The sequence below is a fragment of the Sorex fumeus genome, unplaced genomic scaffold (genome assembly GCF_029834395.1).
Source record: "Sorex fumeus unplaced genomic scaffold, SorFum_2.1 ptg000265l, whole genome shotgun sequence".
In the NCBI taxonomy this organism is placed as follows: Eukaryota; Metazoa; Chordata; class Mammalia; order Eulipotyphla; family Soricidae; genus Sorex; species Sorex fumeus.
The window spans coordinates 35680844-35825022 of NW_026606322.1; the positions used below are offsets into that span (position 1 = coordinate 35680844).

The following is a 144179-nucleotide window of genomic DNA, read 5'->3' on the forward strand; positions in this document are numbered from 1 at the left end:
AGTGGCAAATTGAACATGCATAGGAGCATTTGTCTCCCTGGATGTTCAGGCTTCATCCCAGTAGCCCAGGGCCCTCCTCCTCCCTTGCTAATCAGTCTGTCACAGAGAAGCGCAGGTGGGGTCTGGAGGAGGAGGGCTCTGTGATGGAAGCTCCTTTTAGTTATTTTTGCTTTTTGGGTCACACCCGGCGGTGCTCGGGTTACTCCTGGCTCTGCAGTGAGGAATGATTCCTGGGATCCTGGGGTTGAACAAACACCCTTTCTGCTGTGTTAGTGTTCGGTCCCCAGGAAACCCCTTTTAAGGAGTTAACTCTATGGTGGTCTTTTGGCCAAACAATGGAAGATCCAGTGGTTTTATGCAACTTATGTTCTACCCATATCTCAGTAACAATGGTTGATTCAGAAATTACTCGAAGAGGACAAGAAAACCGCTTCTTAAATCTGCTGTCTCTGGTGTGTCAGTATATACTCCCTGTACACAGATAAAGCCCAAACCAGCCTGCCTTAGAGCTTTTCAGCAGAGGAATAGATGGTGTGGCATACTATACTAGCTACAAGCCACCTGCTGAAGAATGCCATTTCAAGAGATACATAAATGTTATCTAATGCTATAAAATCAGATTACGCGAGATAAGTAGGGGACGGGGGGGGGGGGGGGAATGTTGAAAGAATGCAGTTTTCTTGAGTTAAACAGGGACAGGATCCCAGGGGACCCTGAACCCCACGGGACAGTGATTCAGATACTCAGGGATCTTTCCTAGTGGGCACAGCGGACCACAGAAGGTGCGGGAATTGAACCCAGGTCAGCTGTGTGCAAGGCAAGTGCCTTACTCACTGTACTTTCTGGCCCTTAAAGTTGATTTGTTATAATATTGATGAGAAAATAAAATGTTCCCAGACCTTTTATTTTCACAAATAAAACCTGTGGAATGCATGGTTTTTCTCTGGGTACCTCAAGTTTCCTTCAGAGATGTGCATGGGAGACTTATTGGCATGTCTTCTCATGCCAATCTTCTTATCACCTTTGATAGTTTTTTAAAGAAATTTTATTTGAGGTTTGAGTGTTGGCAGGGATCCAGACAGAAATGATGAGATGATAATCTTGGTTTGTTTTGGGGCGGGGTGAGGGCCATAACTTGATAGTGCTCATGGCTTACTCTTGGCTATGTGCTCAGGTCTCACTCCTGACAGGCTTGGGGGACTGTATCAGGTGACAGGGATTGAACCTGGGCCAAGAGTGTGCAAGGCAAACACCCTATCACTCTGGCCCCAAGATGCTAATGTTGACTAGGCAAAGAGCTAGCTGTGTGGCTGCAGATGGTGAGAGGCTGCAGCTTTGTGGGTTTTCTCAGCAATAGACTTCCATGGAGCTGAAATAGTTGAAGAGATTTGGCTACTTTTACTAATGCAGACTCCCATTAATCAAACAGAACCACCTGTGAAACAAAGCAAGTTATTTGCAAAGTCCTACTGGAAAATAATTGTCTCAGATTTCATTAGGCCAGTCCCCCAAATAGAAATAAACTTAAGTTACATGACCCATAGAGATGGCTCAAACGGAGAGACTGCTTTGCACTGGGGAGCTCTAGGTTCAGTCCTCAGCACCACGTTGTCCTTGGAGCACAGAGCTGGGAGCCCCAAAACTTGGAAGTTGGATGTACCCCTCCCTCCCCAGAAGAATAGTTAGCCATCAAATCACCTTTTTTGGGTTGTGTTTAGTTTTGAGGGCCACACCTGGTGGTGCCCAGGATCTACTTCTGGCTCTGTGCTCAGGGATCAATCTCAGTGTCATTGAAGGACCATATGGGACAGTGGGGATTGAACCCGGGTTGTCCTCATGTAAGGCAAATGCCCACCTGTTGAAGTATCACTCTGGCCCCTGCTGTCAAGTTATCTTAATATTAAGTCCTAGGTCTGGTGATGTGGCTCAGTGGGAGAGTACATCTGGTTGTGGCCCCCAAACTGAAAGATAAATCTAGTTAGAACAGCAACAATAATACAACAAAACTTGCCGTTAAAGATCTATTCTAGAGCCCCATTTTTTTATGCAACACAATTTCACTGCAGGGAAACAAGAATGCTCTAAGAACTGTAATTGCGTTACCAATTTTCAGTGCTTAATTCCTTCAAATAAAAGCAAATGGAGATATAATTCTAGACAGATAGATATTTAAATAAGTAAAAAAAAAGCTCAATTCTAGATCTTTCTGTGGAAGACAGGATTCTTCACGTGATGATTTTCATTTTGCTGTGTACAATACTTTAAGGTAATACCTATTTGACATAAAGAGGTATTCACACATAAATGAATCCTACTCTTAGGATTTTTTTCTTTTTTTGTCTATTGGTAATGATAAGGCACTGTGTATTTCCCCCCTGTATTGGGTCACTTAAACGGAGGAAGTAATTCTGTATGATTGATGATGGGTATGTTTCAACATGGATCTCCAAGATTCACAAATCCCCTTGGCACTTGGATATAGCATTCCACAAATCATCCGAAGATTGAACATCATTGAGCGTGACTTTTTACAAAAGCTTTGGGAATACGCATCTTTTTCATGCTCCACCATGCAAAGTTGGGAAACCTTTGCCTGTGGGTAAAATTCTGCGTGCACCATTTTTGCAAATATAATTTTACTTGAACTCAAAGATACCAATTTATTTGTTACTGCCTATGGCTGTTTTTGTGCTACAATGGCAGAGTTAAGTGGTCACATGAGATACCACAAACTTGCATGGCATAACTTATTCATCTGTCCCTTTACAGCGATTGTTTAAAAGGATGTGATTAGAAAAGGCTTTTGTAACTTAGGGGTGGTGGCAGACTCCACAGGCATATTCCCAGTGACTTGATTCTAGATGCAAGCTGGGCACTGGACAAGTGTTTAGATCTTGTTTTCAGTGACTCCTGAGGATTTGTTTTGCATATTGGACATTCAGAATGAACTCCCTTAAAACAGCTCCATCATGTTCAGAATTGACAAGAGTGAGTGATCTTTTTATCCCAAATTGCCCAGAATTGGAATGACCCTGCCATATTTTGTTTTTAATATATGGTTGAATATCAGCGTCTGTCCTAAATGGCTCAAGACTCAACATGGCTTATTTGCTCCTTTTTAATGGGTTAAGATCATTGTCACTCAGTAGCACAGGCAGGAGGCCCTGGAGGTCATGGAGAAACCAGATGATTACACCCATATTTCATTTCTGTCATGATTTCTCCTGTGTCCTCTATAAGTCAACAGCATGTTGGTGCAGGTTGTTGTAGTGAATTCTTTCCTCTCACGTCACTCAGCAGACAACCACTCCCTCCCTCAGCATCCGCAAACTCTACAAGATGCAAGATTGGTATAACACTCACGATAACATAGGGGACTCAGCACAGCCCAGAATTTCCCAGCCCCATTTTTATTTATTTATTTATTGCTTTTTGGGTCACACCCAGCCATGCACGGGGTCACTCCTGGCTCATGCACTCAGGAATCACTCCTGGCAGTCCTCAGGGGACCAAATGGTATGCTGGGAATTGAACCCGGGTTTGCCACGTGCAAGGCAAATGCCCTATCCACTGTACTATCGCTCCAGCCCCACAGCCCCATTTTTAGAGACGTGAAATCCCCACTGCAAAGGGAAAGGGATCTGCAGTGTTCAGACAGAGGCGTTTGTGGCAAGTTTTGATGTCACATCTTCAAGGATGGTATAAAGCAACGAGCAGTTTGAGGTGAAATGAGACACCTGGCTTTGTGTTTGACTCTCAGAGTTACATTTAATGAAACCATCAACACGTCGGACAAGAGCGCTCTGGTTGGGTAATTTTCTTTATCTTGCTTTGGGTTGGCAGGAATGAAAGTAAACTCAAAGTACAAATTCTTGATAAAAGGCTCACTCCTATTATTTCCTTCAGTGTTAAATGAGCAGCAAAAATAACGATTATCTGCCAGGTGAAGGAGAGAAGAGGAATCTGGTAGAAATGAGATCAGGGGTTTCTTTTGCGTCTGCCAGTTTTTCCTGAACCTTCTAAATCTCTGGCATAGAAGGTACATGCAGTTGATACTTTCAAGTCCTGTGAATTACTTTTACCTTCAGCATAATATGTTTTAGTAACTTTCTCTAGAAGTTAGAACATCTAATATTTTACTATTCTAGAATATTATGAAGTATCTCCATTTTTTTAATACTCAGTCCAAACACAGAAGCCAGACTATTTTAGATGGTGACAGATTTGCTTAAAATAATTTCAAGTGACGGAACCATCATTAAAATGATAATGAAACACCAATCTCTCTTCCTTGTATATCTCTTTGCAAATGTAAGACAAAACAGAGTTTTATATATTTTTTAATAACTTGTGTAACAACTGTGGTTTTGGTATATTTCAAAAGTAGAATTCTTTTAAATTATAAAGGATTTTGTGTGCTTGAAATCCTAGAAAAAAGAAAGAAAAACAAAGTTGAAATGTAGTGCATTATTCATATTTAGTATGTTGTTACTGACGTGTATTGCCAGTGATTCACAATTGAATCACAGTGAGATACACAGTTATAAGGTTGTTCATGATTGAGTTTCAGTTATACAATGTCCCACCACCCATCCCTTCACTAGTGTGCATTTCCCACCACCGATGTCCCCAGTTAGTTTCTCTCCCACCCTCCTACCCCTTGGATGTGGTTTAAATGACACAATTTGCAGCACCGGTGTCAATATGTTAAAGAAATATAGATACATTGTGGGTATAGAACTATATCCACTATTAGAATAAAATAGCACAAATTTAGTTTTGTTTTGGGGGTAGAGAACTAAATAATTAAATATTAGGAGGTAAAGTCTAAAACTTTGATTTGAAAAAAGGAAAACACACTCATACACACACACACACACACACACAAGACCCAGTAGCTTTAAGGGCAGACTTATCTCTCTCCTTAATTACCTTAAAGAATTTAGATAGGGAACATAAATCTGATAGTTTTTTTTGGTTGTTGCTGTTCTCAATGAACAGCAATGCCCATCTGTATAGCAGGGCAAACATCTAACCATCAAATATATACTTCATTTGTCTGTTCTGTGAATTACTTTTGCTTTTATTGTTTGTTCTGAGCCACACCCAGTAACATTCAGGGCTTACTTCAGGTTCTTTTCTCAGTGATCATTCCTGGTGGGCCTGTGGGACCAGAAGTGGTGCCCAGGATGGAATCTGTCCATGTGCAAGGCAAATACTCTACCCATTATACTATCACTCTGGCCCTTGAAATTAATTCCTTTTGGATATCCAGACCTCTTCCATTTCTTAGCTCAGGAGGGCTTGTGAACCTTATTTGGTAGATCTGTGCTTTGGATTTCTATCTTTTTGTTTCCCCAAACATCCACAATTAAACCAAAAAACTCAAATAGTATAATAAGCTGTCACACACACACACACACACACACACACACATGAAACAGTACACAGCCAAAAAAAAAAAAAGATGAAATCATAGAGTTTGCTGCAGCATGGATGGAACTGGAGGTATCAGGTTGAGCAGCAGAAGTCCAAAGGAGTAGAATAAGGAAGACAAATACCCAATGATCTAACTCATTTGTGGAATACAGAGAAAGAAAACAAGGAAATAGACAGTATCAAATGATAACAAATCCTTGCACCAGGATTATAAAACTGAGAATACCAGGTCAGGGGTGGAATAAATAGGGGAATGATGAGGTGGACTGGAAGTAGCATAGGGTGTTACTAGGGGAGGACACTTTGCTGGAGGTGAATTGTGGTTTGGTAGCTGTACATAAAAACCATAAATGTTAACACTTGTAAACATGTTATCTCAACTCTTAACAATATTAATAAATCAAGTAGTGTTTCCCATTGGGCTGGAGCTATAGCACAGCGGGTAGGGCATTTGCCTTGCAAGTGGCCAACATGGCCGACCCAAGTTCAATTCCTCCACCCCTCTTGGAGAGCCCTGCAAGCTACTGAGAGCATCTCGCCCACATGGCAAAACCTGGCAAGCTACCCGTGACGTATTCAATATGCCAAACACAGCAACAATTGTCACAATGGAGACATTACTGGGCACACTCGAGCAAATTGATGAACAACAGGAGGACAGTGACAGTGACAGTGTTTCCCATTAAAAATGGGTGCTACCACCCCCTGGTGGTACTAGAAGTATTCCACGGCCAGTAGTGGCTTCAGGGATTACTTTCTTCCTTTGTTTTGGTTTGGGAGCCTCACTCTGTGGAGTTCAGGGCTTACTCCTGGCTCTGTGCTCAGGGATCACTCCTGGTGGGGCTTGGGGGACTATATGTGGTACCAGGGATAGAACCTGGGTTAGATGTATGCAAGGCAAGTGCCTTACTGATTGTGCTGTTTTTTCCCCCAGCTCCATGGGGAATGTTTTTTGCTTGTTTGATTAAAGAAGTTAGATTTTCAGGGGGTGTGGAGTATTTTTATTTATTTCTGAAAAGGAGGTATTAGGGGAAATGAGTTGGGAGCCTCTGTTTGTGGGTTTCGAAAGTGAGTGTAAGTTACAATCACATTTATTTATTTATTTATTTATTTATTCTTTTTGGGTCACACCTGGCGATGCACAGGGTTTACTCCTGGTTCTGCACTCAGGAATCACCCCTGGCGGTACTCAGGGGACTATACGGGATGTTGGGAATCAAACCCGGGCCGGCTGCATGCAAGGCAAACGTCCTACCTGCTGTGCTATTGCTCCAGTCCCATAATCACTTGTATTTAAAATACCGATGTTTGCCCCTACCTCTAGCTCCAGTGAAAGGAGATCTAAGAGGATCTATGGAGTACTAAGGAATTCAGGGAACCACCGCTCCCATTTCTTCAGGTTTTAGGTCATGAGCCTCAAAATACATTAGAAGTACCACATATAGTCCTCCAAGCTTCCACCCCATTACCCCATATATTCATTTTTTTAAAAATGCAAAAAATTGAATATCCATCTGAAGAGCTACAAACCCTGTAAAGGCTTGAAAATGCAAAAGAACACAAAGTTCCAGATGTCTAAATTATGTTTTCTAAACCATGTGATCTAGATAATTTTTTTTACATGTTGCCAAAGATTTCTGGAATGCCACCTTTAAGAATAAAAGGGTATGTCACTTCCTTGAATTTAGGAGAGAGCCCGGCAAGCTACCAAGAGCATCTCACCCGCACGGCAAAGCCTGGCAAGCTACCCATGACATATTCGATATGCCAAACACAGTAACAACAAGTCTCACAATGTTACTGGGTCCGCTCAAGGAAATCAATGAACAACGGGAGGACAGTGACAGTGACAGTGATCCAGGAAACCTAAGTGGAAGGGATCTGTTTGGTTTGCAACCAAGAACCAGGATACATGGGTCTCAGTTCACTAGCTGGAATTCTGTGAAATACTGCTGTCTTTTCCTGATCAATAAAGTGGAGCTGATAAGACAGGTTCAAGGAGATTGACTAATGAGAATATAAGGGCATGATGATGACCCATGGTCTGCAAATGCCGGTTATTCCCCATGCCATCCTTAGACACAGCACTGAAACTAAACAATCGTACAAAGTATACTAACAGCAAAAATCCATCCCATCCATGTTATTATTTCATCCCCTCCCCTATTTCCTAAACACATCCATTCTACAAATAAGTCTTCAAATACTCACATTTTCATTCACTGTCGTAGCCTTTGAATGTGAATGACTCTTCCTGTTTGTGGAATATAAAAGACAATATTTACTACATTTTCACTTCTCATTCTGAAACACATACCCTTTTCATTAATATGCTATCCATGCATTTTTTTTTCTCAGTAGGAAGCTGAACAGCTATTCAGCAAGGGGGAAAAAAAAGTCAGAAATCCTAGTGGAATTTCTTATATTCATAAACAGCATGTAGAGAGAAAGCCATGCAAAACAAGATGGTGGTATGAGTGAAACCCTGTAAATCTAATATCTACCTTAGAGAACATACTAGAAGTTTGCCACAAAATCATTTTTACAGACATCTTAGTTTTTTTAATTTATCAATGAACAGCTTTTAACTTCTTAAAAATGAACATTTTGAAAGCTTGATCATTATCTTTTATTTTTATATTTTCCTTAGAAAGGAAATTTTACCAGGTGACTATAGTTCTGCTTATCTGTTGTGTTCTGGGCTCTGTCATTCGTAACATTATCCCCAAATCAGTATGTTCAAGACTCAACCACCTGGTTCCTCAGAATGTGACTGGATTTGGAGAGAGGGTATTCAAGGTCACTTAAAGGAAATGAGGTCGTTGGAATATGTCCTGATTCAACATGGCCTTTACAAACAGGAAAAATATAGACACACGTTCATAGAGGAAAGAAGACAGGAGACACACAGCACAGGATAGTCATCAACTGTCAGAGAGACCTGGAACATTCTCCCTCACAGCCCTCGGAAGGAAGCAGAACTCCCCTCATCTTGTCTGAGACGTGGGGCATTTGGAACTGTGAGAAAATTAATTTCTAGCATCTTTTTTCATTCTTGTTTGTGTGTTCTTGTTTTGGAACGAACCCCACAGTAGGGAATTATTAGGGAATTATAAGAATTATAATTATAAGAATTATAAGGTGTCAGAATTCGAGTCTGGCGTTCAGCATGCAAAGCATTTGCTCCAGCCCTTTCTCCAGTGCAGTAGATTTATGTTTATGTCACCCCACCCCTGGCACTTTGTTACAGCAACCGTGGATAACTACAACAACATCCAGTTTATCATTCAACAAATTTTGATGGCTGTCGATTGAGCAAAGGGCAGAGATTTCAAGGGAAAAAAGACATTGCCTCCTACTGGTTAACGGTTGACAATTCCCACAAGGGTGTGGGGGTGGAGGTTAGTTAAGATAGAGGAGGGTCCATTATGACAATACTAGCTGGAAACTATCACTCTCGACAAGAACTGAGTGTTGAAAGTAGGTAAAGGGATATACATGATAACCTTTCAGCATCTGTATCGCAAACCATAATGCCTAAAATAGAGAGAGAGAGTTAATTTACAGCAGTGTCCCCCACTCACTCCAGCAAATCAATGAAGGGAAGGACAGTGCTACTGCAGTGCTACAGTCCTTTTTTTTTTTTGGTATAGACACAGGAAGACATTAATGCTATGATTTTGTAACTTGAGAGTTAACTGACTCCAAATGATATTCACTCCTGGGCATCTGTTCTCTCCATTTAAGCCTCAGTTGCCCTTACTTACTAGCACCCCAAAAGCTGGGTCCTGATGAGGAACCGGATGGACCCAGGACAAGCTGTGAGCTACCCTGGCATCGATATGGGCCAGGTCAAAGCACCATAATACTTAACATTAAGTTAAGAGTGTGGTCATGGACAAATTCTGTCATGATCCAAAAAAGTAACATCTAGATTTGGACCCTGCTAGGGTTAGGAAAGATTAATCTGGCCTGACCACTGTAGTCTGAGATCTATAGAGAGATGTCCCCAGGAGAGCCACCCTAGAAGGTTAACATATCTCTTACAGTGTCCATACAAAATAACTAGTATCAAGAAGTAGAATTAAGATGTTAATTAAGCTGTTGGACTAAGGAGAGAAAAACATCCCTAAGTGGTATTTTTGCCCTTGAGCTGAAGAAGGGCTTTCATATGTTAACTGTACTACGGGTTGGGTGCGTTGGCTACCCCCAATGTGGGGAGATGGGGGAGGCTAGAGAGAGAGTGGTTGTGAGAAGGAGCGCAAGAGACTAATGAGGGGGACAGGGGGAGACTGGAATGGGGAGCTTAGTGAGTCTAGAACAGGCATGTGGGGAAAATGGAATAAATGGCAACTGATCACCAACCAACCTGGCCCTCATTTCCTCCCTATCTGTCCATGGCATTGGCCATCCTGGGTGGGGGAGTGGCCTGAGGCCACTGAACCCAGGTGTTGAGAGAGAGCCTCGAGATTTCCTAGCAGCCTGGTGATTACACACCTTGTCATTAAGGCTCTTCAGCCACCCTATTTAAAAGGGTCTTTCTGGTGTATTCATCATTCTCCTACATGCTTTACTGCTTCCCCCCAGCCCCCTTTTTGGGTCACAGGCGATGCTTATGGGTTGCTGCTGGCTCTACATGCAAGAATTAATTCTGACAGTGCTGGTGTGTGTGTGTGTGTGGGGACCATATGTGATGCTGGGGATCGAACCCTGGTCAACCACATGCAAGGCAAATGCCCTCCCCACTGTACTATCGCTCTAGCCCCCACCTGCTTTACTTTTCTCCATCAATCTTTATCACAAGTGACATATTACTAGTTTCTTCTCTGCCTTTCTTTACTAGTGTAAGCTTCATTAGATTGAGGGTTAGGGGGTCTTTTTTGGTTCACTGCTGTATCACTAGTCTCTAGGGTCTTGTTGAGAACAGAACTGACATTAAAAGTGATGACCAAGTAGAATTTTATTTGAAAATTTCCAATGTAACAAAATACAACACATGTCTTTGAAAAGTAGTCCTATGGAACTTCCTAGAAAACTGATCTAGTGGCTCTTTCTTCTCTAGGTAATTAAACATCAGTAATTAAACATCACTGACAAGAAGATGCAGGACAGGAGGTGACATGCATTTTTAATGAGCTTGCATCACTTCCCACTTCCCAAGATGAAATCTACACAAATGGCCCAACTTTTCACCATTGACTTTTCAGAGGATGCTAAACAGAAAGGTGGTTGATATGGGGGAAAGCATGCATTTGAAGAAAGTATACTTACTGGAAGGAAGGTTCTTCTACAAAAGAATAAGTATACATGATTAATGCAAGAGTAAATACGGTATAATACAGATTCATATAAAGTGATTTTTAAGCTTATTTTCCTTCAATTTTGATTCTTACTCTCTGACATTTATAACCTCCAAATCAAGGGTTGGCAAACTTTCTGTAACAGGTGACAAATATTTTGAGCTTTGTGGGTAAACATGAAGTAAACATCAAGGCTATAAGTGTACTTGTAAAAAAGAAAATACTTTCTGAAATTTTATCAATAGAATGAAACAACAATAAGTAAGTAAGTAAAGTAAAGGCCCTCCCATTGATCATCGATTTGCTTGAGCGGGCCCAGTAACGTCTCCATTGGAGACTTTGTTGTTACTGTGTTTGGCATACCGAATACGTCACGGGGAGCTTGCCAGGCTCTGTCGTGCGGGCGAGATACTCTCGGAAACAACAATAATCAATAAAAATTATAATTGTGATAATCAAAGTCTTGTGATGAAAGTACAACTCAAATGATGGTCTGTCTTTTAGATGGAGAGCAATTCCTTTAATTGGGATTCCGATTTCTTTTTTTTTTTTTTTTTTGCTTTTTGGGTCACACCCGGCGATGCTCAGAGGTTACTCCTGGCTTTGCACTCAGGAATCACTCCTAGAGGTGCTCGGGGGACCATATGGGATGCTGGGAATCTTACCCGGATGAGCCGCGTGCAAGACAAACGCTCTACCCGCTGTGCTATTTCTCCAATCCCGAGATTCAGATTTCTTATCAACTAGATTGCAGATGGCTGTAGAGTCATTCTGATCTTATAGCTCACAGAAAAACATGTGGTAGGATGAACAGTTCACATGTTCTAGTTTGCCAACTCTTGTACAAAATATAAGTTCAAAAACAATTCTCTTGAATCAATCTTCTGCTAGGCGAAAATAGAAGTAAACGTTCCTAGCTAATTAACTACCACTATACAATTCAAATTTTAATTCAGTTATCATTATAAATGAGATCTATCAAGTCTTCAATTAAACACTCAAAATGTGTTTGGGGAGTACACCGATCAAAGCATTTTGAGTGAGTAATCTTATCTGTTTGTACTTTCACTGGTGACCAGCAGAGGGCCTCAGTAAGATTCTATTCACAAAATTACACTCTACTGGACTCGATTGAAGCAACATAAGAAAAACTGGCATTCTTAATTCACAAAGCAGCTATTTTCAGTTACTGAGGATCCCTTTGAAAGTACAATAATGGAAACATTTTATGAGAGAAATCCTATAAAAGCAATAAATAACCCCCTTTATATTTTATTTTAGTATAAAGTATAAATTATTTTAAAACCTAAATTCCAAAATTAAAGTAAAACAGCATCTTTAAAGTTTATTCATTTTTAAAATGAATTTATTATTTATTGTATTAAAACTCTTTTTTAAATGAATTTATTATTTATTGTATTAAAAACTCTATAAATTACATTCTCACTGGACTTGATGGAGATCTGCAGTTTTGAGAGTCTACAAAACAAAGATAAAAAACATGTCTCACCCATTCACATGAAACCTAGTTATCGCAAAATGGGGATTTGTAATAATAAAAGATCTGAATTTGAGAAATTAAAAACCTTGTTCAGAAACAACTCTGGTAAAGAGTTTTATTAAACAAGTCTTGCTCAGACACAATTAATTTGTATTTGAAGTGTAATAAACTATTATGAAACTTAACATTCAATATTTGACTGCCAGCAAAACATAGTGCAGATTTTTTTCAATGAGAAATTACTATGAAAGTAGAAACCATTTTACATCTGGAAATAAACAATTCCTAAGTTAAAGGACGTTAAAGACATGCAAATACACTCTAAATATCTGTCCTCATTGATAGCTCTCAAGAAGGCAGTGCTAGGCCACTCCTGGACTCTTCTCAGATCCAGTGATGTTTCCGGGAAGGTTGTGAAGAGGCAGGTGTTGCCTTTCCTCCCTAAAGGTGCCAAGGTCCTTCCAGACTCACCTGTATGTCATCTTCGTCACTTTCTACTGCAGAAAAAGCAATGAGAGAGATTCTCCAGAGCTTGTTAGATGTTCTTCAAGAGCAAACTCTATCACCACAGAAAGTCTAGCAAACACTATCACCACAGGAAGTTGTCTAGCAAACTCTTACCACAGGAAGATGTCTAGAAAGGTGAGGTTCACTTACTTGAGAAGTAACCTTTCCTCTGAGCGTAGCACACACCCAGGCCACACACAGAAATCACCAGAACCACGACGACCACTGCTGCTATGATGCCACTAATGTTGAGGTCATCTGGAATGAGAAATTAAACCTTGCATGAGCTCATGTCAAGTGGATGGCCAGCGTAGTCAGTATTTTGAAGGAAGTATGAAAGCTCCCCTTTGTTGTATCATGAACAAGGGTGATGATATGTGCTTTTGATTTTTTTTTTTTTTTTGCTTTTTGGGTCACACCGGCGATGCTCAGGGGTTACTCCTGGTTCTGCACTCAGGAATCACTCCTGGTGGTGCTTGGGGGAACCATATGGAATGCTGGGAATCGAACCTGGGTTGGCAACTTGCAAGGCAAACGCCCTACCTGCTGTGCTACTACTCCAGACCCTGATTTGTGCTTTTGAAATTTGTCCTGACTCACAGGAATTGGTTTAAAACTGACTGAAACAGAGTTGAAAACTTATTGATGTAAATGAGAACAGGCATCTTATTATATTGTATTAAATGGTTTTAATTTTATTTAATTTCATACAGTAATCACAACTTAGCTCTGACTGATTTATTTTCTGAGCATTCTCTTTGCCATTTCTTTAAGTTTTGTTAGAGCAAGAAATATGAAGTAAATTTGTTCTGTGCCTCATGGGGGAGGTTGGGGTTGGGAGGGAAACTGAGGACATTGGTGGGGGGAAGGCCACACAAGTGGTGTTAGAACACTTAATATGCCTCAAACTGCATTATGAACAACTTTGTAAATGATGATGTTTTAATAAAAATCAAATTAAAAAATTGAAAATAGTGACAGAATTACGTGTTGTAAGAATCTTACAGTCATGGTCACAGTCCTCCCGTTGTTCATCGATTTGCTCGAGCGGGGCCAGTAATGTCTCCATTGGAAACTTTGTTGTTACTATGTTTGGCATATCGAATACGTCACGGGGAGCTTGCCAGGCTCTGCTGTGCGGGCAAGATACTCTCGGTAGCTTGCTGGGATCTCCGAGAGGGGCAGAGGAATCGAACTCAGGTCGGCCATGTTGGCTGCGTGCAAGGCAAACGCCCTACTGCTGTGCTATCGCTCTAGCCCAGGTAAAAATCTTAAATTTTAGAAATGTTCTATTATTCAGAAATAAAATATATGAAATTTTGGGTCCTGAAGCGTGCTTGCTTTACTTAGTCATGGGGGTTTATTGTCCATACAAATTCAGGAGTGTTTCATCTGTTTCTTTGAAAAATGTAATGGGTATTCTTATAGGCACTGCATTAAATCTGGATAATGTTTTAGGGAAAACTGCCATTTTTTTATGTTAATCCTCCCACTCCATGAGCAGCAGATGTGTCTCAATTTCCTCATGTCCTTCGTTATTTACTGAAGTAGGATTCTATAATCTTCTTTGTATAAAGGTTCTTCAACCTCTTTGGTTAAGCTGATTTCAAGGTACCTGATTTTCTGTGGCACAACTTGTGAATGGGATTAAAAAAATATATCTTCCCTTACCTCCCCACCTCAATGAGACCCCGAGTTGCCGCCCACGAACGGCGTCTCTGGCTCCTGATCAAGCTGCTTAATGGCCATGATCCCAGAGACTCAGAAACAAATCTAGGAACCCAGTGGCTTTTGGCAGAAATGTATCTGGTCCCTGCAGTAGGTTACTGGTGTTGGGCCACCCCAGGTGGGAATACGTTTTGTGCCTTGGCCTGTTCCCCCAGCGGCTCGGTGGCCGCCATCCTCCAGAGGCCACTGGACAGTTAGGTTTGGGCCCACAGTAATGAGACATGTGGGGTCTCACGGGATGGGGGTGGAGCTGGCCCTTTCCTCCCCGCCCCAACGAGACCCCAAGTCATCACCCACAAATGGCCTCTCTGGCTCCTGATCAAGCTGCTTAACGGCCATGATCCCAGAGACTCAGGAACAAATCTCGAAGCCCAGCAGGTTCTGGAAGAAATTCCTCCAGATTTAATTGTTAAAACTTTGGAATTCCAAAATAGCATTGCCACTATTGCAGCCACGTGACACCATATGTTATTCATAACTAGCAATAGAAAACAAATTGTCTAGTGTTGCCTTTTCAGCAGATCTGAGTGTTGGGGTAAAATCCCAAATAATAATGGTAGGTCTAGTGTCAAAATATTGCATGTAATCAAAGTAGATAGAGAGTAATGTGGAAATCATCTGCCCTACAGGTAGGGAGAGGGTTTGGGATGGGGATATACTGGGGTTTTTGGTGGTAGAGAATGGGCACTGGTGAAGATACGGGTGTTTCATCATATGACTGAGACTTAAACCCGAAAGCTTTGTAATTGCTCACACGGTGATTCAATAAATAAAATTATAAAAAATGAAAAATAATTAAGGTGGAGTTCATGCCCAATTCAATCAGCTGAATAGTGGCTGAATAAATAGCTATACTCCTACATTAAAAAAAATAAACAAACAAACAAAAGTATATCTTCCTTCTCTTTCGTTATTTGTATAAAGGGTTAATAACAAAGATATAAATGGCACTGGTATAACTTTACAAGAAAAAAATCCAAGCCCATCAAAAAATAGGGACAAGAAATAAAGAGAAACTTCCCCAAAGAAGAAATACAAATGGCCAAAAGGCACGTGACAAAATGCACTACATCAGGAAGATGCAAATCAAAACAACAATGAGATATCATCTCACATCACAGAGACTGGCACACATCAAAAACAACAAAACTGTTTGAAAAACAATTTGGACATTCCTAAAAATACTAGAAACTGAGCTTCATGTAACCCAGAAATACTTCTAGGAATATAGCTAGAAGGGCTCAAAAACACAGATGGCCCAAAAGCCATCTGCACTTCTATGTTCATTGTAGCACTATTCACAATATCCAGAATTTGGAAACAACCTGAGTGTCTAAGAACAGATGCTAGATAAAGATACTTTGGTACACGTATACAATGGAATACTATAAAGCCACCAGGAAAAATAATTGTGAAATTTTCTTATAAATGGATGACATGGAGAATATCATGCTGAGTGAAACGAATAAGAAGGAGAGGGACAGATATAGAATGACTGCACTCATTTGTGGGACATTAAAAAAAAAAAGAGCAGAAATATGGGTATAGTGGGTCTGTTGTTTGCTCTTTTCAGTCTCTGCAAATCCATTTTGAGTCCAGGCATTTATTCCTCTGTCTGCAATCAGATGTAGATTGGGCGGGGGCTGGTTTCATTGAGCACATGCTTAGGCTCCACCCTGGCCTTAGGATGGTGGAATTTGCCCTTGGTCTCCTTCTTGTTCTGAAACTGTGGTTTCCTGCTGGCTGTCAGGAGGTCTCTGATGAGCCAGACCTGAATATCTTGCAGGGTTTGATTCTGTGTCTAGCTCAGGCATTGTAAGAGTAGAGGTTTTTTTTTTTTCTTTTTGGGGGGTCACACCCGGTGATGCACAACGGTTACTCCCGGCTCTGCACTCAGGAATTACTCCTGGCAGTGCTCAGGGGACCATATGGGATGCTGGGAATTGAACTCAGGTTGGCCGCTTACAAGGCTAACGCTCTACTCGCCGTGCTATTGCTCCAGCCCCAAGAGTAGAGTTTTTAAGCTAGTGTGCCAGTTTGCAGTTCATTCCTTTTTCCCTAGACTAATTTCCTCCCCTTGCCAGTTCTGTTTTGGTACCTCCCTGGCAGAGTCTCATTCTTTAGCTCCCAATTCCGCTGCTAATTCTCATTCGTTGGCACAGTTCTCCCAGTCTGGTGTCTGAGTTTTCCAGTGAGCTTCTTCAGCAGGGCCCCAGGCAGGATTCTGTATTTCATTCCATTTTTGGCTCCGTTTTTGGGTCACACCCAGTGGTGCTCAGGAATCATTTCTGGCAGTCTCTGAGAACCTTTGGGATGCCAGAGATCAAACCTAGGTTTGCTGCTTTCAAGGCAAGTGCTCTACCCACTGTACCATTGCTCTGGCCCCTTTAATTCAGTTTTTTTTTAAAAATTTTTTTTATGTAGGAGTACTGCTATTTATTCAGCCACTGATTAGCTGATTGAATTGGGCATGAGCTCCACTTAATTCAGTTTTTGATGTGGTTTTTGTCATAGCGTCCTGGGATTGTGTTTAGATTTCTCCCTTTCTTGCCATCTAGGTCCTGCATTACCAAATTCGTTGTTTATTTTATTTATTTATTTATTTATTTTATTTTGCTTTTTGGGTCACACCTGGCAGTGTACAGAGGTTACTCCTGACTCTGCACTCAGAAATCACCCCGGCAGTACTTGGGGGAACCATACGAAATGCTGGGAATTGAGCCCGGTCCACCGTATGCAAGGTAAATGCCCTCCCTGCTGTGCTATCATTCCAGCCCCGAAATGCTTTGATTTTTAAACAGATTTGGATGAGTTCTTCCGATGAATGCTTCAAAGTAATACTGATACATACTTTCACAATATTTAAGTGTTTGTATTTGACGATAAATATCAATGTTTGAATGAATTTGGTACTTAATATCTATCCCTAAATTTTAATTATTTTTTGGGGGTGGAGGGGGTGTCTCCCAAATGGTGCTCAAGAGGTCTGGTGGTCAGGCCTGGTGATTTGCAGCCAACGAGGCCAATGGGTCAGTCTTCAGTCCAAGGATGTGGTGCTGCTTGGGCCTTGTGATACAAGTGATGTGTACCTGAGCTACCCCAGTGGCACATGGGAACATCCAAGACTACACTCAGCAATGCCTGCGGGACAATGTGGTGCTGGGGATTGAACCAGGGTTGGCCATTTGTAAGGCATGTACTTAAACCTCTCTCTAGTCCCTTTTATGTATTAATTTTTTATTATTATTGTTGGGCTGGAGCGATAGCACAGCGGGTAGGGCGTTCGCCTTACAAGCGGCCAACATGGCCGACCCGAGTTCGATTCCTCCGCCCCTCTCGGAGAGCCTGGCAAGCTACCGAGAGTATTCGATATGCCAGACACAGTAACAACAAAGTCTCCAATGGAGACGTTACTGGGCCCGCTCGAGCAAATCGACGATCAACGGGAGGGCCTTTACCTTTACCTTTATTGTTGTTGTTACAAACTGATGAGAACATACCCAAAGTACTCACAGTGTACCGGTAATATTCTAATACTTTTAAACACTGATTATCTGCATCTTCATAAAAAGTTTATGAAAAGGGCATATTATTTCAGTTGGGGAAACTGAAGCCAGTGATACAATAACTTGCGTAAAAGTGTGTAGCTAATAAGTGGCAGAGCATGTATTTCTCTCATTTTTTCCCCTTTGCTGTTGTGGAAACCAGGGGTTGTGCACACTTGGTTATAGTGCTCAAGCAGTTGCGGTGTGGTAGAGATCACACACTTGATCGTGGGACTGGGCGTCACAAGCAGCAGTGTCACGGGCTGGGGCAGTGCTGCTTCTAACTCTCAGCCTCAGGCCTGCAAGGAAGGCGCTCTCCCATTCAATCACACCCCAGTTTCCAGGGTAAGGATGTGAGCCTGGATATGTATTCTTGACCCTGAGCAATTTATAAGACCATTTTAAAAAAGGGGTTGCTTTTTGGGTCACACCCGGTGATGCTCAGGGGTTACTCCTGGCTTCGCACTCAGGAATCACTCCTGGCAGTGCTCAGGGGACCATATGGGATGCCGGGAATTGAACCCGGGTCAGCCGCGTGCAAGGCAAACGCCCTACCCGCTGTGCTATTGCTCCAGCCCCTAAAAAAAGGGGTTTGGGGTGGGGTGGTGAGATAGTACAGCAGGTAGGGCATTAGCTTTGTACGAAGCAGTTCTGGGTTTGATTCCTGGAATTCCATACGGTCCTCCCGAGCCCACCAGGAATAATTCCTGAGCACAGAGCAAGGGAGTAACCCCTGAGCATCAGCGTGTGTGACCCCAAAGCAAACAAAAATCCATAAAAAAATAGAAATCATATGAATTTGTTTTAAAAACAATTATTTGAGAGTTGTGGCTCAGTGGCTGAGCATGTGTCTGGCATGTGTGAGGTCTTGCTGCCTGCCCACTCCCCTTCACTGCCCCCGGCATCAGAACAATACGCTTCTAAAACGCATCAGAACAATACACTTCTAAAACCATGATTTGAAAGATCCAAATGTTTGTGAAATAGAATGCTAAGTTCTGGCTTATTTGAGAGACAGAGCAACAACATGTTTGCTTTTTGTGAAATATAACAGCAAACTAATTGCAAACATTCCCTCCTTTTTTAAAACCACTCGGCCATGGGTTACTCCTTATTTCTCTCCACTCCTCACCCCTGCAACCCCCAATGCTTGCATACTCTAAATGCACATCGTTTTCTCCTCCATGTTATTGCACACTTACCTATTCGCATTCGTTTCCCAGGACACCTGCGATGTCCAACAGAATTACGAGCTTCGCAGTAATATTCGCCGCTATCCAGTTTTGAAACAGTGTTGAATTGCTGTGTATTGAAGGAGAAATACATACCCTTCTTAAGCAATCAATGATAAGTAGGCTCCTAAAATAACCTTGGCACGGATTTAGTTTTTTGGTTTTTGGATCACACCTGGTGATGTTCAGAGGTTACTCCTGGTTCTGCATTCGGGAATTACTCCTGACAGTGCTCAAAAGACCATATGGGATACTGGGAATTGAACCCAGGTTGACTGCATTCAAGGAAAATGCCCCATCTGCTATACTATTGCTCTGGCTCCCTGGCACTTGGAATTTAGCATGAAGTTGTTCTCTCCTTTCCTATGACACAGGCATTTATAGCTGTACTATGAAGTTTCAAATCTGCAACAGCTTTGAGCAATAAACAGCTAAACCTTCTACTTAATTAGACAACCCAAGAACTGTTTGAAGAAGTTCCCTTTTGTGTACACAGTGTAAGAATACTGTCTGGTTAGGTGACTGAACTTTTAAAAAGATAATAGCACACTATAACATTAAGGATGCTAGTTCTTTCTAATTCCTAGGGACTCTAGTTATAAATGAATTCCTCCACGGCCTAAAAAGACTAACGCACTTTTTTTCCAAGTCACAAAATGTGTTTATTGCAGTAGCAAACAATTAACACTTTTTCCTAGGAGCTCAGTTACCACAGGGGAGGTGAAGGAACTCAGGGCCTAGGAAAATCCTCATCAATGTAGTTTAGGGGATTGCAGAATCCATCCATTGTAGATATTCTGAAAAATCTCTGGGAGTGGGGTGACCGAGAAAGGGCACCCTTCATTGGGCTGGAGAGCTAATACAGGAAACTGAGTACTTCCATTTCACCCTAGTGTACTCAGTTCCTGGCACTGTGTGGTACACCAAGCACATCTGGGAAATGATTCCTGAGCACAGCTTGGGGGTCTCCCTCACAAAATAGCTCCCCAAATAAAAACCTGCCCAAACAAATATTTCTTTAAAAAAAAAAACAGAGTACCCCTTCAATGCCTAGAGTGCTTTTGTAAAATTTGTTCTTAAAAACAGGCAAGACTTTATATGGCTTTTTTTTTTTTTTTGGTTTTGCTTTTTTTGTCACACCAGTGATGCACAGGCGTTACTCCTGGCTCTGCACACAGGAATTATCCTGGTGATGCTTGGGAAGCCATATGGGATGCTTGGGATTGAACCTAGGTCGGCTGTGTACAAGGCAAACAGCCTCCCCTCTGTATGGAGCAAATGGCTCCAGCCCTGACTTTGGATCTATTTATTCCTTTTTTGTCCCCATTGTTTTTTTGTTTTGGTTTGGGACCACAGCTGGTGGTGCCCAGGGCTTCCTAAAGACTCTGCACTCAGGGATCACTTCTGCTGGAGCTTGGAGGACCATATTGGGTGCCGGGGATCAAACCTGGTTTTCTTCAAGCAAGGCAAGTGCCACCCATAGTATCATCTTTCCAGCCCCCGCCCCTCACTGTTTTCCCCTGGGACCTCCATACCTCTCCTTTCTTTGTACATTAACACGGGGTTGATGCTTTTTCCTCCTTTAAGTTTTGTTATTGGTTTTGATTTTTGGATCACTTCTGGCAAGGCTCAGGAGTTACTCCTGGCTCTACGCTCAGGAATTACTCTTGGAAGTGCTCAGGGGATCAAATGGGATGCTGGAGATTGAACCTGGGCTGGTCCTGTGCAAGGCAAACACCCTACCCACTGTCCCTTTGCTCCAGCTCCCCTTCCTTAATTTTCCTAGAGTCATCTCTCACTCTTCCAAAGAGCCAGAATACTTTGAAACATTCACCCAGGAACTCAAGGATAAGATTATATATGGGAATTAAGAATAAAACCAAAACTCAAAAGGTTCATCCAGTATATTGGCTTTTTGCTTGATATTTTTTGTTTGGTTTTGGTTTGGGGTGACATCCAGAGGTGCTCAGGGGTTACTCCAGACTCTGTCAGCAGGAATCACTCCTGGTGGTGCTCAGGGACCCATATGGGATGCTGGGTATCGAACCCTGGTCAATCGCATGCAAGGGAAGTGTCCTCCCTACTGTTCTATCTCTACAGCAACCTTTTGCTGTACATTGCAACTGTACAAGGGAGCTTGTTCAGCCTCCCGGAATCTATGTCACCCCTTTCTCAGTAAATAACCAATCCGAGGTCCAGCCTGGGACTTTCTTTTGCCATCACCAGATATTTCAAGGGTTGGGGTTAACTGAGGAAAGAGAACCTATATCATTGCAGACTGGCCTTGGGGCTTTAATCACCTGCTCTGGGAAAGAAATACATTTGAAAAGTAAATATAGCAAAGTGTGACGGCAGGTTTTCTGCCCAGTTTCTTGGTGTCAAATTACTCGGACCTGCTGACTCTCGATGGTGACACTGCCAAGGCCAGAGGCTGGCCTTCTCCCAGGGAGGGGCGTGTTCTCTCCCGAACAGTATTTCTGTCTTTCTCTCCTGCCACACTTCTGTAAGGGCATTTCGATATAAACTATTTTGCTTTATTAGGAAAAAAAAAAGAAATAGCCACTTCCTACAATTTGCTTTATTATTTAACCACTCCATCCATACACTTTATTATTAATCAGAGTGTTTCTGGCGCTTAGATGTTACTGTGTGCTTGCAGATTGAAAAAATGAATGGGGACATTGTATCCTTGGATCCTCCTTTTAAAATTCATTACAATGATGATTGTTGCCCTGACATTAATATTTCTGAATAACAGGATAGCAATTCTGTACTTGGGGGAATCAGATATTTTTCAACTTTGATTCAAATTTATATAATCTTGAAGAAAAAAATGCTTTTTTAGGTTTGATTTTGGGCCACAGCCGGCGGTGCTTAGGGGTTACTCCTGACTCTGTATCCAAATTCTTGCAGTGCTCAGGCGACCACATGGGATGCCAGGGATCAAACCCAGGTTAGTGGCATAGAATACAAACGTCCAATCTGCAGTACTATTCTTTCTGACCCTGAAAAACAGCTTTAAGATTAAATACTACATATATTATGTACATGTAATACTTTCTATTCCTGTGTCTACTCTGAAAAAAATCACAGGTCAAAAGTCACAATGTTTTACATTTTTTTTGCTTTTTTGGGGTCACACCCGGCAATGCACAGGGGTTACTCCTGGCTCTGCACTCAGGAGTTACTCCTGGGGGTGCTCAGGGGACCATATGGGATGCTGGGAATCGAACCCGGGTTGACCGCATGCAAGGCAAATGCCCTACCTGCTGTGCTATAGCTCCAGCCCCCTGTTTTACATTTTTAATGTTTATTTATTAGGTTTTTGTTGGGGGGGGCATACCTGGCACTGCTCGGGGGTTACTTGTGGCTTTGCACTCAGGAACCATCCCTGGCAGGCTCAGGGATGCCAGGATTCACTGGAACCCAGGTCAGTCCTGTGCAAAGCAAATACTCTACCCACTGTACTATCTTTCCAGCCCGTGCTTTACATTTTTAAATGCCTTTAAGAGCTATTTAAATGTCTAAAGAGCTATTTCACAGGTTTCTATCAATATTCCTAAAAGGAATATTTTCTTATCCAAGATATTTTGTTTGTTTGGTTTTGGAACCAAACTGGCATTGCTCAGGGGCTCCACCTGGCTCTGAGCTAGGCCATTGCTCTTGGCTGTGCTGGGGGGGCATGCAGTGCTAGGGATTCAACCAAAGGCAAAGTATGCTCTTCATGCATGCATGTATCTCTCTAGCTCAAATCAAGGTGTCTTAGGGGAGGTTGGGGTGGGGTGGAGGCAATCATAAAATCAGCACTAAATCTAAAGATAGTCAAGTCACAGGGCAAACTGTGGGTAACCTGACCACGACAGAGCTGAAAGCACACAGCGATCCCATCAAAGGTTGATGATGATCATTACAACCGAGTTTGGGCATCCCCAAACCAGTTACCATGTTTCTGAGATCATGTGACTATACCTAGCACCTTTCCAGGCCAGGAAAACAGTCCGATTAATCATCAAAAATTCCACTCACATTTTCATTTTTTTATTTTTTGCTTTTTGGGTCACACCTGGCATTGCACATGGGTTACTCCTGGCTCATGCTCTAAGGAATTACTCCTGGCAGTGTTCAGGGGACCATATGGGATGCCGGAAATTGAACCTGGGTCAGCGGCATGCAAGGCAAACGCCCTACCCACTGTGCTACTGCTCCAGCCCCACCCCTGACATTTCTTTAGTCCATTGATGGAGACCCATGTAGGCTTAGTGACCTGGCTCTCTCTATGGTCTTTCCACTCCTGTCTCAGCCCTTCTATTACATCTCTATGTGTATCACCATCTGTCCAACTGTCCTCTCTTTTTCTCTACACAGCAAGCAAGGGGATTAGTCTTCCTTTCTCTACTGAATTACGTCTCATCATAATCATCATTTTTTAAAACTTAAGCGGAAAAAAAAAAAGATCAGGCTGATGCTTTAAACCAGCTTACCAGAGTTCCAGATTTTGTATTCACTGAGTATGAGCTATTGGTGCCGTGTGAGCCACGCTTTAGGTTTCCCAGCAAACGGATGCCGTCCTTAAACCAGGTGTATTCAGGAGCCGGATTCCCTTCTCTTTCATGACATCGCAGCTCTACCACAGTCCCGCTCAGAGCAGAATTAGGGATTTGACAGAATGGAACCGCTGGTGCCACTAGTGGATGAACGTCAGAGAATACTGGTTAGTTAGAAGCTTTACAAGGACTTTACTATAGCCCCAAAAGGTGGACTTACTGAGCACCTGTCATAAGAGACTGATGAGTGGTTCAAGATATCTGTTCTTTTTCCTTTTTTTCTTTTTCTTTTTTGGTCACACCCGGCAATGCACAGAGGTTACTCCTGGCTCATGCACTCAGGAACTACTTCTGGCGGTGCTCAGGGGACCATATGGGATGCTGGGAATTGAACCTGGGTCAGCTGCATGCAAGGAAAACAACCTACCCATTGTGCTATCACTCCAGCCCTCATTCCTTTTCTTTATGGGCACACAGCTCAATCATACTTGCCAGCCTCCTAACAGTTCAATAGGTTGTTTGCCGTGAATTCTGGCCAATGGCATGCAGGGAAAAGTGATATATACAATTTCCTGACTTTATACATATAAAAGCTTCCTACATGCACCTTCATTCACTCACTCTTCCCTCACCCCCCTTCCCACAACCAAGGTCTCAATGTCAATCATGATATTCACATCTTCGAAAGTCAAGTATTGATGACATGAACTGATGTTCTACATTAGGTTGGGTTTCTCATGACTTGATGAAGTGGAGTAATAAAGCTCTGTTATACCAACAGAGCACCCTATTCTCCAAGGGAGCTCTGATTAAACTCTTAAGCCTTTTTATTTGCACAGAAAGAAGTGTCTATTATGTTGAATAATTCACTGAAAGTTCAAGAATCCTTTTTACTACAAGCATTACATTAGCTAATAACACAGCTGTTCTTTCTTGAATATACTATTTCTACTGTTTCCTTATCAATGTTTTAGTGTTGTATTGCCAACTATGTTCATAAGAAGTCAACTTGAGATTTTCCAGGACTGGTCTGAAAAATTCAGATTTTTTCCTATTCTGCCTAGGACTGGCCACTTTAGAGAAAACCTGAGATAGGGTTCATCTGCTCCCAGAGGTCTATACAATAAATCATACCATTACCCGATGACTTAAACTCAGAATGTCAGGATGATCGAGATGTCAGGATGACTTCAAGTTCTCCAGTCTGGTGTACCTGTGTGTGTGTGTGTGTGTGTGTTGTGTATGTGTGTGTGTGTGTGTGTGTATGTATTTTCAGTTATTCAAATTAAATTCATTCAAACACAATCTAGGTACTGCTTTAAAGATTGAAGGGAAGTTATAGTTGAAGTTGCAGATGCATTCTCTTTAAAATATGGAGATTACATAGGTGGTCCGACATAACTCCTTTCAAAGTAGTCTTTTGAGTAGTCAGAGGAAAGGCAGAGAACTGAACTGCGAGAGGACTGAACAGTCTTTGGCTAGACCAAAGATGGAGAAGTCGAGTGGAAAGGAAGTAGGTGGTTCTAGAAGTTGAATATCACTCTCAGTTCATATAAAGACTGCAATTCCACAAATCAAAGAAATGAAATCTTCCAATGCCAAGAATAATATGGAAAGAGAATATCCCATCAGAGCCAGACAAAAGAAATCATTTGAGATGACCCCTTGATTGCGGCTTGGTCATTCCTTGGGCAGAGAACCCAACCATGAACTGAACAACTATCCTGGAAAACTATGAGCTAGGACACTGGAATTGTTTTAAGATGCTAAATTTGAGATCATTTTTTATGAAGCAACAAAAGATTAGCATACCAACTGAGTCTCTTATAATATTTTTGTTATTATACTTGGTCTGTACTCATATCACTAGCAGAGAGACCTGGTACTATATCAAAAGAGGAAGATGAGCTATTTTATTCTCTTTGCTTTTTAGTTTTTATGTACATCCACGAAGTACAAAATATCATGCTCTTTTATAAGTTGTCATCATAAATTTTATACACAAGTGATTCTTAGAGCAACTATAAAACTACACATTGGAATTGGAGTTAACTCCATCAGGATCCACATCCAGATTCTGGCCCAAATCCTGTTATTCCTTTTTTCTTTTCTTTTTCTCAGAAGTGCCAAGGATCAAACATTGGGCCTTAAACTTTCTAGGCAAATGCTCTATCACTTATCCACATCCCTGGCTTGTTTTATTACTTTTCACCCACTAATGTGATGCTTCCAAGTTGTTCTGGCTTCTACCATGGGAGACATTCCTGGCCGACCTCGGGGAGTCACAGCTAATGTAGGGAATACACACACACAGGGATGTGCTTTACTACTTGAGCTGCACTCCAGGTCTGATACTTTTTGTTGTTATTTTGGGGCCACATCTGGTGGTGCTCAAGGATTACTCCTGGTGACGCTCAAGTGACTATATGCAGTGCTGGGGTCTGAATTGCAGATGCTGTGTACAGAGCAAGTGCCTTAGTCCCTGCACTAGCTCTTGGGTTCCTAATACCATTTCTTTTTTATGGTAGGAGAAAGACTACTGAGGTTGGAAGCTATTCAAAAATAAACTGTTGGTAGACATGCTTCTGTGTGTATTAGAGGATGATTAAGCTTTACTTTCATTTCCAATGAATTTCTGATCATGAATTGTGATGGTTATTTCTGTCACTTTGCTGACTGGGGCATTCAATTTGCTTCATTGCCTTGAGTGCTGGGCGACTGAGGCGGAAGTGGCAAGAGCACAGGTACAAGTACCTCACCTAGGACTTCCAGAGTGACCGTGTCCTCCTCCAGATTCTGGCCTTGCTCCGATGGGGCACTCACTTCACAACGGTATTTCCCAGCGTCTCTTCTGGTAACATTTTTGATCCGTATACTGAAATCTATCATCTCAGCTCGTTTTTTAAAATCACCTTTTAGGAAAAGATGAAAGTGAGGTTCATAATAACATAAAAAAAAACTTTCTAAACTACTATTTCAAAGTATGATAACCCATTTAAGAAATTAATCAACACCCCCAGGATTTTGACTTTCTTTATGCAAACAGAAAGCACCCCCCACAATTGTATGCAAGTCTACTGGCTCCATCTGGATGAGTCCAACACCTCCCAGGGGTCAGGCCCTGAGCAAAGTAACTGTTTCTTATGTTTCTCTAGTCATTTCCTGCAGTAACCAAAGCATCTGGTATTTATAAATGTAATTTCAAAAACAACAACAACAAAGCGTGTGGGTGCCACTATTTAAAACACATGCTTTAGAATGAGAAACAATTCACAAAGAATATCTAGTTCCATGTTTCTATATTTCACTTGAGAGAATTCAACTTGTTTTCCTGCTTCATCTTGTTTCAGGGACCCTTGTAAGAATATTCCCATTTTCAAAAGATATGGAAGAACTGAAGTTAAATTAGCCACAGCAGGAATTTTATGTGTGGTAGCCAGATGATACTGCTACACACACACACACACACACACAGCTGAGGAAGTTTTTCCTTTTCTTCTCTGGTTTGGGCCATACCTCGCTGTACATAGGACTTACTCCTGGCACTGCACTCAGTGATCACTCCTGGTAGGCTTGGGGGTTCCTTTGGGATACAGGTGACAAAACCCAGTTTTGTCATGTGCAAAACAAACACCCTATCCACTGTACTATTACTCTGGCCCCTAATTGAAGGAGTCTTTAAAATATTCTTTTGGCCAGTTTTTGATGGCAATGGGCATGGAATTAAAGTAGTGCTTTCTATAAGGTACAATTGTAAGAATTTGCAACTGTTGAAAATTCAAGTAAAGACAATTTTGCTACTGACATTCTGCTGTCTGCATCTAATTTTGACAGAGGGGTATTTTAATTTTCCTCGGAACCTAAAACATCTGTTTACTCATTTAATTCTTTAAAAATTAAAACAATATAATGAATTTTAACATAATAAAGTTATTGTACTTATTAGACTTATAACTTTCAAAATATTCATAATGGAAAATTTCACAAATACATAAATTATTGAGACACATTCAAATGAGCCTCAACAACATCCGTTACTCAGTAATCAATTCACGGCATACTTTATTGCAGCTCTACAGATTGTTTGGAAGCAAATCCTAGAAATCATGGTATTTTGTCAATCATTATAAACACTTTAAATCAAAACTGATCATATATTCAGTCCAAAGAGTAGGATTAGAAAGAAATGTTTAACAACAATAACAAATTTTTAATTTAATTTTTATTTCATTCATCGATTTGCTCGAGCGGGCCCAGTAACGTCTCCATTGGAGATTTTGTTGTTACTGTGTTTGGCATATCGAATACATCACGGGTGGCTTGCCAGGCTCTGCCGTGTGGGCGAGATACTCTCGGTAGCTTGCCAGGCTCTCCGAGAGGGGCGGAGGAATCGAACTCGGGTTGGCCATGTTGGCATTTTTTGCTTTTTTTGGGTCACACCCATTAATGCTCAGGGGTTACTCCTGGCTCATGCACTTAAGACATTACTCCTAGCTGTGCTCGGGGGACCATATGGGATGCTGAAGGCAAACCCCTACCCACTGTGCTATTGTTCCAGCCCCAACAAATTTTTTAAAAGAAAATCCTGAATCAAGGTAAGAATATTTCCTTCCCCATGAGCCATAAAATTCCCTAAACATTTCAGTGATGGCCAGTTTCCAGATGGAGATATGGAAATGGAGTACAGTGAGTATAAATGAGTGTAACCCTACGTCCAACACTACATCATCTTTTCTTCCTTTCTCTCTAAAAGTAACTCTACTGGACCAGCAAGAACAACTATATTTGGCATCCTGCAGGAGTAAGCTGAGAAATGAAGGACCTTGGGACACGATGAGTTCAACTGCTTCTATTCTCTGTCCTTTCCTTGGAACTGTCTTGTTCCAAATCTAAGTCATTATAGGTTTCATCTCACACTTTCAAAAACACATTTTCAGTAATCAGTCAGGCGCTGTTCTCATTTGCCAATGAGAGGAGTGGGTGGTACTTGATGTTCTCATGTGCTCACCTCATCCGGTCTAGAGCTTCTTACCTTGAAGAGACTGTTGATAGTAGACGAAGGAGACACTCCGCCCCAGCTTCTTCCACTCTAATCTGGAGGAAGTGGTCTTCTTTGGATATTTGCAGGCTAAAATAACCTCTGGGATAACAAAAAAGAAATCTTAGTTTTGAATGGTTCCTATGATATTTTATTTTACTAGTCTATGTTTTAGGTATCCTTAGAAGTTATCCCTTGAAGTTTCCATTCATTCATTCATTCATTCATTCATTCGTTCATTCATTCATTTGTCTGGGCACTCATCAATTACTATAACATGCACCAGGTTGGTTTAACTCAAAGACTGACTGATGGCTTATAGTTTCCATGTGCGACACTGATGCTTTTATGACTTCATGATCCTCAGTTACTACATATAATATAAGAGAGTATCTCACAGGGTTTGCTTATGCATTCAAATCCAATCATGGGCAAAGCATGCATGCCTAGACTTAGTAAGTACTTTATTTTTCTTATTTGCTTGATTGGGGGGTTTATCTGGCAGTGCTCAGGCCTTACTCCTGTATTTGTGCTCAAAGATTAGTCCTGGGGAGTACTTGGAGAACCATATGTAGCTTTGGGAATTGACTGGGGACAGCTGCATACAAGGCAAGTGCCTTAACTTCTGTACCATCTCTCTGGTCTAGCAGGTACTTTAAAAATAGCAGCTATGATTATTTATCTTATTCTTCAGCCACCACCTTCAAGGAGATTAGAGGTATTAGTTTAGTGTGATAGAATAATCGAAACTCGGGGCTGGAGCAACAGCACAGCTGGTAGGGCGCTTGCCTTCCATGTGGCCGACCTGGGTTCCATTCCTTAGATCCCTTCTTTCATTACCCTCTCTTTGAATACATTCTTACTAATCTGATATGGTTGTCCGATAAATTGCTGATTCATATATCTTACCTTAATCCCCAAACTATAAAAATATTTAATCTTGGCATCATGTTTAACTGCCTCAGAGCAGTTTACAAAGGTCTCGTTATACAGGAAATTTACTGCAGATAAGTCATTCAAGAATTTCTAGGACTTGAAAGCAATCCTTAGACTCCTAAACAAGGTGACTGAGAGGGAAATCCAGCCACTGCCTGCCAACTGCTAAGTTGCCAAATGGAAACCTCCAAGTAAAAATATATTAAAAATACATTTCACTTGGGCTCTTCACAGGGTCAGTTTCATACTTCCAAGAACTGTTTTTTGATCCATAATGCATTTTACCTAAAAAGTATAGTGACTTTGATGAGAAGATTAACTAAACTCCTTGTCATATCTTTGATTTTGATGTGAAGCAGATTTAATAATATTTTTAAAAAGGGCTGGAGCGATAGCACAGCGGTAGGGCGTTCGCCTTACAAGCGGCCAACATGTCCGTCCCGAGTTCGATTCCTCCGCCCCTCTCGGAGAGCCTGGCAAGCTACCGAGAGTATCTCGATATGCCAGACACAGTAACAACAAAGTCTCCAATGGAGACGTTACTGGGCCCGCTCGAGCAAATCGACGATCAACGGGGGGGCCTTTACCTTTTACCTTTACCTTAAAAAAAGGACATTATGTATGATATAATGAACTAGCCATATAATATTATAATCAATGTATCACTGTCATCCTGTTGTTCATCAATTTACTCAAGTGGGTGCCAGTAAGTTCACAATAACAATAACATTAATGGGTCTCATAATATTATATTATAATATTATCTAAGATTTTATTAAAATATACACATAGTTATGGCAAAAATCTTGGATGAGTATGCATGAACATAATCACTCAGCCACAATTCCTCTGTGATAGAATTATGGTTTTTCCTTTTTAGCAAATGTATATTGTTTAAAAAAAATTTTTTTAGTTGCACACAAGTTACTATAAATAACAAAAAAAGGTAATGGAAAAGAGAAAGTAAGGCAGAGAAAAGAATGGCAAATTTAAAAAATTCTAAAACTGTTTCTTAGGATGACAATAAATTTTAAAGGACGGTTAGCATTACAAAGACTATCATTTTCCAGATGCGTTTATAATTATGCTACAAAGACTAATGTGTGCTGAGGGACTTGTCTGAGGAAACTTGGTTCTGTTCTGTTGATTAAGGAGAATGGGCGGTGACCTTCCGGAGTCTTAAGTTTTAGATAGGTTTCCTTCCCGTATTTTGTTGAGTTTCCAACAGATACACACCCACACTCATTTTCAGCTCATACTCCTCAGTGCTAGAAATAATCTTTGTCAAAAATCACATTGTTTTATATATTTAACTAGAGAGAACACACACACATATTCTTTCGGTGATTTCTCCCTAATTTCTCACCCTATGACTCTATGGAAAACTTTTGTAGAAATTGTATTTGAAAATGCAGTGATGGTGGAAAATGGGCACTGGTGGAGGAATGGGTACTCGAACATTGTATAATTGAAACCCAAGCACAAAAATTTGTAAGTCTACAACTGTACCTCATGGTGTTTCACTAATAAAATTTTTTTAAAAAAATGCAAGCAACACACTTTTCCTAAGCATGGTAACTTTCCAGGCTCACTAATATTGATCATATAAAGTGTACAGAAATGCTTTATTCCACCCATTCTCAATGAAAACCATAAGGCTCAGTTTTCATTTTCACTGTGACCCCCTAAATGGGGGTCACAGTGAAAATCATATCAATGAGGGGGGAGCACGCACAAGAGTCGGAGGCAAACTGAAGGAGGAGGGGGCCAGCACAGAAAGGAAATAAGGATAGAAAGTGGCCACAGCTTAAAAAAAAAAACAGTTAAAAAAAGGTTGCAAAATACTGGACAACGCAATACATCCAGACGTGAGTGTTACTCAGAGATGAGCCCATGTCTGTTCTTGAGGTGGATCGCCGAGTCATAAAAAGATCATTGCTCTTTGCCCTTTGATTTTTGGTTCTGATTTTTAGGATCTGGAAGACGAAGTGAGTGCTCATTTAATAAAAAGAGAAAGTAGCAAAGACATAATCATAGGCAGAGGGGACCCAGAGATGGGACAGTCTCTCTTTTGGATCTTATGATTGAGTGGAGACAGATACGCAAACAGAAATACCATAAAGAGTGAATTCTAGGGCTGGAGCAATAGTACAGTGAGGAGGGCATTCGCCTTGCATGCAATTGACCCGAGTTCAATTCTTGGCATCTCATATGGTTCCCTGAGCACTGCCAGGGGTAATTCCTGAGTGCAGAGCCAGGAGTAACCCCTGTGCATCACCAGATGTGACACAAAAAGAAAACAAACAAACAAAAAAGAGTGAATTCTAGGGCGGGAGTGATATTACAGTGGGGAGAGTGTTTGCCTTGTATGTGGCTGACCCGGGTTCTATATTCCCGCATACTATATGGTCTCCTGAGCACCGCAAGGAATAACTCCTGAGTGCAGAGCCAGGAGAAACCCCTGAGTATCACTGGTGTGACCCCAAAAAGAAAAAAAAGTGAATTCTATAGTGCATCAGGGAGTTTGGAGAGATGTGAGAATAGACAGCAGTATATAGGTGGCTTGGGAATGCTGGGGGTGGAGGGGCAAGGGGGGCTCCCAAGGTTGCTGGAAGAAGAGGCAACTTTTAAAAGAGGGGAGTTTGAGTCACATCTTTACACCAAAGGTCTCAAAGCCAGAATTCCAATTTTCAGGACTCTGAATGTCCTCAAATTTGAATTGAAAATTCACCACGTAGAACTTCGGGACAGTTAGTTCACATACAGGAACAGTGAGTCCCTAATTGCTAGGTGCTGATACCACCTCTGGGAACTGTGAAAAACACGAAAAATATCATCAGAATCACGGGGTGACCATTTGTGGCAAAAGGATCCAAAGAAAACAGAAGTGGACCACCAAGTGGCTCAGCCCTCTTTGGGGACAAAATTCAGCACCTGTGATGGCAGCTGTTCTCTGTATTAGTCTGCAAGTGGAGTTGATCACAATCTAGTAGTTTAAAGCCCAAGTTTTGGGGACTGACTCTGTAAAATACTTATGTGTGACATTAAGCAAGTTACTGGAGATTTGGCGGGGGGCTGGGATGGGGGGCTCCAAGGTGCTTCAGGAGGCTAATTGTCAACATAAGGGACCAAGGACGTGGGGTCCTGTCATGCGAGGGATTGAGCTGGGGTCAGCTCCATACAAGGTCTGAACCTCTATACTATCTTTTCATGCCACAAATTACTGTTTTTGGACATCATATCTATAACAGTGGTAGTTGTGAAGAAAAATATTCATCTCACAGGGGCTGGAGTAATAGTACAGCAGGTAGGGCATTTGCATGCGGCTGACCAGGGTTCGATTCCCAGCATCCCATATGGTCCCCTGAGCACCACCAGGAGTAATTCCTGAGTGCAGAGCCAGGAGTAACCCCTGCACATCACCAGGTGTGACCCAAAAGGAAAAAAAATATTTGTCTCAAAAAGTGGGACGTCTCACAATGTGGATTTCCATATAGGGGTTCATATGGTCTTTTCCTAAACTCAGTGCTCGATAGAGGTCACTATTCCAATCACATGTGAGAAACCTCTCCCAGTGGCAGTTGTAAACTTACTGGGAATGATTGAAACCCATATAGTACATCGCGACTTATTTTGTTTGTGTGTGGCGGGGGGGGGGGCGGGGGGAAGGGGGGTGTTGGCTGTGTCAGGGATCATTCCTGGCTCTGCATTCAGGATTGTTCTTGCCGGGCTCAGGATACCACATGAGTTGTTGGGGATCAAACCCAGAGCAGCTGTGTGTAAGGCAAGTGCCCTTCCCGCTGTAATGTCTTTCCAGTTCCCAAGTTAAACCCAGAGTTTTACTTCCTAAACTCTAGGTTACAACGCCTTATGGGCTCATGTAACTTAAAAATTGCTTTGAAGTAAGTTTCTTCATTGTTTATGATCAGTAAATGATTTCTCACCTATTTTACATACCCAAATATGTGTATATAACTAGAGCGGGGTGCAGATTTCTCAGTTGAACAGGGGTCATTAGGAGAAAAGATTTAAAATTTAGCTAAACAATTTTCAAACTTGAACTAAAATGTTATTTTTCTTTGAGGCAGCAAAGAAAGAAAAGATGTGAATCTTATTTTCTCAAGCCATGATATATTAAAACAGAAAAATGTCCAATTTCTGTAAGATTATGACATTTCTGAAAATAGCTATTTTGTTTTAATTGAAAGGGTAACTTTTCTTTTTTCAGAGAAAGCATTAGCAAGGACACTAGCAAATAGTTACTTTTAGGATTCACATAGAACTATTGTGAATTTAAATTTTTCTAGGGATTGGTATTATAATCAGGATTTTTTCTCATAGCATTCAAGTTTAAAACTTCAAAATCTTACGTGACAGAAGAAGACAATAGTATTACCAAGTACTAGAGAATTACCAGCAATTACTTCTTCAGGGAAAAGCAGCTATTAAGCTCTGATTTATAAGTTTCAGGGCTGACCCCTCTGCAGAAGGCTGATCATTTTATTTACAGGCCCGTTAAAGCTACTGTCACTTACTATGATTCTGCTTTTAGGCCACTATGAGAAGTGATAGAGAACAACAATACTGAAAAGAAAAAGTTCAAGACCTCTTTTTTTTGAGGGGGGAGGGATCACAGCTGGTAATGCACAGAGGTTATGAACTCAGGAATTACTTCCGGTGGTGCTCAGGGGACTATATGGGATGCCAGGGTTCAAACCCAGGTCGACCACGTGTAAAGCAAATACTACTACTCCAGCCCTAATCCAAGATCTTTTGACATCAAAAGAACTGTCACTGTCACTGTCCTCCCATTGTTCATCGATTTGCTCGAGCGGGCCCAGTAACGCCTCCATTGTGAGACTTGTTGTTACTGTTTTTGGCATATCGAATATGTCATGGGTAGTTTGCCAGGCTTTGCCGTGAGGGCGAGTTACTCTTGATAGCTTGCTGAGCTCTCCGAGAATTGAACCCGGATTGGTTGGATTGGTCTCGTGCAAGGCAAACATCCTACCTCTGTGCTATTGCTCTAGCTTGAAAGAACAAGAGGAAAAAAACAAAGTGGTGGAACATAACCTAGCTATCTACACATCATAAGATATTTAAACTTTTAATCAAATTAAGTAGCTGCATAAATGTCCTAAGACTAAAGTGAGGAAAATGAAATTAAATTTGCCTTATAGAGAGCTACGATGAAATAAATGGACCACATATAGAACACAGTTAAAATTAAAAAAAAATTTTGTGTGTTTTTGAGCTACACCCAGTGGTGGTCAGGGTTTACTCCTGGCATCTGTGCTCACTTCTGGAAGTTCTAGGGAACTATATGGGTTACCTGGGATTAAACCTAGGCCAGGTGCATGCAAGGCAACTGCCCTGCTCTCTAAAATTTGATTTTTAATTGAAAAGAGCAGAGGTTAAAAAAAGCGAATATTTATTTGTGAGGGAGGATTGTATTTAATTGCAATAAATTATAAAAGAATTTTTCTACATTAAAAATAATACTAGTTAAAGTGTTATGTGGGCCAGAGAGATATCTCAGGGTGTAGTGCAGGTCTCACATGCACTAGGCCTTGGGTTCTGTCCCAACCACCACACTATCAATCACTCAACCAGGAGTCTAGATGGTACAGGATTTTTAGAGGGTTTTATTCTGTAATGATTAAAATCTTTTGGAACTGAACAGAGGTATGTTTTGGAAGCTACAGTTAATGTACTAAATGTCACTAAACTGTTCATTTTAACAAAAAGAAAATAAACTGTTCATTTTAAAAATCATGAATGATACATTAATGTGAATTCAATCTTAATAAAAATTTAAAAAGTAATGTAAACATATTATTTTGATGTCCTAAATTCCTACTTTGGACAAATTGGCAGGCTACCGAATGTAGCCTGCCCACACGGCAGAATCTGGCAAACTCCCCGTGGCGTACCAAATATGCCAAATACCAGTAACAATGATGGGTCTCATTCTCCTAAAGAGCCTTGAATATAATCCCAGGGCTAGAATGAAGGAGACATGACTGGGGCCTGCTCGAGGCAATCAACAATTAACAGGATGATTTGTCATTTGTGTCCTAAATCAGAAATGACCAAGGGATGGGTGGCTGGGAGTATACTCAGATTTAATTGGACACAACAGAAAGTAAGAGTTAAAGGAAACTGACTTCCCTTCCTTTGTCCTGTGGATAACCTGGCTGACCTATCTTTTCCTCTGTGGCCTCTCTTTTGTTTTTGCATATTCTCCTTTTCTGGCATTTAACCAGTTCTATTACTCCTCCCTCTAAATTCTCCATAGTCCCACATTACTCCCAATTCAATCAATTCTTTTTCCTACCTCTCTCCATTTTCTTTTCTTTTCTTTTGGTTTTGGGAATACACCCAGTGGAGCTCAGGGATTACTCCTGGCCCTGCCACTCAGGCATTACTCCTGGCGATGCTCAGGGACCATATGAGATACTGGGCATTGAACCTGGTCAGCTGCGAGCAAGGCAAACAACTTACCTTCTGTACTATCGCCTCACCCTCTCCTCCCCATTTTAAACTAACGCTCAACAATGAAGTTCTAATTAGTTTAATCATATTAAAACACTAGGGTTTAAAATAAACAAACCTAAATAATTATTTTAACAGTTTGTTAGTACATGATTTGTCATCTTTGAATGATCATTTGTCATTTTGGAGCTGATTCTTTTTATTAGCCAAGCACTGACAACACTTGCTATATGCCAAGTACTATTGTGAGATCTGATCAAATACTTATTCATTTAATTTGCCACTCCTCCCCCAAACTCATGAATCTGCATTTCTTTTATTTAATTCTCCCCCTTCCCCCTGGCCCCCATGCCAGAAAGCGAACTAACTAGGAACTTTACAAGAGTTCCATGTCACCGTTTCACAAGTTAGCTTTCCTTTGTTGCAGAGAATTGATGTAAAAGAAACACTTTTGCATAGTAATCTTTCATCAAATGTCCACAGTTTCTGCTGAGGTATGGAGAAGATCTCAAGACAGAACAAGAAGCAACACTTCCGGTAGAGGGTTAATACAAGGTGAGACAGAGATTCTCAACAGCATCCAAAACACCACGTGTCAACAGTCATTCAAGCAACACAGTCCATGAGAATCAGAGAGATACTCCTACCTTGATATTCTATTGCTGTAACTACTTGGTCTTTCAGGGCGGAGAATCCATAGACCTTATGACCTGCAAGATGAAACACATGGGGACACTAAGATAAGTACAAAAGGCCATTTTTGAATGCTTGCAATGGAAAGCAGTGTCAAAGGAAATGGGCCTGAACTTAGTGGATACTTTCACATGATTCATAATACATCAAAGGTAAATTATCAAAGTAGGAAAAGCCAAGGCAAAACATATGTTTTTCTTCCAACTTCTGTATTGTGGTTTGACTTTTAAACATTTTCTGAAAACTGCAGAGACCCACCACAGACAACCCAGCTGCAAAAGTCCAATGGTTACAACATGTTGAGCTGATGTCCATGATTCATATTAATATGCAATCTTCTCTCACAGGATAGCTCTCCTCTCACCCAAATAAGCATTGTTTTTAGAGCTTCATTCAAGTGTAAAAATTGTTGCACAAATATCTCTGACTATATCAGTATCACATGTAGAAATGTGTGATTTTATATACTTTCGACAGTGAAACACATGAATAATTCTGATGTATATAAATTTTGTGTATAAATTATGGAAATATAAGTATCTTTAGTTTTTCCCAGAAAATATTTTAAGATATTTTATGGACCTGACTTACAGGATTAAAATGACTGATTGTCGAGGTAAATATGACCTAATAATTGTATGATGATGATATCTTCATCACTGCCATAAACTTATATAGAAATTTCCACTTAATAGTGCTTTAAGAGCTGCAGAAATAACTCATGGGCTTCATGCAAGAGGCCCTGTTTGGTTGTATGCTTGCTACCATATGGTCCCCTAACCCTGCTGGAAGTGACCCCCAAATATTAAGCTGGGAACAGTCCTCAAGCACTACCAGGTATAGCTCCAACCTCCTCTCTCCCACCAAAAAAAGAGATGATTTTATAGGGTCCAGGTATATCTCAGCAGTAAAGCACCTGCTTCACCCTCCTAGGACCATGCATTTCCCCAATTCCCCAACACTGCCAACACGGTAAGAGAGATCCCAGCATCACTGCAGTTTGTGAGCCCCTAATGTAACAAATGTGAAATTTCCAGCTCACCACAATCAAGTGTGTGTGAGCACTGCTTCCAAGATGTGTGACCTCCGGCAAACACTGGGACCAAAGTGTGCATTAGCATAACAGTTAAATTGTGTAAGCACAGCTGAAGAAAGAAGAAAATCCTGCAGTTTGTAGTAACATGAATGGAACTAGAGGATGTCATGCTGAGTGAAGTCAGCCAGCAGGAGAGGGACAGATGCAGAATGATCTCTCATTGTGGGGCTTAAGATACACAGCAAGGTAGTGACAAAAAGTCAAAGGCAGCATGATGGGAAAACTGATCCGCAATTGAGTTGGGGGCTTAGGAGGGAGGGGTGTTGGGGTCCTTGGGAAAAGGAGTTGGTACACTGGTGATGTGTGTGATGTCGGATTTACAGGTATGAGAATTCATCGTTATTATTATTAGCATTGTAAGCCATTTGTTGTGATACATTGTGCCTTTCGGTCTGCTAATGACAAGAGACTTGCAACTGGGATGGATCAAAATGACACCCAGGAAGGAATAGTTCTAGAAGGCAAGTAGCTCTTTGGGGAAAATAGACAGCATTAGGTCTGTGTTCATTATTTTCATGCAAACCTGGATGTTGTAAAACACAGGAGAACTTTCCAAATGTCATCCTTATTCAATGGCTCCCACAACAAAACAAAAACTTGCATTAAAATAATCTAAGACTACCATTCCTAATTTGGTAGTATCTGTAGTATCTATCAAAATTTACAGCCAAAAGCAAAGAGTGAGCTTTTGTGAGGTGAACCATCATTGTTTTCTTTCTACAGTTTTCATCAGAGTGAAATCACAATTCACTCACACCAGAAAACTGAATTTTGCCTGGGATGAATCCACGCTCTCACTACTTACTAATGAGTTTCCATCTACAGACCGAAACGAGTGTGTCACTCAGAACAATGTTTTCATCCTTTTCTCCTCCCCTTTCTGCTGTAGCCAGGTGCCTTTTGTCTTAGGGAAGGGATGAAGGCAGCTGATAACTATGCGAGGAACATCGGATTGAACAGTTTCGCTTCTATTGGCCAACAGTCCGGTTATCTGTATAAAGTAGCAACACCTGTGGCTCAGTCTCAGGGATCAAGGCCTTCAAAGACCAACTTCAAAAACTGTGGGATCCTCAAACTACATTGGTCATAGATCTTATACAATGTGAAGGTCTGTGACAATTGGGGAAAACTCACAAACTATGGAGTTTAGGAATTTTTTTTTAAATGAGGCCCGAGAAATAGTACAGCAGTTAAGGTGTGTGCCTTGCATGTGGTCAACCCCAGTTTGACACCCAGCACATCATATGGTCTCCTGAGCATAGTCAAAAGTGATCCCTGAGCACAGGAGTAAGCCTGGAGCACAGTGGGTGTGATCTCAAAATAATAAGACTTTATATATATATATAATATATATATGCACATACATAGTTATATATATGTGTGTGTGTGTGTAAATTAAGAAAGTATGAGGGATTTCACAGATACATAAACTACACTATAAATATATACAAATTATAAAGCTTCAGGTAGTAGCACTGTAGCACTGTTATCCCATTGTTCATCGATATGTTTGAGCTGGCCCAGTAACATCTCCATTGTGAGACTTGTTACTGTGTTTGGCATATTGAATATGTCACGGGAAGCTTGCCAGGCTTTGCCATGCGGGCGAGATACTCTTAGTAGCTTGCTAGGCTCTCTGAGAGAGGCGAATGAATCGAACTCAGGTCGGCTGTGTCGGCTGCCTGCAAGGCAAACACCCTACCACTATGCTATCGCTCCAGCCTGATTATAAACGTTATAATTTATTAAATCTTACAGAAGCAATTTGAGTCCCTAATAGACACAGCATCTTGCCACATACAGTTGAAAGAAATGTAAACAAACTTTACTGGTAAGGTTTCTGGGCAACAGTAGGCTATTAGCAGTTAAATTTGGGGGAAGTCAATATTACGTTTGGAACTTTCACTGCACAGAGGATCTATACCCCTAACCTCTGTGTTGTTCAAGAATCAACTGCACTGTTTTCACTTGCATATTTTCAAAATGCATGGAGGGGCTCAAGAAATTTTTTAAAATATCAATTTCTCCTTTTTCATACACTTGGTCACTATATGCCCAATATTCCTTAAATCCATCCAGACACTCTCATGTCTTTGTTCTTCATATTCTTTTTTCTCCCCCACCACACCCTGGATTTTATTTCAGAGATTCCAAAGGGGTGGTCCAGATCCTCATAGAACAGCAGAAGGAAAGAGACTGAGACAAACCAGAATCTATAGGGAACTGAGAGAAGAACAGATGTTTATTCTTGCTGAATTACACCTATGCTTACTTATTTATTAACTCTGTTAAGTCAGAAGTCTTAGTATTTATCCATAAAATACTGACATAACATTTTATGTGTGTAACAGTAGGAATTCCATTGTGTAACAGTAGCACTGTAGCACTGTCCTACCATTGTTAATGGATTTTCTCGAGCGGGCACCAGTAAAGTCTTCATTGTGAGCCTTTTTGTTACTGTTTTTGGTATATCGAATATGTCACGGGCAGCTTGTCAGGCTCTGCTGGGTGGGTGCGATACTCTCAGTAGCTTGCCGGGCTCTCTGAGAGGGGTGGAGGAATTGAACCTAGGCTGGTTGCATGCAAGGCAAATGCCCTACACACTATGCTATCACTCCGGCCCATGTAACAGTAGAAATTCCATTTATTATTTTTAATTTTTTAAAGAGACACTATTGAGAATGCATAGCTGATAATATTAATATTTAGGCAGTAGGAATTCAAAGTTATGATACTACACTCATCACCAAAATGCCAATATCTTTCTACGACTCTCTCTAGGTATTTTAAAAAAATAATATGCAAAATAAATGATTTTGCCAATGATTCTGATTCTAAACCATTAGTTCCTAATACTTCAAACCCCAATTTGAAAAAGTTTTCTTTAGCAATATGCAAAAAATCAGTGTCTCTGAAAAGTTCCCAACATCACTGAAATTTCTCAGAATTTTTAAATTATTTTAATACACTTTTCTTCTTTGGTTTTTTTTTTTCCACAACCAGCAATGCTCAGGGGTTACTCCTGACTTCTGACTCTGCACTCAGGAATTACTCCTGGCAGTACTCTGGGGACAATATGGGAGGCCTAGGATTGAACCCAGGTCAGCTGTTTGCGAGGCAAACACCCTACCTGATGTATAATCACTCCAGCCCCTAATATACTTTGTAGATAAAACAACGAAGACTCATACTCCCTAGAAGCCAGTGACGGGGAGAAATCTTGGCAAGGCAGGACCAAATCATCTTTGTTTCCAACATGTCATCATTTCTTTGAACCTCTCCAACAGCCCACTGCCTGCGGGGAATGTCTATTTTCTTCAGTAGACTTGTCTTCTTTCACTGGAAACAAACCTTTGTTGATTCTGAGATGGCAAGATTTAGAACTGAGATTAATCACTTCCCCCTTTTCTCAATTCTGGTTTTCTACTTTCTAAAACTGCCTTTGGAAGAGATTACTTAAATCTTACAAAATCACTTTAAAAATTCTTTGAAAAAAAGTTTTCAACTTCAGAAACTTTATTTCCTTATAATATATATGTATATATTTCACTTGTATGTATTTAGATAAGAACATGTGTTTCAGACACTAAAAAAGAAGGAAATATTTAAATCAGAAAACCAGGAAGGTCAAAAAATGAGAATGATTCATTTTTTTTAAAAAAAATTAATAATTAATGCACCTCAGTTTCTTTATCCATTCATCTGTTCTTGGTGACTCAGGTTGTTTCCAGATGTTGCAGTGAAGTTGGTCAGAAGGAGAGGGACAGGCACAGAATGTTCTCTCTCATACCAGGAAAAAAAAAAGAAGCATAGAAAGGGAATAACAGCTGGTCCAAGACAGCAGAACCTGGGAGGTGGTCTACAGAACTGAGCTTTCCAAAGGGGGTGGGGTGGGGATGTGACATAAGCCACTTAAACAACGCTGGAAGGAAAGGGCCACATTGGTGAAGGGTTAGAATCCTGGTGCCTCAAATCAAATAAAACAAAACAGATTAAAACATTTCTTGATGGTCGAGAATTAATTTTGTCATTTTAATTGCCTTTTACTAGCTACCATGCTTCCTCTAATTCTTTTTACTTCAAATTTTGCTTTCAGTAAGATTAAAACATTTACCCAACATTATAAAATGTGTCCCCTGATGTTGAACTCTTTTTAAAACTCTTAAACCAATTTAAATTAGGGACGCTGTCTCATTTGCCAAGGCGTCGAAAATCAGATGGGTTGGACACGTAATGAGATTTGGAGACAACTGCTGGACTAGAGCCGTTACCGACTGGATTCCAAGGGACGTCAAAAGACTGCATTGCCACCCACCTATAAAATAGTCAGACTTCTTTGTCAAGACCCTGAATGATCAGTTTGAGGCTCTTTGTATTTCTAGAACGAACAGACGCCATTGGGCTATGCTAGCATGCGACAGGGACGAATGGAGATGTTACTGGCGCCCACTTGAGCAAATCGATGATTAACGGGAAGTCAAGTGATCAAACCAATTTAAACTTTTACTAAATTAAAAAATATATATTATTATAAAACTACATTGATAAGACTAAGTTGATAAAATTATCAACTTCAGTTGATCTGGACTTGGAATTCAGTTTTTATTTTTCAACTGTCCGCAATCACTCTTTTTAATGAAAACAACATGTTGGATTTTGCATCAACATTTCACTAACAGATGTTAGGAATCGGCTGCTTTCTTGAGCTGATTATATTGTTCCTTCACTTTTCCAGCATCAGTTATATAGCAAAATAAACAAAAATCTGTCAAATAGGTTTCCAGCTGAGGTCAACACTTGTTTTTAGAGTTTGCTACAAAACACTTTTAATAGTTATGGATGTGTTCCAAGGTCTCTGGCAGAAGTTATAAAATAAATTTAAGAGATGATGATTTCCATAACTGCCAAAACTTGAAGTCAAGTAATTCCCAGTAAAATTTAAAAAAACTCATAAGTATTTCCTCCCATTACAGGAATAAGAATTCTTCCTTATTCTTTTTTTAGGAATAAAAATTCTTTTTTTTTTTTTTTGCTTTTTGGGTCACACCCAGCGTTGCTCAGGGGTTACTCCTTCGCTCATGCACTCAGGAATCACTCCTGGCGGTGCTCGGGGGACCATATGGGATGCTGGGAATCGAACCTGCATTGGCCATGTTGGCTATGTGCAAGGCAAACGCCCTACCCACTGTGCTATTGCTCCAGCCCCAGGAATAAAAATTCTTGTATTTTCTATCATTGATCTAAAATAATCAGGTTTGACTAAAAATATTTATTCTACCACAACTTTTTTTTTTATTTTTTATTTATTTATTTATTTTTTTTGCTTTTTGGGTCACACCTGGAGATGCACAGGAGTTACTCCTGGTTCATGCACTCAGGAATCACTCCTGGCAGTGCTTGGGGGACCATATATGGGATGCTGGGAATCGAACCTGGGTCGGCCACATGCAAGGCAAGCACCCTACCCGCTGTGCTATTGCTCCAGCCCCAATTCTACCACAACTTTTAAAGTTTACTATTGTAGTATTGTTTAAATGAACACTTTTCATTGAAAACATGAGTAGGAAAAGCAGAAAGAGTTCATTTAGAGTGGCATGAAATAGAAAGGCAAATTATTTTAAAATGTTAATATAAATTATTTCATATATTAAAAAATAATAAACACATGGTTTTAATAATCACTGGTATGTGATTGTACTAAAAATATTTTTAAAATGCACAGGATTTATAACAAAAAATAATACCATCCAGTATTTACTGCGAATACATGTTTATGTGGATAGAAAGTAACTCACAAGGAAAAAAAATTAGGAGCTAGATAATATGCTTATTTGTCTTGGTATTGTTCAATTAGAGTAGTTCTAGAAAGCATCATGCGAAGCTAAAGGAGTTAAAGACAAGAAAAGGGTAGGAGGAGAGGGATGAGGAACAGAAAGAGAAAGGCAGAGAGAGAGAAAGAGAGGCGCCTTCTGGTATCTCAAACTAGACATTCTGACCTTTCCTCTTAGTTTGATTTTCAGAGAAAAGAAAGCCATGCCAAAAATCAGGGGAAAAAAATTAATGACAAGCTTGATTTTGAGAGCTACTCATGGCTGATGTCTGCGGAGTTAAGCAAGACCTAGGAATTTCAGAATTGTAAACACAAACTTTCCTTCCATTTCGTCTAATTAAGATGTAACTCTACTGTGTTAATACCTGTCTTAGACACATGTGAGAGTCAAGGTTACAACTCTAGTAAGTAGTTAGGGAAGTCAAGATGGGCATGTGGGTATTTCCATCTGTCAGTCTAACTCCATAAACCTGCTGCCTCCCAACTCCCTCTCTCACCACCTCATCCTTAAACCAGTGCAAAGCATTAGAGTCATGCTAAACACGAGGCTACCTGACACTCAGCAGATGGTTTTGTAAACATTTTCAATCTTTAGAGTTATAAAGACCATATTCAGAGAGTAAATAACAGATTTATTTATATTTTAAAAATGTAAAAATTTTAATGGAAGTGACCCCCCAAAACAAAAACAAAACAAAAAAGAACAACAACAACAAAAAAAGAAGAAAACTCAGGCTAAAATAAAAGGACACCTGATGGATGGGAGAATAGATTTGAATACATCAAATAAAGGACTAATATTCAAAATATGCAAAGCACTAAGTGTGGCAACAAAGAAACCAATAACCCTACCAAAAATGTAGAAAGGAGATTGAAGAGGACAGAGGAATGGTCAATAAGCATAGAAAAAAGTGAACATCCCCACTGTATAAAGGGAATGCAAATCAATATGACAATAAGGTATCATCTGACTGCAATGATAATGTAATCTATCCGAAAGACTGCAGACAACCAGTACTGATAGGGAAATGGTAAAAAAGGAACCCTCATTCACTGTTGGTGGGAATGCCATCTGGATCAGCCTCTAAGGAAAATAGTACAGAGATTTCTTTACGAACTTAGAGCTCCCATATGACCCAGCAATCCCACTCTTCACTCATCTACTCCCAAAACAATTATATATATATATATATATACCCATCTTCATTGCAGCACCAGTTAGTATCTTGGGAGCAATACAAGTGTTCAATGACAAACGAATGGATAAAGCAGCTCTGGTATATATACACAATGGAATACTCTGGAACTGTAAGGAGAAAAACTGAAATAATGCCTTTGGCTGCAACTTGAATGGAACTGTAAGGAACTTGGCTGAGTGAAATAAGTCATAGGGAAAAGGCCTAATACTGATGATCTCATTGATTTGGAGTCTTTAGAGAAACAAAGGAATAGACTATGTCAAGTGATAACAGATTCTTGGCCCTGGATTATGTAACTGAAATACCAGGTGTGGGGAGGAGTGAGTGGGAGCAATGATGAGCCAGACCGGAAGTGACAGGAGCGCATTGATGGAGAATCTTTGGCACTCTGGTGGTGGTGAGACAAGATAACTGTATCCACCAGAATCGTTAACGCTAACACTACTGAAAACACATGACCTAAAACATTACATTATAAAATAAACAAGACTGGTAGAGAATAGCAGTTATTTGGTGGTGAGGCAGTAAGTTTGTCCATCACAACTAAACACATTAACAGTATTGCAATCATGTTATCTAAACTATAAGTTCAAAAAAATGTGAGGGAAACTCTCCCAGCTTATTGTTCCTTCATGTTTCCGTTGATTAGCCTTCAGGAAGTCTGAGGAACAAGAACCATTGGCTCCAAAGCATGAAGGATGGAAACAATGGCTTGGCATTACTTAATCAGTATATTTAACAACTGTCAGTCAAGACAGCTCAGAATGAATTACTTGATTTCCCAGGTACTCTCCCAAAAGGCAACATTGCTTTCCTTTGGGAAAGACAGTTCTGTGACTCACTTTTCTGTTTTCAAAACTGGTCCTTTAAATCCAATTATGTGCTAACATCAAAATGTACTTTTCAGGGTCAGTCAACTAGAACGATACAATCACTGTCACTGTCCTCCCGTTGTTCATCGGTTTGCTCTAGCGGGCCCAGTAATGTCTCCATTTTGAGACTTGTTACTGTGTTTGGCATATCGAATGCGTCATGGGGAGCTTGCCAGGCTTTGCTGTGCGGGTGAGATATTCTCCGTAGCTTGCCAGGCTCTCCAGGAGGAGAGGAGGAATCGAACCCGGCTCGGTGGGGCTGGCTGCACGCAAGGCAAACACCCTACCACTGTGCTATTGGCTCCAGCCCAACGACACAATAAACAGTATAAAATAAAATATCTGTGCTGTGGATTGAGTGTTTGCATGACCCAAGAGTCATAAATTGAAATCCTAACCTCAATGAGATGATATTGGGAAATGAGTCTTTGCAGGTGATTAGATCTTCAGGAGAGAGTCCTCAGGAATGGGATGAGTGAGCTGTTTACCACAAGAACTCAGAGACATCCCTAGGCCTTTCCAATCATGTGAGGACAAAAGGAGAAATTCAGTCAAGTTCCAGGATGCAGGCTGGAATCAGATGAAATCTGCCTTCATCTCTGACTTCCTGAAGTGTGAGAAATAAATGTCTGCTGTGCGAGCCCCCCAGTCTGTGGTAGTTTTGTCATAGCAACCTGAACTTAGTTACTCATCAGGCTTTCAAATTTGTGACTTTCCGAGCTGCCTCCTGGAGTGGTCAGGAAATGACTCTGATATCAGAGTGCAATTTTTGAAACGTAATCAGCTAGAGCATTAGAAGGGTGAACAAAGGCATCTGTACATAAACGTACTTTGTGAAAGTTCAATTATGATAAAATAATTCCAAGTAGTTGGTTGTCATCCTGTAAAGCCTGAGGCTGGTCCTGCTATGCAATCAACCAGATCGTTTCCAATTACTGTTTACTTTAACACTTCAGTTGATGAGAAGGTGTCAGGAGTGACTTCTGATCTCTTGTGATTGAGACTGGAATAGGATTCTCAAAGCACTTCCCCTGCTCTCTACAGCTTGGCTTTGTTTTGCTAAATATACCACTAGAAGGATCTTGTAAGGGCTGAATCAGAGCAGGGCATCTCTTTTGCTCAAAACCCTCCATTTCTCCAAATACGGAAGAAAGAGTCCTGATACTGACCTAGAAAGCTGTGTGAAATGTAAACTCACTGTCTTTTTTCAACTCTTCCCTCCATGTTCTCCTTGTTCAACTTCCAAATATGCCATGCTCTAGTTATTTCCTTTGCCCAAAAGCCTCTTCCTTCAGCTGCCTATTGCATATTAAATCACTTACTTCTCCAAGTTTTTGCTCTAACTAGAGAATCCCGGGTCCAGAGTGATAGTCCAGTGGGTAGGGCATTCGCCTTTCACACAGCCAACCCAGTTTGATCCCCAGCACTCCGTATGGTTCCCTGAGCACTGTCAGAAGTGATCCCTAAGCACAGAGCCAGGAGTAAGCCCTGAGCATGGCTGGGTGTGGTCCCAAACCAAAACAAAACAAAAAAGAGAACCTCTTTTAAAATTACAACCTTCCATTATACAACGTTTTCCCTTCCAAATTTCTGGTTCCTTTAAATCTGCTTGAAGTTTTCTTTTTGGCATGGTTCTTATCATTATTATTTGATTTTTTTTATTGTTGGTGTTTATTGGGTCATTCCTGGTGGTGCTCAAGGAATAGTGCCAGGATAGAACCTAGGTTGGTCATGTGCAGGGGTATGTGCAAGTACTCACTGTACTATTGCTCTGGCCCCAGTCAGTACTTCTCTCTCTCTCTCTCTCTCTCTCTCTCTCTCTCTCTCTTCCTCCCTCCCTCTTTTCCCCTCTCTCCCTTCCTCTCTCTCTTTCTCTCCTTAACATACTACATAATACACTTTTTTTTACTGAGGGGATATAAGTTTTCATTTCTTTGCCAATACTCTAAGGGGAAAGATGAATGGTACAAATAGTAGGTACACTCTAAGTATTTAACAAATAAATGGGAATAAATCTAACTATTGAGAAAATTAAAATGTAATATAAAGAGCTATGGTTATTTTAAAGGGTGAGCTGTATTAGAATAATCAATGAAACATTTTGAAGCAGAAACTAAGACTAATAACATTTAGTTAATCATAACATTACTGTGCAGAATCAATGCTGCAACAAAAAATAAAAAATGTAACTAAAAATACAAAAAGATTTTATTAGATAATAAAAAATCTAACTAGTTACAAAAATATGATGTTAAGTGACAAAAACCACTGATTAGAAAAATATATCTTTTACAAATAAGCACACATTTAAGTAAAAATTATATTTAATAAGGCAAGTTTAGATACTTTTATTTTTATATACATTTTTTAATTTTTGTTTTTTGGGATCATACCTAGAATGCTCAGGGGGTAGTCATGGCTCTGCACTTAGGAATTTCTCCTGGGAATCCTTGGGGGGACCATATGGGATGCCAGGGATTGAACCTGAGTCGTTCGCATACAAGGCAAATGCCCTACCCACTGGATTATTATTGCTCTGGCCCCAGATACTTTTATTTTAAAATAAAAGGTCAGCTTTTTAAAAGTTTGTATAGAGTGCTGGAGAGACGGCACAGCGGACTGACCCTGAGCAGAAGGGAAGAATAGCATGAGTGGGGGTTAGAAATTGCCTTTCAACAGGAGAGATTTCCCTTCCTTTGATCAGAAGGGAATAATCAGATTAGGATGTAGAGGGGCAGAAACAAGATTACTGTTCATCTATTCCACTCCTTAATGATTGTTTCTTGAAATCTTTTTACTTTTTTTGTTTTTTTGCTTTTTGGGTCACACCCAGCGATGTACAGGAGTTCCTCCTGGCTCTGAACTCAGGAATCACTCCTGGTAGTGCTCAAGGGACCTTATGGGATGCTGAGAATTGAACCTGGGTTGGCCGCGTGCAAGGCAAAAGCCCTCCCCGCTGTGCTATCATTCCAGTCCCTCTTTTTACATTTTCTTCAGATACTTCCTGTGCATTCAGGAATAATTTCAAATTCTTTTTTGGTTATCTTTTTGTTTTGGGGGCCCACACCGGCGATGATCAGGAGTTACGCCTGGGTCTGCATTTAGGAATCACCCCTGGCAGTGCTCAGGGGACCATAAGGGATGCCAGGGATTGAACCTGGATCATTCACGGGCAAGGCAAGCACCTTACCCATTGTACTATTACTCTGGCCCCCCAATTCTACATTCTTTCAAAAGATCTTTCAGAACTGGCTTGTGTCTTCCCTAATATTGATCTGTACCCCCTGCCCTCTGCTGGCCAAACGCTGTGTCCAAGTTTCCTGGCATGCTTGGCTCTTTCTCCTCACCAGTCAGCCAAATCTCCTTTCCCCTCTGTCAAATGGCCAGATTCCATGGAGAAGTCACTGTTCCCCAAAACTGTCAGGAAAGATAAAGCCCCCTCTGGCCCCTTCCGCCTTCCATTCTGCCATCTCTTCCTGTATCAGTCAAGAGTCTTCTTTGGTGGGGAGGGTGTCTAGGTAACACACAGCAGTGCTGGGCTTACCCCAGCTGCTTCCTGGGAGAACCATGTGTAGTGGCAGAAATCAAACACCTTAACGCCAGTATTCCCCCTCCAGGTCTATGATTATTTTCTTATGATGAACAAATCCTTTACAAAGTCAGTATCTTCCCCTGGGAAATTTTAGGAACATGGTGATTGAGGAATTATTTCACAGATGTTTGAAGTTATATCAAGCTAACCTGCAACAGGAAATAAGACATGTCTGGGGGGGGACAAAAAACCCTGAAAATGGTTTGACTTCAAATGAGATGCTTTTTTTGATATATTTTAAATAAACTGTATTTACATAGAGAATAGAATACGTAAAAAAAATTAGTGACTCCAGATTAGCCTTCTACTCTAGTCTGCCCTTCTAACACAATAATAAAGTATTAGAATTTAGTTATATTTACTATTTTCTGATAATATTCAGGGCCTATAACCTCTCTAATCAAAAATCAAAAACTAATTTGGAAACTGAATGCACGTAAACCATCCCCATCTTAAGGAGCTAAAAGAGGAATAAATTACTTTTAAAGTATTTAAGTGAAGGGGTCAGAGAGATAGTACAGTGAGTAGGGCACTTGCCTCGTACAGGGCCAATCTGGTTATCTCTGGCACCATATGGTCCCTAAGCACCATCAGGACTGATCCCTGAGCACAGAGCCAAGAGTAAACCCTGAGCAACACCAGGCGTGACCCCCAAATAAGAAGTATTTTAGTGAAATTAGAGCATGCTCAATTATTTTCAGTGAATTTTACAGTCTTGTTTAAAACTATTTCCCTAATAAAATTTCTTTATCTTACCATCCAAAAGTGAACTTTGGAAAGGCAATAACTGGTTTTTTAAAAAATAAATAAAAGAGATGAAAGAACACATTTCCTGACTTCAGATGCTACAAACTGAAGGACTCAGCATATTTCACTGACAAAATATGCTGTTTAATTCATTCATTTTATTTTTGGGGGCCACACCTGGTGATGGTAAGGGGTTACTCCTGGCTCTGCATTCAGGCATCACTCCTGGCAATACTTAGGGAACCATATTGGGGATGAAACCTGGGTTGACCACATGCAAAGCAAGTGCCTTAACTGCTGTACTATGCGCTGACCCCTTATTCATTTAATGTGCTGATTTTCAACATAATAAGAACACTCTATATAGTAAATTTTTGTTGACTCCTATCCTGCAACTAAATTTATAAATAATATGCATTTATATGTGTTTCTAAAATGAACATGGTCATATTAGGTGTATGGGTGAAACTATATATATGAAATTTGGAAACCATGGAGGTTGCTTTCAATATGAAAGGGAAATAAAATGAAAACAAAGAAAACAACACTTCAATTTTTGAAAGTGTACATACATGCACACTAAAGGACACAACTAAAAAGTCAGATCTTAGTGTACACTTATAATGTTAATCTGGATCTAGGTTAAATAAGATGGCCAGTAGTCATTCTAAATGGTACAAGAAAAAAAAAAAAAGAATAGGGCTACTGTGGATACTAAAGAAAAAAAATTTAAATTCTATGTGAAATAGAAAAAATGTGCTGATAAATAAACAGCATAAGCTCTAGGCTCGATATAAAGTGTTTCAGTTATGGCAACATGCCAACATGCAATGGCATGGACACTGTGGGAAGATAAAAAGTGAGATTCACAGGGAGATTCTTCAGTGAGCCGCCCAGCACACAGACTGGCATCAACTCCTGTCCCAGCCCAGCAAAGGCACAGCATGACCCCCCCCCCCCACCACTGTGGTGATCAAACAGGTCCCACAGAGCACTGCAACATCTCAAAGGACAGTCACAACCTCCTGTTTGTAGTTTCCGACTGAATTCCTTCAACATCCTCTTAGCTAGCAGAAACAAAAGCTTTGATTTACAGTTTCCCAATTACATAGCTGGTTTTACATGACCGTAAAGTTCATTTTTTAAAAAATGCAAAACATAGGATCTATATTATAGTCCACCAGACGTATTTGTTCTTACAAGGCCACTACCAAAGAGGCACTGGAGCAGACACGGGGGTGTTATTCGGGAATTTTGCTGATACACTTTGGATTCTTGTCAATTCTGTTCTTTTCTATCTTTCCTCTTTGACTTTTTATAACTCACTGCTCCAGATGTAAGTGAATATAATTCTTCCTACTCACAATATGCTGTCTTTAAAAGACTAACACACTCAGCTTAAAAAATATATCTAAGTAACTTTGATGAGTTTTACTGGGATAATATGTATCTTTGAATTCTCAATACAGCATGCCTCAAGAGATTTCTTTCTCTTTTTGTTCAGGCATGTACTACCACACTTTTAAGTGATCTTTAAGCACTCTGAGGCAAATCTTTAGTTAACAGTCTTCAAACATACAAATATATCAAGAAATCATAACCCAGTTTTCCCCACCTTTAGGTATACAAGATAGAGACTCACATTAGTTAAGTCATAAATGCCTGATGTTTAATTAGGAACCCTGGACCTAACATTTTGAAAGAGACCCAAATATTTTCTGCTCAATCCTATTCCCCTGGAAACCAAAGTTGGGAAGTAGCAAAAGACAAAAAGAACTTACAAAACTGAACCAAAGAAATTAGCAAAGAGAATTATTCTCCAAAAGAAAAGAAAAAACATACCTGTGTCTTACTACTGGCCAGGATATAATAATTAAAAAGAGAAACACACCATTTAGAGGACATGTAGTGTGTAAAAATACTTAGCCAGGAGTAAGCCCTGAGCATTGCAGTGTGTCCTCAAAACAATTAAATAAAATACTTATCTTTGCTTAAGGCAAATTTTAAAAAAACATTTAAAATTTTTTACATTTTTATTCATTTTGCATTTGGGGGCCACACCAGGTGGTGGTTGAGGGACCCCAACCTCACACATGCAAAGCATATATTCAATCTGTTAAATTAGCTTTCCATTCCTTATTTTATTATTATTATTATTATTATTATTATTATTATTTTGCTTTTTGGGTCACACCCGACAATGCATAGGGATTACTCCTGACTCTGCGCTCAGGAATTACCCCTGGCGATGCTCAGGGGACCATATGGGATGCTGGGAATTGAATCCGGGTCGGCCACATGCAAGGCAAACGCCCTACCCTCTGTGCTATTGCTCCAGCCCCTCCATTCCTTATTTTAAATTTAAAATTTTAAAATTTTCATTCTTTCTCTAACCCTTTATTTTTGTTGCTGCTGAGATGTGTGGGATCACACTTGGTCTTGGTGCTTGTTGGGGTTCTATCCTTGTTCACTTAGGCCAGTTCCAGACAAAACTCACAGCTTCACTCTTCCAAGGCAGGCACCATATGTCTGGGCCCCAGCACTATTGATGTTTTAATGTTAACAGTGGGAAAATGTCGGAAGATTATGGAAACTTTCCCTAGATTTACTTAAGATGATCTATTACACTATTAGAGTAAATAAATTCAGTCATAAGTCCCTCACAATTTGAATATGTTTATGTTTGGTTATTTTCTCTACTTAGTTAACCAGTATTTCAGATTGCTCAAAATTCATTACAAGTTTATGGTTTACCCTTCGGGTTACCAATGTATTCCATTTCATTTGGTTTATCTGTCTGAGGCAATCACAATGCAAATACACTGAATGTCAAAGAGTTTTCGAATTACGCATCAGGATATTTAAATCACATTCTAAATAGACATTCGAATTACGCATCAGGATATTTAACCACATTCTAAATAGACATTCCAATTCTTTTCTTATTATGACATAAAAATTAGTCATCCTGGCAAAGCCTCCGCCAGATTCTAAATCTATACATCATAAGATAAAGGCTCCCTCCATCCTCTCCTTGCCCTTCAGATTGCTGGAAGAGTCCCAGAAAGGGGCACCTTCACCTCCCTCTGACTTTCTTCTCTCTGACTCTCTGTAATGCCTTATGCATTATACTTTCTGTAGCCTGGTCTTCCCTATCAGAATGAGTGGAATGGTGTTAAAAGGTAAAGGGATGTACTAATAACCTGTCAGTATCTGTACTGCAAATCACAATGCCTAAAAGGAGAGAGGGAGAGAAGGAGGGAGGAAGAGAGGGAGGGGAAGAGAGGGAAGAGGAGAGGGATGGAGGAAAGAGGGAGGGAGAGAGAGAGAAAGAGAGTGAGAGAAAGAGAGAGAGAAAGAGAATGAGAGAATGAGAGAGAGAGAGAGAGAGAAATGCCTGCCACAGAGGTAGGCTGTGGGGGTGAGTGGGTGATGGAAGAGAAATGGGGGACACTGGTTCAGGGAAATATACACTGGTGGACTGGTGGAGGGATGGATTTTGGAACACTGTATGACTGAAATCTAAATCTATTCATGAACAGCTTGGTAAGAGTCTATCTCACAGTGATTCAATAAAAAAATACAAATAAATAAAAAAGAAAATGAATGGGGTGCAGCCAGAGTGATGGCACAGCGGGTAGAGCGTTTCCCTGCACTTGGTTGACCCAGGTTTGAGCCCCAGCACCCCATATGGTCCCTTGAACACCTCCAGGGGTGATACCTGAGCAAAGAGCCAGGAGTAACCCCTGGGTATCACTGGGTGTATCCCCAAAACTAAGAAAAAAAATCCTTAATGAATGGGGTTTGCAGCCTATAGTTCTTACATTTTTTAAAGACTGTCTCTGTATATCTTCAGACACTTCTGAGTCTGTTTCTTATTTATGATTGATTAAAGCAGTTAAGGCATCTCACAGGGATGTTTACATGAGTATTAAGATATATAATTCCTGTGAAAGCATCTTGCCTATCTTAAAGTTCCATTGGAATGCTAATTTCATTTTTCTTTCCTTTCCACTCCCTTAGGTAGCCCATTACTTCCCTCTGATCCTTCCCTTTCATCCTTTCAGGCCTCCAGAAAACAACTGTCTCTACAGGGTTCATCCCTGAGTCCTTGACACTGATTCTGATCATTGTCTACAGTGGGCCCATTTTTCTTTATCATCTCTGCTCTTTTGTATTCATTGTTGGAACGCTTTCTCCAGAGTTGGGTCCTCTGGCCCTCTTAATTCTACAATCCTGTGTTTTCTCAAATGAGAATGCTTTTTCCTAGAGTGCGTCTACCTATTTTTATTTACTACTTAAACAGAGGGGTCAGGTGAATGAGACCAGTTGTAATTACTGGTTTTGGCATATCGAGTACACAACGGATAGCTTGCCAGGCTCTGCCGTGCGGGTGGAATACTCTTGGTAGCTTGCCAGTCTTTCCGAGAGGGAAAGACTGTTTTAATAACACCAAACATCAGCCAAGCGGCGCAAATGCTGGCCGACTTTGACCGTGAGTGTGGAAAGGTAGGACTACAGCTGAATCTTACGAAGACAATGTTTATGAGAAACAGCCTCGTTCCTGATGCCCCATTCGCTCTCAATGGAACGACCATCTCCGAATGCAACAGCTATGTGTACCTAGGTCGAGAAGTCAACATGACAAATGACCTGGCACCCGAGCTGCGCAGGAGGAAGAGAGCGGCTTGGAACGCCTTTAAGAACGTCGAAGAAATAGCTAAGAGGACGAAGAACCTCCGGCTCCGGGCACATCTCTTTGATTCCACTGTTCTTCCTGCATTAACATATGCCTCAGAGACTTGGGCCCTACGCAAACAGGATGAGAATGCTATTCGGGTCTCCCAACGAGGAATTGAAAGAGCTATGCTTGGAATATCACGTTTCACTCAAATGAGAGAAAGAATCCGGAGTTCTGACATCCGTCGACGATCAAGAATCAGGGACGCTGTCTCGTTTGCCAAGGTGTCAAAAATCAGATGGACTGGTCACATAATGAGATTTAGAGACGACCGCTGGACTAGAGCTGTTACCGACTGGATTCCATGGAATGTCAAAAAACCGCGTGGCCATCCACCTACCAGATGGTCAGACTTCTTCATCAAGATCAGGAACAATCGGTTTGAGGCTCTTCATGTTCCTAGAGCGAACAGACACCATTGGGCTACACTAGCACGCGACAGGGACAAATGGAGACGTTACTGGCGCCCGCTCGAGCAAATCGACGATTAACGGGAAGTTAAGTGATTAAGTGAAACAGAGGGGATAGGCACAGGCGATTTACTCATTTACTTTGCAATGTTTTTTAGAGAAACAGAGTAGGCTATGTTTTCACCTTATGGGAAACAGAAAACTCCTTCTCAATTTAAATATGACAATTTCTTGGAGTTTTAAATTTATAAACTTAGAATTATTGCTTTTATTTCCTTGACATTCTAAAATTAACCACTAAATGTTATCAATTTTGATTTTTCAATGTCTTCTGGATTTAACTCTTCTTAAACAATTTGACAATTGCCAGCTTAATTCTAGACCCTATTATCTAATAACTGGACGAGAGTTACCTCTTCTTAATTCTATCCTCTATTAAAGGAGGTACAATTTCTATTTATCTAAATAAACTTTTTTTGAACATTTTACTTTATTCTTCAAAAGTTTCAGCAACTGGTGCTGGAGCGATAGTATAGAGGGTAAGGTGTTTGCCTTGCACATGGGTGACTTAAGTTCAATTCCAAGCATTCCATATGGTTCCCCAACCACTGACAGGAGTAGTTCCTGAGTGCATGAGCCAGGAGTAACCCCTGTGCATCGCTGGTATGACCCAAAAAGCAAAAAAAAAAAAAAAGGCAAAAAAAAAAGTTTCAGTATCTCCATATTACTTACTACATTAAACAGAAACATTGTGCAGAATATACAAATAACTTTATCAATACTTAGCCATTTTTAGATTCCATTTCTTGCTCTTTTTTAAAAACAAACTCCATGTTCAGATCAATAAGAACAGTAAAGGAGGCAGTTTAGAATTAGAGCATGTTCTCAACTCTATATGAAATAATTTTATCACAGGGTAAGTATGGTACTTTCTTCATTTCAAAACAAAATGTTGAATTATAAAAGAACACAAACTATCATGAGATCACATACCCTCATTTTAAAATGAGAGCCTAAAACAAAATAATTTTCTAAAGTCAAAGGAAAATTGGCACAATGTGAGTGAATTCTCTCTGAGATCAATTTCATTTGCATCATATTTTCAGTAATTTTCTGCAAATATACTATCCTGATTTAAAGTATAGGAAGGTCCTTTGAGGAGGCTGAAGTGATGGCACAGCATGTAGGGCGTTTGCCTTACACACGGCCAACCCGGGTTTGATTCCCAGCATCCCATATGGTTCCCTGAGCACCGCCAGGAGTAATACCTGAGTGCATGAACCAGGTGTAACCCCTGTGCATCGCCGAGTGTGACCCAAAAAGAAAAAAAAGGAGTTTCTTTGATGCTTTGGTAGAAATAGTTTACCTGGAAATATAACTCATGAATTAAAAAGTGGACTTCCATCAAAAAATATATATATCAGAAACAAAATTTATACATCCATTTAAGAAATGATGGTGAATCTTCTCATCCCCTCAGTTATTCTGAAGGGGTTTGCATCACCTGTCTGGATGCTGATACTCTGATGCTCTTTCAGGCAAAAGATGAGATAACATTGAAAAAATTCTTCATGTTGGACACACATATTGGTGGGATAATTTTACAGAGGATTTCATGTTCTACTTCCCAAATTATACATCCTTTCATTTTCAAATAATCTGAAATAAATTCTATCAGACATAAAGAGTCTGACCTTCACTCGCCTCATCTTATTCAGCAGGTCTGGGTATCTCACCATTGCATCACCATAAGAGAGATGCTATTTGTTTGTCCATATAATTAAGACTCTAAATATAAATGCTATTAAGGGCTGTGAAGCAATCTTGCCACCACCCTAGAGTTAAGAGATAATGGGAAGTGAAGTGAACATCATTAATAACATCTGTATTATCTTTCTCATAAATTTATGGTGAATTTGGGGCAATTGTTACCTGATAGAAATAGCGTCTGACATAAATGATTATAATGAGAACATGTGTGCATTTGATGTTAACAAGCTCTAGGCTGTTTCTAAATGAACAGCTAACATGCCTGATTTTCCCCCACTGCCCCCATACTTTCCTTATAACAAGTATTTTTTTATGCAGAATTCTTAGAGTCTTCAGGATTAAAGGAACTACAGGAAATTAAATAAGATAAGGAACTTACTTGGAACCCAATATGAAATAATTACTGGCAATGGCTTGACATGAAATGACTATTTTAGAGGGCATGAGTAATTTTGGAATGTATGTCACTAGGTACATAAATGCCGGGCATGCATTTAACTTATGAGAGAGCTCCAAGAATCAATTGTTATTTAAAGAACCAGGGGACTGACAAGAAAGCTTCCATCAAATAAACACAAGAGAACAAATTTCAAGGATTAGAAATTTAATCAACTCATTTTCACATTGAACTTTTCTTGTGATCAATCTATGAATGTGACAGGTACTTGCCTAATAGTATTCTTTTACATATGAGAAAAATCAAATATCAAAGTCCTTTTCAAAAGAAATAGCCTAAGCTATGTCATGAAGAACAATGCAGTAGTTAAATTTTAGAATTTTACAACCTCCCAAGACTGAATCAGGAGGAAGTAAAAAAACCTAAATAGATTAACTACTGGCATGCAAAATCATGACAGTAATTTTTAAAAAAAAATCTCCTCTAAAACAAAGTCTTGAATGCAGAATGGATTGCAGATAAGTACTTCTCAACCTTCAAAGAGGACTTGGTACTTATTCTCCTCAAGATGTTCCAGAACTGGAAGAAATAGAAATCTTTTTGAATAGGGCTTTACCAGATAATACTACCCTGATATTATAATCGGAATGAGACATCACTGCAAAAAGAAAACTGCAAACCAATTTTTCTGATAAACATAGGCCCAAATATCCTCAATAAATTCTTAGTAAACTGAATTCATCAGTATAGTAAAGGGATCATATACCATGATTGAATGGAATTTTAAAAATGTGTTTGTGGGGGGAAGGAGAGAATGAACTGAAACTTCCTCACAGAAGACAGACAGTTGACCAAAGGTAAATTAAAAAGGATCTGCATTACTAATCATCAAAGAAATAGAAAATCAAAACAACAATGAAATATCATCTCCCACTGGTGAGTCTGGCGCATGTCACAAAGAACAAAATAATCAGTGTGGGCATGGAGTTGGGCAAAAAAGCAACTAATTCACTATTGATGGGAATGTCGACTGGCCCAACCTTTCTGGAAAACAATATTGATACTTAAAAAAAAAACTAGGAATTAAACTCTCATAATTTCACTTCTTAAAATCTAACCCAAGATCCCATAAACTCTATTCATAAAGGACATTTGCACCCCTATATTCATTGTAGTACTGTTCACAATAACCAAAATATGGAAATGACCACTGTCCAAGAAGAGATGACTGGGTAAAGAAACTGTGGTACACAATACACAATGGAATACTACTCAGCTCTAAGAAAAGATGAAATCTCACAATTTTCTGCTACTTGGATGGATCTGGACAGTATCGTGCTGAGTGAAGTTAGCCAGAGGAAGAGATACCGACACAGAATGACCTCTCTTGTATGCAGGATATAAAAGAAAATAGTAGGGGAATAAAAAAATGCACAAAGTCAACAGAAACCGAAAACTAGTCTTTCATAGGAATCTCACAACAGTGTCTCTGTGGAGGGAGGGACACGGGGATAACGGCGGAGGGAAGTGGACGGTCTCGTGGAAGGTGTGGTTTGGAATGCTATATTCATGAAACCCTACCACCAACAGTTTTGTAAACCACGGTGCCTAAAATAAAACTGAAAAAACAAAAATAAATTATAGGGACCAGAGAAATAATACAACGTTACCTTGGTTTGATGACCCACACCACATCACCCCTCCCCCCCCAAGCACCAGTGGGAGGAACCCCCAGAGCACAGGGCTGGGAGTAGCTCTTGAGCATGGCTGGGTGTGGCTCACAAGCAAAAATAAAACCAAAATAAGAAAATATACAATGGACTCAAGAGTTCCTGTTCCAGATTTCTATGGTCATTTTCCTAAACCTTTCTGTCCAGGACAAAAGCCCATTCCACATAAAAATACTTAGGCTATAAATAAATATTCTGTAAGTTCTTGTACTCTTTTGAAACTTAGCATTATGATGTAACCAAATGAAACTGTGGTTATTTTTTCCCCTAATGTTTCTAATATGTTTCCCCTTCAATTCACTGAGTTGTCCCATCATTGCTTGCTCCGAAAGTAAGTATGCATATCTTTTGTTTGTTTGTTTTTTGTTTTGCTTTTTGGGTCACAGCCAGCGATGCACAGGGGTTACTCCTTTTTGCACTCAGGAATTACTCCTGATGGTGCTCGGGGGACCATATGGAATCCTGGGAATCGAACCTGGGTCAGCCGTGTAAATGCCCTACCCACTGTACTATCGCTCCATCCCCCAGGTCTGCATATCTTAAATGAATTAACACCACTTGGTTCTGTATGGTAAGGAATTCAAGATTCTTGTTTTTCCATCTGTTAATCTTTCCCAATTTCCCTAGGAAGGTCTATCCTTAGCCCATCACTTGGGAATGAATCTTGTAACTAAATACTAAATCACAAGCACAATTCATGACTATGGGCACAGTGGTTGGTTCTCCAAAGAGCTTATAACTGAAGCAGAGGCCTCAAATATGACAGAGATTTTCACTGGAAACAATTAGGACAAAAGTTCTAGCACTTTCTGAGTGGACAGGACATTCGGTTCCAGGAGTCACTGACGTCAGAAAAAGGCTTGAAACAGTCCCTGTGTCTCACAAGCAGGAGACACAGAAACTAGAAGATAAGCATGGTATAGGCAGAGTCCCCGCTTGATGTTAGATTGATGAATGAAAAGATCAATTTTCAACTATGACCGAAGGAAACAGCAATCCCATATCATTCAACCTAATTTGCTGTATCCACTCAATTATGTTCTTCATTAAGCTTTTTATTTTTAACTTCAAGGAGTTTACTTAGGTTCCTGTCATCTATGTGCATAAAAGTCTTGACTAATACATTAAGGTGTCTGTGGCCTGAAAAGATGTATTGTCATCCACGGGGATTCCATTCCCAGGCCTCTTGAAAGGAGAAGATATCAAGATCCCATGGTATCTTCTAATCATTTGCGGAAGTTAAATTCTCAAAGATCAACAGTGAAGGACAGATCATATATATTGACATAAGGATAGGTATATATCATCTAAGTCTGTAAAATATTTCACACTGTTTCCTTGAATTCACATAATTTCAAGTGAGTTAGATATAAGTCCAGTTTATAGAAAAAAGATAACTGAGGACCAGAGGGGCAGCTTCAAGGGCTGAACACAGGCTTTGAATGGGGGAGGTCCAGGATTGATCAGCATTATGCTGTTCCCAGAGGACTAGCAAGAGAGACCCGTGAGCACAGAGCTGGAAGGACTGCTCCAAAATCCCAAAACCAAAGACACACACACACACACACACACACACACACACACACACACACAGATAAAGAAAATAGCCTAGTGTGAATAAGTATGTTGTACTAGATTTTGCAGATAATAAATGACAGAGACAGCCTTTGTCAAATCTGGTCCCCTAAATCTTTTCCCATATCACCTTACAAAGCAGAGATGGTTAAGAAATTACTTATATGGGAGCTGGAGTGATAGCACAACATGTAGGGAGTTTGTCTTACACGTGGTTGGCCTGGGTTCAATTAGATTCCCAGAATTCCATATGGTCCCCTGAGCACCGCCAGAAGTAATTTCTGAGTGCAGAGCCAGGAGTAACCCCTGTGCATCGCCAGGTGTGACCCAAAACGCAAAAAAAAATTACTTATATATTAATCATCACATAAATTGGAAATAAGAGGATTAAAAAAATCCTCAATTAAAAGGGAAAAATACTCTGTGGTACTGTACACAGTTATGTTTACATGGAAAATTATGGGGGGAATCTGGGAAGTCTTATCTGCATCTGAGAATAATAGGTTATCTTCAACTTCATAAAATTACCCATTTCCTTTTTCTCTGGCATTTCAAAACAAACACCAAGCTGATCATTTCCAAGAAACAGACTGAGTCTAAAACATGTCTAACTTGGTTCAGGGGTTTTAGGGGCAAGTTTATAATTATATTAGATTCTAAGATGTTAAGTCACAATCCATTTTAATTGTGAAATCTTGTCTCTTTCAATACTCATCTTCCTTTGCCTTTCTACTTCTTTTTCTCTTTTTTGGTTTTATGACCACACCCGGTGATGTTCAGGGGTTACTCCTTGCACTGCACTCTGGAATCACTCCTAGCAGGTTTAGGGGACCATATGGATGCTGGGGATTCAACCTGGGTCAGTCACATGCAAGATAAGTGCCCTGCCTGCTGTACTGGTGCTCTGCCTCTTCCTCTCTGCTTCTTGTTTTGTAGCACCACACCCAAGTGGTACTCAGGGGTCCATAGGATTGAACCCAGGACTGCAACATGCAAAGTATGTGCTACAGCCCTTTCAGCTGTTTCCAACCCTAGCCTTTCTGTAGTTCTGTAGTACTGACTCACGAGTACATTGTAGACAGTAATATTAATGCTTATGGAATATACACAGTAGAGACAATTTTTTCAATTTTAAGATCACAAAGTTAATAGGATATAACCTTTGAGTTATAACTACAGTGTCTCTGTCAAAGGGACCTAGATAGACCAGGGTTCCAAAGTACTCTCTTGGTCATTATACTTTCTACTCACACTGTTCTAATTACTAATACTTAAGAGATGTTCCATTGCCAATACTACCATGTGATACTAGTGACACAAAAAATATAATCTATGTTTATTGAAATGGGTATAAAGTTAATTTAAAATCTCTCCATGCTTAGAACTCTACTTAGAGAACACAGACAATACTTAACTGGAGCATAGGGATTTGTTAAATGGGTCAGGATGAATCCATATGTAACAAAGTATTAATGAGGAAATTTTACATGACAGGCCAAATAAATGGGTTGATGGAAACCTGAGCCCATCGTTGACTTGGTTCTGACAGTCAAATTACATGAGAATTCTCAACTGAAGATGGAATACAAGACCACTTTTCTGAGAAAGAAATAATTCTGGCTGAATAAGGCACATAAGTTTCTCAAGGAATGTTCAGAGTTACAACTTGTGCCAGTCTTAAAGAATAAATTTTAATATCTTTCTTTTTGTTTTGTTTGTGGGTCACACTCAGCAATACCCAGGGGTTATTCCTGGCTCTGCATGCAGGAATTACTCCTGACAGGCTCAGGGGACCACATGGGATGCTGGGGATCAAACCTGGATTGGTGGCTTGTAAGGCAGACTCCCCACCTGCTATATTATCATTCCGGCCTGAATAATTTCTAACTTCTTTGGAGAATATAAAATCCTTGAGTCCAGAGAGATAGTACAGGCATTAAGGCACTTGCCCTGATTCAATTCTAAGCATCATACGGTCACCTAGTACTGCCTGGAGTTACCCCTAAGCATGCAGCCAGGAATAGCCCCTAAGCCGAAAACAAGATACACTAATGCACCAATGTCATGTTTTCATCATACTTTACTTATTTTTTTTTATAAGTCAGGATTAGCAAAAAAGAAAAAAGCAATCTAGATATATCCCCTGCTACAGGGCTAGAAATAATCAGAAGCTAAGTATCTTACAATAAAAGTCAAACATAGAGATGGAACGTGGAGACTTAACGGTAGTTCCACAGCACTGCTATAGGTCACATGCTCTTAGCCAAGGCTCTTAATTCACTCTCACTCCCTCTTTGCTACCCATCTCCCTCTGCCCTCTCTCAGGGGTTGAGATCCCTATCTACAAGAGAATAAAGAGATAATATAGCAGATAGGGTGCTTGCCTTGCAGGGAGCTGACCTGGATTCCATCCCCAGCATTCTATGTGGTTCCCTGAGCATCGCCAGGAATAATTACTGAATGTAGAGCCAGAAGAGACCCTGAGCATCACTGGGTGTGGCCCCCAAATCAAATCAAAACAAAATAAAACAAAATGGATCTCTATCTACAAAATAATGGAAGTAACTACCTGATGTCAAAGGTCTCCTCCAATCTAAAAGTCAGTTTCTGAGACAGCACTAACATGAATTCAGTTGGAAACTCTTGAATGACATGAATCCAGACTGGCACTCTATAAAGCTTGACAAGGAAGAATCTCAGGTGGAGAAAAAAAAACTAATTTCTGTGAAATTAAAGTAGCACGGCAGTATCATCAGAACTACTGAACCCAAATGTTGCCTATTTCTTACTGGGCCATATATTCCTTTTAAATGTATAAAGTTCACCCAAAGGTGGAATTGCTGGTGCCAGCGTGGTAGTTCACCCAAAGGTGGAATTGCTGGTGCCAGCGTGGTAGTACAGAGGGTAGGGCATTTGCCTTTCATGTGGCCAACATGGGTTTGATCCCTGGCATCCCATATGGTCCGCCAGCACTGCCAGGTGTGTGACTCCCCCCCCCCCCCCCCCCCCGGCAGAATTGCCTTGAAACCTGATACTAATGATGAAGTGTGTGTCTTCCAAAGTACCATGTCCCAAACTGCAGGAGAGTGTCCTAAAGGCTGTCAGGAGCTGGCTAGGGTAATCAGTCACCCAAATTCTCAAAATATTCTGTACTTCTGTGTCTGCCACTTAGCTCCTGGGGACATGCTAGGGGACAGAGGCTGCTGGCTCAGAGTGGGAGGGAAAAAGATGAAGATCAGTAAGTTGCTCTATGGCCTCATAAAGAAGAGGAAAGAGAATCTGGAGTCTAATTGAGTTCAGCTTCCCAAACTGCTGATCCAAGTTTGCGGATGCTCAATTTGCCAGGGTCAGAGTGATGAAGGAGGGGTGCCCCAGCTGGCCCCTTGATGGGTACCTGAGACCAGCCAATGCTGGAGACTAGACAGATAAATAAAGGAGATGTCTTTTCTACTGTTATTTATTTTGCATCCCGGGGATTTACCAGAAGTGGCACTGCTCGGTCATATATAGAAATTAAATTTCTAGCTTTTTGAGGAATGTCCATATTGTTTTCCAAGAAGGTTGACCAGTTGGCATTTCCACTAACAATGAATGAGAGTGCCTTTCTCCCCCATCCTCACCAGCGCTGACTGTACTTGTTCTTTTTAATGTGTGCCAGTTTCTGTGGTATGAGTTGATATCTCATTGGCATCACTCAGGATAGGAGATGTGTGCTGAAAATAGATAAAGGACCAAACATGATGGCCTCTCACTATCTGTACTGCAAACCATAAAGCCCAAAAGTAGAGAGAGAGAAAGAAGGAAAGTGCTTGCCATAGAGGGATGGGATGAGGTGGGTGTGGCAGAAGGAATACTGGGGTCATTGGTGGTAGGAAATGTATACTGATGGAGGGATGGGTGTTCAATCATTGTATGACTGAAACTCAAGCATGAAAGCTTTATCTCGATTTAAAAAATTTAAAAAATTGAATAAAGGAGATGGAGAGGATGGGTAGTTTATGGGAACTTTCAACCCAGAATGCTGGCACTGGGTACAGAAAGCTATCCTGGAGAGGGTCCTGTATCTGCTCTATCTCTGTTCCTTTTTCTGGAAGAATCTCCCCTAAAGAAAAACCATGACAAAGATGTGTATCCCAAGAAACTACGGCCTTCAGATACAAAAAAGTCTAACCTGGATAGATTAAGACAGACATCTGAGCAAAGGATGCTGTTCTGATGATTACTGGTTCTGAGTGATGAATAGTGTATATGGAGTTGATGCTGGTAGCCTTCCTGATGCCATACTTTTTCTCTCTTATTTCTGACTCTTAATCCTTGTGGCATATCTGCTTGAGGCCTGTTCACCCAGGGATGGTCCACGGCAAGTCAGAACTTATCTTGGCCACTGGTCTGCTCCAGGTAGGAAGCATCTACCCCACAGCACTATGCAAGCTGCCCATACAAGGCTGCCCATCTTGACGAGGTCTACTGCTTATATATATGTACAGGACCCAGTACCCACCTTTAGGACAGCAGCTTGTCAGGGACCAGGAAACCAGAAGCCCAGGCCAGGAGACTTTTATTATTAAGAGGCCATATAATTTTACGGAGCTAAGAAACACACATGTCAAATTCATTTGCTTCTAGCTAAGAGTCCCTGTGTCAGCATGCCAGGGACATATGAATGCATTTCTCCTCTGCTCCCAACAGAGTTATAGCCCAGAGAGACACACATGTGCCAACTGGTTAACAACTTTCATTTGTGATATTAAAGAACCAGGAAGGAGCCTACCCAGAACAACAGGATTACAATATGTGGCAAAGTTCAGCAGAGAGAAGTGGTTGACTTGGATAGGCCTGAACAGAGACCAGAGATAAAGGTTTTGACCTTCATAGAGGAATTATATTTGGTCACATTGTGACAAGTACAGCAGAGAATGTGATTGGGAAGAAGAAACATATCTTGGTAACACAATAGCGCTCTGTCTGTCTGTCTGTCTGTCTGTCTCTCTCTCTCTCTCTCTCTCTCTCTCTCTCTCACACACACACACACACACACACACTATTCTGAGTTGTTCCAGGAATAAAAGCATTCTATGGGGCAGAAGTACAACAATTCTATGGCTCAATCAAATTACGCAGAATTTTAATTCTAATCCTTAGGATATTTCTAACTGTAGTTTCCAGTTATTAGGAGACAGACACTAGAGTTATTACATATTCCCTGGGGTTTGTTTGGCCTCTGACTAGAAGGCATCCCTATTTCAGCATGTCCATAGAACAGCTTAAAAGACGTTAGCAACAATCTCCTCTTTTCAAATTTAGCACTTTCCCAGTAGTTTAACGTGTTCCCTTTTTATTTGTGGTCATTACTTCTTGGGCTCCTTAAAAATAGCAGCAGTTGCCACATGTCTGTGGATCTGAGCTGGTGCTGGTGGCTCTGTCCCGGCTGGGTGTTGACTCTCTGGAGCTTTTTCTCTGGAATGGGGTTGGGTTGTAGTTTTTCTCTTTTGAGACTTGAACACTGGTGAGTCTATTTTCATTTTTTTAAAACACTTTTCTTTGGCAAAATTTACAAAGTAATTTTGCTGTTTTGCTGGTGGTGTTGTTTATTTTGGGGCCACACCCAGTGATGCTCAGGTGTTACCCCAGGCTCTGCACTCAGGAATTACTCTTGGTGGTGCTCAGGGGACCATATGAGATATCAGGGATCAAATTCGGATACAAAACAGATGCCCAACCTACTGTACTATAGCTCCAGCTCCCCATTTGCTTGTTTTCATGAAATGATGGTCCTTACATCAATTTGGCAAAACCTCTGTGAGATGACATTATGAGTCCCAACAGTTTGTGAGACCCAAGTTTTGGCTCTGTGTGTGTATGATATATATATACATATATATATGTACATATATATCACTGTCATCCCGTTGTTCATCAATTTGATCAAGCAGCCACCAGGAACATCTCCATTCATCCTTGTCACATGCTAGTGTCACCCAATTGTGTCTGCTCACTCCAGAAACACAAAGTAAAATTTGTTGTTACTATTCTTGGCATATCGAATACGCCATATATATATATACACACACACACATATATATATATATGAGAACACATAGATATTAAGGCACAGAATACAATACATGATTTAATTGATTGCAAGGTGTAGCCCTTCCAAGTAAGTGTGGTCAATTTTGATTACAAATTTTAAAGAAACGATACACTTACATTCATATACTCTAGAGCTATATTCCTCTTAATGTTTCTGGAAGCAAATGCCAGAAACTGGAGTGGAATAGAAGGGTGTGAGCATGGGGGACTGGAGACCTCTCAGTCCACAAGCTATTGTGCTGTCTGTACTGATCATAAATGTGCTACTTTTTTAGATAATCACATGAGTATAAGCACTGAAAAAAATCCATGTGTCTTGGACTAAGTCCATGATACAGTAGTTAGCAAGTTTCTACAGCGTGAGCAAAGCCAAAAGTCAAAGGAACACGTGACTGTTTTGACAGAATGAGAACAGGCAACTGGAAAAGACCAGACCTTTCCTCTAAAACGTAGAGACACCCTGTCTCCAAATGGTCCCTGTCAGAACTTTGGAAAACTACAACAAGAAAGATAATGCAAGGAAACAAATAAAAGCTTGATGTCAATTGACAAAAGAAAGAAAAAATTAGCAAGACTCCATTTGAGCAAAATAAGGCAGATAGAAAAAGATAAAGGCCGTGGGGCTTGGATGATAGTACGGAGGGTAGCATGCTTGTCTTGAATGTTGTTGACCTGGGTTCTATCCTGGAATGTCATATGGTAACCTGAGCACCACCTAGAGTAATTCCTGAGTGCAGAGCTGGGAGTAACTACTGAGCATCGCTGGGTGTGGGTGCCCCCCAAAAAAACACAAAAAAGGACTGTCATATCGCTTATGTGTGGAAACTAAATAAAAAGGCAGTTGCTGGCTAAGTGAACTGGGAGATGTGGGAACAAGATGGATGTTTTTAAGGGAACAAATTTGCAATGATCAGTAATAAACCTTCAGAATCTATAGTACAGAATCATGACTGTAGATTACATAATCATCCTACTGTAACAATTAATGTGTTAAATAATACATGATCACAGACAACAGTATTATAATATCACATATATATATATACACATATACACATATGTATGTGTGTATAGAGCAATAGCACAGCAGCAGGGCGTTTGCCTTGCACGCAGCCAACATGACCGACCCGAGTTCGATTCCTCTGCCCCTCTCAGAGAGCCCAGCAAGCTACCCAGAGTATCTCGCCTGCACGGCAGAGCCTGGTAAGCTACCTGTGATGTATTCGATATGCCAAACACAGTAACAACAAAGTCTCCAATGGAGACGTTACTGGGCCCGTTCAAGCAAATTGATGAACAATGGGAGGACAGTGACAGTGATATATATATGGCTGGAGCGATAGCAGATGGGTCAGTGGGTAGGGCATTTGCCTTGCACGCGGCTGACTCGGGTTTGATTCCTCCATCCCTCTTGGAGAGCCCAGCAAGCTATCGAGAGTATCCTGCCCGCATGGCAGAGCCTGGCAAGCTCCCTGTGGCTTATTCGATATGCCAAAAACAGTAACAACAAGTCTCACAATAGAGACATTACTAGTGCCTGCTCGAGCAAATCAATGAACAAGGGAGTACAGTGCTACAGTGCTACTATATAAATATATAAAATGTGATAATGCTGAAAGTAGACTACAGACCAAACATGATTGCCACTCAATGCCTCTCTTGCAAACCATAGAACCCAAAAGGAGAGAGAGAGAACAAAAGGGAATGCCCTGCCACAGATGCAGGGTGGGATGGGGGGGGATGGGGGTGGGAGGGATGCTGGGACCTGTGGTGGTGGAGGATGGGCGCTGGTGGAGGGATGGGTACTTGATCATTGTATAACTGAAACCCAAGCACAAAAATTTGTAAGTCTATAACTGTATCTCATGGTGTTTTACTAATAAATAAATTAATTAATTAAAAAAAGAAAAAAATTGATAATATTATAGCAATAAAATTACAATAGATAAGTGTATCCAAGTGGCAATCTATACTCCTTAAATGTATACAACTTTAAGACAAATGTATTCACTTAAAAGCAACAAAGAACTAAAGCCCCTATATCTTTAAGTACATAAGCTCAACAGAAAAAAAAAAATCTAGCTGTAGACATTCTTTTGGAGCCAAGATAGAAGGTGGATAAGAGTGTAGTTCTTGAAATTCATTCACAGAATGCGGGTCAGTACAGGCCTGGAGTTTTTTGCTTTTCTGCTCATAAAATGTAAGAGAAATTCATGCTGCAGAGTATTCAACCTACTCACTAGGCAAAGGATCTTGAGAGCAGAATCAGTGTGCTCACTTGTTTTCTCTCTCACACAAATATACACACTTAAGTAACACACAGCTCACTCTTCCCTCTGCTAAACTGAGCCTAATCAAGTAAGTGGCAACAAAGAGAAGTGGTGGACAACTGAAAACTAAAACTAAACAAAGAACTATATTCAAGGAAGAGGGCTGGAGATGGGGCTCGATGCAAAAGTATACACCTTGCTTGCAGGAGGACTGGGTTTTAGTTGCCCAGACAACACTGGGAATAGACAAACTCAGGAATGGGGAAACCGATTCAGATTGGAAGAAAAGGCATCACAACTAAAAGAAGATTTTTTTTCAAGTGTATATATTGCAAGCTGAACAGTTAGAAACACTGGCACTTGCAGATGACACATTTTCTTTTCTTTTTTTTCCCTTCTTTTTTTTTCTGCTTTCTGGGTCACATGCAGTGATGCTCAGGGGTTACTCCTGGCTCTGTACTCAGGAATTACTCCTAGTGGTGCTCAGGGGACCATATGGGATAAGGGGATATCAGCTACATTCAACGCAAGAGCATCTGTACCATCTCTCTGTTCCTTTCTGATGCTCTTGTTCAAGGACCTCCATACATTACTGGTTTCATTTCCATCCTCCTGATCTGGATAGCATATTTTTTTCATTCACAGATATAGATACATGTGTGTTTTTAGTAATAAAACTTTAAAACCAAAGTATTAAATAAATTCTCCAATAAATGTAAATGCAACATGCTGTTTCAATTAGTGTAAGACATTTACTAGATTATAATAAACAAACCACTATTTGTCTTTGACTATGAGTCTCATAAATGCAGAAAATCCAAGGGCTGGAGAGAAAGAGTAAGGGGCAATGGCATTTACATGCACTCAACCTCAGTTCCATTCCTGGCAACACATATGATTCCCCCAAAGACCGCTAGGAGTGAGCCCTGACCATAGAAGCATAGAAGCAGATTAGCCCTGAGTACCACTGTGCGTGGCCTGAAACCAAAAAAAAAAAAAAAATCCATTAAATGAAATCATCTAACTATATTACTCTTCAACGTTGCAATAAAAGCATTACCAGTTTTCTATGTGATATATATAAATACATTTAATTCTCCTTAAACCCCTATAATATTATCTCCATTCCATATGAGTCAACTACCCTACACAGATATTAAATAATTGTCTATGGTTAGGTAGCTAGTCAGCACAGAACTCAGTATGAGGATTCTCTATCACTATATTATGCAACCTGAAATAAAACTTAAAAAAATACAGTGATCTGGGGCTGGGGGGATAGTACAGCAGGTAGGTTGTTTTGCCTTTCAAGTGGTTCCAGGTTCACTCCCTGCCTGGAATCCCATATGGTTCCCTAAGTACCAAAAAACTGGTAGTTTTTCCTGAGTGCAGAGCCAGGAGGAACCCCTGAGCATTGCCAGATGTGATTTCTACTCCCCCATTTGAAAAAATACAGTTATAATCACTATAAATTAGAATGTAACAGTTATACTTGCTCCAGATGATCTAAAATAATCTTGGCCTCAACACTGATTTCATGTTGCTGCATACATACAACGTTGAGGTTGTGTGGTATTTAGACTAACATGTCTAACTGCATGTTAGTAATTAGACATGTTAGTCTAAATCTCAAAGATGACCACATCCAAATCCCAAGAGTCTATAACACGTTGCCATGAATGGCAAATAGGAATTAAGATTGCAGTTAGAATTAAAGGTGCTAACTGGCTAACTTTGAAATGGGATGATTATCCTGGATTACCTAGAGAGAACACTGCAATTATCTGGGTCTTTAAAAGCGGAAGAGGAAAGTGGGAGCATGACCTGAGAACTGATAGCCTGACATTACTCAATTTGAAGCAGGAGGAATGTGGCCAGGAGTGGCTTCTCTGTAGAAATTAGGGGGGAAAAGACATGGAAATAGATGCTCTTCTAGAAGTCAGGGGGTTGATATAAGGATTAAGGCAACTGCCTTGTAGGCAGCTCAGTCCTGGCACCTCATGGTCCCCTGAGCACTGCCAGGAGTAACCCCGAGCACAACCTGATGTGATCCAGTCTCCCTCCCCCAACACACTCTTCCTTGGAGAACCTCCAGAAGGAATCCATTCCCACCTACACTGAGACTTAAGTTGACCGAGAGTAGTTTCAGGCATCTCGATTTTAGCACATTAAAATAATAAAGCCATGGCAATTTGCTGCTCCAATAGGAAATGAATACATTTGGTTATTTTTTTCTGAGTTCTGACCTCATTAACAGTAACACAATTCAAGAAAAACAGTGCCAGTTTAAAGGATTTTCCCTCCTTTTATTTGCCAAAGAAAGATTTTTTTTTCCTTTTGGGTCACACCTGGCGATGCACAATGGGTTATTCCTGGCTCTGGACTCAGGAATTACTCCTGGTGGTGCTTAGTGGGAACCATACGGGATGCTGGGAATTGAACCCAGGTCGGCCACGTGCAAGGCAAACACTCTACCCACTGTGTTATCACTTCAGCCCTGCCAAAGAAAGAATCTTGATGAAGATTCTGACTCCCCTTTTCCCTTCCTGCCCCTCATCTGGCAAAATAAGTAACACTGGAGTCTTGAAACAGCAGCACTGTGCCTCTATCACTAAGGGATGAAGGGAAAAGCTCTTTCACGGTTCACCTAAATGGTAATGGCTGTTTTATTCGAAACAACCTTTTATGACCATGAATAAGTGAATGAGCAAACAGAATGCGGGACATTTATAGAAAAGGATGCAGCCACACAGCCATGGAAGAGATAAATTGAAGACTAGGAGACAACTCAGCAGCTAAAACACCTGCCTTGCAAGTTCAAACCTCAGAGACCCCATTGGTGCTGAGTTGGATCCTGGCAACATTGTTCTAGGAGATTCCCTGAGCAGCCAGCTGTGTACAGACATTGTAATTAAAGGCTGTACCCCCAGAGTGCACTGCAACTGAGATGATGTGCGGTCTGGAATGCGATCCCCGGTGAGCGCATGTACAAATGCAGAAACTAGAGAAGGTGACGTCTGGGGACCACCCTGTAGCTGAGTGCGCTTGCGCCCAACCTGATACACGCCCCCTGGTGAGCACCACAACCAAGTTTGTGTGGCACCATGGTCACAATATACCAAGCGCAGGGGGAAGTGTTTTGTGGGGTTTTTTCCCCCCAGTAAAACACATTTTTTAAAAGGTTCAAACAACCAGTGCATGTAACGGCATAGGAAAATCTTGAACTTCTGTTGAGTATGAACTACATCTGAGTAAATGATCTGTATCGTCTATGGAAACAACCCAGATGCCCAAATACTGATCAATGAATCAAGAAGCTGTGGCACATAAACACAATGAAATACAATGCAGCTCTAAGAAAGAACTAAAGTTTGCCAACTACAGCAACATGGATAAAACCAGAGAATACGATGCTGAGTGAAGTCAGCTAGGAAAGGGACAGATATAAAATGATCTCTGTCACATGTAGGGCTGGCAGATACACAGCAAGGGAGAAACAAAGGGCCAAAAAGAACACAATGGGCGAAGTGATCTACAACTTGAGTTGGTGGGGTGGGATCCTTGAGGAGGAAGGTAATGGGTTTGCTGTAAGAATTAAGTGCATGAGAAATCATCATTAACCATATTGCAAATCACAGACATTCAGTCAATTAAAAGCAGTGATCCATATCTTCTTTATGTAAGAGAAGGAAGAGAGGAATTCTCCCAGGCACAAACTGGGTGAACTCAGGGACTCAGTTTACACAGCAACAGATGAGATTAACCCAGACTGAAAGAGAAAAGCGGAAGTCATGGGTACTGGAGAGTTCAATATATGTGAGTCTTGTATCCGAATCTATTTGGGGGGCATGATATTATTTTTTTAATTTGTGGGGGCTTTTTGGGTCACACCTGGTGATACTCAGGGGTTACTCTTGGTTCTCAACTCAGGAATTACTCTGGAAGTGCTGGGGGACCATGGGATGTTGGGGATCAAACCTGTGTCAACTGTGGGCAAGGCAAACACCCTACGCACTGTACTATCACTTTGGCCCCTTGGCGGGGGGGGGGGGAAGGGCATGATTTTAGCTTAGCTGGAATCTTTGCAATTGCGAGTAAAGAGAGAAGCATATGATTTAATGGCTGCATAGATTCCATTGATCTGACCTCACCAAGGCAGATACACTTGACTTAGGTAGTTCTTGCCTCTGGAATCCAAATTATCCTGACTACAAAGCTCATCAGGGGAAAACCAAAGTGATGAAAAGCCTGGGAGGAGCACACATGTACATTCACAGGGACCTCTCCCATCAAACTTCTGGAGAAGGAGACACAAGAGTTCTCTGTGTTCTTAGCCACAGAGAACTCTCTTCTTTGCCTCTGTGTGAAGAGAAGTGTTTCCCACCCCACACCCCATGTTTTCCTCAGTAAGGTCATGTCTACTGCAGTCTTGCAAAGGTTTATTAGGGTTACCAGGAAGACCAATCTAATCCTTGAATCCATGAGATCATGCCAGGATGGGACCTGAGTTCTTCGACAAGTTCATCAAAATGTTTTGTTCTTGGGGCTGGAGCAATAGCACAGCGGGTAGGGCATTTGCCTTGCATGCAGCTGACCCAGGTTCGATGCCCAGCATCCCATATGGTCGCCTGAGCACCGCCAGGAGTGATTCCTGAATCACAGGAGTAACCCCTGTGATTCGCCGGTTGTGACCCAAAAAGCAAAAAAAAAAAATGTTTTGTTCTTAATGATGTCCATAAAGGGCAAAATTATCCTGGCACTGGTTTCCCTGAAGTGTTTTGGGTCTTTTCCAAGGCAGAGGCAGAACCTTGTGATTTTGCAAAAGATTCAGTGAAACTTCTTTCCCTCTCTGTAGTCGTTGCTAATTGATGAAAGATTGTAGAATCAAGCCTTGAGTTCTGGGTATTTTGGATTTTGGAGGGGTTTTTTTTTGCCTTTTTTGGGGGCGGGTCACATTGGTAATCCTTAGGGGTTACCCCTGGCTCTACACTCAGGAATTACTCCTGGCAGTGCTTGGGGCCCATATGGGATGCCGGGAATTGAACCCAGGTTGGTCGCATGAAAGGCAAATGCCTTACCCACTGTACTATCACTCCGGTTCCAAGCTTTGAGTTCTGATCCAGATCTGAGAATCAGTTGCTGCCAGCCATGGAATTGTCAACAGCCATACAGAACAGTAGACAACTCAAATGATCACACTCAACTCCCAGACTTAAATGTCACATCAGATAAATCTGTAACTTTACCTACTTGGAATAAAGTTTGTGATTTGGATTTGTATTACAACAATTAATTCATTTTATGAATTTTTTTCCTACCTACTTCACCTCCTCTTCTTCCCATCAATCAAGAAGAATAAATATTACCTATTAACCAGGCACTTTGTTCAACACTGAATGATCAATGGTGAGCAAACATCAATAAATTCCTTCCCCATAAACCTTCCTATGTGATGGGTGGAAAAGTATAATTCAACTAAACACGCAAATAAATGTTCACATATCAACGGGTACACTGGCTATGTTCAACATCAACAACAAAAGACAATTTAGAAAAAAAGCATATTGATGAACAGTAGGAAAAGAAGGAAAGGATGGAAAAGCATGCTGGAATTGGATCAAAAGTAAGGTATATGGCTAGATATGAGAAAAATGTGATCAAGATAAGTATGAAATTTCTAGCATAAGGGATCCACAAGCCTTATCTTGCATGAAGATAGCAAAAACAAAATAAGACAAATATCAGCTTAGACATATGAGAGATCAGTTAACTATAAAACAAAATGTCAGATTCCCAAATTTAAGTTTCATCTTTTCTCAAGTCTAGGCAGGTGACTTTAGACAAGCAACTTAGCTTTTCTGAACTTTTGAATCATTATCTGTAATTTGAAGTTACAGTCTGTTTCACAAACTTTTGAGAACTGAAAAAAAAAAAGAACATAGTGAAAGTTCCTTTAAAGAATGTCTGATACAAAAACCCTTCAATGCAACATTTCTGGATTCGGATACAAGTCAGAGTGGATTAATCACAAATGTAAGGGTGCAATTTCAGCTCAAGAAAAAGCAAAACTACTCTGTGACTCTAGAATCAACAATAGGCCAATAACAATGAACACAACTAGTATCCATCCTCCAATGAAATAACCAGGGCTTCTTAGAGAAAATGATTTGTGGACTACAAAAATATACAAGAATAGCATGGAAGTTTTGTGACACCAGCAATAAAGTGCAACATACACAAACACACACACACACACACAAAGACACATGTAAACACAATGGTGTGTGGGCCAGAGAGATAGTAGTTAGGACACTTGACTTGCACAAGGCCAAGTTTAGTTCCCAGCATCCCATATGACCCCTGGAACACCACCAGGAATGATTCCTGAGCACAGAGCCAGGAGTAACCCCTGAGTATTCCCAGCGAGGACCCCAAGTCTAAATAAATAAATAAACAAACACAGTGATATGAAGGAGAGTACTTGTGAAAGGCACACAGGAACCACAGCAAGAATTCCCAATGGCTAAAGTTGGACTAATCTGAGTATTCCAATAAATAAAACGTGAAAAACGTTAAAGTACAAAACAAATATCTGTGAGCCCACACTTAAGAAAAATGAATGTATCCGGAAGTCACATTTCCAAAGCAGAACAATTCTAAAATAATGTGTCAAGATAGTCTACCCTCAACAGGTTATTCTTCTTCTTCTTCATTAAATATGATGTGCACATAGTGATTTCCCTTTAAAAACTACAAAATAGAAAGGGGGAGGTGCTAACCTATAGAAAACTCCAATTTACATGACCTCTACTAGGTAATGGAGGTTAATAGCAGAGATAAATTCATAATAGTGACCCTTGATAAAATGTGCTGACAAGAACATCTTTCTCAAAAACCAAACCAAAAAACCCCCAAAAAAACCCAACAGCAATAACAACAAAACCCAAACAAAACAAAACAAAACAAAAAATCACTTATAAAGCAAACAGTCTAGTCAGGAAGAAAAAAAAAAAAACAGAACTACCCACTGAGAGGCACACTAATAGTTTACCAGTGTGCCTCAAACCTAGAGGCAATATAAAAGCAAAGGAAGTTGAAGAAAAGGTCACAGCAACAGAAGGCTAAAGAGCCAGGACTACTAAATAGGACCCTGCATGAGTAACGGGCCAGGAAAGAACAGAAGGCAAGGATAAAGGCAATCTGAATACAGTGCAGACTCCTTACTTGTGACAAATGTTATCATATTAAGGTAACATTAATAATGATGTACCTGGGAACTTGGCAACTCTCTTTCCAATATTCCTGCAAACCTGAATCGTTCTAAAACCTACACTTATTTCACAACACCAAGAAAAGAACACATGCTGTGTGAGACCTTCTGGCATTCCAGGAACAATATAGGAAAGATTTCACACAGACTCCAGATTAATCCCTACAGAAGCCAGGGCAAGCAGAACCAATAAGTGAGCCCGACCTAGCGTTTGAAGAGGCCACGGCCCATTCATCTGAGGTTTTTGTCTCCTGGCTCTCCTGTTAAGCTTCGGTTGTATTGTTACTATTTTCATCCTCCACCCCCCCAACCCCCAGAGGAATAACAGAAAAACCGCTTTCTTTGTTTTCACTATAGTAAAAACAAAGTAACAATGGAGGCCTCTTTATTTGAACTTTCATAACTTGCCGGGCAGTTTTGCTACCCAGTTCTGCACCTGCCCTTTTGGTTGCCTTCCAGGAGAGTTGGGTGCTTAACGTGATCTCAAAGGAGAGTTTCAAAAATTGCATAATGGTTTTCAGGTGAAAGCTTGCCTTCCCGGCGGCGTGAGTTTCTCTAATATAGGTCAGCACGTGGCCCTTCAATGAGACAACTTGCACCTTCCTCCCCCACCGAGGAACAAAACTCACATCACGTTGAGCTGAGCAATAATCACTTCAGTAATGAGAGCGTGAGAAAAAGTCATTGTATTGCGGTATTAGACACCCAACCGGCAGGTTATTTTAGGTATTATATTGCCATCATTTCAATCACGAGAACGCCTTTTTATTACCTTTTTTTTTTTTTTAGGAAAGAAAGCGGGGGAGGGAGGAGAAACAAAGGAAAACGAAAGAACAAGGTCTCTTAAGTATTTTTGTCATTTCCTCCATCTTCCAAAAAAGTTAACGTGAAGGAAACAATCTTAAAGGAAACGTTCCCAGGGCTGGAAACTGTGGGAGTCCAGAACCCGACGCAACTCTGTTCAAAACCAGCCGCCTGAACCGGCCAGCGTCGCCCCCAGCTCCGGTACCGCGCGCTCTCAGCATCTTCTAACAATCGCCCCGTCCGGCGCCCGCGGAGGACGCGGGGTCGGCGCACAACAGACTTTTCCAACTCCAGGCGGACAGTTCAGTTTTTCTAACTTCACTCGTGTTTCTCCTCGAATGTGGAGCAGCCTTCTCGAACTGAATATGGGCTTCCAGGTGCAGGGGATTTCGGGCTCAGAGACCACGAGATCCCCCTGCCGCCGCCCCCCGCCCCCTGCGCACAAGTGCGCTGCGTTTTACCATCACCATCGCGACTACTCTCATAGCCCCCCAAATGAAGATACAATAATAATAATTATAATTATAATACTTATAACATCAACTCTAATAACCTCGTTCCTTCTCGGGGTACTTGGGGGTGGGCCGGGCTCCCTCTAACCCCCCTTCCCCACTCCCCATGATGCCATTTGGGAACCAGCGTCTCTCCAAGGAGCGACTTTGGCATTCAGATCACGTCTCCGTGTCTCGGGGGAAAAAAAAACAACTTAACCCAACTTTGTAAGAAGATGGGAGCCCGGCCGGCCTGGTGTGTGTGTGTGTGTGTGTGTGTGTGTGTGTTGTGTGTGTTTGTGTGTGTTGTCGGGGGAGGGGATGGAGGGGTTCCCCGGTTTCCCTAAAGCAGAACCGATCAAATTAGCTCAGTCTAGGGGAGAGGGAGAGAGAGAGAGAGAGAAGAGAGAAGAGAAAGAACCATTCCAAGCCGTTTCCCTGTCCCGACTCCAACCAAGGCTGCCGGGCACCCAGACATCCTCCACTTTTCCGAAACTTCTGCCTGCCCTCCCCCCGCCCCCAACCTGCTCCCGGTGCCAGGGTTCCCCGCAGCCCGAACCCGCCAGACCTGCGCTCCCCTCGCCCCCCCAGCTCCCCAGCGCAGCAGGATCCTAGGTTTTTCTTTTTTCTTTTCTTTCTTTTCTTTTTTTTTTTTTTTTTTGGAGAAGGGGACCGGGAGAGGAGCAGGTCCCAGCCCGCGGGCCTGGGCAGGGGAGCGGAGGTGGGGAGGCACCCGAGCGACTCACAGCTCAGCGCGACCACCAGGTAGCGCAGCAGCAGCAGCAGCAGGCGCGGGCGGCTCCTCCTCTCCATGTTCCCCGGGCAGGGACTGGCCGTCGGCGGCGGCGGGAGCGGGCCCGGCCCGGCTGTCACTGTCCCCGCAGCCCGGCGCCCGCGCGCACACGCCGCCGGGGCCCAGCCAGGGTCTGGGTGGAGGCGGGAGGCGGCGGGGGGCGGGGAGGGGGGTGGTCTGCGCCGGGCTCTTTCGCAGGGGGGTGGAGAAGGAGGAGGGGTGCGAGGGGCGGGCCCCGGACGCTGGCCGGGCAGGCAGCTGCGTCCTAATGAAGGGGCAGCGGGAGGCGATGGGCGGAAGGGAAACCCGCGCCCCCGCCCCGCCCGCGCCCGCGCCGTCGGGACTGATCCGCTTTGTGTCTGGGCCGGCTCGGGGGCCCCTGCCAGCCGGCCCCGGAGCTAGTGCACCCCACCCCCTCGACAGCCATCGGGGGCAATCTCCTTCTCCTCGCTTGGCCTCCAGTAGCAAACTTCTTGGGGAGAGGGGGGTGATGTTCAGCACAGGGGTGGAGAGTTTGGGAAATTTTCTAGCCCACCCGGAGGATGCTGCGGGGATGGGGGCAGAGGGGAGGCGCGCTGGGACGATGGGGTGCGCGGGGCGACGGCTTGGACGGGAGAAAAGGAAGGGAAAAAACATAAACCAACCATAATAGCCACAAAAACAACAACGATCCAGACTCTTGCTGGAAAGCTTGGCTCCGGGTTGGGCAAAAGCGTTGGTCCCTTCTGAAGGTTCAGTCAGTTGCGGCTGGGAGTGCGTTTAAGGAGTGTGTGTGTTTGGGGGTGGGGGGGGGGGTGCTTTGCATCGCTTGTCCGCGTCGGCGATTTCATCGAGCGGGGTGAAATATTTATCATGTTTCTTTCCAGTTACATAACTGCCGCCTGTGGAGTTTTCCACATGTTAAAACTCTACAGCTGCCCTTTGTCAGGTTTATTTTTGGTCTCCTGTGTTTTTTAAAAAGGGAAACCCATTATGAATGCGCTGTTGTGTGCTTTAAAAATTGGACCCGCGCTTCAATATTGCACACACCCGAACGGCTGAATAGGTCCTTTTCCCCCATTGGTTCCTCGCAACCTCGATTCGCTGCTGCATCGGGGAGTTTGGCAAGTTTTGAGGGATGAATCTTTTCTCCGTAGGAGAAATTGTTTCGTATATATATTTTTTCTTTTCAGAAGTAGAATAATGTCTAAAGTTCTATGTAGAAGACAGTTGGTTTAGTGGTGTACCAAATGAGCTCAGTGGACAAAGGCCACCGGAGCTTAGCTATGCATAGCGGCTGGGAATGAGGCATCCCTGCTGTTCCCTTGGTGACCGTGTTGGAAGATTAGTCCTTATTACTCACCGCCAGGAGAGGTTCAGAGGACCCAGACAGGGGCCCAAGAAAAGAAAAGTCCAAATGCAACTATTTTAGCTCCTGCTCCACTTATGCAAGGAGAATGGATTCAATGGAATCCTTCAGCTTTAGAAAATCAGTTGGTATTCTCTTTTCTCGTTCTTAGTAATGCTGTCACTTTCCCTTCTCCTTAAAGACACACACACACACACACCAGGCATGCTTTTTTTTAAATGTGTTATTCAGTGACATCCTATGTGAATAATTGATTCACTCCCTTATCCGCTTGTCACCTAGTCAGCCCAGACTTTGTCAAGTGGTTACAGTGTGTCAGGTACAGGTAAACAGATGATGAATTAGATCTAGTCTTTGCTGTTTATGAACTCTCAGTCTTTAGGAGAGCAAACCCCATCTCGAAGAACCTCTGATAGCAAGTGTTATAGGAGGATAGAAATTAATCACAACTGGGCTGGAGTCATAGGATAACGGGTAGGATGTTTTTTGCCTTGCATGCAGCAGACTGGGGTTCGATCTTGGGCACACCAATATGGTCCCTTGCAGTTCCACCACTGTCCCACATCCACAGATGTCTAGCACCACAGAATCTCCTGGTCCCTAAAGAAGCAATATTTTTTAGATTATTGTATCTGGCACACTCCTAACTCCACCCCTCAGAAGAAACAGTATCTGATCTCTCAGCACTTTTGTATGTGACTGAATGTCATCATCCCAATATGTCAGGAGTGATTCCTGAATTCAATGCCAGGAGCAATCCCTGAGCACTGGGTGTGGCCCAAAACCAAACAGACAAAACCAGGAAATAATAGAAAAAACTAACCCAGAAAATAATCACAGCTATTGTTTTTGTTTTTGTTTTTGTTTGGCCACACCTGGCTATGTTCAGCGGATACTCCTGACTCTGCACTCAGGAATTACTCCTCCTGGAGGTGCTCAGGGGACCATATGGGATACTAAGGATCTGACTCTGGTTAGTTGCATGCAAGGCAAACATTCTACTTGGTGTACTTTTGCTCCTGCCCTTAATTTAATTTTTTTTATTGAGTTCTTTCTCACTCCTGGGGTCAGAAGAGTACAGTAACTGATCTCTCAGCACTTTTGTATGTGACTGAATGTCATCATTCCTGCTTTGTGGAGATAAAAATAGGTCTGGAGGTGCTCAAGAGTTTGTTCAAGATCAAGAATAAGGGGTGTTGGGGGGGACAAGAGCAATAGCTCAGCAGGTAGGGCATTTGCCTTGATGCGGCAGACCTGGGTTCGATTCTCAGCATACCATATTGCTCCCCAAGCACTGCCAGGAAAAATTCCTGAGTGCATGAGCCAGGAGTAATCCCTGTGCAGGTGTGATCCAAAAAGAAAAAAATGGGGGGGGGTATTTTGGGGGTAGATGCAAGATTCTCCTTATTGGGCTTTAAAAGGTAGGTACAGAAAAGAGGGAAATAAAGGAACTGAATTCCAGGGAGAACCAATAAGGAGGGGTGGAGTTAGGAGTGTGCCAGATATAAGAACCTAAAAAATATTGCTTCTTTAGGGAGCAGGAGATTCTGTGGTGCTAGACATCTGTGGATGTGGGAGAGTGGCAGAACTGCAAAGGGAGGGTTGGATTCTGTGGGCCCTTCAGTGCCATGACCTCTCGCCTTCCTCTGTAGGTCAAAGCTTTCTGAAAGAAGTAGGACAGGATGAAAAAAAATCAATATTTTAGAAGAGCACTGTCCAATATGGTAGTGTGAGTAGTGTGAAAGCTTTTTGCAACTTCACCCCTTTTCTTCCCCCACCTTCTTACTGAAAATTTAGAAGGACTCACTGGGGTTAGGAAAAGCTCCAACAGACTGGCCTGAGACCTGTGTCTTGGAGGGTGTGACAGCCCTTCCCTGGGAGAAGTCATCCCATGCATCCCGTTGACTGACTGGGCTCAAAAGGAAACCTTAAGAAACTTTTACACTCGTGAGGACTCCAAGCCCTTGGCATGATCTTCTTACTAAATTAGAAGCACTACACTGTAGCACTGTCCTCCCCTTGTTCATCGATTTGCTCGAGCGGGCACCAGTAAAGTCTCCATTGTGAGATTTGTTGTTACTGTTTTGGCATATCAAATGCGTCATGGGTAGCTTGCCAGGTTTTGCCATGTGGGTGCGATAGATACTCTCAGTAGCTTGCTGGGCTCTCTGAGAGGATCAGAGGGAAATTGAACCTGGGTCCCCAGGTTGGCCACGTGCAAGGCAAATGCCCTACCTGCTGTGCTATCACTCCAGCCCAACAATAAAAAATAAATAATAATAAAATAACATACAACAATCTTTTACATTTCTAGATGCAAATAATGGAGAAAAATTAAGAAAACAATCCTATTTATATCTACATCCAAAATAATTTAGGAATAAATAAAAGAGGCAAAGTACTTATGAAAATTAATGTAGTCTGAATTAATAAAGACTAGAATCTAAGTTATGAGTGACCAATATTGAGTAAAGCTTTTATTGCTTTTTGGAATTATGGATTAATTCTGAAGATTCTTTTTTTTTTTTAGCTCAGTCTCCATTTTGTCTAAAACTAACATATATATTATTATGATGCTAATCAAATTCCAATGACATTTTTTAAGTAAACTTTCCTTATAGAATAAAGACTAATAAGTGTTATATGAAACCACAAGACCTCATATAGTTATGACAAACCTAAGGAAGAAAAAATAATGAAGACATCATGTCACCTTGACTTCAACTTTTGCATAAGATGCTAAAGGGATAGTACAGTGAGTAGGGCACTTGCCCTGTATGAGGCCAACCCAGGTTCAATCCCTGGCACCACATATGGTCCCCAAGCACTGCCAGTTGTGTCCAAAAAGAGACTATAGAATAAAGTGACAGTATGTATGCTTGTACAGTATTAGAACATAAAAACATGAATCAGAAATTAGTGCACATTTATTGATATTTAATTTGCAAAAGTCTTATCAGAAATATAATTTGCTTAATATTATTGGAAAAACTGTATAGTCACATTCAAAAGAATGAAACTAGGCTGGAGCAACATCCCAGCAAGTAGGGCATTTGCCTTACATACAGGCCAACACAGGTTCAATCCCCAGCACTAAATTAGAAATTTTATTAAATTAAAGTTTTATTTTAGCTGTTTTAAATACTTTTTTCTTTTAAATTTTTTTGTCAAAACACTGTGATTTACAAAGCTGTTCATACTAGAATCATTTCAGGCCTATGATACTGCAACTCCAATCCCACCACGAGTGTTACCAAGGTCACTGCCACCCCCAGCCTGTGGCAGGCATATAACAAATTTATCTCATATTTCTTGCTCTGACAAAACTTAATTAAAAACTCAAAATTTCTTTTTAGCAATTTTATTCAATTTTCTACAAAATTTTGTATCTTGAAATGGAAAATTTAAATATTGACCCAAAGAAAACTCTTCATTGCTATTGGAGAGGCAAAATGGTCTAACCATTTTGGAAGAGAGTTTGGCAATTCTTTATAAAACTATACATACTAATGATCCCTTTTCACTTTCTATTATTATTGTTATTATTAGTGAAACACCATGATGAGGTACAGTTGTAGACTTACAAACTTTCTTGCTTCGGTTTCAGTTATACAATGATCAAATACCCATCCCTCCACCAGTGCCCATTCTCCATCACCAATGATCAAAGTAGCCTCCCACCCCCACACCCCATCCCCCACACCCCACGCCGCCTCTGTGGCAGGGCATTCCCTTTTGCTCACTCTTTCCTTTAGGGTATTGTAATTTGCAATAGAGGTTTTGATTGGCCATCATGTTTGTTATATAGTCTACTTTCAGCACACATCTCGCATCCTTAGAGAGTCCTCTAAACATCCTCTACTTGGTGTTCCCTTCTCTGTCTGAGCTGCCTTTTCCCCTAGCATGTGAGGCCGGCCTCCAAGCCCTGGAGCAGATCTCCTGGTACTCATCTCAATTATTCTTGGGTGTTCGACTACCATTCTGTTACTTTAGATTCCCCAGATGAGTGCAGTCTTTCTATGTCTGTTCCTCTCTTTCTGGCTCATTTCACTTAGCATGATACTTTCCATGTAGTACCACTTGTATGTAAATTTCATGGCTTTATCTTTTCTAACAGCTGCATAGTATTCCACTGTGTAGATGTACCAAAGTTTCTTCAACTAGTCATCTGTTCCCGGGCACTCGGGTTTTTTCCAAATTTTGGCCATTGTGAACAGTGCAGCAATGAACATAGAAGTGCAGATGTCATTTTGACTGTACTTTTTTTGCCTCTCCGGGGTATATTCCCAGGAGTGGTATTGCTGGGTCAAATGGGAGCTCAATTTCTAATTTTTTGAGAATCGTCCATACTGTTTTCCAAAAGGGCTGAAGCAGTCAGCATCCCTACCAGCAGTGAAGGAGAATCCCTTTCTCGCCACATCTGCACCAACTCCAGTTGCTTTTGTTCTTTTGGATGTGGGCCAGTCTCTGTGGTGTGAGATGATATCTCACTGTTGTTTTGATCTGCTCCCTCCTCACTTCTGATATCAAGTATGATTTTTTTTTCACCTCACACCAACAACTCTTTAACTTTCTGGGCATCAAGTGGCTGTCTTACAACTCAATTCAGTGCTGAGACTAATTATTTGGTGTTTTTGCAGACCCACAGGTTTAAGACTGTCCTGTACTTCAAATCCCAATTTCATGTATTGGGTGCCCACACTTCTAACCAACTTGACTACAAAACAGAAATTCCCACAACTCTCTCCCTAGGTTAGTGTCAAAGCTTTTTCACAACTTTGTCCCTTCCCTTTCCCCCTTAAAATGTAGAAGAACTCTCTGGGGACTAGAAAAAGCCAGGACAGATTGACCTAAGGCTTATAATATGAAAGGTGTGACAACTTCTTTGTGGAAGAAGACACCCCACTGCAAAAAGAACCTTAAGCACAATATTGTACCAAGAAGGACTCCAGGCTTTTGGCTGAACAGTATTGGCCTGCAAAGATCTTTCAGTCAAAACCTTTGGAAAATTCTAGTCTTGTTGCTCTTCATTATCATATTAAAAACACATGTACTCTGGGGCCAAAGAGATAGTACAAAGACTAAGGAGTTTCTCTTGCATGTGGCTGACCCTCTTTGATCCTGAACATCACTGGGTCACTGTCACTGTCCTCCCGTTGTTCATCGATTTGCTCGAGCGGGCCCAGTAACGTCTCCATTGTGAGACTTGTTTTTACTGTGTTTTGGTGTATCGAATACATCAAGGGTAGTTTGCCAGGCTTTGTCGTGCAGGTGCGATACTATTGGTAGCTTGCAGGGCTCTCCGATATGGGTGTGGACCCCAAATAAAACAAACACCTTTCAATAACATCCTCTATTTTATGCACATGCAATATACTTTCATTGTATGTACTTTTATTGTGCATAATCACCATTCTCCCTCATTAATATGTATGAAGGAGCTAAAAAGCTATTAGAATATGTATGAGCTATTACATCACCCTATCCCTGCTGAGCCTAACACCCTTAGCCCCTCTCTTTGAAGCTGTTTAGTCTGTGCTGGTGGACATTTTTCCCAACTTACGTTGTTTTCATTACTAAGTAAGCCCCTATTTTCTATTCAGTTGTTCCTGTGTTTTCTTCAAGGATGACAAAAAGAGTTTGCGAGAATGACTCATTGAATACAGAGATATGCTTTATGATTATCACTCATCATAAAAATATTGTAGGTCGGGATGTGTGGCTCATTGTTTAAATGCATGCGTTGCATGCATGAGACCTGGGTTTAATTCCTAGTACCGCAAAATAAATAGATACAATTAAAATTTGGGGGAGTGAATGGAACAATAAAACAGTGGGTAGGGCATTTGCCTTTAATGCTGCTGACCTGGATTCCATCCCCAGCATCCCATATGGTCCCCAGACCTGCCAGGAGTGATCTCTGAGTACAGAGAGTGGAGTAAGCCCTGAGAACTGCCATGTTTATTTCCAACACCACCCCCCCACCCCGCACCCTCCCCACACACACAGAAAAAAAAATTAAGTTCGGGGCTGAGAGATAATATAGGAGATAAAGTGCTTCCACTGCGGTGGCCACGACCTTGGTTCAAATCCCAGGCACCATATTTGGTCCCCTGAGCACAGTCAGGAACTGCTCATGAGGACCTACCAAGTGAGGCCCTAACACCAAAATAATAAACAAAATAAAGACTATTATAAAGTACACAAATAACCAGCTACTCGAAGATGCAAAGAGATGAGGCTGCTGGGGCGGGGTGGAGAGAATGGCCTGGACACAGGAGATTTTGTGCCTGTGAAGTTAGGGGGTATGTCAACCTTCTAGCATATGACTCCTTACTTTCACCCCAAAGATCTCCAAACCCTGTTATTTAGAGGTTTTCATGCTGGCTCCAATAATGGGGCATAATTGAGGAAATCACTGTCCTTGGGTGATTTGGTTGTCACATCCTCTCCTTTTCCTGGAACTTGGGGGTGGGGTGGCATGGAAAGGTCCACTCTAATCACTCAGCAGACTCTGGTGACAGTCCCTATCCTGAAGCAATTGGGAGCCTCTAGTTGCTGGTCCTCTCATTAACATGAAAAAGACACTCTTGGGTCTTATAACTCTTAGTCCCAGGAACCCAGGACTGAGACCAGGTGTAACTAAGGCAGTTTCTATCACTCAGAAAGCAAGTAGGGTTTTAGGAGCTCTGTGAAAGGAGTCAGGACCAGAACCAAATACATACTTCTTATTGTCTCACAGCATCACATAGTGGAAGAGATCCACTAACGCATATAAACAGAGTTTATGTGAGTAAACATCTATTTGATATCGGAAGTGACTAGAAGTACTTCCTGGGCAGGAGCTAAGGGGAAGACTTCTAGGAGGAAAAGAAGGAAGGAAAGAAAGGAAATTACTTATTTGGCTATAACCTGAAGCCTAGCTGTTGTTTGTATTAGCGTCATCACTATCTGGTGTTCCTCTTAGTTAATTTAACGTACTATGTGATTTAATGAGCATGCTTCTTGGCATTTATGTAAAAGAGTTAAAATGTTATATCCACACAAAAACCTACATGTGCATGTCTCTAAGTGCCAAACTTGTTTATAATTGTCAAGGTGGACTGCCGTAGATGAATGCATAAGTAAACAGGCATTTGTGAACAATGGAACAATAATAAAAGCTGGAAAGAAATGAGCTATCAGGCCATGAAAAGCCACGGAGGAATCTTTAATGCATATTATTTTGTGAAAGAGGCAATTCAAAAAGACTTCTTCATAGTGCTCAACTCTACTCTGAGGCTTTCAGGAACTGACAAGACTCTGTAGTCAGTGAAAGGATCAAGATTAGCCAGGGACTGGGGTTGATGGAAGGATGAGTAACTCAGGATGATATTATGATGCTGCATACTTGCCATTAAACAGTTATCTAATTCCTTAGAAAGCACATCATTAAGAATAAACCCTAATGGAAGGGGGGTGTTCCCGGCTCGTCCTTCATGCCCTACCGACGTCATGAGTTGCCCCCCACGAGCGGCTCTCCAGGGCCACAGAAACCAATCTCATAATTATCTGGCTCTCAGCAGAAATACTTCCAGGCTTAATAAGTAAAATATCAGAAATCCAAAATCATGCAGCCATTTGGTTCTTGTAACCAGCTGTAGAAAACAAATTATTTCACAATGCCTTTTCAGTAGGTCTGATTTGGAGGTGTAAACTCTAAACAATAATGGTACATCTTTTGTCGAAACAATGAATTTAATCAAAGTAGATAGTGTGTTAATTAGTATTCATCTGCCTCACAGGCATTGGGAGGGGTGGGACGGGGGTATATTGGGATTCTTGGTGGTGAAAAATAAGTACTGGTGAAGGAAAATGTGTATGATCATTGCATGACTGAGACTTAAACCTGAAAGCTTTGTAACTTTTCCCACAGTGATTCAATAAATAAAAAAAAATAAGGAAAAAAAAGAATAAGCCCTAATGGAAGCCTCAAATTCTGGGTGATTAATGAATATCCCTGTGAATTCATGGATTGGAATAAACTTCCCACTTTATGGGTCAAGTAATGCATATGGCAGGAGGCTGTACCTTTTGCTGAATTTTGCTGTCATGTAAAACAGCTTTGAAAAATAAAGTATAATAGCAGATTAAAAGAAATCAACCAATATATCTAGAGAAGGAACATAAAAAAGAACAGTCTTTTAATCTGGAGAGAATTAGAAACCACAGCTGGAGGTGTTCTTAGAGTTTCGAATGCTAAAAAAATATGCAGGAAGCATTAAGAATAGTCTACTGCTTTTATTACTTTACCTGAATTTCACCACACAATCTCCACCTCTACTTAATCACCACACTCTGCTTTTTCAGTAATGCTGTCATAATTGAAAAATAAAATGTTGTACGGGGTGGGGTGGAGGGAGAGAGGGAGAGAGAGAGGGGGGGGGGGAGAGAGAGAGAGAGAGAGACAGAGAGAGAGAGGGAAATGCCTGCATAGAGACAGGCTGAGGGGAGGTTGGCAGGAAGTAAACTGGGGACCTTGGTGGTGGGAAATGTTCATTTGTGGATGGATGGATGTTGCAACACTTTGACTGAAATCCAACTATGATCAGCTTTGTAACTCTATCTCATGGTGATGCAAGTAAAAAAAATTTTTTTTTGCACATAATAGATGCACCCCACTTTTTTTTGAAAAAAATTGTCATAGAATCTCAATAATTATGTGGTGAAATATGGCAGAAGGGCCCTCACTAGTTGGACAACAGAGAACTTGAACATTCAGAAACTTATTAAAAAAAATTCTAGATGTGTATCTATGCTTCGTGAAGTCTAATGAGATGAATATAAACATCAGCAGGATTCTGAAAGGAACCCTAGTTAGTTAATGCTACATCACAAATGCTTGGGTATTGGTGTAATTATTTTTTAAAAATATTTTATTAGTGAATCACCATGAGGTACAGTTACAAACTTACGAACTTTAGTATTTCAGTAATGCAATACTCGTTTACCCATCCCTCCACCAGTGCCCATTCTCTTCCACCAATATTTCCAATATCCTTCCCACTACCCCCATCCCATCCCTCCTTACCCCACTCTGCCTCTGTGGGAGGGCATTCCCTTTTGTTCTTTCTCTTTTTTGGGTGTTGTAGTTTGCAATAGAGGTATTGAGTGGCCATCTTGTTCGGTCTGTAGTCTACTTTCGGCACGCATCTTTCAACCCGAATGGGTCCTCCCAACATCCTTTACTTGGTGTTCCCTTCTCTATCTGAGCTGCCTTTCCCCCCAGCATGTGAGGCCGGTTTCCAAGCCGTGGAGCAGACCTCCTGGTCCTTATCTCTACTACCCTTGGGAGTTAATCTCCCATTCTGTTACTTTATATTCTACAGATGAGTGCAATATTTCTATGCCTGTCCCTCTCTTTCTGACTCATTTCAGGGTATTGGTGTCATTATTGTTGGATGATAAGCAACCCTGAGCTTTGTTCTGTCCTCCAGGATCACTGAGTCTTCTTGACCTGGTTGTGTGCCATGATCACATTCATTCTAGCACTATGAGCAGATCTGTGGGATGAACAGAGACGGGGACTTGGTGTTTTTGGGCATCTTTCCCATGTGTCATTCGCTCCACCCACTCTCATTCTGAATTTGGAGTCATGTTGAGGAGGTGTCAGGGCACATTTCCTAAATCAAGAGACGAAGGGAAGGGCTGGGTTTAAATTGAGTGCCTTCTCACAACATCTCAGATTTGGTATTTCTGTGTTGTATGGGTTATTTTCCCTCTTGGGTGTGGAGAAGGTGCTGGAAAGTGTGCCCACACTCTGCACTTCAGAGAAAAGTCTGGGGGTGGGGAGGGGAATGGTCTCCACTTCCGGATGAGCATAAATTTTCAAGTGTCTTTCATAAGAATTTTATTTTCTGTATTTTTTTTTGTCTGTACCCAGTGATGTTCAGGGCTTACTCCTGAACTCTGAGGTCATTCCGAGTGGGCTCAGGAGGACATTATGGGATGCCAGGGATTGAATTCAGATTGGTCATGTTCAAGGCAAATGCCCTATGTGCTGTGTCATCTCTTGGCTGTTCTCATAGAACTTCCAAACTTCTACAGAGAGAAATTAATGCCTTTAAATAATGATTTTCTTTTTATTTCTCACCATTATATCCTCAGATCTTTTATGGAGTAATTCTGGTTTCAGCATTCCCTTCTGGGAGATCCATCCCACCCTTATGTGTTAAGGTAATATTAAGCCCAAAGAGGCAACATAACTCAACAAAATCCCACAGCAAGAGAAGGAAAGAGCTGGGCCTGAAATGAAGAGCAACTTTTATAGCTCTGATCCCTCTGCATTTAATGGAAATGGATTTGCCTTTCATATTAGAACTTGAACGAAGTTTCCATTCTTTGTCTCTAGAAATTGCTTACCTGAGACCATTGCAACTAACATACGTCCTTAATTAGGAGTTTGGTAGCCTGGGTGTAGCTCAATGGTTTAGAGGAACTGCCTTGCAAACATAAGGTCATGTGTTGATCCTGTGGGGCCACATGCTCAGACAACCTAAGGCTTGACCCTGATGAGCACCACAACTAAATGAGCTAGCACCATTACTGTGCATGTGTGTGTGTGTGTTTGTGTGTGAAAGAGAGAGAGAGAGAGAGAGAGAGAGAGACCCTTTGTCATCACAACAGTAGAGGGAAGAAGAGTGGAGTGGTACCTAAAAATTTGATGAACATGATGTTTTTAAAAAGAAGTGAGTTGGCAGGTTAAGAACTCACCATTGGCTTGTAGGAAACAGTGCAACCTTAATTCAACTGCTTGGATCTGGGATGGCATAATCCAGCTGAGAGAATTCTGAAAAGGTTTGGGATAGATCCTGTGATTCTTCCATTTGGTTGATGCTATCCAGAACATTTGAAAAGATAAGGACATTAACTGTTGATATTTATTAAGCACTAGAATCTAACAACAAAGAAATTATGGTGCTATTTTTAAAAAAAAACTTCGGAGGTATTACTATCTAACAGATAGGAACAGAGGTTTAGAAAAGTTCAGTCCCTGGGGCTGGAGAGATAGTACAATGGGTAGGGCACATGCCTTGCACATGACTGACCCAGGTTCAAATACCAGCATTGTATATCGAGCCCCATCACAAGTAATTCCTGAGTGCAGAGCCACGAATAATTTCCTAAGAATCACCAGGTGTGGCCCCCAAACCAAGAAAAAAAAAAGAAGTTCAGTCTCTGAGCCCAGAACTGAGTAATTTATTGAACTAGATTCAAACTCAATTTGTCTGATTTCTAAGACCCTTGCTCTGGTCCCTAAAGCATCTAAAAACATCTAAAGCATCTAAAATCTAAAAGTGGAATCCAATTTTATGCTGCCTCCATTTTCCCAGAAGTAAAAGGCCACCCAGAGTATTGTCTCTTCTGGAATGACAATGACATACCTTGATATGATACATGATATTTTGAGATTCCTTTCTTGCACATTTCCCCTTGGAGCTCTGTAACAACCCAGAGAAGGAACTGGAAAAAAGGTGATTGTGCATAGTTGAGGAGCTAGATCTGATGGGTATTAGGAAGTTCCTGATGAACGCCAGATGCCGAACCAATAGAAGAGGCTCATTTCCATCATGATCATTCTTCAGGGAGCTCCAACCAAGCCATCTCGGTGTGTGGCAGCTTCCAGATATGGAAAGCTTGATACTCGGAGCCAATCTGGCACAATGGGGACCTAACTTGAAGGAGGCTTAGGATCAGATGGAGTAATCTCCCCTCATTGACACAGTGAACCCAAACCATCTGACTCCAAAGATCTGCTGCTTTCTATTTTCTTGCTGTAATTCACTCCCATCTTTGGACAACTTCCTAGTCTGCCTTTCTCTTGAAATACCAGTTTTCCCTGCCCTTTGCATATTTATTCCAAGATGTGCCACTCAACATCAACTTCAATTGATGAAAGAGTTTTAAAAATTAAAATTAAGTCTAAAATGGAACTGATCTCATCACTTCATCCTGCCTCGTCTTTCCTTTCTTTCACCTTCCTCTCTTCTTTTTTATCTTCCATTATCCAACATGGAATAAGCACCTCGGAGGGGTCAACCACTGTACTAGTATCTGTGATCACAATAATGATAAGGGCCCAGCTGTGAACCCTGACTGGGTTCACAATTATGTTTAGCAACAGAAAACATCGTGTATCACGGAGATGTAGGTGGGATACTAGACTTCAGGCAAAATAACTGTGTCTAGGGGCTGGAGCGATAGCACAGTGGGTAGGGCATTTGTCTTGCATGCAGCTGACCCAGGTTCGATTCCCAGCATCCCATATGGTACCCTGAGCAACACCAGGAGTAATTCCTGAGTGCAGAGCCAGGAGGAACCCCTGTGCATTTCTGGGTGTTACCCAAAAAACAACAAACGAACAAACTGTGTCCATCAAGTATTAATAAAGGGTTGCCTAGTTAGAAGGTCAAGGAAGGCTTCTCAGAAGGAAAGAAAGTGGAGGAAGAAGAGGAAGAAGATGGGTTGAAAAACAGACTCTTAAATAACCTTCAATTGCAAAGACCCCGTGACAATATAATAAGAAGCACAAAGGTGGAGTAGAGATTTCCACTCAGAGACCAGGGTAGGCCGTGGCTTAAAACCTTCAATGTCTTTGGGAATTATTTTTTAGGTCTAAAGATTACTTTTACTTTAATTTTCAGAAACTTGAATCACTGTGAAATCCACAGTTACAAAGTTCTCCATGGTTGGGTTTCAGTAAAACAATGTTCTAACACCCATCTCTTCATCAGTGTACATTTCTCACCACCAATGTCCTCAGTTTCCCTCTCATACCTTTCTTCAGAGTCTTTGGACTGGGAGAGATAGAATAGTGGTTAAGATTCTCGTCATGTATGTGACTAACCTGGTTTGTTCCCCAGTACCACATGAAGTCCCTTGTGCATCACCAGGAGTGATCCCTGAACACAGAGTCAGGAGAAAGCTCTGAGCACCTCCAGGTGTGGCCCCCGAGCCCAAAACAAACAAATAAAACAAAAAATGCAAGAAACAAAACAAAAAAAACCTCTTCAATGTCTTTAAGTAACTTTTAGAATAAAAGTAGAATCTGCAACCCCTTTGCTCACGAGTATTTCCGGGGCCTCGTCATACACTGCTTTTTTGGGGCACTTGAATCTTCATTATTTTTGGTTTATGTTGCCTAATATTGAGTATTTGCTATGTGTTAGGCACTCCACTTAGTGTTTTTCATCTTACCTGATTTATTCTTCCTATTAAATGTAGAAAATAAGGAAAATTATCATTTTTATTCTACAAGTGAGTGTTATAAGACAGCGGGATCAAATCATGGACCTAGAATTAGAACAGCTTGTGGATGACAGAATGAAATTTCTTGATTGATTATATATTTGTCATCTTATGTGATTATTTTCTCAGGGTTGATGAGTGAAGTTAGGTAGTTTTTCTATCTATTTGGCTATATTGGCATGGTAATAACTTTTTATTTTTTAAGGAAAGCTTCCCCAGGGATGCTGGGGGTCACCAGGGCTATATATACCTGGCAATATATGGCATATTGGACCTTGAACCCAGAGTCCCATGCATGCCAGTAACACTCTTATTCATTTGAACTGGCTAAATAGTTAAGTTTATACTGGTTCTATTATCTGCCTATTTGCCAAAACAGTAAGTCTGCTATTACATCAACAAAGGTCAGGGCTCTAAAAATATTCTTCACATTTTGGTTGATTTGCACTGGAGTGCATGCACACACACAGACACACACACAGACACAGACACACACACAGACACACACAGACACACACACACTTCTGGGGAAAAGAGCATGAGAGCAAACAAATAAGAAAATGAATAAGAGAGAACCCACTATATTCCTTTAATTTTTTTCCCACTTTATTTAAAGTCCTTGGTTTAGGAAGTTGTTTTTGATGCATTTGTTACAGGTTTGTAAAAGCATTCTTTTGTATTATATACTTCAGTTTGTATTCTAACTTAAGGTACATAAATAGGAACACATGTTGCAAAGACTTAAAATTTACTTATACTTAAAATTTATTTGATGCTTACTATGCAGCCTAAACACATTCTTTCTCTAATGCATTTGTATAAACCTTTACTTTTTATTTTTTGTATAACCAAATTCTTGATGCTGATGGAATTCCTTACCTAAAATAACTTCTCTTACTAGCATTGCCATCACATTATTTTATCTCTGAAATCTTTGGGAGGGGGCTAGGACCATGAATAAACTTGATCTACTTCCTATACCAAAATTAGACAGGATAAACAAGGAATGGAATAATGTGTTTTTACTCCCCAAGTTTTGGAAATTCTGCTTTGTCCTTGGCTCTGTCTTTGAACCAGGTGGATAATTTTAGTTTCCCTGCAATGCTCTGTTTGGTCCTTCTGAAAAGTAACTGTGACAGAACAGCAGCAGATTATCATTTAGTCTCACGGCTGATAATGCTGCAAGTGACAACATTCTAGTCCACTACACATAACAAGATACATGGTTCTCTGGAACTGCCTAGAAAGTGCATTTTTTTTATCTTGACAGTTCTTAAAATTCTCTTGCTGTGTCCCTCATAGATATGAATATGTCTAAGAACTGGACCCATTAGAAAAAAATTTTTTTTGGTCCTGAAAGAGCAGCAATATGAAGAAGGCCAGGTGTTAATTTCTGGAAGTGAAAGAAAACATTGCAGAGATAGAAGTTCAAATGATTGTTCTCTGACTGTGAGCCAGGGAACTCAACAGGGAGGGCACTGGAGGCTTTGACAATGCTCCATGCAGTGGACACTGGTTAACAAGCAGGATATGGGCTCTGGGGAAGTGGGGGAAATGCCGTTCTCATCATCGCTAGGGACTAAACATCCTGAAGAATTGAAAACTCATGTGGATATTCCAGAAGCTCGTTCGATTTCTCTCTCTCTCTCTCCCTCTCTCCTGCCCGCTCACTCACCCTTCCTTTGCCTTCCCTTCCCTTCCCTTCCCTTCCCTTCCCTTCCCTTCCCTTCCCTTCCCTTCCCTTCCCTTCCCTTCCCTTCCCTTCCCTCCCTCCCTCCCTCCTTCCCTCCTTCCTTCCTTCCTTCCTTCCTTCCTTCCTTCCTTCCTTCCTTCCTTCCTTCCTTCCTTCCTTCCTTCTTTCCTTCCTCTCATAAACTACTTGTCTGGAATTTCAGTGTCTTGTATATAGAAAGTGAGTCTGGGATATGAGATTTTCAAGGCATTTTCAGTCATGAAAACTAGACTCACTGTCTGAGTCTACAAAGTCAGACATGAAAACTAAGCAAGTCTTCTCATAGCCCTACCATTCCTAGTGCTGCTGGAGTGTTTTCAACGTGAGAAGCAACTTGTACCCAAGCACACTACCAATTGTTTCTCTTCCTGTTCTCAGCCATATCAATGCACACTGTCACTCACAACCCTCTCAAAGCATATTAAATCATGTCCTGGTGGGTCAAGAATGTTGGAAAGGAATGGGATTTAAGGAGAGAAAAAAAATGACTTTGACTTTTGAGTTGGGGTCTGTCCGTCTGCTGCTTCTCCCTTCTGTGCTTTTTCTTGCCGTCGCTTTTCTCTTTTAGGGACCCGCTTCCCCTCTTTCTGCACTCAACAGTTCCAACATGGTGACTGAGATTCTTTATTGAGAAAAATGTGACTGGTATGAAGCCAAGTCTTTCCACAATTGTCAGTGAGGAGAACTTTGGCTCTTGGCCTAATGTCCACAGTCTTGGTCCAATGTTTAAGAGTTACAGAGAGTTTTTCTTTGTATGCTGAGGGTCCTTCTGGAAACGCCAAATGATAAGTAAATGAATAAATTTAAGTCTTCTCTGGTGTTTGCACCATTTCTTAACAGCTCCAAGCTTGTTTGTTTGTTTGTTTTTCCTCATCTATCTCCTAACAGCAGAAGAAAAAGTGATGGGAATAGTAATGGAAGATTTGTGGTGCTGGAAATTCCTCAGTATTAACTCAAAAGTGCTGTGTGCCGACTTGCTCTTCAAGCCTTTGTTCTCCCTTGACCATGTATCTCGCTCACTTGTCCATTTCTTTGCTTGCTTATTTGCACTCTGGAGAAGCCCGTGTTCTTTCTCAAAAATGTATTTAACCCTTTCTCTCCCCTAACATCTTTTGAAGTAGGCTTCAATAAATACTTTCTTGCTTCACACACACACAAATGTATTTTTTTGTCTAAAAGAAAAATCATTATTATTTAAAGATACATAATGAAAACATTGGGCTGAACTCTAACTTATGTTAAAATGCGTCAGAAAAAAATACTAGAGAAGCCAAATCACTACAATTATTACATTTATTTATTTTTATTATTATTTTTTAATTTGATTGAATCACCGTGAGATAGTTACAATCTTTCATTTTTGGGTTACAATCACACAATGATCAAACATCCATCCCCCCAACCAGTGCACATTCCTCACCACCAATATCCCCGGTATACACCCCCTTGCCCACCCTCCCCCTGCCTCCATGGCAGACATGATTCCCATAATCTCTCTCTACTTTTGGGCATTATGGTTTGCAATATGGGCCCCGAGAGGTTATCATGTTTGGTCCTTTATCTACTTTCAGCACACATCTCCCATCCTGACCGATTCCTCCAGTCCTCATTTTCTTAGTGATCCCTTCTCTATTCCAGCTGCCTTCTCCCCTTTGCTCATGAGGCAGGCTTCCAGCTATGGAGCAATCTATCTGTCCCGTGTATCTACTATCCTTAGGTGGCAGCCTCATGTTATGTTGTTTTATACTCCACAAATGGTGCAGTCCTTCTATGACTGTCCCTCTCTCTCTGACTCATTTCACTTAGCATGATACTCTCTGTGTCTATCCATTTATAAGCAAAGTTCATGGCTTCATCTCTCCTGACAGCTGCATAGTATTCCGTTGTGTGGATGTACCAAAGTTTCTTTAACCAGACGTCTGTTCTAGGACACTTGGGTTGCTAAATTTATTTTTAAACTTTCAATTTATATTATAGTTATACAAATTGATTGCTCAGGAGGTATGTATATTTCAATGTTGTACCTAAATTTTTGTTGTTGTTGTTGTTGTTTTTGTTTTTGGGCCACATCTGGCAATGCTCAGGGGTTACTCCTGACTCTGAACTCAGGAATCACTTCTGGCAGTGCTCTGGGGACCATATGCAATGCCTGCAATGCCTTGGATTGAAATGCCTTAACCACTGTACGATCTCTCTGGCCCCTTAAATTTTTTCTGTATGTTTGAAACGTTTCACATGTATTTAAACATGTTTCAGATTTCTATATGTGTAACCAAAAAGTTCACAAAAAAATGAATCATATCTTCAAAGGTAGATGAGGAGAAACAAACAAACAAACAAGCTTGGAGCTGTTAAGAAATGGTGCAAACACCTATAACCTAGTGTTACTCAGGATCAAACCTGAGTCAGCCACATGCACAGCAAATGCTTGAACCCTGGTACTACCTCTCCAGCCCCAGTTAATGATTTTTTGGTGGAGGTTGCAGGGTGGAGAAGGGCACACGGTAGTGCTCAGGGGTTACTGCTGGCTCTGCATTCGGGGATCATTCCTGGTGGGGCTCTAGGGAAGTGAACCTGGGTCAGTGGCATATAAGGCAAGGCCTTGCTGTGCTGTCTCTTCAGATCCTCTATTTTTTCTTCTTTTTTAATTGAATCACCATGAGATACAGTTACACCGCTTTCATTGTATGTTTGAGTTTCACTCATACAATGATCAAATATCCATCCCTCCACCAGTGCACATTCTCTACCACCAATACCCCACTTTTCCAACCCTTCCCCTGCCTCCATGGCAGACAATTTCCCCAATATTCTCTACTTTTGGGCATTCTGGTTTTGCAACACACATACTGAGAGGCTATCATGTTTGGTCCTTTATCTAGTTTCAGCATACATCTCCCATCCCGAACGATCCCTCCAACCATCATTTAGACCCCCTAATTGACGACCTTGAACCACCACGCCATCTCTTCGGCCTTCTTTCATTGCTGACTTTTAAGAAAGACTATATTCATCAACAGAAAGAAGTGGAGAAGCTTACTGATTTTAGGGACTTCAGTACTTTTTCTCATTTAACTATTTTCTTATTGTTTTCCTTGAGTAAGGGGATATAACCCTGATTTCTCACTCTGATGAGCATCAGAGTCAAAGAGATGATCTAGATAAAAATGTAGATTCTGGAGCTGTATGTTGGGGTTGAGACTGTAACTTCCTTCTCATAAGCTTACAGATGCTGCTATAGAACCAGGATCATGTGGAGTAACAAGACAGCGTGTCATTGAGCTTGGACAGCTTTTTTAGGCACTGACATGAGATGCAGGAAGAATGACATTGGTTAAAGATGGGTGTGTTCTCCATATTTTATTTACCATACAACCATCTGGGGGGTTCTCGGCCAGCAAAGTCTCAGTGGCTTGGTGCTGGGGACCGAGCCTGGACTATCCTCAAAGGGGAGAAAATGATTTTGCTGGGGATAAAAATATTCTTTAAATTAAAAAAATTTTTTTATTGAATCACCATGAGATATAGCTATAAACTTTCATGATAAAGTTTCAGTCATGTAATGATTAAGCACCCATCCCTCCACCAGAGCAAATTTTCCACGACCAGTGTTCCCCAGTATCTCTCCCACCACCCCGTCTCTGTTGCAGGTACATTTTTTCTTACTCTCTCTACTTTTGGGCTTTAGGGTTTGCAATACAGATTCTAAGAGACCATCATGTTTGACCTCTAGTCTACTTTCAGCCCACTTTTCCCACCCCAAGTGATCCCTTTAACCATCATTTATTTAGTGGTCCCTTCTCCATCCCAACTGCCTTTTCCCACAGCATGTGAGGCAGGTTTCCAACGAAGGAACAATCTCCCTGGTTCTTATCTCTACTGTCCTTGGGTGTTAGTGTCATACTGTTACTTTATATTTCACAAATGAGTGCAGTCATTCTATGTCTGTCCCTCTTTTTCTGATTTATTTCACTTGGCATGATAGAAGATGAAAGCATTCTTTCTTTTCTTTTTTTTCTTTTTGGATCACACCCGACGATGTACAGGGTTTACTCTTGACTCTGCACTCAGGAATTACTCCTGGCGGTGCTCGGGGGACCATATGGGATGCTGGGAATCGAACCTAGGTTGGTCGCGTGCAAGGCAAATGCCCTCCTCACTGTGCCATCACTCCAGCCCCAGAGGATGAAAACATTCTTAACCAAATCAACAGTGTATGTTTACAATACTATATCATGGTGGTGATGTGAACATTAGGAAACTGTCTAAAAGAAGCTACTTGGGAGAAGTGCATAAAAACCTGTTTCAAACTACTATAAAATATCATAAAACTGAAGAGAGTTGCTGGCCATAGAGGTAGGTGGAGGTGTACAGTGGCCTGGAGGGAAACTGGGAACACTGGTGCTGGGAAATTACACTGGTGGAGGAATGGGTGTTGGAATATTGTATGACTGAAACCCAATCATGAACAGCATTGTAATGCTCAATCTCACAGTGATTTAATCTGAAGAAAAATCTCATAAAACTGGGACAAGTAAAACTTAGCCAGCAAGTTCCTTTGTAAATGAAATGTTATTTGCAACATTTGAGATTTCTGCTTTATAGCTCCATGTAGAATCTCAAATTCTCACTCACTAGTAAGGTGGATTTTTATTTTAGTTATTCAAACAAGAGGATTCTGGTTGAATTTTCTAGCTTTTCAAGCATCTAAATATTGCTGCTTGCCAAGAAAAGGGATGAGGATAAAATACCCAATGATTATCAGTTATGATTGATAGTAACAAAAATTAAGATACACTAAATAAAAATAATCAGATTATAGAAATCAATCTGAATTTTAAAAGTGGATTTGCAAGCACTTTTATCCCATCTTTACTACCCTCTGTCACTGTATCACTGTCATCCTGTTGTTCATCGATTGCTTCGAGCAGGCCCCAGTAACGTCTCCTTTGTCCTACCCCTGAGATTTTAAAAAGTGCCACATTCAAGGCTCTATCAGGGTCAGGAGAATGAGACCCATCATTGTTACTGGTTTTTGGCATATTGAATATGCCACGGGGAGTTTGCCAGACTCTGCCGTGTGGGCAGGATACTTTTGGTAGCCTGCCAGGTTCTCCAGAGTAAGAACTAGATAGTGTTCCCAGGAGCAGGGTTTTATAGTCTCTGGGTCTTGGCTGTTGATGGGATTACACGGCGCTGGGATCAGTTGGTGGATGTAATGCCTACATACTGGAATGGGGGATCTGAGTGGAGGAGGCCCCAGTCCCAATCCAAGCAGGCTTGGAGATCTACACCCTGGGTCCCGCACACCTGGGTTCCTCTTCCGGTTCCTTCACGCATGAGCCTCGTCCAAACATGTGGAGAGTGGTCTTAAGCATGGCTGTGGCTAGAACCGGAGGTCTTCAGCTGCTGGGGCTCAGCTCGGGGTGGGGAGGGAAACTCAACCCACCCTCCTGTGAGGATAGCCAGGCGCGGAGGCAGGAGACTCTACTACCCTCTAAATATCTTTATCCAGTTTATTTTATGTGTAATTTTTTTTCTTTTCTTTTCTTTTTTTTTTTTTTTGTCATACCTAGTAGAATTCAGGGACCAGTCCTGGTTGACATCTGGCAACCCACCAGAATAAAAGAAAATGACTTAATTCTTTTTTCCTTTCTCTCCAGCCCATGTAGTAATTTTTCTAAGAATGAGGTAATGACTTCACTTATGCTCCACCCTCGATTCAGAAAAAAATTAAAATAAATGTACCAGAGTGATAGTACAGTGGGTAGGATACTTGCCTTGTACACAGCTGAACTAGGTTCCACGGAAACTTGAGCCTTGCCAAGAGTGATCTCTAAGCACAGAGCCAGGAGTAAGCCCTAAGCACCACCAAGTATGTCCTAAAGCAAAACCAAAGAAAGAAAAGAAAAAACTTAAATGTAAACTCAGTTGATTCTGTTGAACACCAGCACAAATGAACTTCACCTTCCATGCCTGAATGTGTGTGTGCCAGGCAAGTGCCCTCCCCACTGTACCATCTCTCCACCTCCTGCTCATACTTTGCATAGGATCCTAAAACATCTATATTTATAAAGGATATTGGTCTCTCTCGATTTTTTTCTTGTGGTTTTATTGCTGTGGTGGTTTTGGTGTGAGCATGTGTGAGCACCATAGCAAATGAGTAAGGTCCACATGGAGCCGCTCTGCTACTAAGCTTCATATCTAGAAGCTTCTAGAAGCTTCTAAAGCCTCTAGCCTTCTTTTTTTTTTTTTTTTTTTTTTTTGGTTTGAGCAAGGCAAACACCCTACATGCTGTACTATCGCTCTGGCCCCTCTAGTGATGTCTTTTTTTGGTTTTGCTTCCAGTCTAACTCTGGCCTCATCCAATAGGGTTGCAAGTGTTCCCAGCCACCCTCTTTTTGAAGAGCTTAAAAAGAATTAGAATTCATTTTTCCATCACATGTTTGACATACCTCACAAATAAAATCTGCATTTAGTGTTTTGTGGAAATGTATTTCATTTTCATAAAAAACTATTTTCCCTCTTCCTTTCCCTCCATTGTTACTACTGCTATTGTGAGAACAAGGAGTCACACACACTTGGTTGTGGTGCTCACTGGAGGGTCTCATATCTGATTAAAGTGTTTACATACTTGGTTGAGGGGTTCCACGTGGACCCCACTCATTTGCTATGGTCCTCACGCATCAAGCTCTCATAAGGGATTCCTGGGGCCGGAGCGATAGTACAGTGGGTAGGGCGTTTGCTTTGCATGTGGCCAACCCGGGTGTGATCCCCACTATCCCATATGGTCCCCCAGCACCGCCCGGAGTAGTTCCTGAGTGCAGAGCCAGGAGTAATCCCTGAGCATCGCTGGGTGTGGCCCAAAAAGCAAAAACCAAACAAACAAACGAAAAACAAACAACAACAACAACAAAAAAACCCATAAGGGATTCCTGCTTGAAGAGCTAGCTGTTCATCTTTTTGTATTCAGTTGGGGCAGTGTGTGTGTGTGTGTGTGTGTGTGTGTGTGTGTGTGTGTGTGACATGGTGGTGCTCAGGGGTTACTCCTGGCTCTGTGTTTAGAAGCGTACACAGGGGACTGGGGCAATAGCACAGTGGGTAAGGCATTTGCCTTGCACGTGGCTGACCCGGGTTCGATTCCCAGCATCTCATATGGTCCCCTGAGCTCTGCCAGGAGTAATTTCTGAGTGCAGAGCCAGGAGTAACCCCTGTGCATTGCCAGGTGTGATCCCAAAAGAAAAAAAAAGTATACGCAGTCCTGGGGATCAAACCCAGACCCCCTCAAGCTCTCTGTGGAGCTCATCAGGGATTCTACGATTTAGCCGCAGTGTTTAAAACCATCTGGACTGGAGGTCACATACTTTCTTCTGGCTCCTGGGGTCGTAAACACCTAATAGGACCTTGCTTAGTGAGTGGGGGAGGGGAGGTGGCACTGGAAATTGAACTTGTGACCTTATGCTTTGACTCTGAGCTATCCCCAGACACCCCTATGGCAAGTTTTAAAGTTTTAAAATTACTAATTTCATCTCTTGGCTCGGGAGTTAGTTACTTTTGGAAGCAGTTTTAGTAATTCACGTCTTTCTAGGAATTTGCCCATTTCATCAAGCTATCTAAGATATTGGCACACAGTGGTTCCTAGTTTTGTTTTTGTATGGTCGGTACTTACATGTCGGTACTTTCATTCCTGATTCGTGTCATCTGTGTTTTCTTTTTCGCCTGATCAGTCTAGCTAGAGTCTAGTTTATTTTATCTTTCCAAAGAACAACTTTTCGTTTTTACTGATTTTTCCCCTATTGTTTTGGTTCTCTATTGGGTTGATCTCCGCACAGATCTTTATATTTCCTTCCTTCTGTTAGCTTTGAGTTGAGTTTTCTTATTCTACTTCCTCAGTGTGCTGAGTGAGCTGTGGCTTTTAAATAAGTATTATTTAATGTAGGAATCTAGACTATAGATTTAGAAAGGAATGGGGGCTCATTTGGGTCTGAAGAAGAAAATAGTTTAATGGACCCCCTACCAGGAAGTTGGAATACTAATTTTACATGGATGCCTTTGCTTAAGCCTCTGATTCTGAAGAAGATAAGCATATACAATGCATAAGATAAAAAACATTAGACTCCAGAGAGCCTTTGTTTTATCAGTGACAAGTGTTCAAGGAGCTCAAGTCCTTTTTTTAATTGGGAAGGGTGATTTCTTGTATGGCCTTTGTGAAAAATTCTCAAATCTGTCACATGTAGTAATTTTTCAGTCTGAGAAATCATTGCTGGCATTTGTAGGCATAGCAGAAATTCAACAAACTGTTGCCAAACCATTTGTTTGTGCGAATGCCAAGGTTTCCTTCCCGGCATCACATGTGGTGTCCTGCTGCCAACACTTATCAAAATGCTCCCACATTGTCACAGAATTGTTCAGACAGCGACAAGTCCTTTATTCTTGTTGCCCCTGTGTTTCATTACCTTTGCTACTTCATGTGCAATTTTATTTGCATAGCTCAAATATGGAGCAGACAAATTAAAATTTTTTCAAAAATTTTGTTCTTTGGGTCACATCTGGTGATGCTCAGGGTTGCTCCATGTTCTGCACTCAGGAATCACTCCTGGTGCTCGGGGGGACCACATGGGGTGCTGGGGATTGAACCTGGGCTGGCTGTGTGCAAGGCAAGTGTCTTACCCACTGGAGCAGATAGATTTTGAATAATAGATTAAACACAAAATAAGGGACACAAATAAATCTCGGACCTGAGCAACTAGCTGCAGAGATGGCCTGGGACTTTGCAATAGGCCTCTACTGGGCTGCTCCAGACGGGGGCAGGTACTGTCCCTCCACCTGCCCTCTAAGAGTCCCAGTGGTAAACATTTTCTAGAAGTCAGCGAGAAGCTCCAGGTATGAGTCAAGGTGACAGCAAATCCCAAGTCTCACAGGACAGGGGAGGAGTGGATCCTCCTTCTGCCCCCCCCACCGCCCTGATGGGACGCCCAGATAATGCCACATCCACCCACTGTCTACTTAAGCATTTATACTGGGGAGATTGGTGGTGGGAATGGGTACTGATGGAGGGATGGGTGTTTGATCATTGTATGACTGAAACTCAAACATGAAAGCTTTGTAACTGTATCTCACGGGGCTGGAGGGATAGCACAGTGGTAGGGCGTTTGCCTTGCGCACAGCCGGCCTGGCCAAGCCAGGTTCAATTCAATAATAAAAAATTTAAAAAAAAATAAAAATGAAAGTGCCTAATATCCCTGGTCATCAACACAACAACGAACAGAAACAACCATAGCACCAAAAAGCGAAGGGGGATAAACAAGATTTTGTGGTAAAAACAGAAAGGAGGACAAGCAGGTGTCTTAGAAAAGGAACTAAGAACAGACAGGGGAACTCAGGAGTCCACACTGAAAAAATAAATGGGGAGATGGGTTATGAATAAGTAAGGCGCTGGATTCTGGAGGAGTATGCCCTCCAAAATTTTAAGGCAGTTTTGCCAAAGGTCTTTGCCTACCCCCAGAAACCATGAACCTCCATCCTAAAGGAATCTCAGAATTATGTATGTTGTGGGGTTGATATGGGAGAAGGAACTTCTGAAGAATGGATCTATCTATAGCTGACCTTTTCATTTACGAAAATGCATACCAAAATGCATTTTTGAAATCCTGAGGAAATGTGAGGTGAGTAATGTTTACTAAACTTGGAAAGAAAGGAATTGGTGTGGCTACCACGGGTTAGATGATTTCGGACTACGTGCCTATTTCAGGATTCAGCATTCTCCGCATTCCGGTGTTTCCAATTATCACAGATGCTACTCTGGCATTCTCTATGGCCTTGAAGCAAACACTAACTTTATGTAACTCACTGTTTCTAAAAAACAAAGGAGAGAAATGAAAGGGTCCTTACTATCCCTTCAATTCATGATTTAATTTTAATTTTCAAGACCTCCAGAATCCTTAGTAATAAATAAATAAACACTGTATGCTATTTATTAATCAGTATTAGAGACAAAAATATATTCTTCACACTATTCACACTTTTAATTAAATGAAAACAAAAATATTATCTAGGGGCTGGAGTGATAGTACAGCAGGTAGGGCATTTGCCTTGGATGCCTCTGACCGGACATCCCATATGGTCCCCCAAGCAACGCCAGGAGTAATTCCTGATTGCAGAGTCAGGAGTAACCCCTGAGCATTGCTGGATGTGACCCAAAAAGAAAAAAATATATATTATCTATAAGAAACTGTACCGGGGCTGGAGCAATAGCACAGCGGGTAGGGCGTTTGCCTTGCATGAGGTCGACCTGGGTTCAATTCCCATCATCCCATATGGTCCCCCGAGCACCGCCAGGAGTAATTCCTGAGTGCATGAGCCAGGGGTAATCCCTGTGCATCGCTGGTGTGACCCAAAAAGAAAGAAAAAAAAAAAACCAAACAAACAAAAAAACTGTATCTCAGTGATCTGTGTTCCTGGTTGTCTCTCCCTTTACTATAGGACTGCGAAAGTTTTCTTGTGCTCTGAGAGAGGAATGGTTTTAGGACAGGTGGTAGCAGAAGTCGTGGACTGTGTGTGCTCTGTGATAGCTGAAGGTATACACTACGTGCTTTGCATTCAAACACATTCCACGTCTCCAGAAACCCACCAACATACACGTGCACAAACACACACCCCCATGTCTGCATCATGCCACTCCCAGCTCAGCTCACCAGAGTTGGCAGGGATGAATGCTGAGCTGAAGGGGCTGTTTAGCTCCACAGGTGTATTGAGGGATAACGTGAGCAGTGAGACCAGCAAGCGGATAGAGAGGTCAGGCCTCTGATTGGATCATCTTATACACGTCATTTGCATATGCCATCCAGATGGTAACCCTACGAGCATCATTTGCAGGGGATCTGATTCTTTTAGTATGGAAGAGAGATGAAAAAGTGTGAGGCTAAGATTTGGGAAAAAGGTTGATAAAGGAGAAGGCAAGAAAGGATTTAGAGTAAGGAAATATTTGGGAGCATTTTCTAAAGTTCTATCTTGGCTATATTTCTCAAACTGTTCAAAATTTAATGTCCTCTTCTGAAAAAGGATTATTATGCCAATCACTCAAGTAGCCTGTGCCAACTAAAAAAAAAATCCCGCTCCCATGATTTGCATATATTTAATATTTATTCACCATAATCATTACAATCCATTTAGCAAAATAAATTTCTGCGATACTTGGAATTTGTAATTTCTGTCCTCAGGCAATTTATGATTTAAACCTGTATAAATATATGGTTAAAAACAGAAGGCAAATAAATGGGGATTAATGGGAACAAATGCTTAAAGACTGGTGGTAACAAAGGGCTTTCGAATGGATAATTATATGCAAATTTAAGGAGGAAATCAAAGATACACATATGGGAGTCCCATGTATATAAATCACAAATGCGTCAGTGTATCTCTTGACTTATGATCTTAAACGAGGGAGGTAGAATGGTAAAATGCAGTTAACTGGGGTTAAATCTGAGTTACTTATGTACATCTCTTGCCTTAAAACTGAAGCTTAACGACCCGTGCCAGGGCTGTTGCTGAGAATGTGAAATTTAGGCCAACTGTTCCTTAGCCAGTACCGCCACCTGCTGGTGGTAGATAGTTATTGCACGTCAAAGAGCAGCGCGGGAAAAGGCAGCTTGTGTCGAGCAGTTACCCCCTGCAAAAGCCTTGAAACAGAACCGCTTCGAGTCAAAGCAATTCCATCCTTCAGCTATGAAATACTGACCTCAATAGCAGCAACACGCGCTACAAGGAAGCAATTAAGCAGCAGCTAGGATTTTTTTGAGACACTCATTTGTTTTACTCAACAACTATCTATTGACTGGCAGCTGTGTATCATGTACTCTTAAAGCTCAGACTATTGAAGGAGACACAAACTCTCCCTGTCATGCCTTTTAAATACGCATTTCTCTATTTAGAAAAAAAAAACAAATCTGGATCATTTCTGGATAGATCTTGGGCTTACAAAATTATCTGCAGGGTGTGTGTGGGATGGAGGATAGGCAAGATAGAGAAGGGAACAGTATGATAATAAAGCTGGGAATTATCACGTTGGACAAGAACTGAGTGTTAAAAGTAAGTAGAGGATCCTGGGGACACTAGTGCTGGGAAATGTACACTGGTAGAGGGATGGGTGCTGGAATACTGTACGACTGAAATTCAATCATAAATGGCTTTGTAATACTCTAAAATTTTTTTTTGAAGTAGGTAAGGGGATATTCTTGATAACCTTTCAAACCTGTCGGTATCTATATTGCAAACCGCAACGCCCAAGGGGGGGAGATGAAGGAGAAGGAAGAAAGAGGAGGAGAAGAAGGAGGAGGAGGAGGAGGAGGAGGAGGAGGAGGAGGAGGAGGAGGAGGAGGAGGAGGAGGAGGAGGAGGAGGAGGAACTGGCGCTGGGAAATGTACACTGGTGGAGGTATTGGAAAGCTATAACTGAAACCTAATCATGAACAGTTTTGTAAAAAATTAGGTGTTGGAACCTATAACTGAAACCTAATCATGAACAGTTTTGTAAAAAATCACTCACATTGATCCAATAAAAAAAATTAAAAAATTATCTGCAGGACGCATTACAAGATGCAAAAAAAGAAAAAAGAAAAAGTCCCCAAACTAAAAACCTAGGAGCGATTGAGCTCGAGCTTGGGGGACCCATTCCAGCCAACTCCAGAATCAAAAAAATCAAAGTTAAAGCATGACCTAGAAGCCTTCCAGATCCACCTGGTTTTGGAAGCAAGAGCAAAACCGAAGCATACCCCCTCCCCCCGCCACTCTTCTGTGCACAGATATTCTTTGAGGGAAGCAAGAAACACGTCTGTGGGTGGCACGTGTGTATGTGTGTGGCGGGGAGGGGCTCTGCTACCAAAGAGACGTTAGTTCCCCTATAGTCATCGAGCGCCCGGAGCATCCCTGAAACCCGGCGATCGCAAACCACGCCCCAAGGCCCGGGAGGAACTCGAGCCGCTAGCCCCGAGCGAAAAGTGCGCGTGCGCCCCCTGGCGGCGGCGGTGCGGAACGGACGCGTCCCCCGGAACCCAGCTGACCGGGCCCGAGTTTCCGGGGGAGGCGGAAGTGTCGGGCAGTGCGGCGGTTCCGACGGGCGAACCGAGGCCATGGGGCTGCTGTTGCTGCTGGGCCCGCGGCTTTGGCGGGCCCCGGGCCGGGCCGGATGCAGTGAGTTCCTGCGAGCGTCGGGGCGAGAGCGAGGCCGCGAGGAGGGGGTCCGCCCAGGGCGGGTCCTGGGGGGGTCCGGCGCGCCCGGACACGGGGATGGGGTCCCGGTGCACCCCGCCCTTGGCCTGGGGGTGTCCGTCCCGGGGGAGGGGTCCGAGGGTCCAGGGAAGGCCGCGACGGGTCGCAGGGACCTCTGGAACCCTGGACTTCTCGTTTAAGAGCCCGGTGCTTGCACGTTGTTGCCCTCCCATTGGGGAAGACTCCCGACTTGCCCCTGCAAGTGCTCCTCCTCCTCCTCCTCCCTCCTCCTCGTCCTCCTCCTCCCTCCTCCTCCCTCCTCCTCCCTCCTCCTCCCTCCTCCTCTTCTCTCCCCCCCCCCCCACACACACTGGGGAAGACTCCCGGCTTGCCCCTGCAAGTGCTCTTCCTCCTCCTCCTCCTCCTCCTACCTCCCCCCCCACTGGGGAAGACTCCTGGCTTGCCCCTGCAAGTGCTCTTCCTCCTCCTCCTTCCTCCTCCCCCTCCCCCTTCTTTTCCTCCTCCTCCTCTTCCCCCGCCTCCCCCTCCTTTCCCTCCTTCCCCCTTTTCCTCCCCCTCCTCCCCTCCCCTCCCCCGGATCGCCTTGTTTTGGGGGGCTTCGACAAATGCAGGCAGCATTCCTTGCTACCTCCCCTCGCTCCCCGGGACAGGATCATTTAGGCCTGGTACTTGCCTGTACCCCCCCCCCCCCCCCCCCCCCCCCGCCCCCAGGACCTGGCCAGAGAGCAGCAGCTCGGCTCACCTGCTCACCTCTGCCTCCTGCTTCCCGGTGACCTTCTGCCCCTGAGACTGTCAATCACCCGGGTTGGACCCCGGCCAGGGGATCTGGGCCGGGTTAGAGGAAGATCTGCGAGGCCAAGGGCAAAGGAAAAAGCGCGCGATTTCTTCCACCACTTTTGCTTGGGCTTCTGAACCCTCGAGAAACCTTGATTTGCCCCTGAGTGCTTGGTGGAGATGGACTTTTTTTGGGGGGGGTGGGGTGGGGTAGGGGTACATCTGGGGGGTGGTCAGGGGTGACTCCAGGCTCTGCATCCAGGAATCCCTCCTGGGACCTTATGGGAGGCGGAGATTGAATCAGGGTCAGCTGAGTACACTGCGGTATCTCTCTGGCCCTCCTTTTTTTTTTTTTTAAAGGTCCTGACTCTTTGAGACTGATGATGCGTGAGGGCTGGTTTGGATAGATGTATATTGTTATGATTATTCTTTTCCTCTCGGTCGACACAGGATGTATAGCGACGTCGTCAGCTTCCCGGCCGGCTCCGAACGAATTGGTAGAAATGCAGAACGAGCTCTTTAATAAAGAGAAGACGAGGCAGCTGTCGTTAACTCCCCGGACTGAGAAGATTGAAGTGAAGCATGTTGGGAAAACAGACCCTGGCACTCTGTTCGTGATGAACAAAAACATTTCCACGCCGTACAGCTGTGCAATGCGTAAGTAGTAAGTGAGGACAGGAACGGCTCACCTGAAACCCTCCTTTTATTTTTTTTCCCCCATCCTACTTGGTGCAGTTGAATTGGTACAGAGGAGACCAGATGTTAGAAGTCTCGAACCTTCTTGACCTGTCTGTTCTTTGTGATTTTAGTGCAATCACAGCTTGTCTTGGGATGTGCTTTATGTTTTTTTTGTGGATTTTTTTTTTTTTTTTGGCATTTCATGCTACACCTGGCTGTGCTTAGGGCTTACTCCTGGGTCTTTGCTCAGGGATCACTCCTGGTGGTGTTGGGGGGACGTATGTGGTGCCCGGGATGGAACCCTGGTCCTTAGCGTGCAAGGGTAGCACCTTAGCGCTGTACTGTCTCTCTGGCCACATTCGGATGTGCTTTAATCTGATCCAGTTTAGCGTGTCGAGTTGTTCCTGGTGGACGAAAGCAGCCTGAATGCTCTGTCGCTGAAGTAGTTACCCCTTTTAATGAACCGGAACCACTCAGTGTGGCTTTCATGAAAGGGCCCAAGGGTAAGGGGAATTTTCTGCCTCTGGTGACTGTGTTTTGGGGTCTTTTTTTACCTTTGGATAGCCTAACTTTCATTGTTTTTTTTTTTTTTTTTTTTTGGCGTTTTGGGTTACACCCAGGGATCAAACCTGGGTTGTCCTTGTATAAGGCAAATGCCCTACCTGCTATACTATCACTCCAGCCCCAACTTTCATTGTTTAGTTGCTGTTGCTACCTACCTCTTTGTTGTGTTTTTGTGTTGCATGTGTGTGATTAAAAATGTTCACTGGATAAAAAACTTTTTGTTTGTTTGTTTTTGGTTGTGCTGGGCATGGCAAACTCTCCATCACTGAGCTAGGTATCTCCCTGGATTATTCGGGAGCGGGTTATGCGAGGTATGTGATCTTCTGTGGAAATAAGGAAACTGAGCCTTGTGGTTTATTGTTGAGCAGGATGCTTTTTTATGGGGCGAGAGAGAGCTCTGTGAGCTGACGGAGCCTGTGCTCCATGTGCTGGAGACACAGTTTGGTCCTCAGTGCTCTGGGCGCAGCTGGGAGTAACCCAACACTGAGCTTGGAATTAACCCCAGAACATGGGCCTGACACGCCCCTTCCCTAAGAAAACCTGAACATAACAGTAACAGTGCTTTTCTAGGTGCTCTCATTGAATTGATCGCATATATTGCATTCATCTGGGGGAACATAAAGTAACAAAATAGGAGACTAATACCCAAGAGTGGCCGAGATTAGTACCAGGAGTTTTGCTCCATGGCTTGGAGGCCAGCCACATGTGCTAGGGGAAAAGGCAGCTCAGATAGAGAAGGGAGCACCAAATAAAGGGTGTTGGGAGGATCCTGCCAGGATGGAAGAAGCATGCTGAAAGTAGACTATCGACCGAACATGATTGCCACTCAGTGCCTCTCTTGCAAACCACAGAACCCTAAAGGAGAGAGAGACAACAAAAGGGAATGCCCTGCCACAGAGGCGGGGGGGAGGGGGGGTGAGAGGGATACTGGGACCCGTGGTGGTGGAAAATGGGCACTGGTGGAGGGGTGGGTGTTTGATCATTGTATAATTGAAACTCAAGCACAAAAATTTATAAATCTACAACTGTACCTCATGGTGTTTCACTAATAGAAATTTGAAAAATAAAAAACACTCCATAGTGTGTGTGTGTGTGTGTGGTGTGTAAAATGCATTGTTCAGGCTTAGAAAACTCAGTAATGTCTTTTTTCTTTTTCGGGTCACACCCAGCAATGCACATGGGTTACTCCTGGCTCTGCACTCAGGAATCAATCCTGGCGCTGCTCAGGGGATCATATGGGATGCTGGGGATTGAACCCCGGTTGGCTGCGTGCAAGGCAAATGCCCTACTGCTATCTTATAGGTTCAGTCCCCAAGCTCAGTAATGTCTTTATTAACAGTTTTTGGGGCCAGAGACAGTACAGTGGGTAAGGTGCTTGTGCTGCTGACCAGAGTTTGATCTCCTGGCAGTGCCGGGAATGATTTCTGAAAACAGCCAGGCGTGGCTCAAAAACTGTAAAAAAAATCAAGAGATGAAGAGCTTTAGTTATCAGCATAAGTTGACCTCTATAGCGTGCACTGTGAGTGTTCATTTATTCTAGTACTGGAATTAGTAAGGAAGGTAATTAGGGATTTGTGGGTGTTTGCTGAGCCTCTGCTAATACAACAGGCCTAAGGATAACGATGCAGTAGAGGACCAAGTCCAGGACCTCAAGGGGATTTATGTTACGTATCTCATGTAGTGGGGAAGTTTCTGAGCTAACCTTCAGGGTTCTGACACTAGCTTATTATTAATTAAACCTCTGGATTTAATAACTGACGAGTTAATTTTGTTTTTGTGTTTTTGCTTTTTGGGTCACACTCGGCGATGCTCAGTGATTACTCCTGGCTCTGCACTCAGGAATCACTCCTGACGGTGCTTGGGGAACCAGATTGGATGCCGGGGATCGAACCCTGGTTGACTGCGTGCAAGGCAAACACCCTATCTGCTGTACTATCTCTCCAGTCCCCTGACAAGATAATTTTAAGATGCACTTAGCCTTAATGAGTTTTGCAGATTCTTTGGTTAATTTTGTAGTAACCAGTACTGTAGCACCGTAGCACTGTCCTCCTGTTGTTCATCGATTTGCTCGAGTGGGCACCAGTAATGTCTCAACAAATTGTGAGACTTGTTGTTCACTGTTTTTGACATATCAAATATGTCACGGGGAGCTTGCCAGGCTTTGCTATGTGGGTGAGATACTCTTGGTAACTTGCTGGGCTCTCCGAGAGGGGCAGAAGAACCGAATAAGGTCGGCCGTGTGCAAGGCAAATGCCCACCTGCTGTGCTCTTGCTCCAGCTCAATAACCAGTACATTCGGTGTTATTTTTTTCTTGGTTACAAATGGAATATGTAGTATTTTTTGTTTTATTAGTGTTTTTTTTTCCTGTTTCTGTTTCTGTTTGCTTTTGGGCCATATGCCTGGCTCTGGACTCAGGAATTACTCCTAGTAGCGCTTGGGGTACCATATGGATACTGGGGATCAAATCCGGGTTGTCTGCATGCAAGGCAAGTGCCCTCCCCGCTATATAATTGCTCTGGCCCATATAGTAAGTTTTCTATTCCTCAAAGACAGCTTGCAGAATCTTTTTTTTTTTTTATTATTAATGTAGTGCTGACCACATTAGCTTGTCCCCTGGGTTTTGTGAGACTGAGACCCATCTGTTTTCAATTCTAGACTTAAGTGAATGGTACTGTAAGAAATCCATATTGGCGCTTGTGGACGGCGAGCCCTGGGACATGTATAAGCCTTTGACCAAGTCCTGTGAAATTCAGTTTCTTACTTTCAAAGATCGGGATCCTCGAGAAGTGAATAAGGTATTTCCGGCCCTACATCCTTTTCTTTGATCTCCCCCTCCCCCCTTGTTGTTATTTTCTGTAGAGTATAAAATGTGGATGGCCAAGTTCTTGTGGCAGATGACCCAGGCCAAATGTATCATCCCTGATTAGTATTTCGCATGTTGTGTAAGATGCCTTCAGAGTTTGGAAACTACCATGAGATTCATCTCTCCATATTTCAGTTTGAGAAAACTCACGTGTCTTATCGACTTGCATTGTTGGGTCACTGGCAAGTGATTTTTGTTCCTCGAATTCAGTCTTTGACTTGCTTCTCTGAATTATTTTTGTAGTGTTTCAGCTGTCTCTACTTCTCCCCTTGCTTCCACTTTTAAGCACTCGGGTCTTCTGGGAGAGTTTCATTATGCAGTAGAACTTGCCTGCCGTGGGACCGAGAGAACACAGGTCACTGTGTGTCTTGTGTGTGGCCAGCCCCACTGCTGTGATTCCCAGCGCTGCATGGGGTTCCGGAGAACTGCCGGATGTGACCCCATCTACTCCATATTCTCCTCGACTGTGGAGAATTTTTTTGTTTTTGACCCTGGCCAAAAAAAAAAAAAAAACCAAAAATACTTCTCTGATAACTGTTACCTTGGCTTTCCAGACCCCGAACATCTGACATTTGGAGAGTCTAGCACGGTAGCATGGTCCTCCCGTTGTTCATAGATTTGCTCGAGCAGGCCCAGTAAGTCTCCATTGTGATACTTGTTACTGTGTTTTGGCATATCGAATACGTCACGGGTTGCTTGCCAGGCTTTGCCGTGCGGGCGAGATACTCTCGGTAGGTCGTCAGGCTCTCCGAGAGGGGCGGAGGAATCGAACCTGGGTCGGCCAGGTCGGCCATGCGTGCAAGGCAAACGCCCTACCGCTGTGCTGTTGCTCCAGATTTGGAGAGTCATCATCATCTTTTTATTTTTTTCCCCAGTTCTTTATTACTATTTATTTTATTTTTATTTTAATGAGTCACCGTGACATACAGTACAGACTTACAAATTTTCGTGAATAGTTCTCAGTCAAACAATGTTCGAGTACCCATCCCTCCACCAGTGCCCACTCTCCACCACCAATGTTCCCAGTGTCCCTCCCGCCACCCACACCCCTTCCCACCTCTGTGTGTGTGGCAGGCACATTCCCTCTCTCTCTCTCTCTCTCCTTTTGGATGTTATGGTTCGGGTGTTATGGTTTGCAATACAGGCACCAAGTAGCCATCATGTTTGGTCCACAGTCTACTTTCAGCACACATCTTCCATCCTGAGAGATCCCTCCAACCATGGTTTACTTAGTGGTTCCTTCTCTATCCCAGCTGCCTTTTCCCCCAGCACTAGAGTTCGGCTTGCTCTTGGTAATGCTCTTCCTTTAATACTGAGTGTTTTCTTTCCATCTCTATTAAAATGCTGTCTTTCATCATTCAGATACTTTCTGCTCTGTGGCACCTATTCAGCTACTTGTGAGAATTCATCTCTTTTTTTTTTCCTCCGGTGCTTCACAACACATGGTTCAATGTCTTTAGATGCGATCTTTCCTAGTGTAGTTGAATGTATTTGGTGTAGAGGACTCTTTTTCTTTGGGGACGAGGGGCACGCCCAGCAATGCTCAGGGCTTTTCCTGCATCTTTGCTCAGGAATGATTCCTGGTGGTGCTCCGGGAACCATATGGGATGCTGGGGATTGAACCTGGATTGACCATGTGCAAGGCAAGCACCCTACCCGCTGTGCTATGGCTCCGTCCCCTTGGATTCTGGTCTTCCTGAAGACAGGGACCATATTCCTGTTTCAGCAAGTTTGAGATTTATATACAATCAGTCACACTGTTACTCTTCACGCTGTGTGTAAATATTGGTGAATGTTTATACTGTGTAGATATTGTCAAGAAATAAAATGCCCAAAAGCCATCCAAGAGTAAGAACAAATATTATCATATACTGGGCATTGTCAGTTCAGTCTTCATAAAAATGCACGCAAATAGGCACTATTGTTCCTATTTTCCAGGCGAATAGGGACAGTGAAGTTCAGCAGCCTTGTCATGGTGACTGGTTTAGAATGTGGTGGAGCCCGGCTTTGCGCCTAGACGTTCTGGCTGTGGAGTCTGGCCGACACTGGCACTGTCTAAAGTAGGGCCAGCTGGAGACACACCGTCTGCCGCTTCCCTAGGGCCTGGCTTGTCCTTTGCCCCGCGTGTGGTGCATGGTTGTTGGGTATGCTCCGGGGCAGTTTTTATCTCCCCCAGTCAAATGAACCCCACTCTTGGTATCCTGTGGGGGCAGCTTGTGAGAACCACATGCCCAGTTCCAGGTGTGCGGGCCAGGGACAGAACGCCACAGGTGGACAGTTCTCGTGCTTCTCCTGATGACCACAAGGCGTTGTGTGGATGCCCGTGTCCGGCATGTCCCTGGTCAACCTGGTAAGGTGGCAGCCGGGGCAGCGTGAGGGGGCCTTGCTATGTGCCGTTGGAGTTGTCACGGATGACTTGTTGCCATAAGTGACTTGACTGATGGAACTGTCCTGGGAGGGGTGCAGCATGAGTCAGATTTAATTCTTTTTCCTTTTCTTCTTTTTGGTTTTTTGCTTTTTTGGGTCACACCTGGCAATGCTCAGGTGACCATATGGGATGCTGGGGAATCAAATCTGGATCAGTCACGTGCAAGGCAAACGCCCTCCCTGCTTTTTTTTTTTTTTTAATAAATTTATTTATTGAATCACCGTGAGAGTAGTTACAAAGCTTTCGTGTTTGAGTGTCAGTCGTACAGTGATCAAACACCCTTCACCAGTGCACATTTTCCACCACTAAAAACCCCAGTATACCCCTCCATCCCACCCCTATCCCTATCTGTGTGGCAGATAATTTCCACATTACTATCTCTCTACTTTGATCACATTCAATATTTTGACACCAGTTCCATCATTATTATTTGGAATTTTCCCCCAACACTTAGACCTGCTGAAAGGCAACATTGGACAATTTGTTTTCTATTGCTGATTTTGAATAGCATATGATGTCGTGCAGTGGCACGATCTTGGAATTTTGAAATTTTAATAATTAGGTCTGGAGAGATTTCTGCCAAGAGCCACTCCGAGATTCCGTGATTCAGATTCGTTTGTGTGTCTTTGGGATCATGACCTTTAAGAAGCTTAATAAGAAGCCAGAGGGGCAGATCTAACTCTTGAAAGTTGAGTTTTCCCTCTACTTTGTTTGTGGTACAAATAGGTACATACTACCATTTGACTTTAGTATAATAGTTTGTCACTAAGTTAACTTTATCCTGGGTTAAAGTTTCATTACTACCAAATAATTAAACGATGCAGGGTCCAGAGAGATCATCTAGTGGGTGTGCAAAGTGCCTGCCTGTGTGCGGCCAACATCAATCCCATCTCTGCCACCCCATGTGGTGCTCGAAACCTGCCAGGAGTGGTCCCTGAGTGCAGAGCCAGGTGTAAGCCCTGAGCACTGCCGAGTATGGTCCCCAAAGCAAAACAAATAAACAAATATCCGGTCTGTTAGTTCTTCCGCTGTTTTGGTGTTTGGTATCTCCTGCAGGATGTTACAGAAAACATGAAGTTGGTGCTTTATTATGTTCTGTCTTTGCGTGACCCGATGATGATCACTGCTACTCGTTGAGGCTGGAGATATATATATATTTGTATATATTTTACCTTTTAAATCACCATGAGATACAGTTACAGATTTACAAACTTTCACAATTATGTTTTAGTCATACTATGATCAAGTATCCACCATCCCTCCACCAGTGCCCATTCTCCACCACCAATGTTCCCCCCCCCACCCCACCCCCACCCCGTGGCAGGCACATTCCCTTTTACTCTCTCTCTCCTTATGGTTTGCAGTACAGGTACTAAGTGGCCATAGTGTTCAGTCCATAGACTACTTTCAGCATGCTTCTCCCGTCCCGATCCAGCCCTCTAAGCATCATTTACTTGGTGATCCCTTCTCTATCTCAGTTGCCTGGATGTATGTTTGAGACATCATTTCCTGAGTCAAAAACTCAACCTGAATGTGAACATTGAAGAAATGTCAGTGGGTCTCAGTGTGCGTCGTGCTTGTGTTTTTATTTTTCTAGGCATATTGGCGATCTTGTGCCATGATCCTGGGCTGTGTGATCGAGAGGGCGTTCAAGGATGAATATGTGATCACTTTGGTCAGAGCTCCAGAAGTTCCTGGTAATGTACACTTTTAAGTAAATAAATGAGTATTGTTGCCTTGGAATAGTTTAGTGTCTATATTTGTGGGGTTTTTCTTTTTTTTTTTTTATGTTTTAGGGCCGCACCCAGCAATGCTTAGGGGTTACTCCCGGGTTCTGAACTCAGAACTTAGTCCTGGGACTGCTCGGGGGATCATACGGGATGCTGGCCCCATGCAAGGCAAGCGCCCTGCTTGCTCTGTTATTGCTCTGGTTCTCCCACTTTTTGGGGAACTGGGGGAAGTTAGATCTGTGGCAAACAATTGGGATAAGAGTAATGTTTTCTTAGATTTTTTTTTTCTCCTTTTCTTTCTGAACCATATAAGTAATGCTCAGGGGTTACTCCAGGCTCTGCACTCAGGAATTATTTCTGGCAGTGCTTAGGGAACCATATAGGGTGCCAGGGATTAAGTCCACACCCTGTACTATTTCTCCAGCCCCCACTTTTTTAAAAAAATTTTTTTATATATATATTTTATATTTATTTTTTAATAGTGAGGCACCATGAGGTACAGTTGTAGACTTACACATTTTTGTGCTTGGGTTTCGATTATACAATGATCAAACACCCATCCCTCCACCAGTGTGCATTTCCCACCACCTCGGATCCCAGTATCCCTCCCACCCCCCCAGCCCCCATCCCACCCTGCCTCTGTGGCAGGGCATTTCCCTCTCTCTCCTTTTGAGTGCCATGGTCTGCAAAAGAGGCATTGAGTGGCAATCATGCTGGTCGACAGTCTACCCTCAGCATGCTCTCCCATCGTGGGCGGATCCTCCCAACACCCTTTATTTGGTGTTCCCTTCTCTTTCTGAGCTCCCCCTTCCCCTAACATGTGTGGTTGTCCTCCGGGTCATTGAGTAAAATTCCTGGTACTAATCTCTGCCATACTTGGGTGTTAGTTTCCTATTTTGTTACTTTATGTTCCCCAGATGAATGCAATCTTTCTATGTCTATCCAGCCCCCACTTTTATAGTTTGCAGAGCAGGAAAAATGGCTGAGCCCTGAATTTAAGGCCTATACATTCAGTTGGGCTGGAGTGATAGCACAGCGGTAGGGCATTTGCCTTGCACACAGCCAACATGGCCGACCTGAGTTCGATTCCTCCGCCCCTCTCGGAGAGCCCGGCAAGCCACCGAGAGTTTCTTGCCCGCACGGCAGAGCCTGGCAAGCTCCCCGTGACGTATTCGATATGCCAAAACACAGTAACAACAAAGTCTCCAATGGAGTCGTTACTGGCCCCGCTCAGCAAATTGATGAACAACGGGAGGACAGTGACAGTGACAGACATTCAGTTGTTGCAGTTTGTTACATTCTTCCCTCATAGTTTTGACTTTGTTTTTATCTTGGCTCGATTTCTAGTAATTGCTGGAGCTTTCTGCTATGACGTGGCCTTGGATAAGAGACTGGATGAGTGGACCCCGACAAAGGTGAGCGCCCTTTCTGGAGGGCAGGTTTGCGAGCCTTTTGGCTTTTCTGGCTCAAATGATTCCTGCATGTTCCTATTGTTGGATGATGTTGCCTGTTGGAATTACGCACCTGCGTATCCACCCCCTCTCTTTGTGCTTCCTTTTATAGTGTGTTTCAAACAGAGGCGTCTGAATGAGGGTATTCATAACAGTGTGGTTCATTGCAGGGAAGCTTTATAGCCTGCCTGATCTTTTTGCCTTTTCTTCAAAATGCTTTTTTTCCTTTTTTTTTTTTCTCTCGAGAATAGGAATGTTTGGAGATGCCCAGATGTTATTATAGAACTTGAGAAGTTTAGCTCCCTTGATGAACTGGTGGCGGGAGGCCTGGAGTCCTTATTCCTTGACTCCTCTGAGCACTGTGTGACAGCCACTGCCAAAAAAAAAAAAAAAAAAAGCCAACTTTTTTTTTACCTGTTGTCTGCTGTGAGATCTCTGGATGCAGAAGAGTCACCCAGAGAGTGAGAGTGAATGGCAGGATCAATCTGATTTCTGCAGACCTAATCAATTTAGCAACGTCTGTCTAGACACTGTCCTTCTTCCCCCCCCCCCCCCACCCCCCCAGTTCCAGAGTCGTCTGTAGGTCTGGGACTTGGGTACCGATAGGGTCTGTCTGTGGCGGATGATCAAACAGGGTGTGTGCATAAATAGGGTAGCACTGTAGTACTGTCCTCTCGATGTTCATTAGTTTGCTCGATTGGGCACTGGTAACGTCTTCATTGTGAGACTTGTTGTGACTGGTTTTGGCATATCAGATACACCATGGGGAGCTTCCCAGGCTCTGCTGTGCGGGCGGGATACTCTCGGTAGCTTGCCGGGCTCTCCGAGAGGGATGGAGGAATCGAACCCCGGTTGGCCTCATGCAAGGCAAACGCCTTTACCCGCTGTGCTATTGCTCCAACTCGCAGAAATTCATAACATTGAATAATCTGGACAGGGTCAGTGATGCTGTTACAGTACCCAGAGAAACTTCCTGAATCACCTAGACCAGGGCTCCATACACGTTTCCTACTTGCCATCCCCTTTTGCCTGGGAATACCTTTGTACGCAGGACACAGTTGCTTTTGAATTAATTTTTGGTTGTTGCTTATTCAAAGACCTTCAGCTATTACCGAGCCTTTGCAGCCCCATGTTTTTATGCGGTTCCCATTTGGGACGGGCAGCCACACAGTTTAAGAAGCTAGGAGGACATCAGTCGTAACTTTTGGACCCATGCCTCTCAAAATCTTTATTTTACTCATACTGTGGAAACATTTTTGTGTCTTGCTGTTTATTCACATGTCTGCTTTTTTTGCACTGTTGTAATAAACACATAGAAGGCGATCTAAAATGAGATAAAATATTAATGATTCTTTGTTGAATTATATTTAACAATACAAATATAAGCTGATATGGTAAATATAATAAACCACAAGTTTTGGAGCTGTAAAAATGGGAGAAATTGCAACATGCTCATCTTTAATGATCCAAGTATTCCATTGTTGCAAATGAATAACTTTTCGTGTAAATTTTATTTTGCTTTGGTTGACTATAATGGTAAAACTAATATGAAGAAATTTTCTTTTTTCTTTGGTGTTTGGGCCCCACTAACAGCACTCGGGGGCTTACTCTTGGCTCTATGCTCAGGGATCACTCGCGGTGGTGCTCACGGGACCTTTTGGGGGTGCTGGAGATCCAACCCAGGGTGGCTGCATGCAAGGCAAACATTTTACCTGCTGTCCTGTGTCTCTTCAGCCCCTGGGAAAATGAAATCGTTATAGAAGTTTAATGCTTTGTCTTTTAAGGAGAACCTGCGTTCCTTCACAAATGATGCCCGCACTTTAATTTATAAAGATCTCCCATTTGAAACTCTGGATGTGGATGCAAAAGTGGCGTTAGAAATATTTCAGCACAACAAGTAAGTGAACTTCCTTGGAAATAGAGTAAATTTCCCAAAGTTTTGTGGAGTGAAGAAAATAAAGCTTTGGGGACGTTTTATGAGATGCATGGTATCATTTTGCTTTCAGCTCTAGGATCATTATTTCAGTCTATTCATGCTTGCTGACCTCATCATATATTTCACAGAGAGAAGCCCCACCTACCCTCATGTAATTTTTTTACTTTGCTAAAATAACCCTCTCCCATTTACCAGCACCCGCACCCCCCCCCCCCCCCATAATTGTTTGTTTTGTTTTACTTCTGTTTTTATGATTGGTCTTTTTTATATCAACATAATTCTGTTTTTCTTTATGTTGTCCTAGTAAAGAAAGTATGATTTTGTGCATTTTTGAAGCTGTCTCTTTCCTTCTTTCCAGGGAAATGAAAGGAATAAGAGAAAATGCCAGCAATTTGTTGAAAAAATTTTTTTGGATCAATATTCAGAATCCCTGCTAACTTCCTACTTTCTTTTCTCGCTCAGAATAGCTTCTTAAGAACATAAGGTAGCACTGTAGCACTGTCCTCCCGTTGTTCATCAATTTGCTCGAGCGGGCACTAGTAACGTCTCACAACAAATTGCGAGACTTGTTGTTACTGTTTTTGGCATATTGAATATGTCACGGGTAGCTTGCCAGGCTTTGCTGTGCAGGCGAGATACTCTCGGTAGCTTGCCGGGCTCTCCAAGAGGGGCAGAGGAATTGAACTCGGGTCGGCCATGTCGGCCGCGGGCAAGGCAAACGCCTTACCCGACATAAGGTAAAACTTATTATTAATCAGATTAAAATAACAACTAATTAGTACGCAAGTCAATAGTTCTGTAAAAAAAGCAGTGATAGAGGCACTAGATTCTGATGCCTTGTAAAATAGTTGATGTTGTAAATTAGATTTTCTTTAGGTTAATCTGGAAATTCAGGCACACTTGTCATGGGTTAGTTTAAAAAAGTCTCCTGGATCTGTACTTCTGCGTGGCATTTTCAAAAATGATGTGCCTCAGAAGATTAATCGGACCATGGTGAATACGTACTCTCTCTAGCTAAGCTGGAGAACAGAATGCACCTCAGTATATTCTGAGGAAATTTCCCAGAGCGATGCGGGGCTTAGGGGACCCTCGGGGCTTCTGGGGTATGATCTTGTTTTTCTCTCTCCAGCTCCAAGGCTTTTCATATCAGGCAGTCAAGACTTGAAGTGCACATGGACGATGTGCTACTAGCCATATTGGCAAAAGTGGGCACATTCGAGGGGAATTTGGGCAATGGGATTGTCATGATTTGCTAATAACATTTGGTTATTGAAGGTGTTATCATGAGTCAGGAAATCAAGGAAACTGCTGACGCTTTTTACTGGGACCAAGTGAGGGTTTGACGGTGCCATTTACTAAGGAGAAAATTCAGGAAGGTTTCACGGGAAAAGTTGGGGGAGATAAAAGGGGGTAATTTTTGCCGAGGTTTGAGAATTTTGGAGATTAAGGTGCTGTGGAAACACACCCAAGGGGGTGGCCAGGGAGATGTTGGGGACACAGGCATCAGCTCAGAACAGGTGTAAGTGATAGTGAAACCTGCGCAGAGCTGGCTTTGGATGATGGTTTGTGACAAAAGAGAGGCTGAGGATAGAATGGTCCAGGAAGGGCAAGTGCTAGGCACCAGGGAACACTGTGAGGGCTGTGCAAAGAGCCAGCAGGAAAGGGGTGGGGATGAGCAGTGGAAGCAGATGGAAACTTCCTGTCTTGACTGTGGATGCTGGCTTTGACCAGAGCCCTTTGGGGAGTCATTAGCCTATGGCCAGTTTGAAGGAGGGGGGAAGGGTGAGGGGAAGGGCTCAAGTGTAAAACACTCATGGAAACTCTTAACTGAAGAGAGAAATGAATGTCTAACTCTGAATGTCTTTTTTGGAGGGAAGGGGGCACATTTAGACTTAATATTGTTTTTTCTTTTTTGGATCACACCTGGCAATGCATAGGGGTTACTCCTGACTCATGCACTCAGGAATTACTCCCGGTGATGCTAGGGGGACCATATGGGATGCTGGGAATTGAACCCGGGTCGGCCGCATGCTAGGCAAATGCCCTACCCGCTGTGCCATTGCTCCAGCCCCTAGACTTAAAATTTTTTTCTTTATTTTCTATTTAGGTATAAAATAGATTTTATAGAAAAAAAAGCATCTCAGAATCCTGAAAGAATAATCAAGCTACACAGGTAAGTAAAACTTTAAAGACCATCTGTGCTGCTTTATGGGGAGCCTCAGTTTTTTTCTTTTTTTTTTTTCTTTTTGGTTTTTCGGGTCACACCTGGCGATGCACAGGGGTTACTCCTGGCTCATGCACTCAGGAATTACTCCTGGCGGTGCTCAGGGGACCATATGGGATGCTGGGAATCGAACACAGATTGGCTGGGGCCCCGTGCAAGGCAAACGCCCTACCTGCTGTGCTATCTCTCTAGCCCGGGGATCCTCCGTTTTATGGCTAATGAGATAGAGCATCTGACTGCAAGAGGAGTATTTCTGCTTGGCTTCGCTCTTCTTGCTGTCTCATTTTCTTTTGCTTTGCTCATTGTTTTGATAATAGTGGTAATTCTAAGCTTTAAGTTACCTTCAGGGGGCAGTTCGGGTTTCTGTTCCTCATTTTATTTCTGTTTTCTACCTTTGCATTTCAAGAGTTGGAAACTTAACTTAAAAATACTGTTTTAAGAGTTTTGAAAGTGGGCGAAATAGTCATCATTCTGATTTATGCATGACAGTGCACGTGTGTACAGAAACGTGACTGCTGCCTAGTTACTGGAGTTGCGTGTCAGTAAAATTCGAGGGTGCTTTCTGCGGCCCGGCTGAGGGGGCGAAGACAGTGCCTGATGCAGCCGCGTCTTCAGAGCCTCTCTCCGTTTCCTCAGTGTCTGGACTCAAACTTAACTTCCTCTAGAGAGTTTCTATTTGTCTCCAGAGGAACCGTCCCACACGCTGAATTCTCACCTCAGATGAATGAGTTCTTGTAGGTTATCAGTTTAGGCATTGGATTTACTTGATTGCATGATGTGTTCGGTGAACTTAGAAAACTTAGTAAGTTCTGGGGCTGGAAAAATAGTGCAGTGGGGAAGGCCTTGCACAATGCTGACCTGGGTTCTATCCCAGGCATCCCATGTGGTCCCCCGAGCCTACCCTGAGCATTGCCACGTGTGATTCAAAAAGCCGAGAGAGAGAGAGAGAGAGAGAGAGAGAGAGAGAGAGACAGACAGACAGACAGACAGACAGACAGACAGACAGGAGAAGGAGAGAGAGAGAGAGAGAGAGAGAGAGAGAGAGAGAGAGAGAGAGAGAGAGAGAGAGAAAGAAATACCTTCGTAGTTTAGAGAGAGAGAAATACCTTTGTAGTTTCTGTCCATTTAAATGAAGGGAAAAGTTCACCTGACTGATGTTTTAAGCCTTGGTCTACTTTCAGCAATGCTGATGTCAAGTGCTGCTGATCCACATCGAAGGATCTGTTCTTGGAATTTCACAGCAGAGGATCAAGAGGTTCTTTGTTAAGCTATTGTAAATTATTTGCCCCTAAGGCTTTATTCTTTTTCTTTTTTATCATCCAATCAGGTTTGGTGACTTCATTGATGTGAACGAAGGCCCCGTTATTCCAAGAACGAGTGTTTGTTTCCAGTATGAAGTGTCCGCCATGCACAATCTTCCGGCTTCTGGGCCAGATCTAGTACGAAGATTCCAGGGTCTCTCGTTACCTGTTCACTTACGAGTAAGCGAAGAGTCAAGTCTTAGCTCATCTGTTAGGCGGGTGCTTGGAATTTTCATTGGTTTCTTTACCCATTGTTTTAGGCAACTCACTGCTCAGGGATTTATTTCTGGCTTTGTGCTCAGTACTGACCCCTGGTGGTGCGGGGAATTTTAACCTAGGTAGGTTGGTGGGTTGCAAAGGAAGTGCCTTGACACAATTTTTTTCACCCCAAATTTGAAGGGCATGTATTTTAATCTTCACTAAATTAACATTTTTTGAATTGGATTTGTGATTAAAGACAGGCATGGTTTTCTCTGTAAGCACAACATTTTTTTTTTCCAGAAGGATTCCCAAGTATTTAGTCATTTTACTAGCTAGTTCACCAACTCCCCGCCTCTCATTGTGCACATTTAACCGTCTTAATAAAATGAATGACCCTTATTTGGTCATTATGTACTTCACAGTTTTAACTTAGACATTTTAATATGAAGGATTAAGGAAATTTGTTCTAGTATTTTACTCTTGTCTTTGTTTTGACGCGTTCTTTTAAAGTTATTGTTAAAGTTGTCCAAAGACTGCCATTTGGTGTGAAAACTCCATAGCTGAATTGGTTTTGTTGTGTTTTGGGGCCACTCGCTGCAGTGCTCAGGGATTTCTCCTGGGTCTGTGCCAGGATCACTTCTGGCCATACTGGAGGGTCACATGAGGTGCTGGGACTAGAACCCAGGACGGCCGCATGCAGCCAAGCCCCCTATAGTACATCTCTGCTCTCCTCATACTTGGCTCTCAATGATGCTGGCCTTGTGATTGCTTCTGATTTTAAGAATGGCCTCTAGATTGCTGAAGCTCTTCGCACGTAGGAAAGAGCTACATAGAATATGAAGGAAAATGGAGCGGGTTTTTGCTTCCTATGGGAAGGAGTTCTTTGTATAATGGTGGTGATTAAGATGGACAGGAGAGGAAGGATGGGATATTTAGGACTTTTTTCTTCTTGCGAAGCAAAGCCACTGTTCTAGGTCCCTTTCCCTACTGTAATCCAATTCTGTGACCACTGTGACAAAACAGTGTTTTCTCGTTTTTACGTATTTGTTATGCTTAAAACCTGTGCAAAGATTCAGCCTTGTTTATTTTAACTTGCTTGAATTCATAGTAAGACATTTTTTTTTCTCCCTTAAGGCACATTTTACAATATGGGATAAGCTATTGGAAAGATCTCGAAAACTGGTAAGTGCTTTTTTGGTTAGTGTTTCTGACAGCTAATGAGTACTCGTCTGTGAAGAAATTCTCATTAAAATTAAGCAACAAAAGAGAAAAAGGAAAGAAAGAAAAAAGTAATTATCTGTCTCAACAACTGAAGCCGTATGTGGTGGTTGATTGCAGTGGTACATTGGCAAGAGGAAAGTTGTAATTTAGCAATTTCTCTTTATTTTGAATTTGTTATTTTCATGGAAATGGTACTGTAGGCTTTGAAGGTAGATAAAAATATTACTATAGAAATAGTTCTTGATGTTTGTAATGGCGTTAATTAGTTTTATGTTAAAAAAAAAACCCAGTGTGTTCACAAACTGCAATTGGTGTTAAATTAAGAACGTTAGATCTTTTGGGGCTGGAGCGATAGTACAGTGAGTAGGGTGTTTGCCTTGCACATGGCTGACCTGGGTTCGAGATCCAGCATCCCATATGGTCCCTCGAGCACTGCCAGGAGTAACTCCTGAGTGCATGACCCAGGAGTAACCTGTGTACATGTCTGGGTGTGACCCAAAAAGAAGAAGAAGAAAAAAAAAGAACATTAGATTTTTTTTTTTAAAAACCATCATTTTTGTTGTTGTTGTTGTTTTTGGGCCACGCCTGATGATACTCAGGAGTTACTCCTGGCTTGCTCTTGGGAATTACTCCTGGTGGTCCCTGGGGACCATATGGAATGCTGAGGGTCAAACCCGGGTCTGCTGTGTGCAAGGCAAATGCCCTGCCCATTGTACTGTCTTTCCAGCCTAGAAGCATTTGGATTTTAACCTACTGAACAGGCCATCTTCTTGGGGTCAGCAGGTAGCGGCCCCCACAGCAATGAGCACCCACTTTGGGGAAGTGAAACCTGAAGGTTGTTTTAGCTGATAACACAGTTTACTGCACGCACACAGAGGAAGCACAGTTTACTGCACGCACAGAGAGGAAGCCAGGGCTCCAGATTTCTCACTCAGAGAATAGAACGGGTTGGGGCCGTTTATTACCTCAAAGGAGGGAGGATGGAAGTCTGAATAATTGTTCTGAAAATTGTCCCGAGAAAAGCAAAGTGGCATTTGTGGGAGGAGCCCTGAGCTCAGTTCTTGAATCAGATGTTTTGACTCCAGATGTGAGCATCTTTGTCCTACTGTAAAATGCTCAGGCAGTGACTCAACACAGCTGTTTCTCTTCTTTGTGGTGCTGAGGATGGAACCCATGGCCTTACGCATGTGAGGCGTTTGTTCTGCCATTGAAGCTGTAACTCCAGCCTATAGCTGTCTTCACTCTGCAGTGCTCAGAGGTGCTTCCTGGCTCTAGGCTCAGGCTGGAGGTGGTACCGGGGATCGAACTGAAGTTGACCACCAACATGGCAAGGCTTATACTGTAATCCCTGTGCCAACCGTCCACCCCTCTCTTCCAGAGGTTTTTTCTTACTACAATTTAACGAAAATTTAAAGATGAAGATTTGACAGATACAGTTTAAAACTGCTTTTATTGTTGACATTAAAATGTCCTGGTCATCACTTGATCACTTGAAATCCCGTTACTCATTGATTTGCTTGAGCAGGGGCCAGTAACGTTTCCATTCATCCCTGTTCCGTGCTAGTGTAGCCCAATGGTGTCTGCTTGCTCCAGGAACACCAAGAGACTCAAACCGATTGTTTAGGGTCTTGACGAAGAAGTCTAACCATCTCGTAGGTGGGCAGCCACATGATCTTTTGACGTCCTGTGGAATCCACTCGGTAATGGCTCTAGTCCAGCGGTCGTCTTCAAATTGCATTATGTGTCTGGTCCATCTGATTTTCGATGCCTTGGCAAATGAGACAGTGTCCCTGATTCTCGATCATCGACGGAGGTTGGAATGCCGGATCCCTTCTCTCACACTAAGTGAAGCATGATACTCCAAGTATCTGGCTCTTTTGATTCCTCTTTGGGAGACCCAAATAGCGTTCTCATCCTGTTTTCGTAGGGCCGAGGTCTCTGAGGCATATGTTAATGCAGGAAGAACGGTTGAGCCAAAGGGATGTGCCTGGAGCTGGAGGTTTTTCGTCCTCTTAGCTATTTCTTTGACACTCTTGAAGGCGTTCATGCCACTTTCTTCCTCCTGCACAGCTCTGGCGCCAAGTCGTTCCTCATGAGACTCAGCCAGGAGGTCATTCATGTGGGACTGTGACATGGAGAAGTACAGGACTAGCGCGGGGTTGATGAAAGGAAGGTCCCCAGGAATTGGGGACTGCTACAGGCTGAATAAAAGCAGTCCAGGGAGATGCTGTTTTAGGAGGGAGTTTGGGGATTGTCTCAGAGGGAGCCACTTGTCTTGAGGCATGGAGGAAGGGTGAACACAGTCGGTGGGATCTGACTCTGAGTGTTCAGGCGCCTATAGAGTGGGTGATGATTCCAGAGAAATCTGTGGGAATAGTCTGCAAGGGGCCTCCCTCCGTGATGTAAATTTTGCATTCCCCTCTTGAAGGTTATGGGGGTGACTGGAGAGTTGTAAAATTTTTTTATCTTGGGTGTTTGGGTCACACTAGCTGCTGGTGCTCAGGGTTCATTCAGGGCTCTGTCCTCAGGGACCTTTCCTGTTGGGATCATCTAGGGTGCCGGGGATAGAATAGAACCGGGTTGACTGCATGCAAAGCAGGCTGTCCCCTGCTGCACTGTCTCTCTGACCCTGTGGCTAGAGCATTTGAACACAGATGTTACCTGTTGGTCAGCTCTACCTAACGTTCATTCTGGGGATGGCGTGGGAAAAGGTGGCTGCTGAAACCAGTATTCTTACTAGGGCCATAGAGAACGATGAATTGTCAGGCTCGGTATGAGCATGGGCACTACAGTGAGTTTCATAGGTGGAGTTAACAGGACTGTCGCTTGACTGCAGTTAAAGGAGCTGGCTTCTCTATGTTGGGGGCAGGCAGGTTGGTAGACCCTTTCTTGAAAGACATGGTACAGGAGTGGGACAGATTTGGGGCTGATGAGAAGTAGATTTAGCCCTGAAAGTTTAATATCTCTGGATGCCATCAACGAGAAATAAGGACACAAAGTCCTGAGTTGGTGGAGGCTGTTTTGGTCAGTGATGGGCTACATTTGTGGTTGTGGCACTCTGTGATGTTTCCCTCGATGGGCGAACGTGCACCTGTCCTTAAGGGATGTGAATAGTGCATTGTTCAAAATAGTCCTGTCTTCCAGCAATATAGACTGGTTTAAAATACTTTGGAGCACTTCTGTACATTTTCTTATTTGTAGTGCTTCATTTATAGTTGAAAAATACAATGACAGTTTTATTTGTCATTTATTTGTCATCAGGTACATAGGATGAAAACTCTCATCCTATGTGTTTTGGATTTTATTTTTTAATGGATCACAGTAATTTATGTGGGGATATTGGCCTTATTTCTCTTTCTGCTTTACTTTTTATAAAGTTTATTTCTGAGTGTTCATTTTTGTTTGGTGGGGTGGGAGTGTATGTTGGTTTGGGTTTGGGGTCCACACCTGGCAATAATCAGTGACTAGTCCTGGCTCTAATTTTACTGGTCACTCCTGGCGGTATTCAAGGGCCCATATGCGGTGCTAGGAATCGGTCACCTGTGGCAAGCGCCTTAACCCTGTTCTGCTGCGCTGTCCTTAAAACTTGCTACTGAAGGAGAAAACCCAGGACCATTAGAGAACTGTGGGATGGTCCTACATGGTGGGTGAAGGAGAAGACAAAGTGTTGATCTGAAAAGTAAAGAGCTGTTTGTGTTTTACAGGTAACTGAAGAGCAAAGTGAAGAAACTACACCAGAAACTCCATCTCCATCTCCATCTCCTTAAAATTTAATTATGTATAATAAATTAAAAGATTTTTTTATGCAGTGTTGTGTGCTTGTGAGGATGTTTTTCTCCCTAAGATCTATACCAGTGTTTGCTTTTACTTTCTTAAAGAATAAAACAACAGGGGCGAGGCATGTGGCTCAGTGGTGAGTACATGTTTTGAATGTGTGAGGTCCTGGGTTCCGTCCCCAGTAAAACCCCTGGGTGCAGTTTCCATTGGCACCTCTGCGCCCCCAAAAGGAACTGCTTACCTTGATGGCAATAAACTTACTGCACAGAAATAGCACCATCCAGAAATATTTCCAGGGCATACTATTTTGGTGTACTATTTTTTCCTTTGTCCCTTTTCGTACATTAAAAATACAGATGGAATCTTTAAAAAACTTAGGCTCTTAACTATTTTCATTTTCACTATTTTAGTTTTGGGGGTTTACAGGCTACACTTGTTGGTACTCAGGGCCTACTCCTGTGCTCTGTGCTCAGCGTAACATCCAGAGGTGCTCAGGGGACCCTACGGGGTGCCAGGGATTGAACCACGGAGGCTGCGTGCAAGGCAAGCACCTAGATTACTGTCTTTCCGGCCCCCATTTCACTTTTTCAAACAGTGATCAAAGCTAACTGTGCAAATGCTAACCGTTTTGTGGGATAGACAGATAGGAACTACGTCCTAAATTCATTTAGTACGCCTTCTAGCTTGAACATTGGTCGACAGTGTTTAAAATTTAGAAGATAAAAACCTCATTTTCTGTATTTTGAAATTTAGAAGATGAAACCTCAAACGCTAATAGTTGCTGTGGAAGTGTTATGTAAATACGCGTTTTGTAGACTCCTTTTGGAAATTTCTGCTGTGGATGTCGCTTTCTGTACTGGGGGATCACAAGACTGCAGAGCTGCCCAGTAAGAAACAGCTGCCAGGATGCTACTCAACAGCCACATCGGGCTTCAAACTCGAGGCCTTTAGCTCGCCAGGCAAGCTCTGAGCTGTCCCTAGGACCCAAATTAGTGTTGCTTTAATCCCCAAGTGACTGGGAATCCCGCAGCTCTCTCATCACCTGCGTTAGATGGTCTCGCGCCGCTTCCCACCTGGGACAGCTGATGCCATGGGAGGACGAAGGAGGAATCGAGGGCCAGGCTGGTTGGTGATCGGTTGTCGTTTATTCCATTCTTCCCACATGCCTGTTCCAATCTCAGTAAACCCCTCATTCCCATCTCCTCCTGTCTCCCTCGCTCTGACTCCGCGCCGTGGTCTCTCTCTCTGGTCTCTCTCTTGTCTCTCAACCTCCCAGCCTTGGCCACAGCAACCACATCCAGGTTGGGTAGCTCAATCAACATATCAAAGCCCTCCCTGATCGCCTGCAGCCAGGAGATCAGGCTCAAGGGTGAAATACCAACCTAGGGGTTTTTCTCCTTTCCTTAGTCCAATAACTTAATTAACATCTTAATTCTAACGTCTTAAGAAATACATTAAGCTTGTAGGTTGGCTCTCCTGAGGACATCTTGCTATAGATCTCAGACTACAGTGCTCAGGCCAGATTAATCTTTCCTAACCCTAGCAGGGTCCTAATCTAGTTGTTACTTTTTGGATTATGACAGAATTTGTTCATGACCGTACTCTTAACTTACAGTTAAGTATTGTCGTGCTTTGGCCTGACCCATTTTGATGCCAGGGTAGCTCACAGCTTGCCCTGGGTCCATCTAGTCCCTTGTCAGGACCCTGCTTTTGGGGTGCTAGGAAGTAAGGACAGCTGAGGCTTAGGTCCAGAAACAGATGCCCAGGAGTGAATATTACTTGGAGTCAGCTCTCAAGTTACAAAAGCATAGCATTAACTGCCTTCCTGTGTCTGTACAAAAAGGACATTGCTCTAAAGTAACTGCAAAGGACGTAAGGAAAAGAGAAAAGCAATATTTACAAGTTAACTGTTGAGTCTGATTCGGAGATAAAGATGATTGACCAGTTGGGGAAGCAGAGCAGAAGGAAAGAGATTACAAATAAACACAGGAATGGGAGCACTGTGATGGGAGTCACCCAATAAACAGCTCCCTGTGGCAAGGCAGAAAGGACAAACCAATGTAATCCTACAGTTCACCCCAGTGGAGCAGGTGGGGTGGGAGGAGAAGGACTTGGGGATGGGGTCTAAGGGCCACGCCTTGCTCTGCCCCCTGTGGAACTGATGGTCTGTCACTCAGGCATGGCTGACGTTGGAGGCCACTGGGGCTACACCTGGTGGTCCCGCGGATTAAACTCACATGCTGGGCTTGTGCTTTATCACTTGAACTGTCTCCTCCCAAGTCTGCTGTCTTTGTATTTTTTTTGTGTGTTTTTTTTTCTTCTTTTTTTGGTTTTTGGGTCACACCTGGCCATGCTGGAGCGATAGCACAGCGGTAGGGCGTTTGCCTTGCATGCATGGCCGACCTGAGTTCGATTCCTTCGTCCCTCTCGGAGAGCCCGGCAAGCTACCGAGATATCTCGCCTGCACGGCAGGGCCTGGCAAGCTCCCCGTGATGTATTCGATATGCCAAACACAGTAACAAAGTCTCCAATGGAGACGTTTCTGGGCCCGCTCGAGCAAATCGATGATCAACGAGAGGGCCTTTACTTTTTCCTTACCTGGTGATGCACAGGGATTACTCCTGGCTCATGCATTCAGGAATAACTCCTGGCGGTGCTCCGGGGGACCATATGGGATGCTGGGAATTCAACCCGGGTTGGCCGCGTGCAAGGCAAATGCCTTACCTGCCGTGTTATCACTCCAGCCCCACTGTATGAGTTTTTTCCACGTTATTTAAACATCCTGATTTACAAAGCTGTTCATAATACAGCTGTTTCAGGGATTCAGTGTTCCAAGACCAATCCCACCATCACTGTGACCTTCTCTCCACCATTGTCCCCAGTTTCCTATCTATCCCCAAGCCCGTCCCCTAGGCAGGAGCAAGATTGTTTAGTTTTTATTGCTTGTTACAACACACACTAAAAAATTACTCTTATATTACTAATTCCCTTTGTCGTGGGGGTTGTTGCTTAGATGTATGGGATGGCACATGCATGCTGGCTCTCTGAGATTACACAGCCATGCTGGCTCTCTGAGATTGCACAGGCATGCTGACTATTACATCAGTTTGTTTTAAAATTATTTGGATTCCATCACTGCTCTCAGGAGGAGCCGGTAGCAACTGAATTTTCTTTCTTTTTTTTAACATAATTTTTTTTTCATAAAGTTGTTCACAATAATTGTTTACATTCAGTATTTCAACACCAATTCCACCACCATTACACCTTCTCACCACCATTACTTTGAATCTTCCCACCACCATCCTAGCCTGCCCCTTAGGCAGATGCTGAATAGTTTATAGAGCTTGTATAGCTGAGCCGGAGGTGATTTGTGTGTGTGACTCCCATATACCTAGCATGTGGACATTTAATTTCTAGGGAACTTTGGTCCTAAATTGTTGGGGTCTGGCCAGAGGCACAGTGGCAATTTGGGGGTATCAGGAAGCCTGAAGGCACCACCAGGCTGCTGATGCACTTGCCCTTCGGGTACAGGTTGACCTGCTGGCGGTACCGCACTCCTGTTCTGTATGAGTTCCATTTAGGTTTGTGGTAAATAATTTTTTTTCTTGCTCCCTACAACTTTCATGTTATTCCATATTTTTAGTTTCTTTTTAAAAAAAACTTAATAAAGGAATTTCCCCCTTAAACCCAGTTTGTTGGTATGTTTATCTTTACCCTTTCAATTTTTTTTCCCTTTTTGGGTCACACCCAGCGATGCTCAGGGGTTACTCCTGGCTCTGCACTCAGGATTTACTCCTGGCGGTGCTCGGGGGACCATATGGGATCTGGGGATCGAACCCAGGTCGGCTGCGTGCAAGGCAAAAGCCCTACCCACTGTGCTATCACTCCAGCCCTACCCTTTCAATTTTTAAAAATTGCCATTATGGGGTCCACGAATTCAAGGGACTGGAGCAAATGCTCCCTGCACAGAGCTGCTCATATCTGATGTCTGGTCCCTAGCCGTGCCAGGTTCAGTGTCTAGGGGAGAGACCCTACGGTCCCTCCCTCCCCAAAGTCATGTTTCATGTATGTCTTTTGCAAATACATAAGACTTTTTTTTTCAATTCAGTTATGGAATTACTGTTTTTAAACAAATTATTTTTTCACTCATATACTCATCACTGATTACCATTTCTTGCGTTTTTTTCCCTCTTAATTCTTGCCATATCGTCATATCAATCCAGTCTTCCTCTTTACTTATTGCTTTAGAAACTCTGCCCTGTTTTGTCAGTGTTGAGTTTACACATTTGCCATTATTTAATCAGTTGCCTGTTTATGTCGAACTTAAATTTTGCTTTTATTCAAGTCACACTTCAGTTTGCAGTTTTATCTTCCGATGACCATACGTGTGTGTTAATAGTGCTAGAATGTTCTGTTCTAGTTGCCTCCCAAGGGGTGCCAATGCCAGGCAGACTTGGTCACCGAATTGGGGGTTCAGAGCTAACCTCTGTGGGTGAGAAGCTGTGACTGACCAGTGCTTGGCAGCCCCAGGGCCTTACGAGGTGGTACTCAGAGGCGCCCAGGGTGCCCTGGGGATCATGCAGTACTGAGGTTCAGACTCCAAAGATGTACCCTAACTGCTGAGCTCTCTCTATCCCCTATCATTAAATTCTTGGAGATGACCCTTTAGATTATAGTCGATATTTTGTTTTAAAATCCTTCTGAAGATAAATGTATCCAATAAATGGTATAGGTAAAAGGTAAAGGCCCTCCCGTTGATCGTCGATTTGCTCGAGCGGGCCCAGTAACGTCTCCATTGGAGACTTTGTTGTTACTGTGTCTGGCATATCGAATACTCTCGGTAGCTTGCCGGGCTCTCTGAGAGGGGCGGAGGAATCGAACTCGGGTCGGCCATGTTGGCCGCTTGTAAGGCGAACGCCCTACTATATGTGTATATACGGATACAAAAATATACATACACACACACACACACACACACACACACACATAAAAACACTGCACTGTAGCACTGTCCTCCCGTTGTTCAACGATTTGCTCTAGTGGCCCAGTAATATCTCCATTGTGAGTATGATGCTCCAGTGATGCTCAGGGATTACTGCTGGCTCTGCACTCAGGAATTACTCTTGGTGGTGCTGGGGGACCATATGGGATGCTGGAATTGAAACTGGGTTGTCTGCATGCATGCAAAATACTTCATTTTCAGGAAGGCCACTACAAGGTTATTTCTAAAGAATCTCAGAGTTCTGGAACTGGAGAAATAATCCAAACGGGTAGGCCGCTTTCCTTGCATGCAACTTACCTGGGACCCTATATAGTCCCCAGAGTCCTGCTAGAAGTTATCCCTGAGCGTAAAGCCCTGAGTAAGCCCTCAGCACTGCTGAGTGTGGCTCCAACGCCTCTTCCCCCAAATCTCTAAGTTCTTAGGCAATTTAGAGAGTAGGTCTACAGGTAAAATACAGAAGGCAAATTTACATAGGTATTTATAATAATAGAATCTACAAAATGAATGTGGAAATGACCTTTTTAACCTTTAGAATTCAGCAAAAGCCAAAAATGAATGTTTGAGCTGCCTATAGTGAGTCCTCTCAAGTCTCCTTGAAAAACTACTCCTTGAGATGGGACCCCACATGTCATGTCAAGTACACACAGTCTCCCAGTTCAGACCAGCTGTATTTCCAAAGTGGAGACTTGGAGAACTTTGCCATTCTCCTTTTTTGGGGGGGGGGTAAAGGGGGACTCCCAAGTGGAGCTTTTGGAGTCCTGAGTCCCCTCCCAGTGATTCTTGGCAACAGGCCAGGAGCTCAATGTGAGGGTCCGAGGTGAGATGACTTGGCCACCCTGGCAGTGTTGGAGACATCTAGGACCACACCCCATGATTCTTGGGAGGACTTAGATGTGCTGGGAATAGAACCTGGATCCTTGCCATGTGAGGCTTCGGACAGGTTGCCTCCCCTGTCTCTCTGGCCCCCATTCCATAGAAGCAGCTGGAAACAGAGAACTTGAGCTAAATGGAATATTAGATGAGTGACAAAATGGCATTTCCTTCCATAGGAATTCATGGTAAGGAAGAGGGGGCAGCACCTACACAGGTAACAAATGTGAGGTATGACTTGCAACACTTAAAAATATTTTTTAAAAAAATTTAAATCACCATGAAATACACAGTTAGTTACGAAGTTGCCCATAATTGGGTTTCAGTCATACAATGTTCCAACAACTCTCTCTCTCTCTCTCTCTCTGGCTTTCTCCATTTGGTACAGGTACTGAAAGGTCTTCATGTTTGTCTCTTTACCCACTTTCAGCACTCAATTCTTGTCCAGAGTGATCATTTCTAATTGTCTTTATCATAGTGGTCCCTTCTGTGTCCTAACTGTCTTTACCCCCTTCTCCCCCACTTGTGACAAGCATCCAACCACGGATCAGTCTTCCTGGTCCTCATTTTTATTGTCCTTTGGATAATAAAAACATGTTGTGTTTTTCATATCCCACAAATGAGTGCAATCGTTCTATGTCTGTCCCTCTCCTTCTGACTCATATCACTCAGCATGAAACTCTCCATGTCCATCCATTTATAAGCAAATCTCGTGACTTCTTTCTTTCTGCTGGCTACATAGTATTCCATTGTATAGACATACCAAAGTTTCTTTATCTAGTCATCTGTTGTCGAGCACTCAAGTTCTTTTCAGTTTCTGGGATAGTAAAGCACTTATTTTTTTTTTTTTAATAAGCTTTCCTCTGGAGGGCTTGTAGAGGAGAAACATCACTTTTGGGTGCAGAGTTCAACGTCCTTGGAGTGGGCTAAGGGATTGAAAATTGCTGGGATACCAGTGTGTGAGAAAGGGACTGATTGTGATTTAAAAAACTTTTTTTTTTTGGTTTTGGGCTGGAGTGATAGCACAGCGGGTAGGGCGTTTGCCTTGCATGTGGCAGACCTGGGTATGATTCCTCTGTCCCTCTTGGAGAGCTCGGCAAGCTACCAAGAGTATCCTGCCTGCACAGCAAAGCCTGGCAAGCTCCTTGTGACGTATTCGATATGCCATAAACAGTCACAACAAGTCTCACAATGGAGACGTTACTGGTGCCCGCTTGAGCAAATCAATGAACAATGGGAGGACAGTGCTACAGTAGTTTTGGGATCACACCTGGTAGTGTCCAAGGGTTACTCCAGGCTCTGTGCTCAGGGATCACTCCTATGCATGCTGAAGAGCCATATGGGATGCTGGGGATTGAACCCGGGTCAGCAGCATTTAAGGCAAATGCCCTACCTGCTGAACTATCACTCTGATCTGTGATTGTTGAGGCCATGGTGAAACTGGGTGACAGGATGAGCTAGGATCGTGGTGACGTTTTACAACTATTAGCCCACTCTTTGCAGAGCATTGAGGGTCTTCTCATGACCTACCCTTGCCACTGTGCAGAACAGCAGTTGTGAGCTCTTTGGATCTAAAGAAATAGCTCCGGCTTATTGGTTGGTTGTAGTTGATCTTAGAACACGAGGCATATGTTCACTGAGGGTGGCTTTTGAGTCAAGTGGATTTTATTGACTGTGTTAGTGTTTTGAATGTTGAGGGATGAGGAAACTTGATATTCACTTGCTGCATTTTTCCAAAGAGATCAGCCACCAGGGTGTCTCATCCATCTCTTCACAGTGACGAGCATGTTGGCAGGCATTAGCTCCGTAAGTCATTAGGCTTTTGCTGACCACAATTCCCAGCCCCAGCAATACTATTCCCCTAGCAATAGTAACCATGGGGATGGGGACACTTTCTGACAGTCAACCTAGGAACCACTTGGGTCCATATTACCTCCTGGTTAACCTAATAAAAGGGCAGTTTTCTGAGTGCCAGCATCTGTATCTTTGGAGCTGGAACTCTGGAATCTGCACTTTAACCAGCCTCCCAGGAATACTGCTCTATGTCTTCACTTACATCTTGAACAAAATTTAGACTAATTATATGACCTTTCACCAAAATCACTTCTCTGAGCATATGGTTAAAAATGTTCCGTGTCTTTTTAAACACCTTTCTTTTTTCACAGTAAGACTTGGAATACTGATGATGTGATTTAATCAGTAATATTAGCGTGGGATGAATTAATATGCAAGATGGTGAGTTGGCCGTCACAGATATCACATCCTCCAGTATAAGCATACAAAAAACCAAATTAGGATTCAGTGTGTTTAATGCTAATGGCTGGGGAATACTTGAGTACTGCAAAGTATTGCAAAGTAGGGTGGCTAATAATGGTGATGTGAGCACTGGGATGACAAATAAAAAAATCTCTCACTCCTAAATTCATTACTTAGGTAGATAGGAATATATGTGTAGTCAGGAAAGATAAACACCAAAACAGATGGGTTAAGAGAATAATTATTGGACCCATTTGTATGTCCGTTATTTTCTTATCCTAGAGCTAAGAGAGGATTTGGAGTGCAAATTGGAAAGCTAAACTCTGCTGGACATTTTCATTTTTTCTATTGGTTTCTTTTACTCATTTTTTAGTGGAGGAGCATGTAGTGGGCAACTCTTTTGAAGTACTTCTCATTTATGGACTTTTAATTTTCTTGAAGCACTTCTCATGTTTTATTGCTTTACTTGAGGTAAAAGCCATCTCCAATATTTCTGTGTATTCTTTGATCCCCCTGGTTTTTTTCCTCTAAACTCTTCTCCCTTACCCTCTTTTTCAGATACTTGTCTGCCTGGCTGCTGACAGAGAGAGGCCTAGGCTAGACGTTCCTTAAATTATTCCTCATATTTGCAGATTTTCATATTTTTTGTCAGAAAAAAAAAGAGAGAAATCACTCATTACCCTCTTGGAAATCTACTTTATTTAAGCAAACAAACAGAAAATACCCCCATTGCACTGAAGACTGCAGCCACCTGTGCCCCTGACCCAGATAACCCACTCTGGGAAATACTAGCTTACTCTTGGATTCAGGAAGTTTCTGGAGGAGGAGGAGGAGGTCAGATCCTACCCTTTAGACAATCCTCATTTATTTTTTCAGAAAGAAACAGTTCTGTATAATGTTATACTTGGTCCAATTCGGTTTTCTGGTACAAAATTGGATTACGACTTCAAACACCCTTAGTTTCTCTCTCTCTCTCTGTCTGTCTCTCTCTCTCTTTCTCTCTCTCTCTCTCTCTCACACACACATACTCTTAGTTTGTCTCCTCTCTCACAAACACACACACACACACACACACACACACACACACCTTGCTACTTGCCCTTTCCCTCAGCCTCAATATGCATCTAGTCTTACTACTGCTCCAATAAGTTTTGGAACAATTTAATGAATTATTCAGGATTCTGTCTAAAACCAGGAGATCAGGAACAAGAAGCTTAGGAGGGCTGGAAATCAGGGGACCCCTACTGACCCAGATGTATCCAGGTTTCCTGCACTGTCTCTTGAGATTATAATTATACTGGCGCTAATGCATCCTTGGTAAGATCTACTCTGGTATATCACTTATTTTTTACTTTTGGCAGGACCTGGGGGGAACCACACCGTGGTTCTTGGGGGCACCTTCTGGCTGTGTGCCCAGGGCTCACTCCCTTTGGTGCTGGGGGACCTTACAGTGGTTGGGATTGAACTGGGATGTACAAGGCCGACATCTTAATCTCTGTACTATCTCTTTAGCCCTCATTTAGATGACTGCAATTCAAAACTTTTACAGCTAGTTTATTTAGTTCTATGTTTAGTAGATGTTTATTTCTATGCCTGATAGACATTGTTCTCTGTACTAACACTTCTCAGTTAAGCTTATCTTCTTTATGTGATACATTTAAAATTTTACTAATGACAGGGCTGGAGCGATAGTACAATGGATAAGGCACTTGCCTTGCATGCAGCCAATCTGGGTTTGATCCCTAGCATCCCATGTGGTCCCCTGAGCATTGACAGGAATAATTCCTGAGTGCAGAGTCAGGAGTTATTCCTGAGCATCGCCGTCGTGACCCCAAAAAACCAAAAAATAAATAATTAAAAAATAAAAATAAATTTTACTGATGAGGAGAGTGAAGCTCAGAATATGCAACTCACGTAACTTGCACACAGCATCTAGTGCTCTTCAATGAGGTATTTCATGCCACAATTTTACAAAACACGTTCTTAATATCAAAAGCTTTCATGATAATGGTAGGAGGGTAATATTTGATAAGTCTATTCCAGGACAAACGTTCTGGGATGCTGGATCTGTCAGCAGCAAGCAGGATTATGAAGAACCTGACCATACAACAAAGGACTTCTTGTAGATAAGCCATGTAGATCAAATGAGTTAGACCTAGGTGAAGGCCCCGGAGCGTGACACCTGTACACAGGGCTCCATAAAGTCAAATGCTTATTTCAGGGTTAAGAAGAGAAATGTACCTTGGGAGTCCTCTAGCTGGAACGGAAGTGGGAGTCAGCCAGGGGATGCCCTTAATGGAGAATACTGGTATTCTCAGAATTCCTCCCCTTGTCTTGTGTGTGTGTGTGTGAGCACACACACACACATAAATAACTTCTGAAGTTACAGTTTGTGCTTTATAAGAAAAAAAAACATGACAATTTTTTAAATTATTATGGTCATTTATTTGGTCATAATGCAAAAGATTGAGAAGAGTTGCTAACACGTGAATATACATTAAATGTGTTCACCATTACAATGGGCTGTTTGCAACTATGCAGTTAATTATGGAGAAAAATGGTATGGAAATCCAAACCTTAAACTTCTGTAAATCAAATCATTAGCATTTTTCTTTTCTATATGGGACTCACTACTGGATTAATTTTACTGTAATGTCAATGTAGTACATTAGATATTACAGTTTTACTGTGTTCTCTATCTTGTCTAAACCCTGTACCAACTTTGTCAAGTATTGGCTCTGTTCTGTGGATAAAGAAACATGCTGAGAGAAGAAATGTGCATTTTATGACCCCATAATACTATTATGAAACTAAGCTATTGAGCTTAAATCTAGGCTTGGCACTGGATTTCAAATACAAGTTTTTGGATTAATACTTTGTAACTCAGAGTGGAAAAGGAGAGCATTAGCCCTCAAATACTACTTACCATGCTGATGATTAAAAACAAGTTAGGCATCATTGCCGTTTAGTTTTCCCTTAAAAATCATTAAAAAAAATTAATTCTTTAACTAGGCGGGGGAAAAGAGGGCATAGCCTTCAGACATTATTTACCATGCTGACTGTTAAAAGCAAGTTTGTATCATTGCTTTTTGGTTTTCCCTTAAGATTAAAATATGAATATTAAATTTAGATAAAAACGTTAAATTGTTTAAATAGAAAAATTGGGGGGGGGCAGATCCCAATTTCTAATTTTTAAGAATATGTTGCCAATACACTATCTAATAAGAGCAGGTCTTTGTAAGTAGTAACTGCAAAGATATTTTAGAAATGTGTTCCCAAACGTACTTCATCCATATGTCTTCCAATTGAATCATTAAGTCTGCTTATGAAGAGTTTCAATGAACAAACCATGACTTTGAATGAAGAAAAACGACACGAACACATGGTCCTGTAAAGATAAAAGCAACGACCAACATGGGCTTGGAAATAAAACAGTAAAACTGTTTGATTTCAGAACCCTGCTGGTAAATCTTGAAGTCCCTTTTCAAATTAAAGTGGAACATCCCAGTGATGAGATGATGATGAACAAATGAAGACGGAAGAAAGCCCAGAGTCTAAGCTTACCCAGCAGGGTGACTCATGCTTCTTTGTCATCCACCCACGGCAGCAATTTGTTCCATGTGAATGCTAGTAACAGGCATCATACCCTGTTAATGCTAACATGTAGGAGTCAGTCAAGGTAAAAACCCCTATCACGATTAGCATTAACAGCATACAGCCTCCAGCAAGCCTGCAGCATCAGAGGATGAGACATAAAGTATTTAAAACCACAGATTTCCCCTTTCTGGTTCACGCCACCTGCAAGAAACAGAGAAACGTTGCATCTGTCCGTGGAAGTTAGGGAGTTGAAGGACTTGGAAGCTTAGTTTGACATTCCAAACCATCTTATTTCCTCCAAAGGAAAGGAGCTCATTACATCTCAGGAAGCAATTTGTTGAAAGGATAGAGACATCAGCAATTAAAAGATGGTATTTTTTTTTTTTAACCTTAAGGTATATCGGAAGAATATTAAAGAATCCCCGTGATTTTCTGTAGCTCGAGTTATTTATGTGTATATATTATAAATATTATATTTCTGTATATTATTTATGAATATATAAATATATTTTTTCTTTTTTTGGTCACACCCGGCGATGCACAGGGGTTACTCCTGGCTCTGCACCCAGGAATTACTCCTGGTGGTGCTTGGGGACCATATGGGATGCTGGGAAGAGAACCTGGGTCAGCCCTGTGCAAGGCAAATGCCCTACCTGCTGTGCTATTGCTCGCTCCAGCCCCTAAATATTTCTTTAAAATAGAAAACAAAATCACTCTTCAAAGTCCCCAGATGCTGGCAGGCCAGAGGGATAGAACAGCAGGGATGAGTTGCCTTATTTGAGGCAGACCCGGATCAAGCCCTGGCACCCCACTGGGTTCCCTGAGCTCCTCCAGGAGTGATTCCTAAACACAGAACCAGGAATAAACCCCAAAACAATGGAAACGAAACAAAAACAAAGTCCCTACATGCTACAACACAAAGGGGGAGGAAAGTTTCTAGTTCTCACCCAGTATTATCTTTTGTTTTCCTCACCCTGAAACTAGACTGTATTCATTGATTTACTTTTTATAACTTAAGTTTTATAATAGTTTAGGTAACATGGTTACAGCAGTGCTGACATTTGTGGTGCTGATATACAAAGTTACTGCCAAAGTCCTTTTACCACTGTCCCTAAGCCACCTCTAGTCCACATGTCTGTCCCCTACCCACCCACCTGCTCCTGTACTTCTTGGGAATCTCAATTTTATAACCCAAGGCCAAGGGCTTGGGAACTAGACCATTTAAAAGGCTAGACTTTTCAAAATAGTATTTTATGATATATGGAAATGAAAAAGGAATTAATCTGTTTTACATAGGGAGAGTTCTGGTTAGGTTTTTCATTCTGTAATAAGTTGTTGAGATTTGACACTCCCCCCTTCCCCCCCCTCCCAACTCCCAACCCCAGGAGACAGGAAATAGGCCCTGATGGTCTTGCTTATAAAGGTCCTCATGAACTATTCAGAGATTCCTTGGGGGAAAGCACTACCCAGTAGTTTTGGTTTTGATCTATGAAAAGGAAGTATGACTTAAAAAGTGCGTTTAGAAAAGAAGAAGAGAGATGTATTTGCTACTTCCTGTTGGTCTGATTTTACTCTCGCAGATAAAGTGACACTTCTCCCACAAGCTTCCGGTTTCGGTGTTACTACAGAAGAACCTAGAAGTTAGAATATCATTAAAAGTTTGTGGTCACCCTGGGTACAAATGTGGGATCACCCCTTTTTATTTAATCATGAAACCAGATATATATGAAATTGTGATTAAGTTCAAAAGAAGTGTTAAGGCTAAAAATTCCCCTGTGAATATATATTTTGACAGGGCAGAATGTCGTGGTTTGGAAATTTCCAAGCCAAGGAAATATATCATTCTCACTGATGGTAATTTTTTTTTAAAACTTTGCTGTTTTGAGAGATGAGTAATTTAATGACGAAGAACTTTGCATTAAGTGATGTCAATTCAGGGTTTTAGTTCACTTTACCGATTTCCAGTCAATAATGAATTGGAAAAATAAGGAAATTCCTTCCCCTCCACAGTGCTTGGCCACAGTATAAATGTAGTATATTAGTAGTCTAATGTTCCTTATGCCACAACCAATACAAATTTAATTCTCTTAAAGAGGTATCTAATTTATATTTAAGGTGAATTGATATTCTATTTTACTCTGACTTTTATAGGTGACCTCTGAGCACTTTTTTGTTTGATTTTGGGCCACACTTAGCAATGGTCAGGGGTTACTCCTGACTCTGCATTCAGGCACTGGGATGCCGGGGATCGAACCTGGGTCAGTGGTCACCAAGGTAAGGGCCCTACTGGCAGTACCATCCTATCTCTCCACTCCCAAAAGAAATACTTTTATGCTCATTGGATTGTTTTTTCCTTTTGTTATTTCTCAATCTACATAAGAATGATAAGAAAAGCAACAAGTCCAAGTCTTTTCCACAATGTGCTATATCATATAGGTTCTAGTGATCTAAAAACAATTTTGGTTCAAACACTAAAGGTAGGATGAAATAAAAAGAATCACATGGGCTTTTTTTTTGTTCTCAATGTTCAGAAAGACACTCAGCTGTTGTGTTTCCTAGATAAATAGACTTCTTGGGCATGATGAATTCCTAAACCTGAGAAAGGAGTCCAGTGCCTAAATATACTACATAAGAATTGGGACATACTAACACCAATAAACAGAATAAAGGAGGAAATATCTCAAAATAGCCCTTTAGACACCAGAATGAGTCATTTACTCAACAGTGCTGAAGATGTGCTTACTTTCAGTGTCTTGGGGCTTGCAAAGGAGCACCCCAAACAATCAGAGTTTCTGTGCACCTGAGTGGAAATAAGTGTTAACCCACAACAAAGGCTGGTGTTTTGGCCAGGGCTTTGGGCAGAGGAGGAAGTCATGATAAATGAAATGGCTCTTTCTGGAGTTGCTGTGACCACTGTATTGGGACGGTATTATATAGAATTAAAGATCCAATAGAATCAATAGAAAGAGCTCTCCAATTAGTTGATAGGAATGTGACATATATCAGTACAAGAGAGATCTATATAAATAATGTAATGGCTTAGGATAAAGGGTCTTGACTAGGGAACTTCTAAA

At 42.1% G+C, this 144179-nt stretch overlaps 2 protein-coding genes across 3 annotated transcripts; one reads left to right on the top strand and one right to left on the bottom strand.

The window, feature by feature from the left end:
- Positions 1-3766: 3766 nt before the first annotated feature.
- Positions 3767-78728, bottom strand: JAM2 (junctional adhesion molecule 2). Of its 2 annotated transcripts, XM_056109308.1 has the most exons (10): positions 78592-78728; positions 36913-36975; positions 28829-28936; positions 26556-26708; positions 23734-23936; positions 19223-19322; positions 12898-13005; positions 10711-10726; positions 7651-7693; positions 3767-4427 (listed from the first exon to the last, which is right to left on the bottom strand). In XM_056109308.1, the coding sequence occupies exons 1-10, from the start codon at positions 78656-78658 to the stop codon at positions 4395-4397; spliced, it is 894 nt and encodes a 297-aa protein (XP_055965283.1). In that variant the 5' UTR covers positions 78659-78728; the 3' UTR covers positions 3767-4394. The 2 variants fall into 2 exon arrangements, with proteins under 2 accessions (XP_055965283.1, XP_055965281.1); XM_056109306.1 differs by lacking the exons at positions 3767-4427; positions 7651-7693; positions 10711-10726 and adding an exon at positions 12399-12737.
- Positions 78729-108091: 29363 nt separating this feature from the next.
- On the top strand, positions 108092-129401 carry MRPL39 (mitochondrial ribosomal protein L39). The gene is made up of 10 exons (XM_056109362.1): positions 108092-108192; positions 109456-109662; positions 112904-113043; positions 117137-117236; positions 118617-118684; positions 120505-120617; positions 122764-122829; positions 124208-124361; positions 125517-125564; positions 129308-129401. Exons 1-10 carry the CDS (start codon positions 108132-108134, stop codon positions 129368-129370), a joined length of 1020 nt encoding a protein of 339 aa, XP_055965337.1. The 5' UTR covers positions 108092-108131; the 3' UTR covers positions 129371-129401.
- The last annotated feature ends 14778 nt before the right edge of the window (positions 129402-144179 follow it).

Coding starts and splice junctions, on each gene's coding strand:
- JAM2 (XM_056109308.1), bottom strand. CDS start 78,658: ATGGAGAGGAGGAGCCGCCCGCGCCTGCTGCTGCTGCTGCTGCGCTAC. Junction 28,937..36,912: donor TACAGCAATAGAATATCAAG/GTAGGAGTATCT, acceptor TTGTTATCCCAG/AGGTTATTTTAGCCTGCAAA. Junction 19,323..23,733: donor ATACAAAATCTGGAACTCTG/GTAAGCTGGTTT, acceptor TTCAATACACAG/CAATTCAACACTGTTTCAAA.
- MRPL39 (XM_056109362.1), top strand. CDS start 108,132: ATGGGGCTGCTGTTGCTGCTGGGCCCGCGGCTTTGGCGGGCCCCGGGC. Junction 113,044..117,136: donor ATCCTCGAGAAGTGAATAAG/GTATTTCCGGCC, acceptor TTATTTTTCTAG/GCATATTGGCGATCTTGTGC. Junction 124,362..125,516: donor CGTTACCTGTTCACTTACGA/GTAAGCGAAGAG, acceptor TTCTCCCTTAAG/GCACATTTTACAATATGGGA.